The 122493-nt window shown below is 46.2% G+C and overlaps 1 protein-coding gene across 8 annotated transcripts; it reads right to left on the reverse strand.

Annotated features, from left to right (window-relative positions):
- Nucleotides 1–13434: 13434 nt before the first annotated feature.
- LOC121585965 (neurocalcin-delta A) lies at nt 13435–84492 on the reverse strand. 8 transcript variants are annotated; one of them, XM_041902335.2, is made up of 8 exons: nt 84391–84492; nt 82705–82806; nt 77541–77626; nt 77022–77383; nt 23147–23548; nt 19919–20024; nt 14155–14282; nt 13435–13945 (listed from the first exon to the last, which is right to left on the reverse strand). In XM_041902335.2, the coding sequence occupies exons 5-7, from the start codon at nt 23522–23524 to the stop codon at nt 14185–14187; spliced, it is 582 nt and encodes a 193-aa protein (XP_041758269.1). In that variant the 5' UTR covers nt 23525–23548; nt 77022–77383; nt 77541–77626; nt 82705–82806; nt 84391–84492; the 3' UTR covers nt 13435–13945; nt 14155–14184. The 8 variants fall into 8 exon arrangements, with proteins under 8 accessions (XP_041758269.1, XP_041758265.1, XP_041758268.1 ...); XM_041902331.2 differs by having other exon boundaries at nt 77022–77388; XM_041902334.2 differs by having other exon boundaries at nt 77022–77400.
- Nucleotides 84493–122493: the final 38001 nt, after the last annotated feature.

The following is a 122493-nucleotide window of genomic DNA, read 5'->3' on the forward strand; positions in this document are numbered from 1 at the left end:
CTGGGTCCTGGACAGCATGCTGAGTCCCTAATGGTGCCCTGTTCCCTCTGGGTCCTGGACAGCATGCTGAGTCCCTAATGGTGCCCTATTCCCTCTGGGTCCTGGACAGCATGCTGAGTCCCTAATGGTGCCCTGTTCCCTCTGGGTCCTGGACAGCATGCTGAGTCCCTAATGGTGCCCTGTTCCCTCTGGGTCCTGGACAGCATGCTGAGTCCCTAATGGTGCCCTATTCCCTCTGGGTCCTGGACAGCATGCTGAGTCCCTAATGGTGCCCTGTTCCCTCTGGGTCCTGGACAGCATGCTGAGTCCCTAATGGTGCCCTATTCCCTCTGGGTCCTGGACAGCATGCTGAGTCCCTAATGGTGCCCTATTCCCTCTGGGTCCTGGACAGCATGCTGAGTCCCTAATGGTGCCCTATTCCCTCTGGGTCCTGGACAGCATGCTGAGTCCCTAATGGTGCCCTATTCCCTCTGGGTCCTGGACAACATGCTGAGTCCCTAATGGTGCCCTGTTCCCTCTGGGTCCTGGACATCATGCTGAGTCCCTAATGGTGCCTTGTTCCCTCTGGGTCCTGGACAGCATGCTGAGTCCCTAATGGTGCCCTATCCCCCCTGGTCAAAGTAATGCCTATTAAGGGAATAGGGCACCATTTGGGAAGGACTCTACTAAGCTGAAGCTTCAAAGCCCTGTTGCATTTCAAGCAAGTTCAGTCAACAACTGCACTGGTAGTAGCACTCAAGAAGACTGTTTCATGTTGTTTTATAGATGATTTGATGTGCTATTTTATCAACAGTACAAAACATACAGATACAAACGACGACATCATATAAACATCAACTACATCACTCCTGTCCAGACCCACTATCCTCCACCCCTATCTCCATCAACTACATCACTCCTGTCCAGACCACTATCCTCCACCCCTATCTCCATCAACTACATCACTCCTGACCAGACCCACTATCCTCCACCCCTATCTCCATCAACTACATCACTCCTGTCCAGACCACTATCCTCCACCCCTATCTCCATCAACTACATCACTCCTGTCCAGACCCACTATCCTCCACCCCTATCTCCATCAACTACATCACTCCTGTCCAGACCCACTATCCTCCACCCCTATCTCCATCAACTACATCACTCCTGTCCAGACCCACTATCCTCCACCCCTATCTCCATCAACTACATCACTCCTGTCCAGACCACTATCCTCCACCCCTATCTCCATCAACTACATCACTCCTGTCCAGACCCACTATCCTCCACCCCTATCTCCATCAACTACATCACTCCTGTCCAGACCCACTATCCTCCACCCCCTATCTCCATCAACTACTTCACTCCTGTCCAGACCACTATCCTCCACCCCTATCTCCATCAACTACATCACTCCTGTCCAGACCCACTATCCTCCACCCCTATCTCCATCAACTACATCACTCCTGTCCAGACCACTATCCTCCACCCCTATCTCCATCAACTACATCACTCCTGTCCAGACCACTATCCTCCACCCCTATCTCCATCAACTACATCACTCCTGTCCAGACCACTATCCTCCAACCCGATCTCCATCAACTACATCACTCCTGACCAGACCCAGTATCCTCCACCCCTATCTCCATCAACTACATCACTCCTGTCCAGACCCACTATCCTCCACCCCTATCTCCATCAACTACATCACTCCTGTCCAGACCACTATCCTCCACCCCTATCTCCATCAACTACATCACTCCTGTCCAGACCCACTATCCCCCACCCCTATCTCCATCAACTACATCACTCCTGTCCAGACACACTATCCTCCACCCCTATCTCCATCAACTACATCACTCCTGTCCAGACCCACTATCCTCCACCCCTATCTCCATCAACTACATCACTCCTGTCCAGACCCACTATCCTCCACTCCTATCTCCATCAACTATCCAAGGATTGTTCCATAAGGTTGTGTTTTTAGGGAGTGATATTGGTTCTTGTAGAATACGTTTCATTTTCTTCCATATTGTTATAGTGTTCTTAACTAGGAAGTTATTAATGTTCTCAGCTTTACCTTTAGAAAATAAACACGTAAAAACATTCTGGGGATGAGCATGTGCATCTTCAGTATGTACCCATTGTTCCTCTTTAGTGCATTTAACTAAAAGAAGACTGTTTCATGATGGTGCAGTTTGAAACAGAAACAACAGGTCAGAGTGATGTATTTTACACTATGATGTTGAATTGAACAGAACCAGTTTCAAATAAAATAAAATCACATTTTATTTGTCACATACACGTGTTTAGCAGATGTTATTGCGTGTGTAGCGAAATGCTTGTGCTTCTAGCTTCGACAGTGCAGTAATATCTAACAAGTAATATCTAACAATTTCACAACATATACCCAATACACACAAAACTAGTAAGGAATGGAATTTAAGAATATATACATATATGGATGAGCAATGACAGAGCGGCATGGACTAAGATACAGTAGAATATTATAGAATAGAATGCAGTATGAGATGAGATGTGCAAGATATGTAAACATTATTAAAGTGACTAGTGTTCCATTTCTTAGTGGCCAGTGATTTCAATAGGCAGCAGCAGCCTCTAATGTGCTAGTGATGGCTATTTAACAGTCTGATGGCCTTGAGATAGAAGCTGTTTTTCATTCTCTCGGTCCCAGCTTTGATGCACCTGTACTGACCTCCACCTTCTGGATGATAGCGGGGTGAACAGGCAGTGGCTCGGGTGGTTGATGTCCTTGATGATCTTTTTGGCCTTCCTGTGACATCTGGTGCTGTATGTGTCTTGGAGGGCGGGTAGTTTGCCCCCGGTAATGCGTTCGGCAGACCGCACCACCCTCTGGAGAGCCCTGCGGTTGTGGGCAGTGCAGTTGCCGTACCAGGCGGTGATACAGCCCGACAGGATGCTCTCAATTGTGCATCTGTAAAAGTTTGTGAGGGTTTTAAGTGCTAAGCCGAATTTCATCAGCCTCCTGAGGTTGAAGAGGCGCTGTTGCGTGGGTGGACCATTTCAGTTTGTCGGTGATGTGTACGCCAAGGAACTTGAAGCTTTCCACCTTCTCCACTGCGGTCCCGTCAATGTGGATAGGGGGGTGCACCCTCTGCTGTTTCCTGAAGTCCAGCTTGCCAAACAACAGGTCTTTTCACTTTTCTGATTAGATAACTGTTCTCCTTTATTTACTGAGAATGACAACAGAGACAAAGCCACAAACCCCTCCCTCTTTCTGTTGTCCAGGCTTCTCAAAGTTTCTGTAGGATCAACAGGAAATTGTCCACCCAGTGAGGAGATAATCAACCACACAGATATTTCTAACTCCGATGGACTGTCCTGGTTTGGTTTGGGGCATATTTATTAGATTGTCTCATTGGGGATACCGGAGTTCATTCTCCAGAGGTTATTATTCAATCATATCTCTTCCTCTGTGTATAATCAATGTTCTTCATCGCATTGAGAAGGCTATTGATGCTGTCTGTGAGGATATCACCAGAGCAACAATCATCTAAACGTTTGGGAACTTCACAGAATAGATCTATTGGAACAAACCACGTTCAAAACCTAATTTGCTGAATTTATTTTGGGAGCAAGTGGGTGGGTGTGTCTTACCAATGTGAATGTCTTGGTATAAACATAATGTATTGTGTATATAGTCTGTTAATAAATGAGTTCATAAATATAGTTTCAGATGAACGTTACAACTTCTGTGCTATTGTGATGTATTTTGGGCAGTGACATTGAGGAGACAGAAATGCTTGTCAGTGACTCATCTCTTTTTGATATTAAACCATTCCGGAGAGGAAAGCGCCGCAGAATATATTCTACTACCCTGACTGGAAGAAGCACTCTGGGCTGAGGATTGTCTGTTCTTCCAGAGAACAGAACCTGATGTTATGAAGACAATGTGTTATACAGGTGGAGGAGGGAGACTGAGCAGCTCACAGAAGTTAACTTGAATAACGTATTCAGTGGTTCAATAACTTCAGATGGCAGTTATTTGTGACTAAAAGCTAAATATGCTGATATGGACTAGTCTTCTACGGTTAAGTAGTTAGATATATAAGCTGATATGGACTAGTCTTCTACGGTTAAGTAGTTAGATACAGTGGGGGGAAAAAGTATTTAGTCAGCCACCAATTGTGCAAGTTCTCCCACTTAAAAAGATGAGAGAGGCCTGTAATTTTCATCATATGTACACGTCAACTATGACAGACAAATTGAGATTTTTTTTTCCAGAAAATCACATTGTAGGATTTTTAATGAATTTATTTGCAAATTATGGTGGAAAATAAGTATTTGGTCACCTACAAACATGCAAGATTTCTGGCTCTCACAGACCTGTAACTTCTTCTTTAGAGGCTCCTCTGTCCTCCACTCGTTACCTTTATTAATGGCACCTGTTTGAACTTGTTATCAGTATAAAAGACACCTGTCCACAACCTCAAACAGTCACACTCCAAACTCCACTATGGCTAAGACCAAAGAGCTGTCAAAGGACACCAGAAACAAAATTGTAGACCTGCACCAGGCTGGGAAGACTGAATCTGCAATAGGTAAGCAGCTTGGTTTGAAGAAATCAACTGTGGGAGCAATTATTAGGAAATGGAAGACATACAAGACCACTGATAATCTCCCTCGATCTGGGGCTCCACGCAAGATCTCACCCCGTGGGGTCAAAATGATCACAAGAACGGTGAGCAAAAATCCCAAAACCATACGGGGGGACCTAGTGAATGACCTGCAGAGAGCTGGGACCAAAGTAACAAAGCCTACCATCAGTAACACACTACGCCGCTCGGGACTCAAATCCTGCAGTGCCAGACGTGTCCCTCTGCTTAAGCCAGTACATGTCCAGGCCCGTCTGAAGTTTGCTAGAGTGCATTTGGATGATCCAGAAGAGGATTGGGAGAATGTCATATGGTCAGATGAAACCAAAATAGAACTTTTTGGTAAAAACTCAACTCGTCGTGTTTGGAGGACAAAGAATGCTGAGTTGCATCCAAAGAACACCATACCTACTGTGAAGCATGGGGTGGAAACATCATGCTTTGGGGCTGTTTTTCTGCAAAGGGACCAGGACGACTGATCCGTGTAAAAGAAAGAATGAATGGGGCCATGTATCGTGAGATTTTGAGTGAAAACCTCCTTCCATCAGCAAGGGCATTGAAGATGAAACGTGGCTGGGTCTTTCAGCATGACAATGATCCCAAACACACCGTCCGGGCAACGAAGGAGTGGCTTCGAAGAAGCATTTCAAGGTCCTGGAGTGGCCTAGCCAGTCTCCAGATCTCAACCCCATAGAAAATCTTTGGAGGGAGTTGAAAGTCTGTGTTGCCCAGCGACAGCCCCAAAACATCACTGCTCTAGAGGAGATCTGCATGGAGGAATGGGCCAAAATACCAGCAACAGTGTGTGAAAACCTTGTGAAGACTTACAGAAAACGTTTGACCTGTGTCATTGCCAACAAAGGGTATATAACAAAGTATTGAGAAACTTTTGTTATTGACCAAATACTTATTTTCCACCATAATTTGCAAATAAACTCATAAAAAATCCTACAATGTGATTTTCTGGATTTTTTTTCTCATTTTGTCTGTCATAGTTGACGTGTACCTATGATGAAAATTACAGGCCTCTCATCTTTTTAAGTGGGAGAACATGCACAATTGGTGGCTGACTAAATACTTTTTTTCCCCACTGTATATTAGCTGATATGGACCAGTCTTCTACAGTAGTTAGATATATTAGCTGATATGGACTAGTCTTCTACAGTTAAGTAGCTCAGAGTCAGATATTTAGAGTTGGGCCAACTTTTAAAATGGTTAACATTGTTCTAACTCTATACATTCAGTTACATAGCATTGTTTAAATATCCCCCATGTAATGCTAATGGGGAGCTAACATGGCTGCCATAGAATGTTCTAGTCATGTAAATGCATCATAATGTAGAAACCTCAATGTCCCCACTCTAAATACATGTATCTGGCTCACCTGTTATTAGTAAGTAGTTGCATCCTATTGGAACCAACTAACATGAGACTTGGAAAAAGAAGGCAGGACATCCAACATCGCGCACAAAATTTGCAGATTTAATTCTTGCTTTTTAAAGTTGACCAAAAAACAGAATCCTGTGTTTAAAAAACTACAGGGTCACTAAATACAGGAAACCAATACAAAAACTACAAAATCCAACAAGTACAAACATTTTGTTCGACACAATTTTACAGTATAAATGTATACAATACTGTTTGTGTTTATTTGGCACATGACCACATGATGCTATCGTTGATTTATTTCTTACAGAAATGTTACATCTGACAGCTTAAAACAATATAGAAATACAATAAAAGCAATTACAATGTGAAAATCATTGCAGTAGTTGTGATCCTCAGTTATTTCAATGTACTTCTTTCTTTACAAAACAGCAGTTATTTTCAAAAGAACATTCAAAGATTTGTCGAATGAACAGTAAGCCAACTGAAACCACTGAGTTAGGCCCTGATCTGGGGGCCTCAGTTACATTCAATTAACAGGAGATAGAAGGGTTATTAGTTCAATGGGTTCCGGAATGAGCAACTGACGCAGTATAACTGACCCAGCAACTGACGCAGTATAACTGACCCGGCAACTGACGCAGTATAACTGACCCGGCAACTGACGCAGGACTGTATGCTAGGGGGTTGGAGAGGAGAACGCCTGTGAGCTCTGAGAGGATGTCCAATATTATACAGTGAGGGAAATAAGTATTTGATCCCCTGCTGATTTTGTACGTTTGCCCACTGACAAAGACATGATCAGTCTATAATTTTAATGGTAGGTTTATTTGAACAGTGAGAGACAGAATAACAACAAAGAAATCCAGAAAAACGCATGTCAAAAATGTTATAAATTGATTTGCATTTTAATGAGGGAAATAAGTATTTGACCCCTCTGCAAAACATGACTTAGTACTTGGTGGCAAAACCCTTGTTGGCAATCATAGAGGTCAGACGTTTCTTGTAGTTGGCCACCAGGTTTGCACACATCTCAGCAGGGATTTTGTCCCACTCCTCTTTGCAGATCTTCTCCAAGTCATTAAGGTTTCGAGGCTGATGTTTGGCAACTCGAACCTTCAGCTCCCTCCACAGATTTTCTATGGGATTAAGGTCTGGAGACTGGCTAGGCCACTCCTGGACCTTAATGTGCTTCTTCTTGAGCCACTCCTTTGTTGCCTTGGCCGTGTGTTTTGGGTCATTGTCATGCTGGAATACCCATCCACGACCCATTTTCAACGCCCTGGCTGAGGGAAGGAGGTTCTCACCCAAGATTTGACGGTACATGGCCCCGTCCATCGTCCCTTTGATGCAGTGAAGTTGTCCTGTCCCCTTAGCAGAAAAACACCCCCAAAACATAATGTTTCCACCTCCATGTTTGACAGTTGGGAAGGTGTTCTTGGGGTCATAGGCAGCATTCCTCCTCCTCCAAACACGGCAAGTTGAGTTGATGCCAAAGAGCTCCATTTTGGTCTCATCTGACCACAACACTTTTACCCAGTTCTCCTCTGAATCATTCAGATGTTCATTTGCAAACTTCCGACGGGCATGTATATGTGCTTTCTTGAGCAGGGGGACCTTGCGGGCGCTGCAGGATTTCAGTCCTTCACGGCGTAGTGTGTTACCAATTGTTTTCTTGGTGACTATGGTCCCAGCTGCCTTGAGATCATTGACAAGATCCTCCCATGTAGTTCTGGGCTGATTCCTCACCGTTCTCATGATCACTGCAACTCCATGAGGTGAGATCTTGCATGGAGCCCCAGGCCGAGGGAGATTGACAGTTATTTTGTGTTTCTTCCATTTGCGAATAATCACACCAACTGTTGTCACCTTCTCACCAAGCTGCTTGGCGATGGTCTTGTAGCCCATTCCAGCCTTGTGTAGGTCTACAATCTTGTCCCTGACATCCTTGGAGAGCTCTTTGGTCTTGGCCATGGTGGAGAGTTTGGGATCTGATTGATTGATTGATTGCTTCTGTGGACAGGTGTCTTTTATACAGGTAACAAACTGAGATTAGGAGCACTCCCATTAAGAGTGTGCTCCTAATCTCAGCTCGTTACCTGTATAAAAGACACCTGGGAGCCAGAAATCTTTCTGATTGAGAAGTGGTCAAATACTCATTTCCTTCATTAAAATACAAATCACTTTTGACATGCGTTTTTCAGGATTTTTTTGTTGTTATTGTCTCTCACTGTTCAAATAAACCTACCATTAAAATTATAGACTGATCATTTCTTTGTCAGTGAGCAAACGTACAAAATCAGCAGGGGATCAAATACTTTTTTTCCTCACTGTATGTACTGTATATACTGTATATGGAGATGACTCATGTCATATACACACTATACATTACATACTCTATATGGAGATGACTCATGTCATATACACACTATACATTACATACTCTATATACTGCATATGGAGATGACTCATGTCATATACACACTATACATTACATACTGTATATACTGTAAATGGAGATGACTCATGTCATACACACTATACATTACATACTGTATATACTGTAAATGGAGATGACTCATGTCATACACACTATACATTACATACTGTATATACTGTAAATGGAGATGACTCATGTCATACACACTATACATTACATACTCTATATACTGCATATGGAGATGACTCATGTCATATACACACTATACATTACATACTATATATACTGTAAATGGAGATGACTCATGTCATACACACTATACATTACATACTGTATATACTGTAAATGGAGATGACTCATGTCATACACACTATACATTACATACTGTATATACTGTAAATGGAGATGACTCATGTCATACACACTATACATTACATACTATATATACTGTATATGGAGATGACTCATGTCATACACACTATACATTACATACTATATATACTGTATATGGAGATGACTCATGTCATATACACTATACATTACATACTGTGTGTGTGCGTACATTGGCCACTACATGACTAAAAGTATGTGGACACCTGCTAGTCGAACATCTCATTCCAAAATCATGGGCATTAATATGGAGTTGGTCCCCCCTTTGCTGCTATAACAGCCTCCACTCTTCTGGGAAGGCTTTCCACTAGATGTTGGAAAATTGCTGTGGGGACTTGCTTCCATTCAGCCACAAGAGCATTAGTGAGGTCGGGCACTGATGTTGGGCGATTAGGCCTGGCTCGCAGTCGGCGTTCCAATTCATCCCAAAGGTGTTTGATTGGGTTGAGGTCAGGGCTCTGTGCAGGCCAGTCAAGTTCTTCCACACCGATCTCAACAAACCATTTCTGTATGGACCTCGCTTTCTGCACAGAGGGCATTGTCATGCTAAAACAGGAAAGGGCCTTCCCCAAACTGTTGCCACAAAGTTGGAAGCACAGAATAGTCTAGAATGTCATTTGTATGCTGTAGCATTAACATTTCCCTTCACTGGAACTAAGGGGCTTAGCCTGAACCATGGAAAACAGCCCCAGACCATTATTCCTCCTCCACCAAACTTTACAGTTGGTACTATGCATTGGGGCAGGTAGCGTTCTTCTGGCATCCACCAAACCCAGATTCGTCCGTCGGACTACCAGATGGTGAAGCGTGATTCATCACTCCAGAGAACGCGTTTCCACTGCTCCAGAGTCCAATGGCAGCAAGCTTTATGCCACTCCAGCCGACGCTTGGCATTGCGCATGGTCATCTTAGGCTTGTGTGCGGCTGCTCGGCCATGGAACCCCAGTTTGGAACTCAGCAGTGAGTGTTGCAACTGAGGTAGGAGGATTTTTACACGCTACAGCACTGGGCGGTCCCGTTCTTAATATAATAATACAGCTGAGCCGTTTTTGTTCCTAGACGTTTCCACTTCACAATAACAGCACTTACAGTTGACCGGGGCAGCTCTACCAGGGCAGAAATTTGACGAACTATTGTGTGTAGATTGAGGAGGGAAAGAAAACAATTTAATCCATTTTAGAATAAGGTTGTAACATAACAAAATGTTTAAAAAGTCACAGGGTCTGAATACTTTCTGAATGCACTGTATATACACAGACGTATAGATGTGTGTGTGTGTATATATACACTGCTCAAAAAAATTAAGGGAACACTTAAACAACACAATGTAACTCCAAGTCAATCACACTTCTGTGAAATCAAACTGTCCACTTAGGAAGCAACACTGATTGACAATACATGTCACATGCTGGTGTGCAAATGGAATAGACAACAGGTGGAAATTATAGGCAATTAGCAAGACACCCCCAATAAAGAAGTGGTTCTGCAGGTGGTGACCACAGACCACTTCTCAGTTCCTATGCTTCCTGGCTGATGTTTTGGTCACTTTTGAATGCTGGCGGTGCTTTCACTCTAGTGGTAGCATGAGACGGAGTCTACAACCCACACAAGTGGCTCAGGTAGTGCAGCTCATCCAGGATGGCACATCAATGCGAGCTGTGGCAAGAAGGTTTGCTGTGTCTGTCAGTGTAGTGTCCAGAGCATGGAGGCGCTACCAGGAGACAGGCCAGTACATCAGGAGACGTGGAGGAGGCCGTAGGAGGGCAACAACCCAGCAGCAGGACTGCTACCTCCGCCTTCGTGCAAGGCGGAGCAGGAGGAGCACTGCCAGAGCCCTGCAAAATGACCTCCAGCAGGCCACAAATGTACATGTCTGCTCAAACGGTCAGAAACAGACTCCATGAGGGTGGTATGAGGGCCCGACGTCCACAGGTGGGGGTTGTGCTTACAGCCCAACACCGTGCAGGACGTTTGGCATTTGCCAGAGAACACCAAGATTGGCAAATTCGCCACTGGCGCCCTGTGCTCTTCACAGATGAAAGCAGGTTCACACTGAGCACATGTGACAGACGTGACAGAGTCTGGAGACGCCGTGGAGAACGTTGTGCTTCCTGCAACATCTTCCAGCATGACCGGTTTGGCGGTGGGTCAGTCATGGTGTGGGGTGGCATTTCTTTGGGGGGCCGCACACCCCTCCATGTGCTCGCCAGAGGTAGCCTGACTGCCATTAGGTACCGAGATGAGATCCTCAGACCCCTTGTGAGACCATTTGCTGGTGCGGTTGGCCCTGGGTTCCTCCTAATGCAAGACAATGCTAGACCTCATGTGGCTGGAGTGTGTCAGCAGTTCCTGCTAGAGGAAGGCATTGATGCTATGGACTGGCCCGCCCGTTCCCCAGACCTGAATCCAATTGAGCACATCTGGGACATCATGTCTCGCTCCATCCACCAACGCCACGTTGCACCACAGACTGTCCAGGAGTTGGCAGATGCTTTAGTCCAGGTCTGGGAGGAGATCCCTCAGGAGACCATCCGCCACCTCATCAGGAGCATGCCCAGGCGTTGTAGGGAGGTCATACAGGCACGTGAGGCCACACACACTACTGAGCCTCATTTTGACTTGTTTTAAGGACATTACATCAAAGTTGGATCAGCCTGTAGTGTGGTTTTCCACTTTAATTTTGAGGGTGACTCCAAATCCAGACCTCCATGGGTTGATAAATTTGATTTCCATTGATAATTTTTGTGTGATTTTGTTGTCAGCACATTCAACTATGTAAAGAAAAAAGTATTTAATAAGATTATTTCATTCATTCAGATCTAGGATGTGTTATTTTAGTGTTACCTTTATATTTTTGATCAGTATATATATATATATATATATATATATATATATATATATATATATATATATATATATATATATATATACACACACACACACACACATACATATATATATATATATATATATATATATATATATATATATATATACATAACATATATATACACTGTATATATGACTCAGGGCCAGATCCATGGCTCAGATCCTTGTCAGGGGGTCGTGGTTGTGGTGTGCTTTCGTAGAACAGGGGGTTGTGGTTGTGTTGTGCTTCAGACTGACAGTGAAGGGGTTCAATAAGCACAGATGACCATGCTTCAACCATAACTAACTAAGACAGCACAACATATCTAGTAACCTACGGTACTGTACCCCATTCAACAGGGCACATCTAGGTGTGGTAGTCAGTGGTTTATGGTCGTTGGCCAGCTTTAGCCGTCATAGCTGCTCTGTCTACAAAGCTTTGTGGCCGTTGACAAACCACAGAAATGTTGGTTATCCATAATAACACAGTGACTTTCACAACATTACTGGGAGGGAGGACACAGGCTAGTCAATCACCACTGAAGACCATCAGCAAATGAACACACACATGCACCATACGTACAGGTACCTGCTCAAAAACAAACCCCTCCTTTAAAAATGATTGACACTTGTTTAACATGCGCCAGTTAAAACATCTAAAATGTCAGTAAATCAGAACTAAAACAGATCTGCATGCTTGATATCCTTTAAACAACTTATATGGAAACACATCTCATAACATTTGTTCTGTAACCCGTGGTTCTGGTTCTGAGGCCGGATGGTTTCTGAACATTAGAACTATTTAGAAAGCGGGGGGGTCTCGTTTAACTTATTAACAGCTCAGAAGGCTGTGATCAAATGTCTTGAAGGCTCTGCTTAAGGATCACTCATACGATTTACATTTTAAATGCATTTGACCATTTTAAAGTCATTTTTCTGCATAAAATAATGTGTTTAAGAGAAGCCTGTCAAAAGGAACCATGTAGTTAACATCAATGATCCCATTATCTGTGACAGGCAACAACTGACAGACGGGCCAGATATGGACTGAGTCCCAAACGGCACCCTATCCCCTATATAGTGCACTACTTTAGACCAGAAGGGCCCTGTTAGTGCACTATGTAGGGAAGAGGGTGCTGTTTGGGACTCATCCATGGGGACAGTCCTCTTCCTTTATTTCACTAGAGGTACTTCAAAGCATTACTAAGGGTCTTTAACAGTATCTGCATAGCACTATATGGAGACCCCATCTTCAAACAGTCTGAAAATACCACCGAAAAACATTACAACTAAACACAAGTGTATCAAGCTTGAAAAACACATCCACATTATAACAGTAAATCTCTCTCTCTCTCTCTCTCTCTCTCTCTCTCTCTCTCTCTCTCTCTCTCTCTCTCTCTCTCTCTCTCTCTCTCTCTCTCTCTCTCTCTCTCTCTCTCTCTCTCTCTCTCTCTCTCTCTCTCTCTCTCTCTCTCTCTCTCTCTCTCTCTCTCTCTCTCTCTCTCTCTCTCTCTCTCTCTCTCTCTCTCTCTCTCTCTCTCTCTCTCTCTCTCTCTCTCTCTCTCTCTCTCTCTCTCTCTCTCTCTCTCTCTCTCTCTCTCTCTCTCTCTCTCTCTCTCTCTCTCTCTCTCTCTCTCTCTCTCTCTCTCTCTCTCTCTCTCTCTCTCTCTCTCTCTCTCTCTCTCTCTCTCTCTCTCTCTCTCTCTCTCTCTCTCTCTCTCTCTCTCTCTCTCTCTCTCTCTCTCTCTCTCTCTCTCTCTCTCTCTCTCTCTCTCTCTCTCTCTCTCTCAAACTGTTTACAATACACACAAGAGCTAGGAGGACCTAGTTGAGGGCAGTGGGTGTGTCCAGTACACTGACAACCAAACTGAGACTCCAGTTTACAGCCTTAAAACAGGAGGTCTGTGTCTCAAATGGCACCCTATTCCCTACGTAGAGCACTGCTTATGACCAGGGCCTATAGGGATTTGGTTAAAACTTGTACCCTATACAGGGAATAGGGTCCTGGGCCTTATCAAATACATGGAGAGTGGACTGGACCACATCATGACTGGTATCCCTGTAGATGTAGTTAGGTCTCTGCTGGGGATGGTTAGAGAGGAGGAGGGAGGAGTCTGGAGAACATGGCTGGCTCTCATTGGCCCATTGTCTTCAGTGTCATCATTTGAAGGCATGGCCTGTCTTCTTCATCAGTTTGCCCCAAAGTGGAGGAGGGAGGGGCTACTTGGATTCACCCAAATAAGCACTGGAAATAGAATGACAAAGACGGGTTAGTGATCCACACAGCTTGAGGGGTAGGTTGGTGGATGTAACAGACGGGTTAGTGATCTTTTCTCTATTCACCTGGAACTACAGAAGGTGTTAAGAGCAACCCTCTTCAATCTCACACTAGGGGTGAGACACAGACAGGAAGAAAACTAACAGGGAACCTAAATGAATAGAGTGGATCCTTACATTGTGTGTTGCCCCCCAGGGTAGGGTGGTTTAGAACTGTCCAGCGCTGCTGGGGTCACACTGTAACAGACGCACGATGGAGGGGTCACTTTTAGCACCCTTAATGAACTCCTCCAGAGACAGTTTACCTGGAGAAACACAACAACAGGAGACAGTCAGGTTATATTAACCCTTAATGAACTGCTCCAGAGACAGTTTACCTGGAGAAACACAACAACAGGAGACAGTCAGGTTATATGAGTGTATATCATTATCAAATAGAGAGTTTGAAGTTTGGACAACAAGCTGTATTGCTAGAAGGAAGATCTGGGATTATTAACAGGTGGTAACGCTAGAAGGAAGATCTGGGATTATTAACAGGTGGTAATGTTAGAAGGAAGATCTGGGATTATTAACAGGTGGTAATGCTAGAAGGAAGATCTGGGATTATTAACAGGTGGTAATGCTAGAAGGAAGATCTGGGAGTATTAACAGGTGGTAATGCTAGAAGGAAGATCTGGGAGTATTAACAGGTGGTAATGCTAGAAGGAAGATCTGGGATTATTAACAGGTGGTAATGCTAGAAGGAAGATCTGGGATTATTAACAGGTGGTAACGCTAGAAGGAAGATCTGGGATTATTAACAGGTGGTAATGCTAGAAGGAAAATCTGGGATTATTAACAGGTGGTAATGCTAGAAGGAAGATCTGGGATTATTAACAGGTGGTAATGCTAGAAGGAAAATCTGGGATTATTAACAGGTGGTAATGCTAGAAGGAAGATCTGGGAGTATTAACAGGTGGTAATGCTAGAAGGAAGATCTGGAATTATTAACAGGTGGTAATGCTAGAAGGAAGATCTGGGAGTATTAACAGGTGGTAATGCTAGAAGGAAGATCTGGGATTATTAACAGGTGGTAACGCTAGAAGGAAGATCTGGGATTATTAACAGGTGGTAATGCTAGAAGGAAGATCTGGGATTATTAACAGGTGGTAACGCTAGAAGGAAGATCTGGGATTATTAACAGGTGGTAATGCTAGAAGGAAAATCTGGGATTATTAACAGGTGGTAACGCTAGAAGGAAGATCTGGGATTATTAACAGGTGGTAATGCTAGAAGGAAAATCTGGGATTATTAACAGGTGGTAATGCTAGAAGGAAGATCTGGGATTATTAACAGGTGGTAATGCTAGAAGGAAGATCTGGGATTATTAAAAGATGGTAATGCTAGAAGGAAGATCTGGGATTATTAAAAGGTGGTAATGCTAGAAGGAAGATCTGGGATTATTAACTTTCCATCAACAGGTGGCAGTACTGAGATTCATTTTTCAACACACACTCCCAGACTCCCCCCAACACACACTCCCAGACTCCCCCCAACACACACTCCCAGACACCCCCCAACACACACTCCCAGACTCCCCCAACACACACTCCCAGACTCCCCCAACACACACTCCCAGACTCCCCCCAACACACACTCCCAGACTCCCCCCAACACACACTCCCAGACACCCCCCAACACACACTCCCAGACTCCCCCAACACACACTCCCAGACTCCCCCCAACACACACTCCCAGACTCCCCCCAACACACACTCCCAGACTCCCCCAAACACACACTCCCAGACTCCCCCCAACACACACTCCCAGACTCTCCCCCAACACACACTCCCAGACTCCCCCAACACACACTCCCAGACTCCCCCCAACACACACTCCCAGACTCCCCCAACACACACTCCCAGACACCCCCCAACACACTCCCAGACTCCCCCAACACACACTCCCAGACTCCCCCAACACACACTCCCAGACTCCCCCAACACACACTCCCAGACACCCCCCAACACACACTCCCAGACTCCCCCAACACACACTCCCAGACACCCCCCCAACACACACTCCCAGACTCCCCCAACACACACTCCCAGACTCCCCCAACACACACTCCCAGACTCCCCCAACACACACTCCCAGACTCCCCCAACACACACTCCCAGACTCCCCCAACACACACTCCCAGACACCCCCCCAACACACACTCCCAGACTCCCCCAACACACACTCCCAGACTCCCCCAACACACACTCCCAGACACCCCCCAACACACACTCCCAGACACCCCCCAACACACACTCCCAGACTCCCCCAACACACACTCCCAGACTCCCCCCAACACACACTCCCAGACTCCCCCAACACACACTCCCAGACACCCCCAACACACACTCCCAGACTCCCCCAACACACACTCCCAGACACCCCCCAACACACACTCCCAGACACCCCCCAACACACACTCCCAGACTCCCCCCAACACACACTCCCAGACTCCCCCAACACACACTCCCAGACACCCCCCAACACACACTCCCAGACTCCCCCAACACACACTCCCAGACTCCCCCCCAACACACACTCCCAGACTCCCCCAACACACACTCCCAGACTCCCCCCAACACACACTCCCAGACTCCCCCCAACACACACTCCCAGACTAGTCCTTCAGTACTCGTGATTGGAATAATGAGAGCCAGAGAAAGACAGCATAGTTAGTCTTCTCCCTCTAGCTCCTCCCCCTCTCTCTCATCTCTCTCCAATAGAGTTACAGTGTCTTCTCTGTTCAGTGTGATTATAAATAATTTACATAGTCTTGGTAGATTAATAAATTCGAACAAACCTGGCCAATACAAGAGCTACATCCCTGCTGGCATTAGGCGGCGGCCTGGATTGAAAGGATAGTGGACAGAGCGTGCAGTCTAACCACTGCGCCACTCGGGAGTATATATATTTGAACCTTTATTTAAATAAGCAAGTCAGTTAAGAACTAATTCTTATTTACAATGACGGCCTACCAAAAGGCAAAAGGCCTCCTGCGGGGACGGGGGCTGGGATAGAAAATAACAATATAGGAGAAAACACATCACGACAAGAGAGACACCACAACACTACATAAAGAGAGACCTAAGACAACAACACAGCATGGCAGCAACACATCACGACAAGAGAGACACCACAACACTACATAAAGAGAGACCTAAGACAACAACACAGCATGGCAGCAACACATCACGACAAGAGAGACACCACAACACTACATAAAAGAGAGACCTAAGACAACAACACAGCATGGCAGCAACACATCACGACAAGAGAGACACCACAACACTATATAAAAGAGAGACCTAAGACAACAACACAGCATGGCAGCAACACATCACGACAAGAGAGACACCACAACACTACATAAAGAGAGACCTAAGACAACACAGCATGGTAGCAACACATCACGACAAGAGAGACACCACAACACTACATAAAGAGAGACCTAAGACAACAACACAGCATGGCAGCAACACATCACGACAAGAGAGACACCACAACACTACATAAAGAGAGAGACCTAAGACAACAACACAGCATGGCAGCAACACATCACGACAAGAGAGACACCACAACACTACATAAAGAGAGACCTAAGACAACGACACAGCATGGCAGCAACACATCACGACAAGAGAGACACCACAACACTACATAAAGAGAGACCTAAGACAACAACACAGCATGGCAGCAACACATCACGACAAGAGAGACACCACAACACTACATAAAGAGAGAGACCTAAGACAACAACACAGCATGGCAGCAACACATCACGACAAGAGAGACACCACAACACTACATAAAGAGAGACCTAAGACAACAACACAGCATGGCAGCAACACATCACGACAAGAGAGACACCACAACACTACATAAAGAGAGACCTAAGACAACAACACAGCATGGCAGCAACACATCACGACAAGAGAGACACCACAACACTACATAAAGAGAGAGACCTAAGACAACAACACAGCATGGCAGCAACACATCACGACAAGAGAGACACCACAACACTACATAAAGAGAGACCTAAGACAACAACACAGCATGGCAGCAACACATCACGACAAGAGAGACACCACAACACTATATAAAGAGAGACCTAAGACAACAACACAGCATGGCAGCAACACATCACGACAAGAGAGACACCACAACACTACATAAAGAGAGACCTAAGACAACACAGCATGGTAGCAACACATCACGACAAGAGAGACACCACAACACTATATAAAGAGAGACCTAAGACAACAACACAGCATGGCAGCAACACATCACGACAAGAGAGACACCACAACACTACATAAAGAGAGACCTAAGACAACAACACAGCATGGCAGCAACACATGACGACACAGCATGGTAGCAACACCACATGACAACAACATGGTAGCAACACAACATGGCAGCAGCACAAAACATGGTACAAACATTATTGGGCACAGACAACAGCACTAAGGGCAAGAAGGTAGAGACAACAATACATCACGTGAAGCAGCCACAACTGTCAGTAAGAGTGTCCATGATTGAGTCTTTGAATGAAGAGATGGAGATAAAACTGTCCAGTTTGAGTGTTTTTTTGCAGCTCGTTCCAGTCACTAGCTGCAGCGAACTGAAAAGAGGAGCGACCCAGGGATGTGTGTGCTTTTGGGGACCTTTAACAGAATGTGACTGGCAGAACGGGTGTTGTATGTGGAGGATGAGGGCTGCAGTAGGTATCTCAGATAGGGGGGAGTGAGGCCTAAGAGGGTTTTGTAAATAAGCATCAACCAGTGGGTCTTGCGATGGGTATACAGAGATTACCAGTTTACAGAGGAGTATAGAGTGCAATGATGTGTCCTATAAGGAGCATTGGTCGCAAATCTGATGGCCGAATGGTAAAGAACATCTTGCCGCTCGAGAGCACCCTTACCTGCCGATCTATAAATTACATCTCCGTAATCTAGCATGGGTAGGATGGTCATCTGAATCAGGGTTAGTTTGGCAGCTGGCTGGCTTGGACAGTATCCACATTTTCATATTGTCATACCATCCTCCTATCATCCCGGGATTGAGGGTATTACCGGCAGAGCACACAAGGGGGCGCTAAGAACGTAAGAAAAGCCCATTGGGCCTCTATTACCAGAATGCTAACAAATTTAGCACAAACTAATAACGAAATCACATGGACGCTGTTAGCTAAACGTACATAAACTAATTGCAAAGACAGACAAATCCAGCTCATAAAGTTTTACAAGCATAGCTAGTAGCTACCGAATGTCATTTTCGGTGAAGGTGGACATTTACAAGTGAAAGTGAACAAGAGAAATTGTGCAAATGAACAAAGTTGTGATGCTTTTCTGAAGGAAGAGTAGCATGTGTACACGGAGCAGAAGGGAGAAGAACAGAGGAGGAAAACAACGCTAGTAGGAAGCACTGGGACAAAATGGCCGCTGTACAGAGAAGTCAAAGAGCTCTGGATGACTTCTGGCAGAAAGCCATTCTAAGATATCTGATGGCAAACATTTAGTAGTGAATTGCATACAAGTGGTGACTTCATCACCTCATGTGCGCCGTACAACAGAGACTCACCGATCGATATAGAACGCTATGGACTCACCAGTCTCCCGTTGTGGGTCAACTGTTCTGGGGATCTACGGTAAGCTTCATAATGTAAAATAACGTAACAGGTGAAATGAAGAACGCCAATCAGTTTTTATCTCCTAACGTACTGTACAAGTTGACTGCAGGTATTCACTTAAAAAGTAGCGACAAATATTCACATTTATATATATATATATAAAAAAATATATATAGTTTTGAAGGTATTGAAAGTTTACTGCTCTAGCTACTTTAACACACTCCCACTATTGGGGCTGTAATGTGTTGAGGTGGATGAGATGAGACCTACCGTCTCTGTTGGTGTCCATCTGTCTGAAGATCTTCTCTGTTCTCTTCTCTGGAGTAGACTCATCCTCTGGCATCTTCATCACAGATGACACCATCTTATAGATCGCCTGGAGAATAAACACACAGACACCATCTTATAGATCTCCTGGAGAACAAACACACAGACACCATCTTATAGATCTCCTGGAGAATAAACACACAGACACCATCTTATAGATCTCCTGGAGAATAAACACACAGACACCATCTTATAGATCTCCTGGAGAACAAACACACAGACACCATCTTATAGATCTCCTGGAGAATAAACACACAGACACCATCTTATAGATCTCCTGGAGAATAAACACACAGACACCATCTTATAGATCTCCTGGAGAATAAACACACAGACACCATCTTATAGATCTCCTGGAGAATAAACACAGACACCATCTTATAGATCTCCTGGAGAACAAACACACAGACACCATCTTATACACTGAACAAATATATAAACGCAACATGTAAAGTGATTAATGAGCTGAAATAAAAGGTCCCAGAAATTGTCCATACGCACAAAAAGCTTATTTCTCTCAAATGTTGTGCACAAATTTGTTTACATCCCTGTTAGTGAGCATTTCTCCTTTGCCAAAATAATCCATCTACCTGACAGGTGTGGCATATCAAGAAGCTGACTAAACAGCATGATCATTACACAGGTGCACCTTGTGCTGGGGACAATAAAAGGCCACTCTAAAATGTGCAGTGTTGTGTGACAAAACAATGCCACAGATGTCTTAAATTGAGGGAGCGCGCAATTGGCATGCTGACTACAAGAATGTCCACCAGAGCTGTTGCCAGAGAATTTAACGTTAATTTCTCTACCATAAGCTGCCTCCAACGTCATTTTAGAGAATTTGGCAGTACGTCCAACCGGCCTCACAACCGCAGACCACGTGTAACAACGCCAGCCCAGGACCTCCACATCCAGCTTCTTCACCTGCGGATCGTCTGAGACCAGCCACCCGGACAGCAGATGAAACAGTGGGTTTGCACAACTGAAGAATTTCTGCACAAACTGTCAGAAACCGTCTCAGGGAAGCTCATCTGCGTGCTCGTCGTCCTCACCAGGGTCTTGACCTGACTGCAGTTTGGTGTCGTAACCGACTTCAGTGGACAAATGCTCACCTTCGATGGCCACTGGCACGCTGGAGAAGTGTGCTCTTCACAGATGAATCCCGGTTTCAACTGTACCGGGCAGTATGGCGTTGTGTGGGCGAGCGGTTTGCTGATGTCAACAGTGTGAACATTGTGCCCCATGGTGGTGGTGGTGGGGTTTTGGTATGGGCAGGCATAAACTACAGACAATATACACAATTGCATTTTATCGATGGCAATTTGAAAGCACAGAGATACCGTGACGAGATCCTGAGGCCCATTGTCGTGCCATTCATTCGCCGCCATCACCTCATGTTTCAGCATGATAATGCACAGCCCCATATTGCAAGGATCTGTACACAATTCCTGGAAGCTGAAAATGTCCAGGTTCTTTCATGGCCTGCATACTCACCAGACATGTCACCCATTGAGCATGTTTGGGATGCTCTGGATCGACGTGTACGACAGCGTGCTCCAGTTCCCGCCAATATCCAGCAACTTCGCACAGCCATTGAAGAGGAGTGGGACAACATTCCACAGGCTACAATCAACAGCCTGATCAACTCTATGCGAAGGAGATGTCGCGCTGCATGAGGCAAATTGTGATTACACCAGATACTGACTGGTTTTCTGATCCATGCCCCTACCTTTAAAAAAAAAAGGTATCTGTGACCAACAGATGCATCTCTGTATTCCCAGTCATGTGAAATCCATAGATTAGGACTGTAACTCAGTAAAATCTTTTAAATTGTTGCATGTTGCGTTTATATTTTTGTTCAGTATAGATATCTACAAATAACAAATGAAGCTCTCGCTAAATGTTCCATGACGATAAAATGAAATGTCACAAGATATCTTCACTTTGCAACACAACGTGGACTGGCCGGTTCTGTTGGAGGAATATGCAACGGCCTGCCAGGGACAATTACATTGTCAAGAAATACTTGAATCCCTAGTAAAGTATTTTTTCTCCAAGTGTTTCTCTACTAGATAGATGGCCATAGCAAAGTCTTTAGAGTAAATGTCCTGTTGATACAGAGGGACTGTCTGCCAGTGGGCTGGGAGCTAGGACTGCTATGTCTTATGGATAAAGACAGTGTTGCTGAGTAAATGTCCTGTTGATACAGAGGGACTGTCTGCCAGCGGGCTGGGAGCTAGGACTGCTATGTCTTATGGATAAAGACAGTGTTGCTGAGTAAATGTCCTGTTCATACAGAGGGACTGTCTGCCAGCGGGCTGGGAGCTAGGACTGCTATGTCTTATGGATAAAGACAGTGTTGCTGAGTAAATGTCCTGTTGATACAGAGGGACTGTCTGCCAGCGGGCTGGGAGCTAGGACTGCTATGTCTTATGGATAAAGACAGTGTTGCTGAGTAAATGTCCTGTTCATACAGAGGGACTGTCTGCCAGCGGGCTGGGAGCTAGGACTGCTATGTCTTATGGATAAAGACAGTGTTGCTGAGTAAATGTCCTGTTGATACAGAGGGACTGTCTGCCAGTGGGCTGGGAGCCAGGACTGCTATGTCTTATGGATAAAGACAGTGTTGCTGAGTAAATGTCCTGTTCATACAGAGGGACTGTCTGCCAGCGGGCTGGGAGCCAGGACTGCTATGTCTTATGGATAAAGACAGTGTTGCTGAGTAAATGTCCTGTTGATCCAGAGGGACTGTCTGCCAGCGGGCTGGGAGCCAGGACTGCTATGTCTTATGGATAAAGACAGTGTTGCATCACCGATCTGGCCACTTTCTGTCTGGGGGCGTGTCTGCAAATTTTTACGAGGAATTAACTTGAGTATATATTGCAATAGACATTGGAATGTGTAGACAGTCTAAGAATTCTACGTGTAGTTTGTACGGGAGTGAAATCCAACAGTAAGATTGTTGCTGATCAACAAATAAAATCAGTCAACATGAACCACGCTACAGAAGACAACCAGTTGACTATACACTACTGAAGGTCAATCCTCGCCTGTACGATCTCCAGCATGTCAGACTTGCTGATGTATCCGTTCCCGTCCAGGTCGTACATACTGGGCCTACAAATAACTCACACCAGAACTACAAATCCCACCTCTCTGTTCCTGTCTCACCTGTACGATCTCCAGCATCTCAGACTTGCTGATGTATCCGTTCCCGTCCAGGTCGTACATGCTGAAGGCCCACTTCAGTTTCTGCTCCAGCTTGCCCCGTGACGTGACGCTCAGAGCGATGATGAACTCCCGGAAGTCTATCGTCCCGTCCCCGTTGGCGTCGAAGGTGCGGAAGACGTGCTCGGCGAACTTGGAGGCGTCTCCGTAGGGGAAGAAGTTACCGTAGATCTTCTTGAACTCCTCCATGGAGAGGTTCCCGCTGGGGCAGTCCCTCAGGAAGCCCTTGTACCACTCCTGGATCTCATGCTCTGTGAAGTCCGTGCTCTCCAGCAGGTCCTGCATCACCTCTGGGCGGAGTTTGCTGTTCTGCTTCCCCATGGCTGGTGGTTACTATGGTAACAACTGGAAGAGAGCGAAGAAACAGAAACTGAGAATAATTGGAGAAAGGAGAGGAGAGGAAGATGGAAGAGAGAGGAGAGAGGAAAGAGGAGAGGAGAAGAAAGAGGAGAGGAGGAGAGAGGAGAGGAGAGGAAGAGAGGGGAAAGAGGAGAGGAGGAGAGGGAAGAGAGAGGAGAGGAGAGGAAGAGAGAGGAGAGAGGAAAGAGGAGAGGAGGAGAGAGGAGAGGAGAGGAGAGGAAGAGAGAGGAGAGGAAGAGAGGAGAGAGGAAAGAGGAGAGGAGGAGAGAGGAAAGGAAGAGAGAGGAGAGGAGAGGAAGAGAGAGGAGAGGAGAGGTAGAGAGAGGAGAGGAGAGGTAGAGAGAGGAGAGGAGAGGAAGAGAGAGGAGAGGAGAGGAAGAGAGAGGAGAGGAGAGGAAGAGAGAGGAGGGGAGGATAGGAAGAGAGAGGAGGAGAGGAGGAGAGAGGAGAGAGGAAAGGAGGAGAGAGGAAAGGAGGAGAGGAAGAGAGGAGGAGAGGAAGAGAGGAAGAGAGGAGGAGAGGAGGAGAGGAGGAGATGAGAGGAGGAGAGGAGGAGATGAGAGGAGGAGAGGAAGAGAGGAGGAGAGGAAGAGAGGAGGAGAGGAAGAGAGGAGGAGAGGAAGAGAGGAAGAGAGGAGGAGAGAGGAGAGGAGGAGAGGAAGAGAGGAGGAGAGAGGAAAGGAAGAGAGAGGAGAGGAGAGAGGAGAGGAAGAGAGGAGGAGAGGAGATGAGGAGGAGAGAGGAGAGGAAGATGTCTACTAGTATTGAATACATGATGATAACAGGTAACGTGAGAAGAAATGTTAGCTGTATGTTGATGGCTATACAGTGAAATTAGAGGTGCACATCACAGAAAGCTTCATTAAAGACTACTTAGTTGTCAGAGCAGCAAAGTAAGCAGACATAAGTTTTTCTCTACTGCTATGCAACCAACCGGATGTATCCTCCTAAGGTACCCTCATTGTGGAATGAGGGAGAAGTGTACTTCACTGTGCCCAGGAATGTTCACATGCTCAATGTAACCAAACATATTCTTATGTCTGAAGTGACAGAACATTCCATGCAGCAGACAGACAGACAGACAGACACCCATATGTCCATCTACTGAACATACTGCTGTAGAAAACACTTGGAGACAGACACTACTGAATGTACTGCTGTAGAAAACACTTGGAGACAGACACTACTGAATGTACTGCTGTAGAAAACACTTGGAGACAGACACTGCTGAACGCTAGCTTGTCTTGAGTACACACTGAGCGGACTGAAAAAGGCACTGCAATCATACTACAGAACTATAACAGTTGACTGCGCTATGATTCACAGCCACCACTAAAAGCTACCTGGCTCCTCCTCGTGATGAGACAGAGACGTAAATTCACAAATCCACAAGTCACCACTTCAGAGCAAGACACACTTCATAACTCTTTACAAACCCAACTTCACAAAGCTCATAAGTGATTTACCGATCAAGAGAAACAAGACGCACTTTAGTTTAGCTCCAAACCCAACTTCATCAAGTTCCTAAGTGATTTCCGTCTGGAGAAAGACACAGTGCAGCTCCTGAGAAGGGCTTGTAGAATGTCTACTACGTACCAGACAGAGTCGGCGGAGTAGAGGAGTACGTCCTCAGGAGATGTTCATCCTCCTCTCCGCGGCTGGAATGTCTGTCTCATATCAATGTCTCTGACATTTACTGCAACAGGAAGTGAGTTTCCCCTCTCTCTCCGTCTCCCTTTCTCTTTCTGCTAGGTCAGTTCTCTCTCTTTCTGCTAGGTCAGGTCTCTCTCTCTCTCTGCTAGGTCAGGTCTCTCTCTTTCTGCTAGGTCAGGTCTCTCTCTTTCTGCTAGGTCAGGTCTCTCTCTTTCTGCTAGGTCAGGTCTCTCTCTTTCTGCGAGGTCAGGTCTCTCTCTTTCTGCGAGGTCAGGTCTCTCTCTTTCTGCGAGGTCAGGTCTCTCTCTTTCTGCGAGGTCAGGTCTCTCTCTCTCTGCGAGGTCACCTCTCTCTCTGCTAGGTCAGGTCTCTCTGCTAGGTCAGGTCTCCCTCTGCTAGGTCAGGTCTCTCTCTGCTAGGTCAGGTCTCTCTCTGCTAGGTCAGGTCTCTCTCTGCTAGGTCAGGTCTCTCTCTGCTAGGTCAGGTCTCTCTCTGCTAGGTCAGGTCTCTCTCTGCTAGGTCAGGTCTCTCTGCTAGGTCAGGTCTCTCTCTGCTAAGTCAGATCTGTCTCTGCGAGGTCATCTGTCTCTCTGCGAGGTCATCTGTCTCTCTGCTAGGTCAGATCTCTCTCTGCTAGGTCAGATCTCTCTCTGCTAGGTCAGATCTCTCTCTGCTAAGTCAGATCTCTCTCTGCTAAGTCAGATCTCTCTCTGCGAGGTCAGATCTCTCTCTGCGAGGTCAGATCTCTCTCTGCGAGGTCAGATCTCTCTCTGCGAGGTCATCTCTCTCTCTGCTAGGTCATCTTTCTCTCTGCTAGGTCAGGTCTCTCTCTGCTAGGTCAGATCTCTCTCTGCTAGGTCAGATCTCTCTCTGCGAGGTCAGATCTCTCTCTGCGAGGTCAGATCTCCCTCTGCGAGGTCAGATCTCTCTCTCTGCGAGGTCATCTCTCTCTCTGCTAGGTCAGATCTCTCTCTCTGCTAGGTCAGATCTCTCTCTCTACTAGGAGAAAGGAGTCAACAACTAAAGGATCTGACTGTTTAAAAGGAGAAAGGAGTCAACAACTAAAGGATCTGACTGTTTAAAAGGAGAAAGGAGTCAACACCTAAAGGATCTGACTGTTTAAAAGGATAAAGGAGTCAATAACTAAAGGATCTGACTCAGCGTTTAAAAGGAGCCACATCTGAGAGCAAACACACTTCACTCACTCCAACATGACTTCAGCCTACTGTCTAACAACATGTCTGGTTTGACACCTCTCCTAGAAGAGCTCTGTTTGATTAGCCTGCGACAGGTTTTATTTTCAGCCGTGTCTTTAAAATGGCCTGCGCCTTCATTATGTTGCCACGGCAACAGACCCAGCACACAACCAGCCGTTATTGATACCGAAGAAGCAGAACAATACATCAATGATTAGAAATCAAGCAGACATCTTCCTCAATTCATCCTCAAAGTAAACTAAACTCACAACATTGTTATGGGATTACAGCCAGATTAGACCACAAGGTATTTGTTGACCAAAGTAGCTATTTCTAGAGAGTAAAGCGTAGGTTCTGTACCAGACCTGGGTCAAATACACCTGTTACCACTTTTCAAATACATGAGGTGCACTTGATTTAGGCCCACTCACATGCAGGGTGGGCAGAATCTGCACCTTATGGGACTGTTCCATTGGTTCTATTGTACCAGGCATATTCAATCAATCAATGTACTGGTCACAGCAGTGGCTGCGTCATATCCGAGGAGTCAGTGTGCTTTACATTGTGTTCTGGGCTGGGGGCGTGACTAATGTGTCGGTCTCCTTGTGGGGTTCCTCTTCCCTAAGTCCATGAGCAGGTAATTGGCAGGAAGGGGGGGATGTCTAGCCCTCAGGGCCCAGCAGAGAGAGGAGAGGAGAGGAGGATTACAGCAGGATAGCATGTCTGTCTGTCATTACCTGCTTCAGTCTGCTCACTGTGGATCATCAACTTGACAACAAGCCATGTTGTCTTGAGGTCAAACCAGGTCTGGCTCAGACAATCACAGAAAACAAGTCCTTCAGCAGGGTGGCTGTTAACCAATCATTATGGAACAGCTGTTCAGCCAAGATGAATGTTATCTGGCGTGCTCAACTCCTAAAGACAATACAGATCAACACATCTGAGTGCTGTAGTTCAGGACTGACAGACAGGCAGCCCTCTCTAACTCATCAGTTGAGGGTGTTGCAGGTAACCCAGGACAGACAGATACACACTACCAGTCAAAAGTTTGGACACACCTACTCATTCAAGGGTTTTCTTTATTTTGAGTATTTTTTACATTGTAGAATAATAGTGAAGACATCAAAACTATGAAATAACACATATGGAATCATGTCGTAACCAAAAAAGTGTTAAACAAATCAAATATATATTTCATATGTGAGATTCTTCAAATAGCCACCTTTTAACTTGATGACAGCTCTTGGCATTCTCTCAACCAGCTTCATGTGGTAGTCACCTGGAATTAATATCAATTAACAGGTGTGCCTTCTTAAAACTTAATTTGTGGAATTTCTTTCCTTCTTAATGCGTTTGAGCCAATCAGTTGTGTTGTGACAAGGTAGGGGGGTATACAGAAGATAGCCCTCTTTGGTAAGATACCAAGTTCATATTATGGCAAGAGCAGCTCAAATAAGCAAAGAGAAACGACAGTCCATCATTACTTTAAGACATGAAGGTCAGTCAATACGGAACATTTCAAGAACTTTGAAAGTTTCTTTAAGTGCATTCTCAAAAACCATCAAGCGCTATGATGAAACTGGCTCTCATGAGGACCGACACAGGAATGGAAGACCCAGAGTTACCTCTGCTGCAGAGGATAAGTTCATTAGAGTTACCAGCCTCAGAAATTGCAGCCCAAATAAATGCTTCACAGAGTTCAAGTAACAGACACATCTCAACATCAACTGTTCAGAGGAGACTGTGTGAATCAGGCCTTCATGGTCGAATTTCTGCAAAGAAACCACTACTAAAGGACACCAATAATAAGAAGAGACCTGCTTGGGCCAAGAAACACGAGCAATGGACATTAGACCGGTGGAAATGTGTCCTTTGGTCTGGAGTCCAAATTGGAGATTTTTGGTTCCATCCGCCGTCTCTGTGATTTATTTAGAATTCAAGGCACACTTAACCAGCATGGCTACCACAGCATTCTGCAGCGATACACCATCCCATCTGGTTTGGGCTTAGTGGGACTCTCATTTGTTTTTCAACAGGACAATGACCCAACACACCTCCAGGCTGTGTAAGGGCTATTTTACCAAGCAGGAGAGTGATGGAGTGCTGCATCAGATGACCTGGCCTCCACAATCCCCCGACCTCAACCCAATTGATATAGTTTGGGATGAGACGGACGGCAGAGTGAAGGAAAAGCAGCCAACAAGTGCTCAGCATATGTGGGAACTCCTTCAAGACTGTTGGAAAAGCATTTCAGGTGAAGCTAGTTGAGAGAATACCAAGAGTGTGCAAAGCTGTCATCAAGGCAAAGGGTGGCTATTTGAAGAATCTCAAATATAAAATATATTTAGATTTGTTTAACACTTTTTGGGTTACTACATGATTCCATATGTGTTATTTCATAGTTTTGATGTCTTCAATATTATTCTACAATGTAGAAAATAGTACAAATAAAGAAAAACCCTTGAATGAGTAGGTGTTCTAAAACTTTTGACCGGTAGTGTAGCCCTCTCTAACTCATCAGTAGAGTGCAGCAGCAGCATACCCATGCTGGTATAATGAGGGGCTCCAGGGACATGCCCTGCATCTCTGGGGTCCAATCTAACCCAGCTCCACTTCCTGTGGTCAGACAGAAATATAGCAACAGGATATGACATAATGGAAAATAACAAACAAAGAGGAAGTATCATCAGGACAAGGTACAGGAAGTCGGGGCTCAGGGGTCGAGCTGACTCCAGTCAACTGCTGTTACCATACCATCTCAATACAGCTACAGACCACTCCTTTCTGAAGCTGACGAAAACATTAAAAGATGGATAGGACTCGCAAAAATAGTGAAATCTTTCCATTACATAGCAGCAGTCAGATGAAAAACGAGAATGTGTTTTCACCAGGCCTTCATCCTCCTCTAAAACAGAGCCTTTATAATGAGTTCCTGGATCTCTGTGATAACCTGATGAGTAGATGAAGGCTTCTCTTAACACTCCTAACGTGGACAATCAGCTCTAGACACAGACAGGGACTGTCATGGTTCTTTGTCAACAGAACGCCTCACATAAAAAGAGAGATGTTTAACTCTGACTACCGTGATAATTACAGCACCACACTCTCAGGGCCCCAGCAGGTTAAGACAGAACGGACGACCTGGCACGTTGACCCACTCCGAGTGGTGACATTCATCAACACTGACTGGGATCCAATCAGCACGCCTGATGCTGCCCTCAGGGGAGCTCACTTCCTGGTCGCTGTTTGTTTCCACCAATAAGACTGAGTAAGAGTGTTTACTAATGAATGCCTGTCACGTCAGAGGCAGAGTGTTAGGGCCCGGGTAACACCGCACCATGTGTTTGATAAGCTGTGATGTGCCCTTCCTTCATTGATGAGAACATGAATAGACCATTCACAGAGGCTAAATGAGGATCCTACGGTTCTATGCATACATTATACCAATCATGTTACAATCTATGAGGCCGGGGGAAGCAAAACATCCCCAGAGAAATTCGCTGGCCGGTATGGAGATCAATGAGTGCCGAATTTGGTTAACAAAATAATGAATGGCTTATTTGCGTGTGGCTTATTTGATGGAATATAAGTTCCATAATGATTAGGTTGCTATGCGTGTACTGATATAAGTAGGACACGTGACATCCCGGCAACTTGGAGAAAAAAAAACACTATTTCAGAGTTGTGCCTGCTATCACACACACGTATCTGCCTCATTGGCTACAATGGTCCAACTGATCTTGCCTCCTCCCGACTGCCTTCCATTTTTGAAGACATTTATTTATATTGTTAGAGCGACCAATGGAGTATCTGGTCAATATAATGGATCATCGGTGTCTAGGCTAAGGATAGACTGAGGCCAGGGCCTGATGGAACCCCCCAGCGTTCCATGGTTACCAGGGTGACATGACCTGACAGTGACACCTCGATGTTGTCTCGTCCAGCTTTCATTACCTCCTCTCTCTCGCCCTCCATCTCTCTCTAGTCCATTCTATTCTCTCCATTCTATTCCCTCCATTCTCTCTCCAGTCCATTGTCCTCCTCTGTATTGTAGTCTCTTTATTGTCCCCCTCAGAACGAGATGGGCTGTTACTCCTGAGAGCTCTCAGAGCCTGAGAGAGCCTGTAGTTACCCCAGCCAGCCCAGGACTGATAGAGGAGAAGAGAGGGACCTGGCTGTAGTTACCCCAGCCAGCCCAGGACGAAGAGGAGAAGAGAGGGACCTGGGTAGTTACCAGAGCCCAGGACTGATAGAGGAGAAGAGAGGGACCTGGCTGTAGTTACCCCAGCCAGCCCAGGACTGATAGAGGAGAAGAGAGGGACCTGGCTTAGTTACCCCAGCCAGCCCAGGACTGATAGAGGAGAAGAGAGGGACCTGGCTGTAGTTACCCCAGCCAGCCCAGGACTGATAGAGGAGAAGAGAGGGACCTGGCTGTAGTTACCCCAGCCAGCCCAGGACTGATAGAGGAGAAGAGAGGGACCTGGCTGTAGTTACCCCAGCCAGCCCAGGACTGATAGAGGAGAAGAGAGGGACCTGGCTGTAGTTACCCCAGCCAGCCCAGGACTGATAGAGGAGAAGAGAGGGACCTGGCTGTCAGTAGGACAAAGCTGAGGGCAGACTTGCTGACTGACTGGCTGATACATCTAACTTCCATCTAACATCCATCACACTGACAGGTCAGCAGCAGCACACGGCTTGGACAGGAAACTGGTGATAATGTGAGAAGCCCTGTGGATTAGTTTTGTGGGTGTGAGGGGTTAGGGTTACAGGAGAGGATTCAGAACTGTCATACAGTATCTAGTACCAGAGTCTTGACAGCCGCTGAACATGGAAACAGTGATAATGGAAATAAACATGTATTCTATGTACGGAACACCCTCTCCACCACACGGTTGATAAGAGGACATGCTTTCCATTTCTCTAAGGAGAACAACATCCTCCTTAGTTTGACAGCTCACTTTACACCGCAGCAGAAATACTTTATTTATTTTACTAGGAAACCAATTCAAATAGCACCACTCGGATACTCACAAATAGTTTTTTCCTTTTAGGAAATAATCTTCAAAGGTAAGTGATGTTAAACAAGCCAGTGACGGAGCTTCCTGCTTTCTCACACCCAAACCTGCATGCTCCCTGACTGCAAAGCAACTGGCTGTGACTAGAATGGCGTTATAAAAGTAGCTGTCCAACCTCCAACACAGTCTACCAGTGTTATTCAGTAGGAGCCTTGAGGGGAGGAGGGAGGAGGAGGAAGAGGACAAGCAGTGGCCCACAGCCAGACTAAACAAAGCTGAACACCTCCAGGTGATTTGACCTACTCAGGGTGAGTTTAACACCTGTAGGTTCATTCTGGCTCTGCCGCTGTCCCGGGAAGCTCTTATTCTGGCTCTGCCGCTGTCCCGGGAGGCTCTTATTCTGGCTCTGCCGCTGTCCCGGGAGGCTCTTTATTCTGGCTCTGCCGCTGTCCCGGAGGCTCTTTATTCTGGCTCTGCCGCTGTCCCGGGAGGCTCTTTATTCTGGCTCTGCCGCTGTCCCGGGAGGCTCTTTATTCTGGCTCTGCCGCTGTCCCGGGAGGCTCTTTATTCTGGCTCTGCCGCTGTCCCGGGAGGCTCTTTATTCTGGCTCTGCCGCTGTCCCGGGAGGCTCTTTATTCTGGCTCTGCCGCTGTCCCGGGAGGCTCTTTACTCTGGCTCTGCCGCTGTCCCGGGAGGCTCTTTATTCTGGCTCTGCCGCTGTCCCGGGAGGCTCTTTATTCTGGCTCTGCCGCTGTCCCGGGAGGCTCTTTATTCTGGCTCTGCCGCTGTCCCGGGAGGCTCTTATTCTGGCTCTGCCGCTGTCCCGGGAGGCTCTTTATTCTGGCTCTGCCGCTGTCCCGGGAGGCTCTTTATTCTGGCTCTGCCGCTGTCCCGGGAGGCTCTTTATTCTGGCTCTGCCGCTGTCCCGGGAGGCTCTTTATTCTGGCTCTGCCGCTGTCCCGGGAGGCTCTTTATTCTGGCTCTGCCGCTGTCCCGGGAGGCTCTTTATTCTGGCTCTGCCGCTGTCCCGGGAGGCTCTTTATTCTGGCTCTGCCGCTGTCCCGGGAGGCTCTTTACTCTGGCTCTGCCGCTGTCCCGGGAGGCTCTTTATTCTGGCTCTGCCGCTGTCCCGGAGGCTCTTTATTCTGGCTCTGCCGCTGTCCCGGAGGCTCTTTATTCTGGCTCTGCCGCTGTCCCGGGAGGCTCTTTATTCTGGCTCTGCCGCTGTCCCGGGAGGCTCTTTATTCTGGCTCTGCCGCTGTCCCGGGAGGCTCTTTATTCTGGCTCTGCCGCTGTCCCGGGAGGCTCTTTATTCTGGCTCTGCCGCTGTCCCGGGAGGCTCTTTATTCTGGCTCTGCCGCTGTCCCGGGAGGCTCTTTATTCTGGCTCTGCCGCTGTCCCGGGAGGCTCTTTATTCTGGCTCTGCCGCTGTCCCGGGGAGGCTCTTTATTCTGGCTCTGCCGCTGTCCCGGGAGGCTCTTTATTCTGGCTCTGCCGCTGTCCCGGGAGGCTCTTTATTCTGGCTCTGCCGCTGTCCCGGGAGGCTCTTTACTCTGGCTCTGCCGCTGTCCCGGGAGGCTCTTTATTCTGGCTCTGCCGCTGTCCCGGGAGGCTCTTTATTCTGGCTCTGCCGCTGTCCCGGGAGGCTCTTTATTCTGGCTCTGCCGCTGTCCCGGGAGGCTCTTTATTCTGGCTCTGCCGCTGTCCCGGGAGGCTCTTTACGGACTACGCTGATAACAGCCTGCTACACACAGCTGTACGGACTACGCTGATAACAATCAATCAATCAATCAATCAATTTTATTTTATATAGCCCTTCTTACATCAGCTAATATCTCGAAGTGCTGTACAGAAACCCAGCCTAAAACCCCAAACAGCTAGTAATGCAGGTGTAGAAGCACGGTGGCTAGGAAAAACTCCCTAGAAAGGCAAAACCTAGGAAGAAACCTAGAGAGGAACCAGGCTATGAGGGGTGGCCAGTCCTCTTCTGGCTGTGCCGGGTGGAGATTATAACAGAACCATGCCAAGATGTTCAAAAATGTTCATAAGTGACAAGCATGGTCAAATAATAATCAGGAATAAATCTCAGTTGGCTTTTCATAGCCGATCATTAGAGTTTAAAACAGCAGGTCTGGGACAGGTAGGGGTTCCATAACCGCAGGCAGAACAGTTTAAACTGGAATAGCAGCAAGGCCAGGCGGACTGGGGACAGCAAGGAGTCACCACGGCCGGTAGTCCCGACGTATGGTCCTAGGGCTCAGGTCTCTCAGTTGGCTTTTCATAGCCGATCATTTAGAGTTGAAAACAGCAGGTCTGGGACAGGTAGGGGGTTTCGTAGCCGCAGGCGGAACAGTTGAAACTGGAATAGCAGCAAGGCCAGGCGGACTGGGGACAGCAAGGTGTCATCATGCCCGGTAGTCCTGACGTATGGTCCTAGGGCTCAGGTTCTCAGAGAGAAAGAGAGAACGAGAGAATTAGAGAGAGCATACTTAAATTCACACAGGACACTGGATAAGACAGGAGAAGTACTCCAGGTATAACCAACTAACCCCAGCCCCCCGACACATAAACTACTGCAGCATAAATACTGGAGGCTGAGACAGGAGCGGTCCGGAGACACTGTGGCCCCATCCGAAGAAACCCCGGACAGGGCCAAACAGGAAGGATATAACCCCACCCACTCCGCCAAAGCACAGCCCCGCACCACTAGAGGGATATCCCCAACCACCAACTTACAATCCTGAGACAAGGCCGAGTATAGCCCACAGAGGTCTCCACCACAGCACAAACCAAGGGGGGCGCCACCGAGACAGGAAGATCACGTCAGTAACTCAACCCACTCAAGTGACGCACCCCTCCCAGGGACGGCATGAAAGAGCACCAGCAAGCCAGTGACTCAGCCCCTGCAACAGGGTTAGAGGCAGAGAACCCCAGTGGAGAGGGGGAACCGGCCTGGCAGAGACAGCAAGGGCTGTTCGTTGCTCCAGCCTTTCCGTTCACCTTCACACTCCTGGGCCAGACTACACTCAATCATATGACCTACTGAAGAGATAAGTCTTCAGTAAAGACTTAAAGGTTGAGACCGAGTCTGCGTCTCTCACATGGGTAGGCAGACTGTTCCATAAAAATGGAGATCTATAGGAGAAAGCCCTGCCTCCCGCTGTTTGCTTAGAAATTCTAGGGACAATTAGGAGGCCTGCGTCTTGTGACCGTAGCGTACGTATTGGTATGTACGGCAGGACCAACTCGGAAAGATAGGTAGGAGCAAGCCCATGTAACGCTTTATAGGTTAACAGTAAAACCTTGAAATCAGCCCTTGCCTTAACAGGAAGCCAGTGTAGGGGAAGCTAGCACTGGAGTAATATGATCAAATTTCTTGGTTCTAGTCAGGATTCTAGCGGCGTATTTAGCACTAACTGAAGTTTATTTAGTGCTTTATCCGGTAGCCGGAAAATAGAGCATTGCAGTAGTCCAATCTAGAAGTAACAAATGCATGGATCAATTTTTTCTGCATCATTTTTGGACAGAAAATTTCTGATTTTTGCAATGTTACGTAGATGGAAAAAAGCTGTCCTTGAAACAGTCTTGATATGTTCGTCAAAAGAGAGATCAGGGTCAAGAGTAACGCCTGCTACACACAGCGCTGTACGGACTACGCTGATAACAGCCTGCTACACACAGCTGTACGGACTACGCTGATAACAGCCTGCTACACACAGCTGTACGGACTACGCTGATAACAGCCTGCTACACACAGCTGTACGGACTACGCTGATAAGAGGCTACTGAAGTATTAATGCAAGCTGTACACACTATGGTGCAACACATCCAATGATGCTTATTCAATATTCACTGAAACAACACTTGAGACTAGGTGACAAAGATGTGTAAGCTCAGAAAGGAGAGCCAGAGAACCGGGCCTCCCGATTGGCACAGCGGTCTAAGGCACTGCATCGCAGTGCTTGCGGCGTCACTACAGACCTGGGTTCAATCCCAGGCTGTGTCACAGCCGGCCGTGACACAGCCGGCCGTGACCGGGAGACGCATGAGGCGGCGCACAATTGGCCCTGCGTCGTTCGGGTTAGGGGAGGGTTTGGCCGGCCGGGATGTCATTGTCCCATTGCGCTCTAGCGACTCCTTGTGGCGGGCCGGGCGCCTGCAAGCTGACTTTGGTCGCCAGCTGGATGGTGTTTCCTCCGACACATTGGTGCGGCTGGCTTCCGGGTTAAGCGAGCAGTGTGTCAAGAAGCAGTGCGGCTTGGCAGGGTCATGTTTCGGAGGACGCATGGCTCTCGACCTTCGCCTCTCCCGAAACCGTACTAAATAATAAAACTTTAAAGACAACCACAACAAACAGAATGATAATTTACATGTCAAACCGTCTGAAAGAGACGACATTGGAGGGAGGAGGAAAACAACTTCAAGGCTAAAGATATTTAAATTCAAACCCCACAGAGAAGCAGGCATGGGGGACAAGCAGAAGAGAGATGCAGAGCTGGAGCTGATGTCAGTCAATTGTGAATAAACCACTGATGGGACCCCATCATGTATTGACATTCAGTTATGAAATCCTCATTTTTTACATTTTTACATTTTTAGTCATTTAGCAGACGCTCTTATCCAGAGCGACTTACAGTTAGTTCGTTTTTTAATTTTTTAATTTATTTCATACCCCCCGTGGGAATCGAACCCACAACCCTGGCGTTGCAAACGCCATGCTCTACCAACTGAGCTACATCCCTGCCGGTCATTCCCTCCCCTACCTTGGACGACGCTGGGCCAATTGTGCGCCGCCACATGGGTCTCCCGGTCGCGACCGGCTACGACAGAGCCTGGATTCGAACCAGGATCTCTAGTGGCACAGCTAGCACTGCTATGCAGTGCCTTAGACCACTGCGCCACTCGGGAGGACAGTTCTCCAGTTCTGTGAACGAATAGGCTACATCCCTCCATGGCCTGACAGTGTATTTCAGCATGTGTAAATAACAGTCAGTTCCCAACATCCAGAAACAGACTATAGGACCAGTGCCTTTATAAACCAGCCAGCCACCACATGCATGGGGCTAGACCTCTGACCTCTGGGTCCTATATGACTAGGCCTCTGACCTCTAGGTCCTATAATGACTAGGCCTCTGACCTCTGGGTCCTATATGACTAGACCTCTGACCTCTAGGTCCTATATGACTAGGCCTCTGACCTCTAGGTCCTATATGACTAGGCCTCTGACCTCTAGGTCCTATATGACTAGACCTCTGACCTCTGGGTCCTATAATGACTAGGCCTCTGACCTCTGGGTCCTATATGACTAGGCCTCTGACCTCTGGGTCCTATATGACTAGGCCTCTGACCTCTAGGTCCTATATGACTAGGCCTCTGACCTCTAGGGTCCTATATGACTAGGCCTCTGACCTCTAGGTCCTATATGACTAGGCCTCTGACCTCTAGGTCCTATGTGACTAGGCCTCTGACCTCTAGGTCCTATATGACTAGGCCTCTGACCTCTAGGTCCTATATGACTAGGCCTCTGACCTCTAGGTCCCTATATGACTAGGCCTCTGACCTCTAGGTCCCATATGACTAGGCCTCTGACCTCTGGGTCCTATATGACTAGGCCTCTGACCTCTAGGTCCTATATGACTAGGCCTCTGACCTCTAGGTCCTATATGACTAGGCCTCTGACCTCTAGGTCCTATATGACTAGGCCTCTGACCTCTAGGTCCTATATGACTAGGCCTCTGACCTCTAGGTCCTATATGACTAGGCCTCTGACCTCTAGGTCCTATATGACTAGGCCTCTGACCTCTAGGTCCTATATGACTAGGCCTCTGACCTCTAGGTCCTATAATGACTAGGCCTCTGACCTCTAGGTCCTATAATGACTAGGCCTCTGACCTCTGGGTCCTATATGACTAGACCTCTGACCTCTAGGTCCTATATGACTAGGCCTCTGACCTCTAGGTCCTATATGACTAGGCCTCTGACCTCTAGGTCCTATATGACTAGACCTCTGACCTCTGGGTCCTATAATGACTAGGCCTCTGACCTCTGGGTCCTATATGACTAGGCCTCTGACCTCTGGGTCCTATATGACTAGGCCTCTGACCTCTGGGTCCTATATGACTAGGCCTCTGACCTCTAGGTCCTATATGACTAGGCCTCTGACCTCTAGGTCCTATATGACTAGGCCTCTGACCTCTAGGTCCTATATGACTAGGCCTCTGACCTCTAGGTCCTATATGACTAGGCCTCTGACCTCTAGGTCCCTATATGACTAGGCCTCTGACCTCTAGGTCCCTATATGACTAGGCCTCTGACCTCTGGGTCCTATATGACTAGGCCTCTGACCTCTAGGTCCTATATGACTAGGCCTCTGACCTCTAGGTCCTATATGACTAGGCCTCTGACCTCTAGGTCCTATATGACTAGGCCTCTGACCTCTAGGTCCTATATGACTAGGCCTCTGACCTCTAGGTCCTATATGACTAGGCCTCTGACCTCTAGGTCCTATATGACTAGGCCTCTGACCTCTAGGTCCTATATGACTAGGCCTCTGACCTCTAGGTCCTATATGACTAGGCCTCTGACCTCTAGGTCCTATAATGACTAGGCCTCTGACCTCTGGGTCCTATATGACTAGGCCTCTGACCTCTAGGTCCTATATGACTAGGCCTCTGACCTCTAGGTCCTATATGACTAGGCCTCTGACCTCTAGGTCCTATATGACTAGACCTCTGACCTCTGGGTCCTATAATGACTAGGCCTCTGACCTCTGGGTCCTATATGACTAGGCCTCTGACCTCTGGGTCCTATATGACTAGGCCTCTGACCTCTGGGTCCTATATGACTAGGCCTCTGACCTCTGGGTCCTATATGACTAGGCCTCTGACCTCTGGGTCCTATATGACTAGGCCTCTGACCTCTAGGTCCTATATGACTAGGCCTCTGACCTCTAGGTCCTATATGACTAGGCCTCTGATCTCTAGGTCCTATATGACTAGGCCTCTGACCTCTAGGTCCTATATGACTAGGCCTCTGACCTCTAGGTCCTATATGACTAGGCCTCTGACCTCTAGGTCCTATATGACTAGGCCTCTGACCTCTAGGTCCTATATGACTAGGCCTCTGACAGGTCTTTATTCAGGGTTCAGGGGTTTCAGGTAGATGACACTCCAACAGCTGTCTCCGCTAACCACCACTGGCAGAACCCATCCCTGTCCACAGACACTCCCAGCATTACAGTAACCCCTCCCCATCCCTGTCCACAGACACTCCCAGCATTACAGTAACCCCTCCCCATCCCTGTCCACAGATACTCCCAGCATTACAGTAACCCCTCCCCATCCCTGTCCACAGACACTCCCAGCATTACAGTAACCCCTCCCCATCCCTGTCCACAGACATTTCCAGCATTACAGTAACCCCTCCCCATCCCTGTCCACAGACACTCCCAGCATTTCAGTAACCCCTCCCCATCCCTGTCCACAGACACTCCAGTAACTCTGTCACTCGTATTCCAGTGTCAGCCTGACAGCTGAAAATCTTAGCCAGTGTGTGTGTTTAGGCTACCTGCCCGTCCCCCAAAGAAGCAGAGCATGTACAGATGTTACCAGCATTATTCAGAAGATAGGGAGAGAGAATGTTAATTAGCTAGAGAAGAATGGATTCCCTTTTCAAGACTAGTTATGGATACTATAGGCCTAGTTATCACGTTTCACATTGGATATATTAACTACAAAAAGGTAAGACGTGTTTTTAATTCTGGTGCCGCTCTGCACACAGAAGCTTGTTAGCTAGATAGATGAAAGGACATTCAAAGTTCCACCATAAAAGCCGCTCCTCCGAGATATAATTCTGTGGACCTAATTCGTATAATGCATGTCATAAGATGCCCAGTGCTTCAAGCCTCCTCCTCAACCCTCTCTCAGGTCATGGCTAGAAGGGATCCAGCTTTTGTCAAATTAACATTAAAAAAAAGTTGCATTTCTTGGCATTTTAGCTAACCTGATCCCTTTTGCTAACCTTAACTTAATTATCCTAACCTGCTGTGTAAGTTCTCCTAACCTGCTACGAAAAGTCAAATCAGACATTAATTTGACAAAAGCTGGATCCCGTCTAGCCAAGACCCCTCTCTGGCTCTCTGCCCACCTGCAAAATGTCAGTCGCATCTTGCGCCATGGGCTACACTTGTCTGTCCATCACGCATGTAAACAACAAGCTTGGCTGTTCTATCCGCACTGATTGGTGAAGTCATTTAATGAGCTAAACGTAAAAAAACTGAACAGAAAAGAATGATACAAACCGGTCCTTTATTTTGGTTTCGAACCGGTTCAGAATTTTATTTTTCTGGTGGGAACAGTGGAATTGGTTCTGTTCAGAAGGAACAGGTTCAGAACTTTATTTTTCTGGTGGGAACAGTGGAATTGGTTCTGTTCAGAAGGAACCGGTTCAGAACTTTATTTTTCCTGTGGGAACAGTGGAAGTGGTTCTGTTCAGAAGGAACTGTCTAAAACAGACAGTCATTGTGACAGCGAGAGCTGCTTTTCAGAGAACAGAAAGCAGAGCAGGCATTAAAGCAGCTAATAGCGTGACATTTAGACATTTAGCACAGGCAGAGTCCTCTCTGGTGAAATAATAACCCTTACATATCATCCAAACTACAGCTGCTTCCACTGATAGTGTTGCAGGGTTCAACTCTGTGACCGCATCCTTATAGCTTATTTAGTGCATGCATTTTGACCAGGGCCCTTAGGGTGGCATTTGGGACCAAACCTGCGTCTCAAAAAAGCTGCCATTATTTCAGGTGAAATCATGGGAGTGTGTTTCAGAGTGTGTGTGTGTGTGTGTGTGTGTGTGTGATTCAGAGTGCCTCTGGTAACCTGAAACTCCTAATCAGTATTCCATAAACTGCCTTTGTTTTAGTTCAAGCTGGGCTGAAGAGCGGTTGGGTTCCAGTGTTGTGGGTGTCTTCCTGTGCTGCTACATCACAGGATGCTACCATTAGGAGAGATGGTAAGCCGACACCATGTCTTAGAAAGGGCCACATCCAGCCTTAGTACAACGCTGTGCACAGAGGCATATCAGAGTGGATATGTACTAATTGGGACTGTGACTGCCATGATAATAAACTGGCCTAAGAAGAAAGCATGTAAAAACGTCAATAGACATTGGATTGGATTCACAGAGACGTTAGCTATCTACTTCCACCCACCTGGAACGACACACACGGCGGTCGGTCTATATGAGATGTGTGTGTTCTGGCTGTAACAACAGAGGACTGATAAAACACAATAGCAGCCTAGTGTCAACATGGTAATCTCCTCCCTCTGATCAGGGAGACCGGTCCTAAACCATCTCTGACTGGTCTCTCTGTGTCTCTGATCAGGGAGACCGGTCCTAAACCATCTCTGACTGGTCTCTCTGTGTCTCTGATCAGGGAGACCGGTCCTAAACCATCTCTGACTGGTCTCTCTGTGTCTCTGATCAGGAGACCGGTCCTAAACCATCTCTGACTGGTCTCTCTGTGTCTCTGATCAGGGAGACCGGTCCTAAACCATCTCTGACTGGTCTCTCTGATCAGGGAGACCGGTCCTAAACCATCTCTGACTGGTCTCTCTGTGTCTCTGATCAGGGAGACCGGTCCTAAACCATCTCTGACTGGTCTCTCTGTGTCTCTGATCAGGGAGACCGGTCCTAAACCATCTCTGACTGGTCTCTCTGATCAGGGAGACCGGTCCTAAACCATCTCTGACTTGTCTCTCTGTGTCTCTGATCAGGGAGACCGGTCCTAAACCATCTCTGACTGGTCTCTCTGTGTCTCTGATCAGGGAGACCGGTCCTAAACCATCTCTGACTGGTCTCTCTGTGTCTCTGATCAGGGAGACCGGTCCTAAACCATCTCTGACTGGTCTCTCTGTGTCTCTAATCAGGGAGACCGGTCCTAAACCATCTCTGACTGGTCTCTCTGATCAGGGAGACCGGTCCTAAACCGTCTCTGACTGGTCTCTCTGTGTCTCTGATCAGGGAGACCGGTCCTAAACCATCTCTGACTGGTCTCTCTGATCAGGGAGACCGGTCCTAAACCATCTCTGACTGGTCTCTCTGATCAGGGAGAACGGTCCTAAACCATCTCTGACTGGTCGTCTCTGATCAGGAGAACGGTCCTAAACCATCTCTGACTGGTCTCTCTGATCAGGGAGACCGGTCCTAAACCATCTCTGACTGGTCTCTCTGATCAGGGAGAACGGTCCTAAACCATCTCTGACTGGTCTCTCTGTGTCTCTCAGCTTTAGGACGAGACAGCCTGTTTCTCTCTCTGTGGCTTTCAGTCTCTGATCAGCTTCAGGACCAGCCGACTGGGCCTGTGTCCCTCCCTGCTGTTTCTCTGTAGCTCTGACAACACTGGTGTCATCCTTCCTCTGAGACGACAACTCCCCGCTGGCCAGCGCATGATAGACTAACCCAGCTGAGCACAAACGTGACGTTCGACACACACACAGAGCCCCAACCCACCGACACACACCCCATCTCCCCAGACAGGGGAGAATCAATGAGAGTGAGTCATTGTGGGGAGGGGGAGGGTAACGAGAGAGATTGTGCCGTCACAGAAACACAGCTCTGTCAATAGAGGCAGAGACTCTGGAGGATTGATCATTTGGTACAAATCCAAACTACAAAATCTAATTGATCCCCTCAAAATTGGAAAATATCACATTTGGTTAAAACTGAAAAGATTACTTGAACTGACAGAAAATGGTGTTCCTTTGCGCAATATATATCTCCCCCTCAGAATCCCCATATTACTCAGAGGAGATATTCCCCACCCTTGAGGAAAATACATGCCATTTCCAGGCCCAGGGAAATGTGGTCATCTGTGGGGACACAAATGGAACACTACCTGATCGAACGACCACGAGGGGACAGCTTTATTACAGGCCATACTGTATTTAACTGTCTTAATCTCCCCCATAGAAACAACAGTGACAGCACCATCAACAGAAACAGAAGGGATCTGTTGCAGCTCTGTTGAAGCCTGGGTTTGTACTTTGTCAAATGGTAGGTTATGGGGGACTCTTTGGGGAGATTCACCTACTGCTCACCTCTTGGCCACATCACAGTAGACTATATGATCACAGACATTGACCCTTTCTCTCTCAGCTCATTCACCGTCAAGCCACTAACACCTCTGTCAGCCAAATTACGTTGATCCTCAAAAGAACAGACATGGAAACAACCACACATTCACAGCCCAGTGAGCTGTACAACATCAGAAATTCATAAAGATGGGCCCAAAACAGCACAGAAGAATACCCAGAAAGCAACCAGTAACCAAAATATCCAAACACTCTTAGATAACTTTCTGGATACCACATTCACTCACAGTAAAGAAGGCATCAATCTAGCAGTAAAAAACATTAACAATATATTCAGACAAACGGCAAAAGAAGCAGAACTGAAATTGATACAAAACAAAACAAAAAATAACCCAGATGACATCAACTGGTTTGATGGAGGTTGTAAAATTATAAGGAAAAAACTTAGAACACTATCAAACCAAAAGCACAGAGACCCAAATAATGGTGAATTACGCCTTGATTACTGTGAGACTTTAAAACTATATAAACGTACACTCAGAACCAAAAAAGCACAGTACAACAGCAAGCAGCTCACACTAATTGAGGAGTCCATAAACAAACAACTTCTTGGAAAAAAACAAAAACAAGAGGCATTAGTGATACAAAATGGTGACATATGGACAACCCATTTTAAAACTCCGCAACACTGTTCAAATTGACACAAACGCAGAACAATACCAAATTCATGAGAAGTTGAATGGATTAGAAAAAGCTATAAAAGGACAATCAAAATCCATCGGACTCCCCAATTACTGTGTAGGTTATTTCTCTGACATCTGGAATCAAGGACTCATAACCCCAATCTATAAGAACGGAGAACAATTTGACCCTAACAATTACAGAGCCATTTGTGTGAACAGTAACCTGGGGAAGGTTTTCTGTAGTATTATGAATGTTAGAGTTCTAAACTACCTTAATAAGCACAATGTCTTTAGTAAAAGCCAAATTGGATTTATACCAAAACATCGCACGACCGATCATATTTACACCCTACACACCCTGATAGATGTCCACCAAAATAATACCAAAATGTATGCTTGCTTTATCGACTTCCAAAAAGCATTTGATTCTATTTGGCATACCGGACTGTTCTACAAAGTTATTGAAAGTGGTGTAGGGGGTAAAACATATGACAATACGTGCAGCATCAAAATTGGCAAGAAAATAACCGAATTCTTTAACCAGGGGCGGGGCCTTCGCCAGGGTTGCAATCTGAGCCCTGCACTCATATATTTACATCAACGAATTGGCCACTATTCTAAGCTTCTAGCCATCAAGCTAACGAAGTTGGTACCAGATGAGTTTTCCAATGGAGCCCTCTTTGGAGAACTAAATGAATGGTTCCACCGCTGTAGGAGCTGTATCTACAACGCTTTGTTTCAGGACAAACCGGATCACATGGAGTTCCAATGCGGCAATTGTTTGCTTGCCGAGGATTATAGGCTTGAGGTGGCTTCCTTGATCATGCAGGTAGCCAGCCTACGTAAGAAACTGGGGAAAACGCAGAGTGGTATGTTTACATTTTCTACACGGCATTCGCGCTTGTTGGATGCATCTCTTCCTTGTCGGTGTTGCCCGGAGCTCCCCCATCTGATAGCGCCGTCAAAGGAGCACAGCATGAGGAGAAAGGCAGTAAACGATGGTCGCATGTCACGAGCCGTGGAAGCCGAAGACAGCAGCCTGCCGCAAACATCTGGAGCGGATACAAACAACGAATAGTTTAACCGTCCTGGAGCCTGATCTTCCTGCACCTTCGTCGCTGGGGGTGCCTGTGTCTGTGGCCGCAGTGCCTACTACTACGATTTCGAAGTCGACGTCGGCAGCCTTCCGTCCCTGCTCTGGATCGAGCATCCTGTGAAGCGTGGGAGTGGGTGGATTTCCTCGTCCTTCTCGCCGGCAGTAATTTTGGGCAGCTCCATGGTAAGAAATGTGACCGTTCCTGGTGCAAAAACAATGTCCTATCCCGGAGCTCGGGTAAATGACATTACTAAGCTGCTCCCGAATGTACTACGTCAGGACATGGAAATTGATTCTATTGTAGCCCATGTGGGTTTTAATGACATTATGAAGGGCAGCTCTGAACAGTTGTCAACTACTTCAATTATTTTTTCATTGGCAAGATTAGCAAATTTAGGCATGACATGCCAGCAACAATTGCTGACACTACACATCCAAGTATATCTGACCAAATTATGAAAGACAAGCGTTGTAATTTTGAATTCCGTAAAGTAAGTGTGGAAGAGGTGAAAAAAATCATTGTTGTCTATCAACAATGACAATCACCAGGGTCTGACAACTTGGACGGAAAATTACTGAGGATAATAGCGGCCGATATTGCCACTCCTATTTGCCATTTTTTCCATTTAAGCCTACTAGAATGTGCGTGGGAAGCAAAAGTCATTCCGCTACCTAAGAATATTAAAGCCCCCTTTACTGGCTCAAATAGCCGGCCAATTAGCCTGTTACAAAGCCTTAGTAAACTATTGGAAAAAATTGTGTTTGACCAGATACAATGCTATTTTACAGTAAACAAATTCACAAACTTTCAGCATGCTTATAGAGAAGGACATTGAACAAGCACAGCGCTTACACAAATGACTGATGATTGGCTGAGAGAAATTGATGATAAAAAGATTGTGGGGGCTGTTTTGTTAGACTTCAGTGCAGTTTTTGACATCATCGATCAGTCTGCGCTGCTGGAAAAACGTATGTGTTATGGCTTTCCACCCCCTGCTATATTGTGGATACGGAGTTACCTGTCTAACAGAACACAGAGGGCGTTTTCTTAATGGAAGCCTCGCCAACATAATCCAGGTAGAATCAGGAATTCCCCAGGGCAGCTGTCTAGGCCCATTACTTGTTTCAATCTTTACTAATGACATGCCACTGTAAAGCCAGTGTGTCTATGTATGCGGATGACTCAACACTATACATGTCAGCTACTTCAGCAACTGTATTCACTGCAACACTTAACAAAGAGTTGCAGTTAGTTTCAGAGTGGGTTGCAAGGAATAAGTTAGTCCAAAATATTTCTAAAACTAAAAGCATTTAATTTGGGACAAATCATTCACTAAACACTAAACCTCAACTAAATCTTGTAATAAATAATGTGGAAATTGAGCAAGTTGAGGTGACTAAACTGCTTGGAGTAACCCTGGATTGTAAACTGTCATGGTCAAAACATATTGATACAACAGTAGCTAAGATGGGGAGAAGTCTGTCCATAATAAAGCGCTGCTCTACCTTCTTAACAGCACTATCAACAAGGCAGGTCCTACAGGCCCTAGTTTTGTCACACCTGGACTACTGTTCAGTCATGTGGTCAGGTGCCACAAAAAAGGACTTAGGAAAATTGCAATTGGCTCAGAACAGGGCAGCACGGATGGCCCTTAAATGTACACGGAGAGCTAGTATAAATAATATGCATGTCAATCTCTCCTGGCTCAAGGTGGAGGAGAGATTGACTTCATCACTGCTTGTGTTTATGAGAGGTGTTGACATGCTGAATGCACCGAGCTGTCTGTTTGAACTACTGACACCCATTCATACCCCACAAGACATGCCACCAGAGGTCTCTTCACAGTCCCCAAGTCCAGAACAGACTATGGGTGGCGCACAGTACTACATAGAGCTCTATTCCACATCAAGTAAATGATGCAAGTAGTAAAATTAGATTTAATAAACAGATAAAAAAACACCTTATAGAACAGCGGGGACTGTGAAGCAACACAAACATAGGCGCAGACACATGCATACACACACATGATAACACACGCACTATACACACACGTAAACATCTGTGAATGTATTGTCATGTTTTTAAAATTGTATGAACTGCCTTAATTTTGCTGGACCCAAGGCAGCAGCTAATGGGGATCCATAATAAATAAATAAAAATAAAACATTCTAGAAAAATCCTCAGCCCCTGGTGTTAGTCTCCACAACTCAGAGGTTAAATGCCTGCTCTTCGCAGATGACCTGTGCCTGCTGTCACCCACAGCACATGGCCTACAGCAGAGCCTGGACCTGCTAGAGCAGTACTACCAGACCTGGGCCCTGGCAGTAAACCCCAAAAATACTCAAATAATGATTTTCCAGAGAAGATCCGGATCTCAGGGAATTAGACCAAAGTTCTCAATTGGTACAAAATATATAGAGTACTGCACACACTACAATTACTTAGGTTTAAAAATAAGCTCAACAGGACACCTTAATGATGCAGAGAGAGAGAGAAACCACGCATGGCATTCTACGCCATTAAAAAACAAATTCAAATACCTATTAAAATTTGGCTAAAACTAATTTAATGCGTCATTGAACCAATTGCACTTCATGGTAGCGAGGTGTGGGGTCCACTTGCAAAACAAGATTTCACCAAATGGGACAAACACTCCATTGAAACCCTGCATGCAGAGTTCTGTAAGATTCTCCTACATGTCCAGAGGAAAACTACAAACAATGCATGCAGGGCAGAATTAGACCAATATCCACTAATAATAAAAACTCAAAAAAGAGCAATTGAGTTTTGGAAAATTCTAAAATACAGTTACCTCCTCTCATACCATTACCATGCCCTGCAATGCCAAGAGCTGAGCAAAGAAAATAGTCTCCTCATCCAGCTGGTCCTGGGGCTGAGTTCACAAACCTGTTCTAATCAAATCAGAATAAACCAAATTACAACAGTCAAAACAAAACTACATTGCTTATTGGGAAAGACCAGCACAAAGTAAAATGCAGTGCTGTCTGGCCCTAAATCGACAGTACACCGTGGCTAACTATTTGACCATGGTTACTGATCAAAACCTTAGAAAAACCTTGACAAAGTACAGGCTTAGTGAGCACAGCCTTGCCATTGAGAAGGGTAGACACAGGAAAACCTGGCTCCCTGTAGAGGAAAGGCTGTGCAACCACTGCACCACAGCAGAACCTGAGACATAGCTGCATTCCCTGACAAAATGTCAAAAATATAAAACAATTAGAGAGTGTCATTTCCCCAAATTTGAAACAGTTTTTCAAGGTTTCAAAGACCTCTCTGATGAGAATAGGCTTCCCGTCCTGTTGGGGGAGGACTCAGAGAGCTGTGGGTTGGCAGCGCACTACATTGCTGCCTGCCATAAGATGAGGGACAGTGTCTGACAGACCAACCAACCTGCACATGTCCTCTATATTGTTATTGTTCAATGGTTATTTTGACCCTTGGTTATTGTAAATATCCAAAGTAAGATTTGGCAATATGTACATTGCTACATCATGCCAATAAAGCAAATTGAATTGAAAGAGAGAGATACACAGAGAGAGAGAGATACAGAGAGAGAGAGAGACAGAGAGAGAGACAGACAGAGAGAGAGAGAGACAGAGACAGATACACAAAGAGAGAGAGAGACAGAGAGATACACAGAGAGAGAGAGAGAGAGAGAGAGACAGAGAGAGAGAGAGAGAGAGACAGAGAGAGAGAGACAGAGCAATATCCTAGTTAACCCCTCTGCTTCTCCTCCCAACCGGCCTCTTCTTGCCTGTGCAGAGACCGAGAGCATGTATTTCTACAGCCGATTTCACAACAGGAAGAGGCTACGTTGTGACTGCAGTGAGTAATCCATCTCAAACCAACACATTTGGAGCTGGTTCAACTGGAACGAAAGAGCTGAACCGACCAAGTGTCTCTTGTTTCTCCCATCGTCGGTTAACCGTTGTTTACTGTTCGTCCTCTAGTCTAGCGGGAAACGAGAGACGTTTCTGAGCTCACACGTTCCTGTGTCCTCCACACAGCAACACACAGACAGCTAAACAGAGCAGAACCCCACCATGACACTTCATATTTATGTCATCATCATGGCCGTGCATTACACATAAAGACACAACAGCACCACATTCCACTGTGAGATGAGGGCTTTTAGCTCGGAGGATTAGACCCCAGCTCATCACTCTACAACATAAACTACCTCAATATCATCTTAGCCTACTACACCTTACTCAGATAGATAGACCTGTTGTATAGAGACTCCTACCACTGCTATAATAAGTTGGCAGGAGCAGAGAGAGTGAGAACTCCTACCACTGCTATAATAAGTTGGCAGGAGCAGAGAGAGTGAGAACTCCTACCACTGCTATAATAAGTTGGCAGGAGCAGAGAGAGTGGGAACTCCTACCACTGCTATAATAAGTTGGCAGGAGCAGAGAGAGTGAGAACTCCTACCACTGCTATAATAAGTTGGCAGGAGCAGAGAGAGTGAGAACTCCTACCACTGCTATAATAAGTTGGCAGGAGCAGAGAGAGTGAGAACTCCTACCACTGCTATAATAAGTTGGCAGGAGCAGAGAGAGTGGGAACTCCTACCACTGCTATAATAAGTTGGCAGGAGCAGAGAGTGGGAACTCCTACCACTGCTATAATAAGTTGGCAGGAGCAGAGAGAGTGAGAACTCCTACCACTGCTATAATAAGTTGGCAGGAGCAGAGAGAGTGAGAACTCCTACCACTGCTATAATAAGTTGGCAGGAGCAGAGAGAGTGGGAACTCCTACCACTGCTATAATAAGTTGGCAGGAGCAGAGAGAGTGGGAACTCCTACCACTGCTATAATAAGTTGGCAGGAGCAGAGAGTGAGAACTCCTACCACTGCTATAATAAGTTGGCAGGAGCAGAGAGAGTGGGAACTCCTACCACTGCTATAATAAGTTGGCAGGAGCAGAGAGCGAGAGAGAACTCCTACCACTGCTATAATAAGTTGGCAGGAGCAGAGAGAGTGGGAACTCCTACCACTGCTATAATAAGTTGGCAGGAGCAGAGAGAGAGAGAGAACTCCTACCACTGCTATAATAAGTTGGCAGGAGCAGAGAGAGTGGGAACTCCGACCACTGCTATAATAAGTTGGCAGGAGCAGAGAGAGTGAGAACTCCTACCACTGCTATAATAAGTTGGCAGGAGCAGAGAGAGTGAGAACTCCTACCACTGCTATAATAAGTTGGCAGGAGCAGAGAGTGTGTGAACTCCTACCACTGCTATAATAAGTTGGCAGGAGCAGAGAGAGTGAGAACTCCTACCACTGCTATAATAAGTTGGCAGGAGCAGAGAGAGTGAGAACTCCTACCACTGCTATAATAAGTTGGCAGGAGCAGAGAGAGTGAGAACTCCTACCACTGCTATAATAAGTTGGCAGGAGCAGAGAGAGTGAGAACTCCTACCACTGCTATAATAAGTTGGCAGGAGCAGAGAGAGAGAGAACTCCTACCACTGCTATAATAAGTTGGCAGGAGCAGAGAGAGTGAGAACTCCTACCACTGCTATAATAAGTTGGCAGGAGCAGAGAGAGTGAGAACTCCTACCACTGCTATAATAAGTTGGCAGGAGCAGAGAGAGTGAGAACTCCTACCACTGCTATAATAAGTTGGCAGGAGCAGAGAGAGTGAGAACTCCTACCACTGCTATAATAAGTTGGCAGGAGCAGAGAGAGTGAGAACTCCTACCACTGCTATAATAAAGTTGGCAGGAGCAGAGAGAGTGAGAACTCCTACCACTGCTATAATAAGTTGGCAGGAGCAGAGAGAGTGGGAACTCCTACCACTGCTATAATAAGTTGGCAGGAGCAGAGAGAGTGTGGGAGGAAAAGATAAAGCGAGGGAATGGGAGGAGCCAGTGAGCGAGGGAGAAGAAAACATGGAGTGTGTCTGTAGATATGTAACCCCCTCTTTATCTCTGGTCCCCACAGGCTGTTGGATCATCTCTCTCTCATGTGAGGAGGAGCTTCCCACACCCCCATAAAACCCCAATCCCCATCCCCCATCCACTCCTCTGAGGCAGCTGCTTTCCCCCACTACTCCCCCTTCTAACCCCAGCCTCCAGCCACTGCCACATTACACACTAACATTAGAAAGCTTTAGGAGCCGCGTGGAGCTTGCAATTACTCCAGAAGCATTTATCCTACAGCCCTACAGAAGCATTTCACCTACAGCCCTCCAGAAGCATTTATCCTACAGCCCTCCAGAAGCATTACTCCTATAGCCCTCCAGAAGCATTACTCCTATAGCCTTCCAGAAGCATTACTCCTACAGCCCTCCAGAAGCATTACTCCTACAGCCCTCCAGAAGCATTACTCGTACAGCCCTCCAGAAGCATTACTCCTATAGCCCTCCAGAAGCATTACTCCTACAACCCTCCAGAAGCATTACTCCTACAGCCCTCCAGAAGCATTACTCCTACAGCCCTCCAGAAGCATTACTCCCACAGCCCTCCAGAAGCATTACTCCTACAACCCTCCAGAAGCATTACTCCTACAGCCCTCCAGAAGCATTAATCCTACAGCCCTCCAGAAGCATTACTCCTATAGCCCTCCAGAAGCATTACTCCTACAGCCCTCCAGAAGCATTACTCCTACAGCCCTCCAGAAGCATTACTCCTACAGCCCTTCAGAAGCATTACTCCCACAGCCCTCCAGAAGCATTACTCCTACAGCCCTCCAGAAGCATTACTCCTACAACCCTCCAGAAGCATTACTCCTACAGCCCTCCAGAAGCATTAATCCTACAGCCCTCCAGAAGCATTACTCCTATAGCCCTCCAGAAGCATTACTCCTACAGCCCTCCAGAAGCATTACTCCTACAGCCCTCCAGAAGCATTACTCCTACAGCCCTCCAGAAGCATTACTCCTACAGCCCTCCAGAAGCATTACTCCTATAGCCCTCCAGAAGCATTACTCCCACAGCCCTCCAGAAGCATTACTCCCACAGCCCTCCAGAAGCATTACTCCTACAGCCCTCCAGAAGCATTACTCCTACAGCCCTTCAGAAGCATTACTCCAACAGCCCTCCAGAAGCATTACTCCTATAGCCCTCCAGAAGCATTACTCCTATAGCCCTCCAGAAGCATTACTCCTACAGCCCTCCAGAAGCATTACTCCTACAGCCCTCCAGAAGCATTACTCCTACAGCCCTCCAGAAGCATTACTCCTACAGCCCTCCAGAAGCATTACTCCTATAGCATAGAGAGAGGGTCATGAGGATCAGAAAGGGAAAGAGACTAAACTCTCTATCTGCCCCTAATAGACCCAGGAGTTAACCATATAAACCTTCCTTCCTGGAGAGAGAAGCAAGAAACCCTCTAACTCTAACCCCCTCTCTATCCACAGTATTCTAACCCTAACCCCCTCTCTATCCACAGTATTCTAACCCTGACCCCCTCTCTATCCACAGTATTCTAACCCTGACCCCCTCTCTATCCACAGTATTCTAACCCTGACCCCCTCTCTATCCACAGTATTCTAACCCTGACCCCCTCTCTATCCACAGTATTCTAACCCTAACCCCCTCTCTATCCACAGTATTCTAACCCTGACCCCCTCTCTATCCACAGTATTCTAACCCTGACCCCCTCTCTATCCACAGTATTCTAACCCTAACCCCCTCTCTATCCACAGTATTCTAACCCTAACCCCCTCTCTATCCACAGTATTCTAACCCTGACCCCCTCTCTATCCACAGTATTCTAACCCTGACCCCCTCTCTATCCACAGTATTCTAACCCTGACCCCCCTCTCTATCCACAGTATTCTAACCCTAACCCCTCTCTATCCACAGTATTCTAACCCTAACCCCCTCTCTATCCACAGTATTCTAACCCTGACCCCCTCTCTATCCACAGTATTCTAACCCTGACCCCCTCTCTATCCACAGTATTCTAACCCTAACCCCCCTCTCTATCCACAGTATTCTAACCCTAACCCCCTCTCTATCCAACAGTATTCTAACCCTAACCCCCTCTCTATCCACAGTATTCTAACCCTAACCCCCTCTCTATCCACAGTATTCTAACCCTAACCCCCTCTCTATCCACAGTATTCTAACCCCCTCTCTATCCACAGTATTCTAACCCCCTCTCTATCCACAGTATTCTAACCCCCTCTCTATCCACAGTATTCTAACCCCCTCTCTATCCACAGTATTCTAACCCCCTCTCTATCCACAGTATTCTAACCCCCTCTCTATCCACAGTATTCTAACCCTAAACCCCCTCTCTATCCACAGTGTCTTAACCCCGTCTCTATCCAACAGTATTCTAACCCTAACCCCCTTTCTATCTAACAGTGTTCTAACCCTAACCCCCTCTCTATCCAACAGTATTCTAACCCTAACCCCCTCTCTATCCAACAGTATTCTAACCCTAACCCCCTCTCTATCCACAGTATTCTAACCCTAACCCCCCTCTATCCACGGTGTTCTAACCCTAACCCCCTCTCTATCCACAGTATTCCAACCCTAACCCCCTCTCTATCCACAGTATTCTAACCCTAACCCCCCTCTATCCACGGTGTTCTAACCCTAACCCCCTCTCTATCCACAGTATTCTAACCCTAACCCCTCTCTATCCACAGTGTTCTAACCCTAACCCCCTGTCTATCCAACAGTATTCTAACCCTAACCCCTGTCTATCCACAGTATTCTAACCCTAACCCCCTCTCTATCCAACAGTATTCTAACCCTAACCCCCTCTCTATCCACAGTATTCTAACCCTAACCCCATCTATATCCACAGTATTCTAACCCTAACCCCCTCTCTATCCAACAGTATTCTAACCCTAACCCCCTCTCTATCCACAGTATTCTAACCCTAACCCCCTCTCTATCCACAGTATTCTAACCCTAACCCCCTCTCTATCCACAGTATTCTAACCCCCTCTCTATCCACAGTATTCTAACCCCCTCTCTATCCACAGTATTCTAACCCCCTCTCTATCCACAGTATTCTAACCCTAACCCCCTCTCTATCCACAGTGTCTTAACCCCGTCTCTATCCAACAGTATTCTAACCCTAACCCCCTTTCTATCTAACAGTGTTCTAACCCTAACCCCCTCTCTATCCAACAGTATTCTAACCCTAACCCCCTCTCTATCCAACAGTATTCTAACCCTAACCCCCCTCTCTATCCACAGTATTCTAACCCTAACCCCCCTCTATCCACGGTGTTCTAACCCTAACCCCCTCTCTATCCACAGTATTCTAACCCTAACCCCCTCTCTATCCACAGTATTCTAACCCTAACCCCCTCTCTATCCAACAGTATTCTAACCCTAACCCCCTCTCTATCCACAGTATTCTAACCCCTAACCCCCTCTATCCACGGTGTTCTAACCCTAACCCCCTCTCTATCCACAGTATTCTAACCCTAACCCCCTCTCTATCCACAGTGTTCTAACCCTAACCCCCTGTCTATCCAACAGTATTCTAACCCTAACCCCCTGTCTATCCACAGTATTCTAACCCTAACCCCCTCTCTATCCAACAGTATTCTAACCCTAACCCCCTCTCTATCCACAGTATTCTAACCCTAACCCCATCTATATCCACAGTATTCTAACCCTAACCCCCTCTCTATCCAACAGTATTCTAACCCTAACTCCTCCGTCTCGGAGTCATGGAAAGTAGTATTTCATAACCCTTCACAGTTCCTTATTTAAACTAGTACAATGCAAATGTTCTGATGATGACTGTTGCCTGTGTAAATCCTGCAGCTCTCAAAACATTGCAAAAGGCATATGAGAACCGTGTTGCTCAGCTTAAAAGAAATAGCAAATCATTTAACAAAACCACAGGTTTCTCACAAAATACAAGACCGAGATCTTACCTTACTTGGTGTGCAGTAATGTAGGTCTGTTAACAGTCCATTACCCAGTGGTCCAATGAAAGCAGAGTCAGCTACAGCAACAGGAGAGTATCTAGCTAACAGAACAGCAGCAAGCAGTGACAGAGAAAGGGAGAGGCTTGACTGGACTAGACCAGGCAGCAGTGACAACTAGCAACTCCGACAACCAAGAAGAAGAAGAGTCTCACAAGACCACAGCTGCTAACTGACTGTCTGAGCGGCTTCCACAAAACTCTGCCTCCTCTCTGACGTCAAACACCGGGGGTCACATGACATGGTTCTATGAAAGGCAGCAGCCAGCCCCCGCGTTGCCCTGGTAACAGTAGAACACAGGGGGGCGGGAGCGCGGCAACAGTAGTTCAGCTACTTCTGAAACCGTTTCAATAGGTCATTTGACACACAGCAGCCAGATTGTGGGAAAGACACTACAACTCTGTCAGCAGCACAGCAGCACAGAGAGACACATGTTAACAGTAACCCAGTAGAGTTGTCAAAGGTCTCATTTTAAACTAGAATTGAGTAAACAGAATTGAGTCACCTGAAAAAGAGGGAAGGGGGTTTGGCCACTTGATTTCTATACTCTAACTAAAACAAGGGGAAAGGGTTTGGGAAATTAAAACCCTTCAAAAATCATGTTGTTTTGTGACAAAACAAGGACTTCGGTTTGACAGATTTAGAGTGTGATCTCTATAAAAGCAGCAGGTCTACATAACAGAGATGAACATCTGATCTTCTCAGCTAACTACTGAACTATATGCAGTCTGATCTTAGCTAACAAGTAGGCCTAACTACTGAACTAATATATACAGTGGGGGAAAAAAGTATTTAGTCAGCCACCAATTGTGCAAGTTCTCCCACTTAAAAAGATGAGAGAGGCCTGTAATTTTCATCATACGTACACGTCAATTATGACAGACAAATTGAGATTTTTTTCTCTCCAGAAAATCACATTGTAGGATTTTTTATGAATTTATTTGCAAATTATGGTGGAAAATAAGTATTTGATCACCTACAAACAAGCAAGATTTCTGGCTCTCACAGACCTGTAACTTCTTCTTTAAGAGGCTCCTCTGTCCTCCACTCGTTACCTGTATTAATGGCACCTGTTTGAACTTGTTATCAGTATAAAAGACACCTGTCCACAACCTCAAACAGTCACACTCCAAACTCCACTATGGCCAAGACCAAAGAGCTGTCAAAGGACACCAGAAACAAAATTGTAGACCTGCACCAGGCTGGGAAGACTGAATCTGCAATAGGTAAGCAGCTTGGTTTGAAGAAATCAACTGTGGGAGCAATTATTAGGAAATGGAAGACATACAAGACCACTGATAATCTCCCTCGATCTGGGGCTCCATGCAAGATCTCCCCCCGTGGGGTCAAAATGATCACAAGAACGGTGAGCAAAAATCCCAGAACCACACGGGGGGACCTAGTGAATGACCTGCAGAGAGCTGGGACCAAAGTAACAAAGCCTACCATCAGTAACACACTACGCCGCCAGGGATTCAAATCCTGCAGTGCAAGACGTGTCCCCCTGCTTAAGCCAGTACATGTCCAGGCCCGTCTGAAGTTTGCTAGAGTGCATTTGGATGATCCAGAAGAGGGTTGGGAGAATGTCATATGGTCAGATGAAACCAAAATATAACTTTTTGGTAAAAACTCAACTCGTCGTGTTTGGAGGACAAAGAATGCTGAGTTGCATCCAAAGAACACCATACCTACTGTGAAGCATGGGGGTGGAAACATCATGCTTTAGAGCTATTTTTCTGCAAAGGGACCAGGACGACTGATCCGTGTAAAGGAAAGAATGAATGGGGCCATGTATCGTGAGATTTTGAGTGAAAACCTCCTTCCATCAGCAAGGGCATTGAAGATGAAACGTGGCTGGGTCTTTCAGCATGACAATGATCCCAAACACACCGCCCGGGCAACGAAGGAGTGGCTTCGTAAGAAGCATTTCAAGGTCCTGGAGTGGCCTAGCCAGTCTCCAGATCTCAACCCCATAGAAAATATTTGGAGGGAGTTGAAAGTCTGTGTTGCCCAGCGACAGCCCCAAAACATCACTGCTCTAGAGGAGATCTGCATGGAGGAATGGGCCAAAATACCAGCAACAGTGTGTGAAAACCTTGTGAAGACTTACAGAAAACGTTTGACCTGTGTCATTGCCAACAAAGGGTATATAACAAAGTATTGAGAAACTTTTGTTATTGACCAAATACTTATTTTCCACCATAATTTGCAAATAAATTCATTAAAAATCCTACAATGTGATTTTCTGGATATTTTTTTCTCATTTTGTCTGTCATAGTTGACGTGTACCTATGATGAAAATTACAGGCCTCTCTCATCTTTTTAAGTGGGAGAACTTGCACAATTGGTGGTTGACTAAATACTTTTTTCCCCCACTGTGTGTGTGTGTGTGTGTGTGTGTATATATATATATATATATATATATATATATATATACACACATACATACACATACATATATACACACACATATATACATACACACACACGTACAGTGAGGGAAAAAAGTACTTGATGCCCTGCTGATTTTGTACGTTTGCCCACTGACAAAGACATGATCAGTCTAAAATTTTTATGGTAGGTTTATCTGAACAGTGAGAGACAGAATAACAACAACAAAATCCAGAAAAATGCATGTCAAAAATGTTATAAATTGATTTGCATTTTAATGAGGGAAATAAGTATTTGACCCCTCTACAAAACATGACTTAGTACTTGGTGGCAAAACCCTTGTTGGCAATCACAGAGGTCAGACGTTTCTTGTAGTTGGCCACCAGGTTTGCACACATCTCAGGAGGGACTTTGTTCCACTCCTCTTTGCAGATCTTCTCCAAGTCATTAAGGTTTCGAGGCTGACGTTTGGCAACTCGAACCTTCAGCTCCCTCCACAGATTTTCTATGGGATTAAGGTCTGGAGACTGGCTAGGCCACTCCAGGACCTTAATGTGCTTCTTCTTGAGCCACTCCTTTGTTGCCTTCGCCGTGTGTTTTGGGTCATTGTCATGCTGGAATACCCATCCACGACCCATTTTCAATGCCCTGGCTGAGGGAAGGTTCTCACCCAAGATTTGACGGTACATGGCCCCGTCCATCGTCCCTTTGATGCAGTGAAGTTGTCCTGTCCCCTTAGCAGAAAAACACCCCCAAAGCATAATGTTTCCACCTCCATGTTTGACGGTGGGGATGGTGTTCTTGGGGTCATAGGCAGCATTTCCTCCTCCTCCAAACACGGCGAGTTGAGTTGATGCCAAAGAGCTCCATTATGGTCTCATCCACAACACTTTCAACCAGTTCTCCTCTGAATCATTCAGATGTTCATTGGCAAATTTCAGACGGCCCTGTATATGTGCTTTCTTGAGCAGGGGGACCTTGCGGGCGCTGAAGGATTTCAGTCCTTCAAGGCGTAGTGTGTTACCAATTGTTTTCTTGGTGACTATGGTCCCAGCTGCCTTGAGATCATTGACAAGATCCTCCCGTGTAGTTCTGGGCTGATTCCTCACCGTTCTCATGACCATTGCAACTCCACGAGGTGAGATCTTGAATGGAGCCCCAGGCCGAGGGAGATTGACAGTTATTTTGTGTTTCTTCCATTTGCAAATAATCACACAAACTGTTGTCACCTTCTCACCAAGCTGCTTGGCTATGGTCTTGTAGCCCATTCCAGCCTGTGTAGGTCTACAATCTTGTCCCTGACATCCTTGGAGAGCTCTTTGGTCTTGGCCATGGTGGAGAGTTTGGAATCTGATTGATTGATTGCTTCTGTGGACAGGTGTCTTTTATACAGGTAACAAACTGAGATTAGGAGCACTCCCTTTAAGAGTGTGCTCCTAATCTCAGCTCGTTACCTGTATAAAAGACTCCTGGGAGCCAGAAATCTTTCTTATTGAGAGGGGGTCAAATACTTATTTCCCTCATTAAAATGCAGATCAATTTATAAAATCTTTGACATGCGTTTTTCTGGATTTTTTTGTTGTTATTCTGTCTCTCACTGTTCAAATAAATCTACAATTAAAATTACAGACTGATAATTTCTTTGTCAGTGGGCAAACGTACAAAATCAGCAGGGGATCAAATACTTTTTTCCCCTCACTGTAAGGCTGCGTTGAGACAATGACTTATCAATGACCAAAGTCCAGCTAATTTAATCCCTACCATTGTGTCACTGAGTTATCATAATGCTTCAGCAATTGTACATTATCCTAGGGGCGTTGGAAGACAATGTAAATAAATGTATGTCCCTCTTACTGCACAGAATGCCTCTGCTGATCCTACAGCTATTGTATGCAGTAATCATATGCCTATGAACCAGAGTAATACTGTTAGCACTGAGGTGGTGTGGCCTAGTAGGAAGTCCACTGTGTACAGCTCACCCTGCACTAACATAAATAACATGAGAATATATACTTCTGCTAAGCTTCCCAGTAAGCAATGAAAACAAGCAAGCATCCCAGAAAAGTGTTAAAAATAGCCCACGTTAACATATGTAGCTTAAAAAACAAGGTTCATTAAATTAATAATTTGCTAGTAACAGACGACATTTATATTCTGACAATCTCTGAAACTTAGACAATACCTTTGATAATACAGTGGTAGCAATACAAGGTTTACAGAAAAACATTTACAGAAAAGACAAATGCCAACGGGGGAGGTGATGCGGTCTATATTCAGAACCACATTCCTGTAAAGCTTAGATAGGATCTCATGTTAAATACTGTTGAAGTAATATGGCTACAGGTTAACCTGCCTCACCTAAAGCCCATTCTGGTGGGAAGCTGCTATTGACCACCAAGTGCTAACAGTCAGTATCTGGATAACATGGGTGAAATGCTTGATAATATATGTGATATCAATAGAGAGGTATACTTTCTGGGTGATTTAAATATTGACTGGCTTTCATCAGGCTGCCCACTCAAGAGAAAGCTTCAAACTGTAACCAGTGCCTGTAACCTGGTTCAGGTTATCAATCAACCTACCTGGGTAGTTACAAACAGCACAGGAATGAAATCATCAACATGTATTGATCATATCCAATTTGTTTGAAAGCAGTATCCAAATCTATTGGATATAGCGATCACAATATAGTAGCCATATCTAGGAAAACCAAAGTTCCAAAGGCTGGGCCTAATATTGTGTATAAGAGGTCATACAATAAGTTTTGTAGTGATTCCTATGTTGTTGATGTGAATAATATTTGTTGGTCCGTGGTGTGTAATGACGAGCAACCAGACGCTGCACTTGACACATTTATGAAATTGGTTATCCCAGTTACTAATAAGCATTCAACCAATAAGAAAATGACTGTAAAAACTGTTAAAACCACGTGGATTGAGGAGGAACTGAAAAATGGTTTGGTTGAGAGGGATGAGGCAAAAGGAATGGCAAATAGTCTGGCTGTACAACCGATTAGCAAACGTACTGCAAATTAAGAAATCATGTGACTAAACTGAATAAAAAGAAGAAGAAACTACACTATGAAACAAAGATAAATTACAAAGAATGATATTAAAAAGCTTTGGAGCACCTTCAATGAAATGTTGGACAAAGAGGCAAATTCCGCTTCATCATTCACTGAATCAGATGGCTCATTCATCACAAAACCCACTGATATGGCAAATAGGAGTGGCAATATCGTCTGCTATTATCCTCAGCAATTTTCTGTCCAAGTTGTCAGACCCTGGTTGCTTGGACGGAATCAGTTGTGTTGTGACAAGGTAGCGGTGGTATACAGAAGATAGCCCTATTTGGTAAAAGACCAAGTACATATTATGGCAAGAACAGCTCAAATAAGCAAAGAGAAACGACAGTCCATCATTACTTTAAGACATGAAGGTCAGTCAATACGGAACATTTCAAGAACTTTTAAAGTTTGTTCAAGTGCAGTCGCAAAAACCATCAAGCGCTATGATGAAACTGGCTCTCATGAGGACCGCCACAGGAAAGGAAGACCCAGAGTTACCTCTGCTGCAGAGGATAAGTTCATTAGAGTTACCATCCTCAGAAATTGCAGCCCAAATAAATGCTTCAGAGTTCAAGTAACAGACACATCTCAATAAGGCTGAACGATTTTGGAAAATAATCTAATTGCGATTTTTTGCCCCCAATATTGCGATTGCGATTTAATATGCGATTTAATTTATTTATCCTTTTTCCCCTACAAAACATAATGAATGATTTAAATATGACCAACACAATAGTATATAAATTTAGTGTGAAATGTTCTTTCCCATAGGCTGGGTCTATTTGTTAGAATTAAATTCAAACATGTATGACTTGAAATAAATGACATTTTTATTGAACTGCTCATTACAGAAACATCTGTGGCTTTGCCACTGTGCATTTAAATAATTTAAACAAAGGCATGAACTTTGTAAACACTGTGTGCAAAAGGTACAGTCTTAAGAAAAAAATAATTTTAAATTGTATGTATCTTACTGCTCCCAAGTCAGTAACATTTCACACAACTGAAACAAGGAATTTGCTTTGAAAATATTTTGTAAAATCAAAGTAAATAAAGTTATAAATAAAAAATGAGAAATGCACTTTTAATTTAGACAAACTATTTTTTATAAACGATTTGAATATTATAATATAAAATAGATGAGCCTCACTTATCTCAAGTACACAACAATAACACACCACACAGACTAAAGTTCACTACGAGTATGGCACTGCCAGCCATACTTATCCAACAGTTCTGATCAATAAAATGGACTGTAAGACTCTGGTACGGCTCAGCTGTGCGGCTTGACCACATATCAGTAGTGCTAGCAAAAAACTCCACCGTTTTAAGTTCCGCGGCGACTTTCTCTTTGCACTTTTTGTACAGCTCCGGTATGGCAGTCTGACTGAAGTATGTGCGGGAGGGTATACTGTAACGTTTATCAAGCGTATGTATTAATGCCATGAACCCAGGCTTGGTCACCGTGCTGAGAGGCATCATATCTTTGGCTATGAACTCGGTTATTGTCCGAGTGATTTCTCCGTGCCGTTTTGAATTACGTTCATACGGAGTGACACTTTCGAACATTTCTGTCAGTGATCCCTGTCTTGAGGTATTTGGCTTGTCTCGCGCACTGATGCTCGGCATTTTGGTCATACAACTGTCATGCATTGATTTGTGGTATTTTTTTAAGTGCTGAAACAGGTTTGTAGTGTTACCCCGTGAAGTAGCAATCGGAGCACGGCATGCTCTGCACAACACCTGACGCTGCTCAGCATCTTCTTTTTTAAAACCAAAATAGTTCCACACCACCGACGTGCTGTTCCTCTTCGATATTAAAGTATCAGCTGTGTCAGTTTCTGACTGTTCCGTCGAGCAAGAGGCCATTCGCGCTGGACAGCATGAAAAGTCGCGTCACGTGACCACCTCAAATCGCGCACGTTGCGATTAGAAAATCGCGTTCAGTCAAATCGCGATATTATCGCGAATGCAATTAATCGTTCAGCCCTACATCTCAACATCAACTGTTCAGAGGAGACTGCGTGAATCAGGCCTTAATGGTCGAATTGCTGCAAAGAAACCACTACTAAAGGACACCAATAAGAAGAAGATACTTGCTTGGGCCAAGAAACACGAGGAATGGACATTAGACCGGTGGAAATCTGTCCTTTGGTCTGATGAGTCAAAATTTGAGTTTTTGGTTCCAACCGCTGTGTCTTTGTGAGACACAGAGTAGGTGAACGGATGATCTCTGCATGTGTGGTTCCCACTGCGAAGCACGGAGGAGGTGGTGTGATGGTGCTTTGCTAGTGACACTGTCTGTGATTTATTTCGAATTCAAGGCACACTTAACCAACATGGCTACCACAGCATTCTGCAGCGATATGCCATCCCATCTGGTTTGGGCTTAGTGGGACTCTCATTTGTTTTTCAACAGGACAATGACCCAACACACCACCAGGCTGTGTAAGGGCTGAGTGGCGCAGTGGTCTAAGGCACTGCATCGCAGTGTTAACTGTGCCACTAGAGATCCTGGTTCGAATCCAGGCTCTGTCGGAGCCGGCCGCGACCGGGAGACTAATGGGCGGCGCACAATTGGCCCAGCGTCGTCCAGGATAGGGGAGGGAATGGCCGGCAGGGATGTAGCTCAGTTGATAGAGCATGGCGTTTGCAACGGCAGGGTTGTGGGTTCGATTCCCATGGGGGGCCAGTATAAAAAAATAAATAATATGTATTCACTAACTGTAAGTCGCTCTGGATAAGAGCGTCTGCTAAATGACTAAAATGTAAATGTATTTTACCAAGAAGGAGAGTGATGGAGTGCTGCATCAGATGACCTGTCCTCCACAATCCCCCGACCTCAACCCAATTGAGATGGTTTGGGATGAGTTGGACCGCAGAGTGAAGAAAAAGTACAAGTGCTCAGCATATGTGGGAACTCCTTCAAGACTGTCAGAAAAGCATTCCAGGTGAAGCTGGTTGAGAGAATGCCAAAAGTGTGCAAAGCTGTCATCAAGGCAAAGGGTGGCTATTTGAAGAATCTCAAATATAAAATATATTTTGATTTGTTTAAAACTTTTTTGGTTACTACATGATTCCATGTGTTATTTCATAGTTTGGATGTCTTCACTATTATTCTACAATGTAGAAAATAGTAAAAAATAAAGAAAAACTCTAGAATGAGTAGGTGTGTCCAAACTTTTGACTGGTACTGTATATGCAGTTGGATCTTCTAGCTAACTACTGAACTATATGCAGTCTGATTTCTCAGCTAACTACTGAACTATATGCAGTCGGACCTTCTCAGCTAACTACTGAACTATATGCAGTCGGACCTTCTTAGCTAACTACTGAACTACATGCAGTCTGATCTTCTCAGCTAACGTCTGAGCAGGGTGTTCCCAGCTTTACATTGGGATTATTTAGAAAACATTTATTGCCCTTTAACTGAGAAGGCCAATCACACTACAGCTCCTATAGCCAAGTCGTTGTGTATAAGTAGTCTAAAGACTAGCTTCATGTAAAAGGTACTGCTGCTAGCTGCTGGTCTGGTCCTGGTGAGGGGTTGGCACATGTCATAATTATAGCCCAACACTGTCTGTCTGTTACTTTGGATAATAGCTTGTTCAGCCAAGAGATTAAAGGACTTCAAAGCCAAGTAGAATTATACACCTTCAGAAAGCCGGTTTGTCTCAATGACCCCATAGCCTTAGATTACCTATTGTTAGGTTACCTAAACCAATCCCATAGGCTGTAGGGAGAATCAGAGGATATTCTGTCACTTCTCAGCTTATTATATTACTAAAACGATCTTGGGTTGTGGGGGGATTCAGTACAAACGGATTCCTTAGATGTTCAGGCTCGGGCTTCAACATACTAAATGTTATCTGGCTGGTTCAATTGGAACTGTATAAAAAACGTAGCCCTGCGTTTTGTAAAATATACAGCGTTAAAAAATACACCAGAACCAAGCTTTGAATGTGATTGTTGTGACAGTTAAGTCATTATTTGACATGGAATAAAGAGCTATGGGCAGAAACAAACAGTTGGGGAAGTAGTAGGACTTTCCCAGGGAAAACACTTTTATTTTGGATCTCATACTCCGCATAGCTTTCTAAAACAAATACTTTGCATTTGAGTTTGAGGTAGAGTGGTTTTTAGTTTAGCCTGTTGAATGTTGCCTGTTGAATACCACAGGCAGCTATATGTTGGTATTGTTGGCTCAAGGTTTTCTAGGGCACACTGCTTTCAAATAGTACACAAAACAAAGAGTGAGGGCACTTCAGGGGGGGATATTTTGGGGTCAACCCCCTTCTCTGTCCCCATCCCCCTACCCAGAGACTGTGTATAGGGACAACTATGGAACCACTACTACTGGCCTGCTGAATAGAAGGAGTAGGGCCAGGGTATAGGGGTGAAGAAGGAAAGAAAGAGAAAGCGCTGACACACACACAGAGAGAGAGAGAGAGAGAGCGAGAGAGAGAGAGGAGATGCTTGTTAAAGGCCATACTAGGACAAATCAAATCAATTTTTATTGGCCACATGCGCCGAATACAACAGGTGCAGACATTTATTTTTAACAAAAAAGTAAAAATAAAACAACAAAAAAAGTGTTGAGAAAAAAAGAGCAGAAGTAAAAATAAAATTACAGTAGGGAGGCTATATATACAGGGGGGTACCGGTGCAGAGTCAATGTGCGGGGGCACCGGCTAGTTGAGGTAGTTGAAGTAATATGTACATGTGGGCAGAGTTAAAGTGACTATGCATAAATAATTAACAGAGTAGCAGCAGCGTAAAATGATGGGGTGGGGGGGCAGTGCAAATAGTCCGGGTAGCCATGATTAGCTGTTCAGGAGTCTTATGGCTTGGGGGTAGAAGCTGTTGAGAAGTCTTTTGGACCTAGACATGGCACTCCGGTACCGCTTGCCGTGCGGTAGCAGAGAGAACAGTCTATGACTAGGGTGGCTGGAGTCTTTGACAATTTTGAGGGCCTTCCTCTGACACCGCCTGGTATAGAGGTCCTGGATGGCAGGAAGCTTGGCCCCAGTTATGTACTGGGCCGTACGCACTACCCTCTGTAGTGCCTTGCGATTGGAGGCCAAGCAGTTGCCATACCAGGCGGTGATGCAACCAGTCAGGATGCTCTCGATGGTGCAGCTGTAGAATTTTTTGAGGATCTGAGGACCCATGCCAAATCTTTTCAGTCTCCTGAGGGGGAATAGGCTTTGTCGTGCCCTCTTCACGACTGTCTTGGTGTGTTTGGACCATGATAGTTTGTTGGTGATGTGGACACCAAGGAACTTGAAGCTCTCAACCTGTTCCACTACAGCCCCGTCGATGAGAATGGGGGCATGCTCAGTCCTCTTTTTTTCCCCTGTAGTCCACAATCATCTCCTTTGTCTTGGTCACGTTGAGGGAGAGGTTGTAGTCCTGGCACCACACGGCCAGGTCTCTGACCTCCTCCCTATAGGCTGTCTCATCGTTGTCGGTGATCAGGCCTACCACTGTTGTGTCGTCGGCAAACTTAATGATGGTGTTGGAGTCGTGCCTGGCCATGCAGTCATGGGTGAACAGGGAGTACAGAAGGGGACTGAGCACGCACCCCTGAGGGGCCCCCGTGTTGAGGATCAGTGTGGCAGATGTGTTGTTACCTACCCTTACCACTTGGGGGCGGCCCGTCAGGAAGTCCAGGATCCAGTTGCAGAGGGAGGTGTTTAGTCCCAGGATCCTTAGCTTAGTGATGAGCTTTGAGGGCACTATGGTGTTGAATGCTGAGCTGTAGTCAATGAATAGCATTCTCATGTAGGTGTTCCTCTTGTCCAAGTGGGAAAGGGCAGTGTGGAGTGCAATAGAGATTGCATCATCTGTGGATCTGTTGGGGCGGTATGCAAATTGGAGTGGGTCTAGGGTTTCTGGGATAATGGTGTTGATGTGAGCCATGACCAGCCTTTCAAAGCACTTCATGGCTACAGACGTCAGTGCTACGGGTCGGTAGTCATTTAGGCAGGTTGTCTTAGAGTCCTTGGGCACGGGGACTATTGTTGTCTACTTGAAACATGTTGGTATTACAGAGTCAGTCAGGGACATGTTGAAAATGTCAGTGAAGACACTTGCCAGTTGGTCAGCACATGCTCGGAGTACACGTCCTGGTAATCCGTCTGGCCCTGCGGCCTTGTGAATGTTGACCTGCTTAAAAGTCTGAGATGAGCCTCCTGCTACTCTTCTAGAGGAGCTGGACAGAAATAGGACCAGACAGAGCAGGGCAGGGTTCAGTACCAGACAGAGCAGGGTTCAGGACCAGACAGTGCAGGGTTCAGGACCAGACAGAGCAGGGCAGGGCAGGGCTCAGGACCAGACAGAGCAGGGCAGGGCTCAGGACCAGGCAGAGCAGAGCAGGGTTCAGGACCAGACAGAGCAGGGCTCAGGACCAGGCAGAGCAGAGCAGGGTTCAGGACCAGACAGAGCAGGGCTCAGGACCAGGCAGAGCAGGGCTCAGGACCAGGCAGAGCAGGGCTCAGGACCAGGCAGAGCAGGGCTCAGGACCAGACAGAGCAGGGCTCAGGAACAGACAGAGCAGGGCTCAGGACCAGACAGAGCAGGGTTCAGGACCAGACAGAGCAGGGCTCAGGACCAGGCAGAGCAGAGCAGGGTTCAGGACCAGACAGAGCAGGGCTCAGGACCAGGCAGAGCAGAGCAGGGTTCAGGACCAGACAGAGCAGGGCTCAGGACCAGACAGAGCAGGGCTCAGGACCAGACAGAGCAGGGTTCAGGACCAGACAGAGCAGGGCTCAGGACCAGACAGAGCAGGGCTCAGGACCAGGCAGAGCAGAGCAGGGTTCAGGACCAGACAGAGCAGGGCTTAGGACCAGACAGAGCAGGGCTCAGGACCAGACAGAGCAGGGCTCAGGACCAGACAGAGCAGGGCTCAGGACGTCACCTAAATAAAAGGAATATGGCCCATTGTCAGACACTGAGCGTGAATTATTTAGACTGGGGCTGCTGCTGGAATTAATTGGATCTGGAAGATATAGTGGATATGCAACAGAGAGCAGGGATCTGTCCCAAATGGCACCCTATTCCCTATGGGTCCTGGACAGCATGCTGAGTCCCAAATGGCACCCTATTCCCTATGGGTCCTGGTCTAAAGCAGTGCACTATACAGGGAATAGGGTGCCATCTGGAACACGTAGCAGGTGAAGAACTAAGAGACTGACGCGAGAACAAGTAGTATCGGTTTCCATGAAACAGGAAGAGAAACCACAGAATTCGTAGACGTTGTTTCACGTGTATGTGCTGCACGTGTGAAAGATATACAAATAATAATAATAATAACAACAACACATCACTGAATAATTTATACCGAACAAAAATATAAATGCTACATGCAACGGTTTTACTGTTACAGTTCATCTTAGGAAATCAGTCAATGTAAATCAATTCATTATGACTTAATCTATGGATTTTACATGACTGGGCAGAGTGCAGCCACATGTCGGCCTGGGGAGATTGGCCCACCCACTGGGGAGATTGGCCCACCCACTGGGGAGATTGGCCCACCCACTGGGGAGCCAGGCCCAGCCAATCAGAATGAGGGTTTTTTTTCCCACAAAAGGGCTTTATTACAGACAGAAATACTCCTCAGTTTCATCAGCTGTCCGGGTGGCTGGTCTCAGACGATGCCGCAGGTGAAGAAGCCGGATGTGGAGGTCCTGGGCTGGAGTGGTTACACGTGGTCTGCGGTTGCGAGGCCGGTTGGACGTACTGCCAAATTCTCTATAAACGAATGTTCATTTTTGGTAGAGAAATTAACATTCAGTTCTCTGGTAACATTCAGTTCTCTGGCAACAGCTCTGGTGGACATTCCTGCAGTCAGCATGCCAATTGTTCGCTCCCTCAAAACTTGAGACATCTGTGGCATTGTGTTGTGTGAAAAAACTACAGTACTACAGTAGGTAGGTAGTACCACTACATTAGATACTACAGTAGGTAGGTAGTACCACTACATTAGATACTACAGTAGGTAGGTAGTACCACTACATTAGATACTACAGTAGGTAGAGAGATCGGTTTCCTATTTCGCAACAAAGCCTCCTTCACTCATGCTGCCAAACATGCCCTCGTAAAACTGACTATCCTACCGATCCTTGACTTCGGCGATGTCATTTACAAAATAGCCTCCAACACTCTACTCAGCAAATTGGATGTAGTCTATCACAGTGCCATCCGTTTTGTCTCCAAAGCCCCATATAATACCCACCACTGTGACCTGTACGCTCTTGTTGGCTGGTCCTCACTACATATTCGTCGCCAAACCCACTGGCTCCAGGCCATCTATAAATCACTGCTAGGCAAATCCCCGCCTTATCTTAGCTCATTGGTCACCATAGCAACACCCACCCGTAGTCTGCGCTCCAGCAGGTATATCTCACTGGTCATCCCCAAAGCCAACACCTCCTTTGGCCGCAATTCCTTCCAGTTCTCTGCTGCCAATGACTGGAACAAATTGCAAAAATCTCTGAAGCTGGAGACTCTTATCTCCCTCACTAACTTTAAGCATCAGTTGTCAAAGCACCTTACCGATCACTGCACTCGTACACAGCCCATCTGAAATTAGCCCGCCCAACTACCTCATCCCTATATTGTTATTTATTTTGCTCATTTGTACCCCAGTATCTCTATTTGCACATAATCTCTTGCACATCTATCATTCCAGTGTTAATACTAATTGTAATTATTTTGCACTATAGCCTATTTATTGCCTTACCTCCATAACTTGCTACATTTGCACACACTGTATATATATGTATTTCTGTTGTATTTTTGACTTTGTTTTGTTTTACCCCATATGTAACTCTGTGCTGTTGTTTTTATCGCACTGCTTTGCTTTATCTTGGCCAGGTCGCAGTTGTAAATGAGAACTTGTTCTCAACTGGTTTACCTGGTTAAATAAAGGTGAAATAAAAAATACATAAAAATAAAAGAGAGTGGGAACTGCAGAGAGACAGAGATAAAGTATAGAGTCAGTGGGAACTGCAGACAGAGAAATAAAGGATAGAGTCAGTGGGAACTGCAGAGAGACAGAGAGATAAAGGATAGAGTCAGTGGGAACTGCAGAGAGACAGAGAGATAAAGGATAGAGTCAGTGGGAACTGCAGAGAGACAGAGAGATAAAGTATAGAGTCAGTGGGAACTGCAGAGACAGAGATAAAGTATAGAGTCAGTGGGAACTGCAGAGACAGAGATAAAGGATAGAGTCAGTGGGAACTGCAGAGAGACAGAGATAAAGGATAGAGTCAGTGGGAACTGCAGAGAGACAGAGATAAAGGATAGAGTCAGTGGGAACTGCAGAGAGACAGAGAGATAAAGTATAGAGTCAGTGGGAACTGCAGAGAGACAGAGATAAAGAGATAAAGTAGAGCTATTAGAGAGAGATGGAGACATCTCCTGTTTCTCCAAGCTAGGTCACCCACACGGTTTGCCTTCATAATCCAGTATGCAGTATGTAATATAGGTCTGTAGTCTGAATGGGAGAGACGGGGAAAGGCTATGGTGGTGAATCTATACTCTGAGGGAGGGCCGAGAGAGAGAGGTCTGGCACAGCGACACAACAGGATGTACAACCTGTGAAGTGCTAATGGTCTCATATGCCACCGGCTGCTGCTGGGGGCAAGGACTGGCAGGGAGGTGTGCCCTCTAATGCCCGTCTCCCCCACCCTGCTGCCAAGACACGTCTGTCTGCCTGCCTGCTTCAGCTGGCAGGTAGTTCTGTCTCAGTCAGTCCTAGCAGGAAGCCGTGTCTCTGTCCAAGTCGCAGCAAGACACTGAACAATAGAATAGAACATCACCAATAATCTGCCATTGTCCTCTTCAGGGAAGACATGTTACTGTAGAGATTACAGCTGATTCAGAATTAAGGTTACTGTAGAGATTACAGCTGATTCAGAATAAAGGTTACTGCCGAGATTACAGCTGATTCAGAATAAAGGTTACTGTAGAGATTACAGTTGATTCAGAATAAAGGTTACTGTAGAGATTACATCTGATTCAGAATAAAGGTTACTGTAGAGATTACATCTGATCCCTGCTCCCTGAGGTGATCCATAGCATATCTCCCTGCTCCCTGAGGTGTGACGACTGAGGAGCCTGGGGGAGGAGCCTGGGAGAGGCTGATTCTACCATAGAAATAGACATGGCCTCATGGGCTCTGGACAAAACTAGTGCATTATATAGGGAATAGGGTGCCATTTCAGATGCTGTTTTCTACCCCGTTAGCTGTGGGGGCTGGTCTGCAGCGTGATATCTCCTGGTATGTAGCTGTGGGGGCTGGTCTGCAGCGTGATCTCTCCTGGTAATAACTAACTGCTAAAAAACTAAATCATTTCACTTCAAATGTACTCCTTGATTAAGACAATCATGTTGTGGCCAGTGATAGAAAGTTCCATCGTAAAATAATGTTATGCCTACGGAAAACAATTCATTAAATGTTCTTCCTGGCGGTCTGTAGTCTAACAGAAGACAGACCAGACTACCTCTGAACCAACAGATACCATGGTAACGCACGGTGTGCATGTGACAGGTAGGAGCAGGAGAAGACAGCCAATCAGAGCTTCAAATGACCCGGAGATAGAGAGAGATGAACTGACAACATTATCGCTGCAATAACAAGAATCAGAAGGGTTCCAGCCCTTTACAACACAGCACCAAACCATTGATCACTTCTAAAAGTCATCATGACTAGAGATTGCAGAATTGGATATCAGGACTCCTCCAGTCCTTCCCTGGGGTAGATGTTTAATGTGTCAGTATGAGACGATACAGTTGAAGTCAGAAGTTTACATACACCTTAGCCAAATACATTTAAACTCAGTTTTTCACAATTCCAGACATATAATCTTAGTAAAAAGTCCCTGTTTTAGGTCAGTTAGGATCAGCACTTTATTTTAAGAATGTGAAATGTCAGAATAATAGTAGAGAGAATGATTTATTTCAGCTTTTATTTCTTTCATCACATTCCCAGTGGGTCAGAAGTTTACATACACTCAATTAGTATTTTGGTAGCATTGCCTTTAAATTGTTTAACTTGGGTCAAACGTTTCAGGTAGCCTTCCACAAGCTTCCCACAATAAGTTGGGTGAATTTTGGCCCATTCCTCCTGACAGAGCTGGTCTGTTGGAAAAATTACTTGTGTCATGCACAAAGAAGATGTCCTAACCGACTTTCCAAAACTATAGTTTGTTAACAAGAAATTAGTGGAGTGGTTAAAAAAAAAGAGTTTTATTGACTCCAACCTAAGTGTATGTAAACTTCTGAACTTCAACTGTATCAGGACACCTCCAGTCCCTCCCTGGGGTAGATATTTGGTGTCTCACTGTGTGACGTCTTCAGCTGACTATCTACTGTATGGCTCCTTACTGTAGCTTGTTTGGCTACTCAGGGTCCCACCTATCACATATTACTAGATCACCACTCTGTCAGGAAGGTTTCTATTGAAGAGGATAGGAGACACCAGTCGTGCAGTGTGGGCGTCGTGTAGACACAGAAACAGACTGGATGGGCCTCAGCTTGGCAATGTGTGCCGGATTCTGCATGCACTCCTACGTCTGCCCTCTTTCAATCTCATTCCTTCGCTCTCCTTCTGTCTTCCCCTCGCTCTTCCTCCATCTCTCTCCCATCCAGTCTCTATCCATCTTTAGCTCGCCCTCCATCTCCTTTCTCTCGTGCTCTCCATATTACTTGCGGCAGACCGGCTGTCACGATTCTCCTCCCACTCACCAGCACCCCCTCCTGGATCCCGCGCTCCAGGCTGCTGTCAGCTCTCCTACTCTCCATGTGGTACACTGGATATAATGTACAGTACGGAGCTGTGTGAGTTAAGAACCACTCCAGCCATGATTGAAATTGGCAACGAAAGCATCTAAATGCGAGTGCCTGCATGATTCATGACAGAGAAAGACGTTCTCTTTTCTTCAGTTATTACCTTCAGTTCTCCAGTCAGCGGAGAAAACATTCTAACAAAAAAATGGCACAATTACAAGAACATTTCTAAACCAACGGCTCATGTTCTGAGAACAGAACATCCATCTCCAGTAGAGGAAAGGAGACACTGATACGTGTTCCTCAGCTCATCAGATACAGTAAGAGAACACTTCTGGAAACTCACTTGGCTCAGAGTCACAGGCTGCACTCCAAACAGCATACTGTGAAGATCCTTGTGTTCATTCCAGGCCACGGACCCTCATGGTCCTAGCCAAGCTTCAGGCCACGGACCCTCATGGTCCTAGCCAAGCTTCAGGCCACGGACCCTCATGGTCCTAGCCAAGCTTCAGGCCACGGACCCTCATGGTCCTAGCCAAGCTTCAGGCCTGGACCCTTATGGTCCTAGCCAAGCTTCAGGCCTGGACCCATATGGTCCTAGCCAAGCTTCAGGCCTGGACCCTTATGGTCCTAGCCAAGCTTCAGGCCTGGACCCTTATGGTCGTAGCCAAGCTTCAGGCCTGGACCCTTATGGTCCTAGCCAAGCTTCAGGCCTGGACCCTTATGGTCCTAGCCAAGCTTCAGGCCTGGACCCTTATGGTCGTAGCCAAGCTTCAGGCCTAGACCCTTATGGTCCTAGCCAAGCACATGTGAAGCCACAGCCTGTTGTGCAGCCACTACATCTTCTGTCTATACATCAATCAAAGTCCTGTCTTTTTGGTATTATGGTCTAGTCTAAGGGATGGGACAACTTCTGGGCTCGAGGGCCCCATTTGGATTTCGAATTAAAAACTTTATTTTGACAACATCCCTGGCATCCAGCCTGCCAGCCGATTGAAATGCGGCCTGCAGGCGTAGTTTGCCCACCCCTGGTCTGTTCCAGAACAGTCAACTCAAAGCACTCACCACCAGACAGCAGCTATCATACTGTATATGGAGAGATGGGGAGATAGAATCTGATGGCTTTAAGCCTTCGACCTCGGCTCTCTGCAGCATTTCTCTGCAGCTCTCTGCGGTGTGTGCGCGCGTGGGAGGACTGACCAGGCTTCACAGGCCTCCTAGTGATGCTAAGCAGCTGTTGTATGGGATGTCACCAAGAGGCCGGCAGAAACACAGCCTGCGTCCCAAATAGCACCCTATTCCCTATACAGTGCACTAGATTGGACTGGAGCCAGTAGTGCACTGTGTAGGGAATAGGGTGGCAGTTGGGATACAGCTACAGTCTAGCCCTGCCAGGAACAACACCCTCCCAGCCACTATCGTTTAATCTATTTACTCCTTCCCACTGTGGCTTTACTGGTGGAACATTAGGGTTGTGTTCACTGTGGCTTTACTGGTGGAACATTAGGGTTGTGTTCACTGTGGCTTTACTGGTGGAACATTAGGGTTGTGTTCACTGTGGCTTTACTGGTGGAACATTAGGGTTGTGTTCACTGTGGCTTTCCTGGTGGAACATTAGGGTTGTGTTCACTGTGGCTTTACTGGTGGAACATTAGGGTTGTGTTCACTGTGGCTTTACTAGTGGAACATTAGGGTTGTGTTCACTGTGGCTTTACTGGTGGAACATTAGGGTTGTGTTCACTGTGGCTTTACTAGTGGAACATTAGGGTTGTGTTCACTGTGGCTTTACTGGTGGAACATTAGGGTTGTGGTCACTGTGGCTTTACTGGTGGAACATTAGGGTTGTGGTCACTGTGGCTTTACTGGTGGAACATTAGGGTTGTGGTCACTGTGGCTTTACTGGTGGAACATTAGGGTTGTGTTCACTGTGGCTTTACTGGTGGAACATTAGGGTTGTGGTCACTGTGGCTTTACTGGTGGAACATTAGGGTTGTGGTCACTGTGGCTTTACTGGTGGAACATTAGGGTTGTGGTCACTGTGGCTTTACTGGTGGAACATTAGGGTTGTGGTCACTGTGGCTTTACTGGTGGAACATTAGGGTTGTGGTCACTGTGGCTTTACTAGTGGAACATTAGGGTTGTGTTCACTGTGGCTTTACTGGTGGAACATTAGGGTTGTGGTCACTGTGGCTTTACTGGTGGAACATTAGGGTTGTGGTCACTGTGGCTTTACTGGTGGAACATTAGGGTTGTGGTCACTGTGGCTTTACTGGTGGAACATTAGGGTTGTGGTCACTGTGGCTTTACTGGTGGAACATTAGGGTTGTGGTCACTGTGTCTTTACTAGTGGAACATTAGGGTTGTGTTCCGTCCGTCCGGTAGCATCACATCAGGGTTTCAGTGTGTAACCACCAGTAACAGTCTGTTCTACACAACCTGCCATCTGTCTGCTCTCCCAACGTGTTACTGATCATTACTGTACACACTGCACACATCATGACAGGCATGGACGTTTTCATTATCCTTGTACCTCCGTCACTCAGTCGCGTCTTGCCATTGTTATGAACGTTCTCAAGCTGCCCTCTGCCGGCGGCGCCATAGTGGTGCCCTAACGTGGCGATAAGACCAGTCATTCTGGACGGAGGTAACTACTGTTTAGTCTAAATTACACTATAGTGCCTGGAAATACCATGACATTGCTAAAGTAGTCAAATATTTGCTGTAATAGGAAACAACTTTCCCAGCATTATCATGTCGTCAAATTCACTTTAGACAGATGGCAATGTAATTAGCTAGCAAAGTTAGTCAAAAATAGCTAGAAATACTAACGTTAGCTAGCTAAAAATCGGGTGGTCTCCCTTCAATCTTAGCTAGCTAGCTAACGTTATACTGCATCTAAAGTCAATCTGGTGGCCTCCCCTCAATCTTACCTAGCTAGCTAACGTTACAGTGCATTCGGAAAGTATTCAGACACCTTTACTTTTTCCACTTTGTTACATTACAGCCGTATTCTAAAATTGATTAAATAGTTTTTTTCCCCATCAATCTACACACAATACCCCATAATGACAAAGCAAAAACAGGTTTTTTAGATTTTTTTTCAAATGTATTACAATTAAAAAACGGAAATATCACATTTACATAAGTATTCAGACCCATTACTCAGTACTTTGTTGAAGTGCCTTTGGCAGCGATTACTGCATCGAGTCTTCTTGGGTATGACGTTACAAGCTTGGCACACCTGCATTTGGGGAGTTTCTCCCATTCCTCTCTGCAGATCCTCTCAAGCTCTGTCAGGTTGGATGGGGAGTGTTGCTGCACAGCAATTTTCAGGTCTCTCCAGAGATCATAGATCGGGTTCAAGTCCAGGCTCTGGCTGGGCCACTCAGGGACATTCAGAGACTTGTCCCGAAGCCACTCCAGTGTTGTCTTGGCTGTGTGCTTAGGGTCGTTGTCCTGTTGGACGGTGAACCTTCGCCCCCCGTCGGAGGTCCTGAGCGCTCTGGAACAGGTTTTCATCAAGGATCTCTCTGTACTTTGCTCTGTTCATCTTTCCCCCGATCCTGACTAGTCTCCCAGTCCTTGCCACTGAAAAAAATCCCCACAGCATGATGCTGCCACCACCATGCTTCACCGTAGGGATGGCGCCAGGTTTCCTCCAGACGTGACACTTGGCATTCAGGCCAAAGAGTTTAATCTTGGTTTCCTCAGACCAGAGAATCTTGTTTCTCATGGTCTGAGAGTCTTCAGGTGCCTTTTTTGGCTAACTCCAGGCGGGCTGTCATGTGTCTTTTACCGTCTGGCCACTCTCCAATAAAAGGCCTGATTGGTGAAATCAAAATGACGACAAAAGGTTTTCCTATTCATCATTTGCCTCCTTTTGAATGTCATTGTATTTCCAAGCCACTGTAATACACTTTTGATGAAATCTTCATCAGCACTCATTGACGATGCATTGAGTAGAATGCTCAGTCGGGCATCAGTCCAAAACAATTTGTGACGAAACATGCATCCCATGAATAGTTGAACTACTGGATGATTACGCAGTAATATTTGTGGCATACTTTTCCTGATACATCATACATAAGTACCATTTCTATTCTGCTTGTCCTTCTGACCTATCAACTCTTCTTCTCACCGGTACTCTATGTCATAACTCAGCCCTTTAACTAAAGACTAGTCTACAGAGTCTGAGAAGGAACCTCTGAAAGCCCAGTGTGATTATTGCCACATCAGGACTAGCCTATATGCTTATTATACAAACAATAACACAAGGAGAAGTTCATAACCGCATGCCTGGATGGAACTCCGGTGGATGGAACTCTGTCTGGTGGCTGTTGCTAAGCAGCGAGAGCTCTGTGGCTAATAGAGAATGTCAGAGAGAAGTGAAAGCTTCAGAAAGTTCTGGATGTATGTGCTGCTACCGCTAGATCCTATAGAGCAGTGGTCACCAACTGGTCCATCGCCATCGACTGGTAAAGCCTTGCGATCCTATTTTTATTTTATTCCTCTGGGGCTGTCGGCGGTAGGTGCACCTGATTCAGCTGCCCTGCGCGCCGGGTAGGCCAACTGTTCCCATTTTGAACCATTTTATGTGTCTGAAGGTACAAACTACGCCTTCCTGGCGGCCCCGGGGGGAGCAAATCAAGTGCTCTATAGGCCTACCACTGGCCAATCGGATGGCTCAGATTACCGTGTCTGCAGTAACGTAGCAGGCGTAAAAAAAAAATTGCTACAGCAAAGTTGATACCGTGAGATTTCAAAACGTTTAAAACCATGACTAGAGAGAGACTGTCAACGATTACAGCACCGAGCTTCTGTTTTTATGAGTGAGTTCATGTTTAAGTTCTTACTCAGCACTGTCAACACTGTCTTCAACACTTTTATAAGCCATAAAATGTGCTTTCTTCCTTCTTCCACTCAGCGCTACAACCAGCACTGCAGCAGTAATGAGTAGGAAAGTGTATCGATAGGCTTGCATTGTTATTAGCAGCCTGGGTCTTTTTTAATATCAAGGAATTTCACTTTCTCTGAATTTGTGCATGAGGCAGAAATAATGCAGTGTGACTCGAGTTTCACCATCAGCTGGAAGATGGTGTCCCTATTTGGTCAGTGTCACTGGAGGAAAGGGAGAGCGGAGGGCTGTTGAGAGGCGGACCCTCAGTCTGCTGCTCTCTCCCTCTGCTGAGACTGACCATCAGATGCAGGCACCATCAGCCCAGTAAAATATAAAATAAAAACAAAACATAAATGCTACAAAATGATCTGCCCCAGCTCCTTGATACACTATCCGGTGCTTTGATGTCAGCCAGTGTCCCGGTCTCTCACACTGTTCTACTAAGAGGTCCAGTCTAGAGCTGGTTATAGCTCAGGACAACAGGCTGATGGGTTTGAAGAGCACAGTGGAATACAATGTCCAGCATATGCACAATAATAACAAACAGTATCAGAATATATTTCTAAAAGCAAAGTACTAGAGGCTCAGAGGAGAGATAGCCAAACCCACAGGTTGGTGGTTAACAGATCTGTGTGTCTGTTCCTTACCTGGTGGAACCCTGGGATACCTTCAGGACAGGAGGATCTGCTGCTCTGGGACTGCAGGTGAGCTGTGACTTCTCTGGGACTGCAGGTGAGCTGTGACTTCTCTGGGACTGCAGGTGAGCTGTGACTTCTCTGGGACTGCAGGTGAGCTGTGACTTCTCTGGGACTGCAGGTGAGCTGTGACTTCTCTGGGACTGCAGGTGAGCTGTGACTTCTCTGGGACTGCAGGTGAGCTGTGTCTTCTCTGCTCTGGGTCTTCTGTCCAGGTGAGTTGTGTCTGCTCTGGGTCTTGTGTCCAGGTGAGTTGTGTCTGCTCTGGGTCTTCTGTCCAGGTGAGTTGTGTCTGCTCTGGGGCGGGGCTCTGTCTGTCCTGCGGGTGAGTCTGGTGGGTCAGGTAAGTGGTATCCCAGTATGTAAAATGTATGCACTCACTAACTGTAAGTCGCTCTGGATAAGAGAGTCTGCTAAATGACTAAAATGTAAATGTAAAATGTATCCTCCCTCATCCACAAGTTAGCTCACCTGGATGTTACTGACAACAGCACCTGGTGGAGGAAGAGTCACACCTTATTCCTCAGCTGTCCTGGTTCATAAATGACCATGGTTGGCTGAAAATGAATACAATCCATATTGGTAATACAATACTGAATACAATACATATAGGCTAGACTTCGATTGACATCTATCTGCCTCAGTGTGTCAGGCGATGTTCTGATGTTTGATGAGGTATCTCATCTCTTGGTGAAACAGTATGATGTGAGTTCTAGCTGTGTTCTCTGAAACAGTATGATGTGGGTTCTAGCTGTGTTCTCTGAAACAGTATGATGTGAGTTCTAGCTGTGTTCTCTGAAACAGTATGATGTGGGTTCTAGCTGTGTTCTCTGAAACAGTATGATGTGAGTTCTAGCTGTGTTCTCTGAAACAGTATGATGTGAGTTATAGCTGTGTTCTCTGAAACAGTATGTGAGTTCTAGCTGTGTTCTCTGAAACAGTATGATGGGAGTTCTAGCTGTGTTCTCTGAAACAGTATGATGTGAGTTCTAGCTGTGTTCTCTGAAACAGTATGATGTGAGTTCTAGCTGTGTTCTCTGAAACAGTATGATGTGAGTTCTAGCTGTGTTCTCTGAAACAGTATGATGTGAGTTCTAGCTGTGTTCTCTGAAACAGTATGATGGGAGTTATAGCTGTGTTCTCTGAAACAGTATGTGAGTTCTAGCTGTGTTCTCTGAAACAGTATGATGGGAGTTCTAGCTGTGTTCTCTGAAACAGTATGATGGGAGTTCTAGCTGTGTTCTCTGAAACAGTATGATGGGAGTTCTAGCTGTGTTCTCTGAAACAGTATGATGGGAGTTCTAGCTGTGTTCTCTGAAACAGTATGATGTGAGTTATAGCTGTGTTCTCTGAAACAGTATGATGTGAGTTATAGCTGTGTTCTCTGAAACAGTATGATGGGAGTTCTAGCTGTGTTCTCTGAAACAGTATGATGTGAGTTCTAGCTGTGTTCTCTGAAACAGTATGATGTGGGTTCTAGCTGTGTTCTCTGAAACAGTATGATGGGAGTTCTAGCTGTGTTCTCTGAAACAGTATGATGTGAGTTCTAGCTGTGTTCTCTGAAACAGTATGATGTGAGTTCTAGCTGTGTTCTCTGAAACAGTATGATGGGAGTTCTAGCTGTGTTCTCTGAAACAGTATGATGTGAGTTCTAGCTGTGTTCTCTGAAACAGTATGATGGGAGTTCTAGCTGTGTTCTCTGAAACAGTATGTGGGAGTTCTAGCTGTGTTCTCTGAAACAGTATGATGGGAGTTCTAGCTGTGTTCTCTGAAACAGTATGATGTGAGTTCTAGCTGTGTTCTCTGAAACAGTATGATGGGAGTTCTAGCTGTGTTCTCTGAAACAGTATGATGGGAGTTCTAGCTGTGTTCTCTGAAACAGTATGATGGGAGTTCTAGCTGTGTTCTCTGAAACAGTATGATGTGAGTTCTAGCTGTGTTCTCTGAAACAGTATGATGTGGAGTTCTAGCTGTGTTCTCTGAAACAGTATGATGGGAGTTCTAGCTGTGTTCTCTGAAACAGTATGATGGGAGTTCTAGCTGTGTTCTCTGAAACAGTATGATGGGAGTTCTAGCTGTGTTCTCTGAAACAGTATGATGCGAGTTCTAGCTGTGTTCTCTGAAACAGTATGATGTGGGTTCTAGCTGTGTTCTCTGAAACAGTATGATGTGAGTTCTAGCTGTGTTCTCTGAAACAGTATGTGAGTTCTAGCTGTGTTCTCTGAAACAGTATGATGGGAGTTCTAGCTGTGTTCTCTGAAACAGTATGATGTGAGTTCTAGCTGTGTTCTCTGAAACAGTATGATGTGAGTTCTAGCTGTGTTCTCTGAAACAGTATGATGGGAGTTCTAGCTGTGTTCTCTGAAACAGTATGATGGGAGTTCTAGCTGTGTTCTCTGAAACAGTATGATGTGGGTTCTAGCTGTGTTCTCTGAAACAGTATGATGTGGGTTCTAGCTGTGTTCTCTGAAACAGTATGATGGGAGTTCTAGCTGTGTTCTCTGAAACAGTATGATGGGAGTTCTAGCTGTGTTCTCTGAAACAGTATGATGTGAGTTCTAGCTGTGTTCTCTGAAACAGTATGTGAGTTCTAGCTGTGTTCTCTGAAACAGTATGATGGGAGTTCTAGCTGTGTTCTCTGAAACAGTATGATGGGAGTTCTAGCTGTGTTCTTTGAAACAGTATGATGGGAGTTCTAGCTGTGTTCTCTGAAACAGTATGATGGGAGTTATAGCTGTGTTCTCTGAAACAGTTTGATGGGAGTTATAGCTGTGTTCTCTGAAACAGTATGTGAGTTCTAGCTGTGTTCTCTGAAACAGTATGATGTGGGTTCTAGCTGTGTTCTCTGAAACAGTATGATGGGAGTTCTAGCTGTGTTCTCTGAAACAGTATGATGGGAGTTCTAGCTGTGTTCTCTGAAACAGTATGTGAGTTCTAGCTGTGTTCTCTGAAACAGTATGATGTGGGTTCTAGCTGTGTTCTCTGAAACAGTATGATGGGAGTTCTAGCTGTGTTCTCTGAAACAGTATGATGGGAGTTCTAGCTGTGTTCTCTAAACAGTATGATGTGAGTTCTAGCTGTGTTCTCTGAAACAGTATGATGGGAGTTATAGCTGTGTTCTCTGAAACAGTATGTGAGTTCTAGCTGTGTTCTCTGAAACAGTATGATGTGAGTTCTAGCTGTGTTCTCTGAAACAGTATGATGTGAGTTCTAGCTGTGTTCTCTGAAACAGTATGATGGGAGTTCTAGCTGTGTTCTCTGAAACAGTATGATGGGAGTTCTAGCTGTGTTCTCTGAAACAGTATGATGTGAGTTCTAGCTGTGTTCTCTGAAACAGTATGTGGGAGTTCTAGCTGTGTTCTCTGAAACAGTATGATGGGAGTTCTAGCTGTGTTCTCTGAAACAGTATGATGTGGGTTCTAGCTGTGTTCTCTGAAACAGTATGATGGGAGTTCTAGCTGTGTTCTCTGAAACAGTATGATGGGAGTTCTAGCTGTGTTCTCTGAAACAGTATGATGTGAGTTCTAGCTGTGTTCTCTGAAACAGTATGATGTGGGTTCTAGCTGTGTTCTCTGAAACAGTATGATGGGAGTTCTAGCTGTGTTCTCTGAAACAGTATGATGGGAGTTCTAGCTGTGTTCTCTGAAACAGTATGATGGGAGTTCTAGCTGTGTTCTCTGAAACAGTATGATGGGAGTTCTAGCTGTGTTCTCTGAAACAGTATGATGGGAGTTATAGCTGTGTTCTCTGAAACAGTATGATGTGGGTTCTAGCTGTGTTCTCTGAAACAGTATGATGGGAGTTCTAGCTGTGTTCTCTGAAACAGTATGATGGGAGTTCTAGCTGTGTTCTCTGAAACAGTATGATGGGAGTTCTAGCTGTGTTCTCTGAAACAGTATGATGGGAGTTCTAGCTGTGTTCTCTGAAACAGTATGATGGGAGTTCTAGCTGTGTTCTCTGAAACAGTATGATGTGGGTTCTAGCTGTGTTCTCTGAAACAGTATGATGGGAGTTATAGCTGTGTTCTCTGAAACAGTATGTGAGTTCTAGCTGTGTTCTCTAAACAGTATGATGTGGGTTCTAGCTGTGTTCTCTGATACAGTATGATGTGAGTTCTACACTATATATATACACAAACGTATGTGGACACCCCTTCAAATTAGTGGATTCAGCTATTTCAGCCACACCCGTTGCTGACAGGTGTATAAAATCGAGCAAACAGCCATGCAATCTCTATACACAAACATTGGGAGTAGAATGGCCCGTACTGAAGAGCTCAGTTACTCAATGTGGCACTGTCATAGGATGCCACCTTTCCAACAAGTCAGTTTGTCAAAATTATGCCCTGCTAGAGATGCCCCGGTCAACTGTAAGTGCTGTTATTGTGAAGTGGAAACGTCTACGAGCAACAACGGCTTAGCCGCGAAGTGGTAGGCCACACAACTTAACAGAATGGGATCGGCGAGTGCTGAAGCGCGTAAAAATAATCTGTCCTCGGTTGCAACACTCACTACCGAGTTCCAAACTGCCTCTGGAAGCAACGTCAGCACAAGAACTGTTCGTTGGGAGCTTCATGAAATGGGTTTCCATGGCAGAGCTGCCGCACACATGCCTAAGATCAACATGCGCAAAGCCGAGCGTCGGCTGGAGTGGTGTAAAGCCCGCTGCCATTGGACTCTGGAGCAGTGGAAACGCGTTCTCTGGAGTGATGAATCACGCTTTACCATCTGGCAGTCCGACGGACTAATCTGGGTTTGGCGGATGCCAGGACAACGCTACCTGCCCCAATGCATAGCGTGAACTGTAAAGTTTGGTGGAGGTGAGTTCTAGCTGTTCTTTGAAACATCAATAATTACATTATTGTCTGGTTTTGTGAGAGCGACTGAGTGAGTGACTGCGTCTGAAATGGCACCCTAGTCTCTATTTAGTGCACTAGGGCCCATAGGACCCTGGTTTAAAATAGTGCACTATATAGGGCAGTGGTATTCAAACTTTTTCAGCGGGGACCCAATTTTTTTTCCATCCACCAATAACCTTCAATCTATTACATTTTCATTACATCAGAATGAAAAGAAACCAATAAATACATTTACTCAATTTCTCAAAAACGTTTGTATATTGTCCCATACAATAATCTGCACTATATTTTTTTGCAGTTCCCCCGCAACACCGACTTTGAATACCACTGATTTAGGGGATAGGGTGCCATTGGGTCCTGGTCTAAAGTAGTGCACTATATATAGTGAACAGGGTGCCATTTGGTCCTGGTCTAAAGTAGTGCACTATATATAGTGAACAGGGTGCCATTTGGTCCTGGTCTAAAGTAGTGCACTATATATAGTGAATAGGGTGCCATATGGGACTTGGCCAGTGAGTGATACAGCGAGGTCCAGGTCAGCTGGGCCTGTAGGTCTGACTGTGACCTATTGACCTGGATCCCTGCCCTATTACATGACTAGTGTGTTACGTCAGGCAGACTGATAAGTCTGTTACCAATAACCCCCGTCAGGCAGGGTCAGGCTACGACAGGAGGACAGAGGACAGAGCAGAGAGCACCAACCAACCCCAGGAACGTCAAGAAAAGACAGGTGAGCCTATCGTGTCTTGATGCCATTACAAGCCCAACATAACACACCTCTACTAGTTTAGCCGCGTGGTGACACTGCTTAGAGGTGACAGGAGGGGTATCACTGTAGCTGACTGGTGTTGTGGAGCAGATGGCTGGTCATCTGTGTGTCTGTAATGAAATGAAACGGAGAAACAGAGATGAGGGGGGGAAAGATCTGGCAGCATTCAGCAGTACCACAACACACCGAGGTGAGACCTTGGCTGCGTCCCAGGTGGCACCCTATTATATATATATAGTTCACTACTCTTGACCAGAGCCTGGTCAAAAGTAGTGCACTAAATAGGGAATAGCGTGCTATTTGGGATGCAGCCCTTTAAACGCTCCTGTTAAATAATCAACATGAACCATCCCAGTCCCTACTGTCTCCATCTGCTTGGAATTAGACAGACAACCAGGTGGGACAATACTATGGAACAGCATGGCATATTATGCATGAAGCTAGCTAGAACCAAAGAGTATCTATTATATTGACTTTAACCTTGTCCCCAGGCTAATTGCGCATGGGCGGAAGTGTCTGGGAAAGAGATTAGCCCAAATTAAAGGCCCAGTGGTTGTCATCTTTGCAGACAACCCCAGTTTTACTTGAACAGGTTATCATCAAATCATGTGCATCAACGCTCTAACAGCAATCAACAACCTGCAGTGGTGGAAAAAGTCCCTAATTGTCATACTTGAGTAAAAGTAAAAGACACCTTAATAGAAAATTACTCAATTAAAAGTGAAAGTCACCCAGTAAAATACTACTTGAGTAAAAGTCTTAAAGTATTTGGTTTTAAATATACTTAAGTATCAAAAGTAAAAGTATAAATAATTTCACATTCACGATTTTCTTTTTATTTAATGATAGCCAGGAGCACACTCCATTGTTCACAAATGAAACATTTGTGTTTAGTGAATCCGCCAGATCAGAGGCATTAGGGCTGACCAGGGACGTTTTCGTGATAATTGCAGGAGTTGGACCATTTTCTTGTCCTGCTAAGCATTCAAAATGTAAGGAGTAGTTTTGTGTGTCAGGGAAAACGTATGGAGTCAAAAGTACATTGTTTTCTTTAGGAATGTAGTGGAGTAAAAGTTGAATTAAAGTACAGATACACCCATAAACGACTTAGCCAAGTAGTACTTCAACGTATTTTGAAGTAAGTACTTTACAGCACTGCCAACTTTGTAAGAAATATGTCAATAACTTTCCAGTCACCTGTTAGTGAATGGATGAGGTCGGATGGCCTGAATACACTCAGTCAATGGCCTAAGCGTTATTTACATACTTTAATGTGGCTAGCTAGCTACAGTGCTCACACTAAACAGCCAGTCATACAACCTGTTAGTTAACCATTTCTGGTGTAACTTATCCAATTCATATTACATAATAAATAAAGAGAGAGGCTTAGAACAATGTGTTCATTAAATGGATATAACAAGCATAACTAGCTAACGTTAACGTTCTTTAGTTAGCCAGCCAGCTAGCTAGTAACGTTATCTAACAGCCAGCTAGTTTTTTTTAAATCAATCCTCAAACCTGTGAGTTATCATGGAAGAGAAACATAGTTACCTGTGTTTGACTGTTGCCAAATAAAATACTGTTGACAACGCTATTTTCTAGCTTGTTGACAAAGTTAAAATGAACTGCGTGCTAATGTTAGCTAGCTCGGAGAAAACTGATCAGACTAACCAGTTGAAATTCTGAAAACTTACGAAAGTCCCTGTAGATTGACCGCGACACGTCTTCGTCAAAGAGCCAACTGCCTAGAAAACACTTCAACAGACTACAAAGCATGTGGCTTTACAAAAGTTACACAGTCGACTGTTGCTTCTTCTTTGATGAGGTTTAACGGCGGTTGGCATCTAATAAATGTTGCATTACCGCCAACTACTGGACTGGAGCACAACTCCCTTATACTTTGCTTAAAAAATAAATAAATATATATACCCTACCATCTAACAAAAAAACAAAACAAAACAAAAAAAGAATTACAATAATAATAAAATAACACCACCCTACTCCACTATTTAAATCTATTTAGTCCTCGTCATCGCCTAATTTGCATAATTGGCCATGTGCATGTAATTGTGATGGACGCTGTAGGAGAGAGGCATAATGTCGTGGGAGAGACAAAAAGTGAGTCAAAAACACCCTACATTTACATCCCGCCCTGAATGTAAGCCAGGGCGGGATCAGCCAGCGGCGGCTTCCCGCATGCGCGATTCATTTGCAGTCTGGACGCGTAGGGTTGAACATCTCCTGCTCTGACTGCAGCTGGGAGCGACTGCTGCGCGAGTACTGGGCCGCCTGTGAGTGCTTTGGGACGGGGCCCACGGCAGCACCCGCTGCTCGTTGAGAAGAGTAAGAACGATACGTGCTTTCACGTCAGAGTCTCCAAAAGTCTCCAATAACACCAGAAAAAGTCGCTAGATTTGTCGCTAGTTGCTTTTTTGAAAATGTGTCGCTAGAGGGGTCTGAAAACTCACTAAATATAGCGACAAAGTCGCTAAGTTGGCAACACTGATCACATCGGGGGTGTACTTATGCCGCTTTCAAAACTAAATCCATTGCGGCTGTAGAGGGAAGAAATGGTTTGTGACACTACGATTACACAACAAGCAGCAACAATGTCAACTGGATTCCGGTGCTACGTGCAACGTAATGAGCTACAAAGACAAAATCAATCTGGTGCCTGACACACATCTCTTGCCCAGCGATACTAGACTAAAGCTGTACTCAGGAGAGCTAATGAGCTCTACGGGCATCTTTGAGACCGAATGTGTTATTCGGGGACACAAACACAAACTGGAGTTTGAGATCGTGAAAACCAGTCAACATCCTCTCCTCTCAGGCTCTACATGCGAACGCCTGGGACTGACGCAGTTCACCGTACCAAATGACCTTGCACATCGTGGAGCATGTCCAGCATGGACTCCTGTCCAAAGAACAGCTACTCAGCAGATATGACGATGTATTCAACAGGCCTGTTGAATCAGTGCCTGGGGAGGTACACTATGAATTGGATGAGAGCATCACTCCAGTCCAGTGTGCTCCTCACAATGTGGCCCATTGCAATGAAAGTGGCTGTGAAGGCCCAGCTGGACAGGTATGAGGCCGATGGCCACATGACATCAGTGACTGAACCAACTGACTGGATCAGCGACAGAGAAGCTGAGGGTCTGCATCGACCCAAAGCATCTGAACCAAGCACTGAAACACTGAAAACACCCCATTCTCTCGGCCGAAGGCCTGAAGCCAGACCCAGACAAAGTCAGAGCGATCCTCGACATGCCAAAACACGTCTGATGCAAAAGGAGTACGGCATCTCATCGGTTTTGCAAACTATCTTGCAAAGTTCATGCCACACCTATCAGCAGTCTGTGAGCCTCTGCGCCGGTTGCTGGACAAAGACACACCATGGCACTGGCTACCCAAACACGAGGCCGCAGTGCAGGAGATGAAATCTCTGGCTTCATCCATGCCAGTGTTGCGCTACTATGACGTCACGAAGCCTGTCACAATCCAGAGCGATTCCAGCCAAAGTGGACTTGGATGCTGCCTTATGCAGGAAGGCCAGCCCGTTGCGTTTTCCTCGAGAGCACTCACCCCCTCCAAACAAAACGATGCACAAATTGAGAAAGAGTGCCTCAGCATCGTCTTCTCCTGCCAGCGCTTTCATCGCTACTTATATGGTCGAGAGCTGGTCACCGCTGGAACTGACCACAAACCACTCATTGCCATATTCAGTAAACCTCTCCTCAACTTCAAAGCATGCTCTTGACTCTGCAAAACTACAGCCTGAAGGTGTCTATCAGCGGCATGCCATCTGTTCTCTACAGCAGGAACACTGTCTATCAGCGGCATGCCATCTGTTCTCTACAGCAGGAACACTGTCTATCAGCGGCATGCCATCTGTTCTCTACAGCAGGAACACTGTCTATCAGCGGCATGCCATCTGTTCTCTACAGCAGGAACACTGTCTATCAGCGGCATGCCATCTGTTCTCTATAGCAGGAACACTGTCTATCAGCGGCATGCCATCTGTTCTCTACAGCAGGAACACTGTCTATCAGCGGCATGCCATCAGTTCTCTACAGCAGGAACACTGTCTATCAGCGGCATGCCATCTGTTCTCTACAGCAGGAACACTGTCTATCAGTGGCATGCCATCTGTTCACTACAGCAGGAACACTGTCTATCAGAGGCATGCCATCTGTTCTCTACAGCAGGAACACTGTCTATCAGCGGCATGCTATCTGTTCTCTACAGCAGGAACACTGTCTATCAGCGGCATGCCATCTGTTCTCTACAGCAGGAACACTGTCTATCAGCGGCATGCCATCTGTTCTCTACAGCAGGAACACTGTCTATCAGCGGCATGCCATCTGTTCTCTACAGCAGGAACACTGTCTATCAGCGGCATGCCATCTGTTCTCTACAGCAGGAACACTGTCTATCAGCGGCATGCCATCTGTTCTCTACAGCAGGAACACTGTCTATCAGCGGCATGCCATCTGTTCACAACAGCAGGAACAACAAGATGTTTTGACTTTATGTTTTGTTTACCCCATATGTAACTCTGTGTTGTTGTTTTTATCGCACTGCTTTGCTTTATCTTGGCCAGGTCGCAGTTGTAAATGAGAACTTGTTCTCAACTGGCTTACCTGGTTAAATAAAGGTTTAAAAAAAGAAGAAAAGTTCAACAGATCAATCAGGCAGACTAATTAAACGTCACAGATCACAACCTAGCCCAGATCAGGCAACACTATGGACAAGGACGAACACCTACAGTCACTGAAGTCCATGGTTCTCACAGGTTGGCCGTACCTGACAGAGGAGACACCTTTCACAGTGAGAGTACTGGACCTTACGAGATGAGATCAGCGTGCAAAATGGCATCTTGTTCAGAGGACAGAAGGTCATGATCCCCAAATCACTACGTCCAGAGATGCTTACCAGCATACACTCCAGTCACATTGGAGGTGACGCATGCTACCGCCAGGCACGTGAAACATTATACTGGCCAAACATGCAATCAGAAATGAAAGACTTTGTCAGCAGCTGTACCATATGCAACGAGTACGCTCATGAACAGCAAAAGGAAACCATAATGTCGCACAAACTGCCCACAAGGGCCTGGCAAATCGTCAGCATGGACTTATTCAGCAACAGACAAAATGACTATCTTCTCGTTGTTGATCACTACTCTGACTTTTGGGGAATTGAACTGCTCCCTGACTTGTCTGCAGAGACGGTCATAAAGCGCTGCAAGGTGCAGTTTGCAAGGCAAGGCCAGCCTGACAAGGTCATCACAAACAATGTCCCACAATTCACTGCACAGTTCAAGCGTTTCGCCTCAGAATGGGAGTGTGACCTCCTCTCCTAGACACCCAAATGGCAAGGCAGAGTCAGCTGTCAAGATTGCAGAAAACCTGTTAAGCAGGGCCTTGCGTGACAGCAACGACCCCTGGAAAGCCATCTTACAGTGGAGGAACACACCCACCGAAAACATGGACAGCTGCCCAGCACAATGCCTTCTGTCCAGACGTCTGAAGACGACCATCCCCGTAGCTAACAAGCTACTTGAGCTAAGTGCTTCTGGGACCGGACTGCTCCAGACCTACCAGAGCTGGAGGTGGGTGAAACGATAAGGATGAAACCGCTGCTGGGAGACACCATAGGACTTTGGAGGCTGGGCACGTGTCTACAGAGAGCTGCACCACGTTCGTACCTGGTGGATGTCGGTGGCTCCCTCTATCGTCGCAATCAGGTGGATCTGCAGAGCAGACAACGAACCAGAACACGCCATACACTCACCTAGATGAGCTGGATCACAGTCCAGGCTTAAGGGCAAGGGCTGCAGAATTGAGACATGAGCCAGCTGAAGATGAGGCTTCTACCCCACCAAGCTCTCCAGCCCGTGGCCCTAATCCCTGTCAGAGCACATACTCACGGGTGGGTCGGCTGTGCAAGCCACCGGACAGGCTTACTCTGTAAGCAAGGGACTGAAGTAAAATAGAAATTGTAATGTTATGACTTGACTGATAAGAACTTAATGTTGTCCCGTTATGTTTGCACTTTCTATTGAAAAGGGTGATGTTACGGAGTCTAGTTGATAGGTAATCGACTAGCTGGGCTGTTCCCCCGGACTCTGTGTGTAGGGACTTGCACAATGCTTGAACAAGGCTATTGAACTTGACATGCATGTCTGTCTTTATTAGTTTATCCAACATATCATACTGAAACAACTAGCTCCGACAGGGGAAAATCGTTTCAAACGGTCATCCAACTCTAAATTCTAAGTCGGGAACTCTGGCATATTTCTAGAGCTCTGACCTGAAGATCACTGACGTCATAATTTGATGTTTGAGTTCCCAGTTTCCCAGAAAGCACCATGAGCTATGAACATACAGAGAAGGAACTGCCAGATGCGTCGCAATAATCCGGAAGTAAAGCTGCACTGGGAGCCAAAGTTTAAATTGAATACAAGGATCAGGGTGGATAAAATCGCATTTAAACACGATTTAAATGTATTTTCGGAAGGGCTGTGCTCACCATTCATTTAATACATAAAATATATACATCAGACTGTATTGGGGAGCTATTTCATATTTTTTTCCCATTTAAACATATGATTGACGTTACTATTATAGGAGGAGCTTATCATCCGATATGCCTTTAAATATGATATGAAACCTGGAATTCAAATTTAAGAGGACCAGTGAAACACATTACATTTTAAATTTTAGCCATTTAGCAGACGCTCTTATCCAGAGCGACTTACAGTTAGTGAGTGCATACATTTTTCATACTGCACATCTCACATCTGTGCAGTTTGCAAGCGATGTTGTTAGGCTACATTGTATCGTTGCTTCTTCTTCTTCAGAGCACACTGGTGAGCAACGACATAATTTGACTTCACCGTTAAAAAGAAATCCACCCTGCTCCACGTATTCAATGCATTCTGTTTCAAATGTGGCTCCCAGTGCGGCTCTACTTCCGGGCTGTTAGCATCTGGCAGTTCCTTCTCAGCAAAGGCTAACTTTTTCAAACATAAATTTGTATCCTGTAGCACTAACTCCAAAAAGTAAAGTCCATGGAGAATAAGAGCACTTCCTCCCAGCTGCCCACTGCACTGAGGCTAGGAAACACTATCACCACCGATAAATCTACAATAATCAAGAATTTCAACAAGCATTTTGCTACGGCTGGCCATGCTTTCCACCTGGCTACCACTACCCCGGCCACCAGCTCTGCACCCTCCGCTGCAACTTGCCCATGCCCCCCCCGCTTCTCCTTCACACAAATTCAGACAGCTGATGTTCTGAAAGAGCTGCAAAATCTGGACCCCTACAAATCATCTGGGCTAGACAATCTGGACCCTTTCTTTCTAAAACTAACCGCGAAATTGTCGCAATCCCTATTACTAGCCTGTTCAACCTCTCTTTCGTAACGTCTGAGATCCCCAGAGATTGAAAGCTGCCGCGGTCATCCCCCTCTTCAAAGGGGGTGACACTCTAGATCCAAACTGTTACAGACCTATATCCATCCTGCCCTGCCTTTCGAAAGTATTTGAAAGCCAAGTTAACAAACAGATCACCGACCATTTCGAATCCCACCGTACCTTCTCCGCTATGCAATCCGGTTTCCGAGCTGGTCATGGGTGCACTTCAGCCACACTCAAGGTCCTAAACGATATTATAACCGCGATCGATAATAGACAGTACTGTGCAGCCGTCTTCATCGACCTGGCCAAGGCTTTTGACTCTGTCAACCACCGCATTCTTATTGGCAGACTAAATAGCCTTGGTTTCTCAAATGACTGCCTCGCCTGGTTCACCAACTATTTCTCAGATAGAGTTCAATGTGTCAAATCGGAGGGCCTGTTGTCTGGACCTATGGCAGTCTCTATGGGGGTGCCACAGGGTTCAATTCTTGGGACGACTCTTTTCTCTGTGTATATCAATGATGTCGCTCTTGCTGCTGGTGACTCTCAGATCCACCTCTACGCAGACGACACCATTTTGTATACATCTGGCCATTCATTGGACACTGTGTTAACAAACCTCCAAACGAGCTTCAATGCCATACAACACTCCTTCAGTAGCCTCCAACTGCTCTTAAACACTAGTAAAACTAAATGCATGCTCTTCAATCGAACGCTGCTGGCACCCGCCCACCCGACTAGAATCACTACTCTCGACGGGTCTGACCTAGAGTATGTGGACAACTACAAATACCTAGGTGTCTGGTTAGACTGTAAACTCTCCTTCCAGACTCACATTAAGAATCTCCAATCCAAAGTTAAATCTAGAATTGGCTTCCTATTTCGCAACAAAGCCTCCTTCACTCATGCTGCCAAACATGCCCTCGTAAAACTGACTATCCTACCGATCCTTGACTTCGGCGATGTCATTTACAAAATAGCCTCCAACACTCTACTCAGCAAATTGGATGTAGTCTATCACAGTGCCATCCGTTTTGTCTCCAAAGCCCCATACACTACACACCACTGTGACCTGTACGCTCTTGTTGGCTGGTCCTCACTACATATTCGTCGCCAAACCCACTGACTCCAGGCCATCTATAAATCACTGCTAGGCAAATCCCTGCCTTATCTTAGCTCATTGGTCACCATAGCAACACCCACCCGTAGTATGCGCTCCAGCAGGTATATCTCACTGGTCATCCCCAAAGCCATCACCTCCTTTGGCCGCCATTCCTTCCAGTTCTCTGCTGCCAATGACTGGAATGAATTGCAAAAATCTCTGAAGCTGGAGACTCTTATCTCCCTCACTAACTTTAAGCATCAGTTGTCAGAGCACCTTACCGATCACTGCACCTGTACACAGCCCATCTGAAATTAGCCCACCCAACTACCTCATCCCTATATTGTTATTTATTTTTGCTCATTTGCACCCCAGTATCTCTATTTGCACATCATCTCTTGCACATCTATCATTCCAGTGTTAATACTAATTGTAATTATTTTGCACTATAGCCTATTTATTGCCTTACCTCCATAGCTTACTACATTTGCACACACTGTATATAGATTTTCTATTGTGTTATTGACTGTACGTTTTGTTTATTCCATATGTAACTCTGTGTTGTTGTTTTTATCGCACTGCTTTGCTTTATCTTGGCCAGGTCGCAGTTGTAAATGAGAACTTGTTCTCAACTGGTTTACCTGGTTAAATCAAGGTTATAAAAAGTATGTTGCTATGTACTGAGGGGTCTCTCTGTGATTGAATGGTGTCTGCTTCCCTCTAGTGGTTGATATGATACACTACAGATTGGCCTTTTCTTTGACCAGCAGACGGTGATAAAGTGCTATACTACTTTCTCTAACTACGGTACCAAAGATTATAACATGATATGCACCAGAGGAGGCTGGTGGGAGGAGCTATAAGAGGAAGTGCTCATTGGAATGGCTGGAATGGTATTAAACACGTCAAACATTTGGAAACCACATGTTTGACTCCGTTACATTTATTCCATTCATTTACATTTTACATTATAGTCATTTAGCAGACGCTCTTATCCAGAGCTACTTACAGTTAATGAGTGCATGCAATTAATTTTATTGTATTATTATTTTAATTTTTTTATACTGGCACCCCGTGGGAATCGAACCCACAACCCTGGCGTTGCAAACGCCATGCTCTACCAACTGAGCTACATCCCTGCCGGCCATTCCCTCCCCTACCCTGGACGACGCTGGGCCAATTGTACGCCGCCCCACGAGCCTGTCCTCCTATAGCTCCTCCCACCAGCCTCCACTGATATGCACCTGATATGCACCTACGGCCATACTCATATAGGATGAACCGGACTCCAAAACATCCACGCAATACTGTACATCTTATCTCACAATGTGGGTCTCTGGGAATGGCCTGAAATGAGTTTTATTAGGTGTAGGAAATGCATTGCAGCAGCATTATGAATACAGATTTGTGTTTATTTGAAGCAAATCCTGGACATGCAATTAATAGAAGCAGCACAGGATGCTCATAATGTGTTCTGGATTACAAATAAATAAATGCAGATCGATAATTTATTAGTGTGTGTGAGGGGGGATGGTATTCCATTCATTTCCATTAACCCAAATGATCCCCTATACTGTAGGCTATCCCGTAAACAACTGATGCTGTGGATCATACCAATAAAACCATTGCCAGTGTTCAGGTTTTGCTCATTAAAATGTTATTTTTGGCAGATCTGATGCAAAGATTACATTGTGATTGGCACATTATCAAAATAACCAGTTGGTGATTATTATAGCCTAGGCCTACACATGCTAGAACCTTGTTACTGCCAGACATTATCCCTGTTATCAGGAGAGCAGAGATACCATGCTGTGTGTGTGTGTGTGTTCGTGTCTGTGTGTATGCGTGTGTGCATGTGTGTGTGTCTGTGTTTGTCTGTGTCTGAGTGTGTGTCTGTGTGTGTGTCTGTGTGTGTGTCGGTGTCTGAGTGTGTGTCTGTGTGTGTGTCTGCGTGTGTGTCGTGAGTGTGTGTCTGAGTGTGTGTGTGAGTGTGTGTCTGTGTGTGTGTCTGTGTGTGTGTCTGTGTCTGAGTGTGTGTCTGAGTGTGTGTCTGTGTGTGTGTCTGTGTCTGAGTGTGTGTCTGTGTGTGTGTGTGTCTGAGTGTGTGTCTGAGTGTGTGTCTGAGTGTGTGTGTGTCTGTGTCTGAATGTGTGTCTGAGTGTGTGTGTGTGTCTGTGTCTGAGTGTGTGTCTGAGTGTGTGTGTGTGAGTGTGTGTCTGAGTGTGTGTGTGTGTGTCTGTGTCTGAGTGTGTGTCTGTGTGTGTGTCTGAGTGTGTGTGTGTGTCTGAGTGTGTGTCTGAGTGTGTGTGTGTGTCTGAGTGTGTGTGTGTGTGTGTGTCTGTGTCTGAGTGTGTGTCTGAGTGTGTGTCTGATGTGTGTGTGTGTCTGAGTGTGTGTCTGAGTGTGTGTGTGTCTGAGTGTGTGTGTGTGTGTGTGTGTCTGTGTCTGAGTGTGTGTCTGAGTGTGTGTCTGAGTGTGTGTGTGTGTCTGAGTGTGTGTGTGTGTCTGAGTGTGTGTCTGAGTGTGTGTGTGTGTCTTAGTGTGTGTGTGTGTCTGTGTCTGAGTGTGTGTCTGAGTGTGTGTATGTGTCTGTGTCTGTGTCACGCCCTGGCTCTGGGACGCTTGTATGTTGAGCCAGGGTGTGAGTTTTCTTTGTTTGTTCTAGTTTTGTATTTCTATGTTGGCCAGGGTGGCTCCCAATCGGAGACGGCTGTGCTCGTTGTCTCTGATTGGGAGCCATACTTAGGTAGCCGTTTGGCATTGTTTTATGTGGGATCTTGTTCCAGTGTAGGTTTGTGTTTGAACCGAGGACATCACGTATCGATTTGTTGTTTTGTTCGGGTGATTATTCTAATAAATAAAAGTATGTTCGCCTTCCACGCTGCGCCTTGGTCCTCTGTATCCGACGATCGTGACAGAAGATCCCACCCTAACTGGACCAAGCAGCGTGTCCAGGAGCCAACGCCAGAGGTGACTCTGAAGGATATCAACCTCGACTGGGTCAAGCCGCGGGAGGAGGAGAGAGGCTGGACTTTGGAGCAGTGGAGCAAGAGTCTGGCAGAGCCATGGAGGCCTGGCCCACGGGAGAGAGAGACGCCCAGACATTTTTTAGGGGGGCTCACGCCGTGGGACGGGGCAGCAGGAGGCCGCCAGATTACGGGAGTCACTGGTCACCAGGGGGAAGGAGGATGTAGAGGCACGGCGAGAGGTACTGGGGGTGTGTTGCCAGTCGGTCCGGCCCGTTCCTGATCCCGCGTAGGGCCAGTGGTGTGTGTTCCCAGTGCGGTCCGGCTTGTTCCTGCCCCTCGCACCAAACCAGTGGTGCGCCGTCAGCCCGGTCCGGCCCGTTCCTGCTCCCCGCACCAAGTCAGTGGTGCGCTTCGTCCAGCCCGGTCCGGCCCATTCCTGCTCCCGCACAAAGCCAGTGGTGCGCTTCATCAGTCCGGCACAGCCCGTGCCTGTTCCACCGGTGCCTGGTCGGCACCGGTCAGCTGCTCCACGCCGGAGCTAGAGCAATACGGCTCCACCAGTGTTCAGTCCAGCTCCGGACAGCAGGGCCAGACCCGGACCAGGGGGTACTTTGGGGGGGTTAGGAGAGGAGAGTGGGGATCATGCCCGGGCCGGATCCGCCGCCAAGGCGGAGTGCCACCCGGTCCCTCCCCTGTGGTGTTTGGTTGGCGCGGTCGGAGTCCGCGCCTTTGTGGGGGGTACTGTCACGCCCTGGCTCTGGGGACGCTTGTATGTTGAGCCAGGGTGTGAGTTTTCTTTGTTTGTTCTAGTTTTGTATTTCTATGTTGGCCAGGGTGGCTCCCAATCGGAGACGGCTGTAGCTCGTTGTCTCTGATTGGGAGCCATACTTAGGTAGCCGTTTGGCATTGTTTTATGTGGGATCTTGTTCCAGTGTAGGTTTGTGTTTGAACCGAGGACGTCACGTATCGATTTGTTGTTTTTGTTCGGGTGATTATTCTAATAAATAAAAGTATGTTCGCCTTCCACGCTGCGCCTTGGTCCTCTGTATCCGACGATCGTGACAGTCTGAGTGTGTGTCTGAGTGTGTGAGTGTGTGTCTGTGTCTGTGTGTGTCTGAGTGTGTGTGTGGATCAGGAAGAGAATAACATCTGTCTTAGAAAGAAAAGACAGTGAATAAAAAAAGACAGAATAATATATGAAAAGAAACAAAACAGTATTTTCATTATTTTAGTTGCGTTTTGGATACATGTAATTGCTAATTATGTCAATATTGATTCTGTAAAATGTTTATCTTTGGAGAAGATTTGCTGGTGCTTTTTAAGCATGCAGCATTTTCAAAGGGATTCATTTTGCGATCACAGTAATGGGTGTTTATATTGCTTTTCATGAGCCCAAAGCAATGCAGCGAGCTGCACTCATCACCATCACAGTCAGCAGGCACAGAACAGAACAGAACACTACACAACAGAACACTACAGAACACAACACAACACTACAGAACACTACACAACAGAACACTACACAACAGAACACAACACAACACTACAGAACACTACACAACAGAACACAACACAACGGTACAGAACACTACACAACAGAACACTACACAACAGAACACAACACAACGGAACAGAACACTACACAACAGAACACTACACAACATAACACAACACAACACTACAGAACATTACACAACAGAACACAACACAACACTACAGAACACTACACAACAGAACACTACACAACAGAACAGAACACTACACAACAGAACACTACACAACAGAACACAACAGAACACAACATAACACTACAGAACACAACAGAACACAACACAACACTACAGAACACTACACAACAGAACACTACACAACAGAACAGAACACTACACAACAGAACACTACACAACAGAACACAACAGAACACAACATAACAATACAGAACACAACAGAACACAACACAACGGAACAGAACACTACACAACAGAACACTACACAACAGAACACAACACAACAGAACAGAACATTACAGAACACTACACAACAGAACACAACACAACAGAACATAACAGAACACAACAGAACAGAACACAACACAACAGAACACAACACAACACAACACAACACAACAGTATACACAACACAACACAACAGAACATAACAGAACACAACACAACAGAACAGAACACAACACAACAGAACACAACGGAACAGAACACTACACAACAGAACACTACACAACAGAACACAACACAACACAACAGAACACAACACAACACAACACAACAGAACAGAACACTACAGAACTGTCACACCCTGATCTGTTTCACCTGTCTTTGTGATTGTCTCCACCCCCCCTCCAGGTGTCACCCATCTTCCCCATTATCCCCAGTGTATTTAACCTGTGTTCTCTGTTTGTCTGTTGCCAGTTCGTTTTGTTTCGTCAAGCCTACCAGCGGTTTTCCCCTTGCTCCTGTCCTTCTCAAGTTCCTTTTTTCTAGTTTTGACCATTCTGCCTGCCCTGACCCTGAGACTGCCTGCCATTCTGTACCTTGTCACACCACCCTGGATTATTGACCTCTGCCTGCCCTGACCCTGAGACATATTACACATTACCCACATATTTGCTAATTATTCCTGAATACTTCTACATCCAAGTGACGCAGGAAGAGGAAAATACTTGAGAATTGTATTATTTTTCAAATAAATAATAAAAACAAAAACATACAAAAACCCTAGATAATATTTATTTCAGATTTTTTCTGTCTTTTATTTGAGACAAAATAGCTGGTTCCATAGATTATCTCTCGCTCCATCCTCCTCCCATCCTCCTGTTCTCTCTCTCTCCATCCTCCTCCCATCCTCCTGTTCTCTCTCTCCATCCTCCTCCCATCCTCCTGTTCTCTCTCTCTCCATCCTCCTCCCATCCTCCTGTTCTCTCTCTCCATCCTCCTCCCATCCTTCTGTTCTCTCTCTCCCCATCCTCCTCAAATCCTCCTGTTCTCTCTCTCCATCCCTCCTCCCATCCTCCTGTTCTCTCTCTCCATCCTCCTTCCATCCTCCTGTTCTCTCTCTCTCATCCTCCTCCCATCCTCCTGTTCTCTCTCTCCATCCTCCTCCCATCCTCCTGTTCTCTCTCTCTCCATCCTCCTCCCATCCTCCTGTTCTCTCTCTCTCCATCCTCCTCCCATCCTCCTGTTCTCTCTCTCCCCATCCTCCTCAAATCCTCCTGTTCTCTCTCTCCATCCTCCTCCCATCCTCCTGTTCTCTCTCTCATCCTCCTCCCATCCTCCTGTTCTCTCTCTCCATCCTCCTCCCATCCTCCTGTTCTCTCTCTCCATCCTCCTCCCATCCTCCTGTTCTCTCTCTCTCTCCATCCTCCTCCCATCCTCCTGTTCTCTCTCTCCATCCTCCTCCCATCCTCCCGTTCTCTCTCTCCATCCTCCTCCCATCCTCCTGTTCTCTCTCTCCATCCTCCTCCCATCCTCCTGTTCTCTCTCTCCATCCCCTCCCATCGTTCTCTCTCTCCATCCTCCTCCCATCCTCCTGTTCTCTCTCTCCATCCTCCTCCCATCCTCCTGCTCTCTCTCCATCCTCCTCCCATCTTCTCTCTCTCTCCATCCTCCTCCCATCCTCCTGTTCTCTCTCTCCCCATCCTCCTCAAATCCTCCTGTTCTCTCTCTCCATCCTCCTCCCATCCTCCTGTTCTCTCTCTCATCCTCCTCCCATCCTCCTGTTCTCTCTCTCTCCATCCTCCTCCCATCCTCCTGTTCTCTCTCTCCATCCTCCTCACATCCTCCTGTTCTCTCTCTCTATCCTCCTCCCATCCTCCTGTCTCTCTCTCTACATCCTCCTCCCATCCTCCTGTTCTCTCTCTCCATCCTCCTCCCATCCTCCTGTTCTCTCTCTCCCCATCCTCCTCCCATCCTCCTCCCATCCTCCGTCTCTCTCTCCACCTCCTCCCATCCTCCTGTTCTCTCATCCTTTCTCCTGTTGTCTCTCTCTCCATCCTCCTCCCATCCTCCTGTTCTCTCTCTCTCCATCCTCCTCCCATCATCCTGTTCTCTCTCTCTCCATCCTCCTCCCATCCTCCTGTTCTCTCTCTCCATCCTCCTCCCATCCTCCTGTTCTCTCTCTCCCCATCCACCTCCCATCCTCCTGTTCTCTCTCTCCATCCTCCTCCCATCCTCCTGTTCTCTCTCCATCCTCCTCCCATTCTCCTTTTCTCTCTCTCCATCCTCCTCCCATCCTCCTGTTCTCTCTCGCCATCCTCCTCCCATCCTCCTGTTTCTCTATCTCTCCATCCACCTCCCATCCTCCTGTTCTCTCTCTCCATCCTCCTCCCATCCTCCTGTTCTCTCTCTCCATCCTCCTCCCATTCTCCTTTTCTCTCTCTCTCCATCCTCCTCCCATCCTCCTGTTCTCTCTCTCCATCCTCCTCCCATCCTCCTGTTCTCTCTCTCCCTCCATCCTCCTCCCATCCTCCTGTTCTCTCTCTCTCCATCCTCCTCCCATCCTCCTGTTCTCTCAGCCTGACTATTATCTCTCAGTGTGGAGGTGAAAGGATCCATCCTGGTTGTCAAGGTGTCCACAGGGGGGATCCGTGCTGTCAAACAGAACACTAGAGCTGAGGTTGGACCTGTGGCGCTGCCTGAAATCACACTCTATTCCCTACTACCTTTGACCCATAATGTGGTGCCCTGTCAAGGTAATAAGGTGTAATCTCAGAGGCAGCCAAAGTGTTTCCAGGGGTCACCAAGAGTTGATGAAGGCTTCCTAGTGCATACACAGGGACACTGAGGGGATCTGCTGTCTCCCTGGCAACTATCCAGTCCATGCTGAGTTTAAAGACCTGGACCAGGAAAATGTTCAGGAGGGTGCAATGTCTTTATTGAGTTTAACGAGATGCTTCGTGATTTTGGCAATGAAGCCCTTTATCTACTTCCCCAGAGTCAGATGAACTCATGGATACCACTTTTATGTCTCTGCATCCAGTATGAAGGAAGTTGGAGATAGTTTCGCGAGCCAATGCTAACTAGTGTCAGAGCAATGACTGGAAGTCTATGTCTCAGTCTCAGGTCAGTTTGTCTCAGGTCTCAGGTCAGTTTGTCTCAGGTCTCAGGTCAGTTTTAACAGAGCTCCAGGGGACTCTCTCAGGTCTCAGGTCAGTTGGTCTCAGTCTCAGGTCAGTTTGTCTCAGGTCAATTTGTCTCAGTCTCAGGTCAGTTTGTCTCAATCTCAGGTCAGTTTGTCTCAGTCTCAGGTCAGTTTGTCTCAGTCTCAGGTCAGTTTGTCTCAGGTCTCAGGTCAGTTTGCTTCTCAGGTCAGTTTGTCTCAGTCTCAGGTCAGTTCTCAGTCTCCAGTTTGTCTCGTCTCAGCTCAGGTCAGTTTGTCTCAGTCTCAGGTCAGTTTGTCTCAGTCTCAGGTCAGTTTGTCTCAGTCTCAGGTCAGTTTGTCTCAGTCTCAGGTCAGTTTGTCTCAGGTCTCAGGTCAGTTTGTCTCAGTCTCAGGTCAGTTTGTCTCAGTCTCAGGTCAGTTTGTCTCAGTCTCAGGTCAGTTTGTCTCAGTCTCAGGTCAGTTTGTCTCAGGTCTCAGGTCAGTTTGTCTCAGTCTCAGGTCAGTTTGTCTCAGTCTCAGTCTCAGGTCAGTTTGTCTCAGTCTCAGGTCAGTTTGTCTCAGTCTCAGGTCAGTTTGTCTCAGGTCTCAGGTCAGTTTGTCTCAGGTCTCAGGTCAATTTTAACAGAGCTCCAGGGGACTGTCTCAGGTCTCAGGTCAGTTTGTCTCAGGTCTCAGGTCAATTTTAACAGAGCTCCAGGGGACTGTCTCAGGTCTCAGGTCAGTTTTTCTCAGGTCTCAGCTCCAGGGGACTGTCTCAGGTCTCAGGTCAGTTTGTCTCAGGTCTCAGGTCAGTTTTAACAGAGCTCCAGGGGACTGTCTCAGGTCTCAGCACTAATATGGGCTGTCTGGAGTGATGCAGTTGTTGTACCTTTCAAAGTCAGCGTCTGACATGGCACCCTATTCCCTATATAGTGCACTACTTTTGACCAGGGCATTAGTAGTGCGCTATATATACAGAATAGGGTGCCATTTGGGACGATGACCTCGACCTGATTACCTGTTGACAACTAACAGTGGTTCTCTGGGCGTTCATTTCCATGTGATTAGCTTCAGGGTAGAACAGCGCAGAGACACACTGGATTCTACTTGGTTATAAACAACTGATTATTAACCAGGCCATGTTGTAATTATGTTGTTAACCTGTTTATAATAGCAATAAGGCACCTCAGGGGGTTGTGGTGTGTTGGCCATATACGACACCCCCTCTGGCCTCATTGCTTAAATAAATTCCTGTGGAAAATACATTTGTATTTTCCCTTAAAGCACAGAATTAATTCTATGTGGATTAGATTTTACATTTCATGAAATAATGATCACAATAACACCGGCATTGTGTGAAATCACTCTGTGGGTAAAGTGCTGTCCTTCACACACTTCTATACACATTATGCAGCGTCTCATCCATCCCCTCCCCTCCTCTTCTCTCCTCAGCACCATAAAATCACAATGCAGCAGAGAGGAAATGTTGACATCAACCCAAACTTAAACGGGCCTGTGAGGATGACCAATTAATTCCGCCAGCCAATTAGTGATTCTGTGTTTACTCCAGAGTTGTTGAACACGCAGATCAGGGGGAGGCAGGGGGGAGAGAGGGGGGGGAAACCAGGGTGGAGACAGGGGAATGGGGGGGGCTAGGGGAGACAGGGGTGACAGGAGGAGGCTGGGGGGGTGACTGGGGGGATAGGGGGAGGTTGGGAGAGAAAGGGGGAGACTAGGTTCATTAATAATTCCTCCTAAAGACGCTGGGCACCTCGGCTCATCTCTCCTCTACTGTAGCACGGGAAGAGGAAGTTAGAGGAAGTGTTTGATGTGGGGAACGGAGGTATTTCACCCCATATTAAACAGCAGCAGTACTGACTCAGGTGTTGCAGTCTAATAGGTCCTCTGGGACAGGTGGTGCTAGCAGAGCAGGAAATGATGCTGCTTCCTCACAATACAATAACAACACTACTGACGCCTTCGTCTCCTCTCAGCACTGAGCTGAAACACTGTGGTGCTGTGCAGGGGTGATGAGAAGTGGAACATTATACTAGAAACAATTACAATTCTACCTGAGACCAGTTATTTTGTTTACTTACCAAAGTTACATAGTGTGTGTGGTTTATTGAAAATGTTTCAGCATTGCAAGAAATCAAGCATATTTTTTTTAGAACACAGTCTAGATTTAATAATAATCTGTTATTGCAAACTAGAAACATCTTTATTTTTTATTTCCATACAAAAATAAATGATACCTTTTTATACTTCACTGAAATGAAACATTACTTTGAAGTTGAACCGTTTAACTTCCAACCTTTAAGTCTATTATACAAAGAAAGATTGGTATAAACAGTGTAACTAAAGTAGTGATATGAGTCAACGAGTCAAAGTTATTAAAATATAAAGAGCATACTCCCACCAGCAAGCTAATCATAGCCTGACAAATGACATGTGTCACGTTGTTTATGAACTTTTAAACAGTTGATTTAAAGTATTCTATGTAAGTATTTTTGCTCTCACTGAATAAAAGCACAACAACACAACTGGTGACATTGTAGATTGGTTTCCATAGAAATGCTTTTCATTCTGCTGTAATTAACAGATTTATATGCATATATGACAGAAAAGTGTAATGTTTTGAGGGAAACTGATGTGAAAATTGCGACTGAAATACAATTAGTAAATTAGTAGATGACAACGTTCTGAGCACCTGTTCTAAGGCCACATAAAAACAATGAACCTGGTAGTGAGAATGCTCTATATCAACTAATAACTGATTTAATATCTCACACTGTTCCCTGGCAGTTTACTGCTATTAGCTATAATACCCAATAACTGGGTTATCAATGATTTGAACAGTGTGATTGTGAAAATACATTATGCCTTGCAGCAAAATGAAGACAGAGCTGTGGGTAAATAATGGACCTTCTTATCTGCTCTGTCTTACATCTGTTCAGTCTCTTCTAAATTAAATCAACTAATTAAAATGTATTTTTTCAAAAAATAACATATAGTTTGGATTCAGATTGTAGTGTTCTTGTTTGCTGTATTTTAGAAACATAAAACAACAATACAAATAATAGAGTATAAAGAGTTTTCCAAATAAAAAAGAAATGAAAAGAGCTAGAGGTGAATGGTCCTCTGTAGCTCAGCTGGTAGAGCACGGCGCTTGTAACGCCAAGGTAGTGGGTTCGATCCCCGGGACCACCCATACACAAAAAAAATTTATGCACGCATGACTGTAAGTCGCTTTGGATAAAAGCGTCTGCTAAATGGCATATTATTATTATTATTATTATAAAAAGAGGTAAACTGAAATTCATACTGTAGACACTGAAGATATGAGGATAAAGCAGCACAGGTACAATGAACAGGATGACTTTTCCTCAGGATGATACATGCTTATAAATTACAATGATTTATAACATGAATGTATTCTTTTTTTTCAAAGAGATCGAAAAAACGTTGTGGTAATTTAATCAATACTTTCTTTCTGATGAGACATTAACTCTGAAGGCTAACAGCTCAGTGTAAAAATGCTTATTAGGACCGCAATAACTCCATCATATATTTAAAGCCATTTTACATGTCACCCACCTCCCTCCCTCCTACAGTCTCTCTCTTCTCCTCTCTTTCTCTCTCTCTCTTTCTCTCTCTCTCTCTGTCTTTCCATTTCTAAATGTAAAATCCTTTAAGGGAAGAGAGCGGCAGAGCGCAGGGTACTGGAGAATGTGTTGCATGGCCTGCAGGGTACTGGAGAATGTGTTGCATGGCCTGCAGAATGCAGGGTACTGGAGAATGTGTTGCATGGCCTGCAGGGTACTGGAGAATGTGTTGCATGGCCTGCAGGGTACTGGAGAATGTGTTGCATGGCCTGCAGAGCGCAGGGTACTGGAGAATGTGTTGCATGGCCTGCAGAGTGCAGGGTACTGGAGAATGTGTTGCATTGCCTGCAGAACGCAGGGTACTGGAGAATGTGTTGCATGGCCTGCAGAGTGCAGGGTACTGTAGAATGTGTTGCATGGTCTGCAGAATGCAGGGTACTGGAGAATGTGTTGCATGGCCTGCAGGGTACTGGAGAATGTGTTGCATGGCCTGCAGAGTGCAGGGTACTGGAGAATGTGTTGCATGGCCTGCAGGGTACTGGAGAATGTGTTGCATGGCCTGCAGGGTACTGGAGAATGTGTTGCATGGCCTGCAGAGTGCAGGGTACTGGAGAATGTGTTGCATGGCCTGCAGGGTACTGGAGAATGTGTTGCATGGCCTGCAGAGTGCAGGGTACTGGAGAATGTGTTGCATGGCCTGCAGGGCACTGGAGAATGTGTTGCATGGCCTGCAGAGTGCAGGGTACTGGAGAATGTGTTGCATGGCCTGCAGAGTGCAGGGTACTGGAGAATGTGTTGCATGGCCTGCAGAGTGCAGGGTACTGGAGAATGTGTTGCATGGCCTGCAGCCTAATATAACGGTGATGAAGTCATTAATTCAGCTGATTAAGTTGGCCTTTGGGTTAAAGAAAAATCCTATCCGTCTCCCTTTGAGATGTAACTGGGGGAGCAGAGGAGAGGGAACAGCCAGCTAATTAGCACAGAAAAGGAGGAGAGGAAGGAGGGGGGACAGAACGGTGGTTTGACTGAACTATTAATGAGGCATGTTTGCCATCACGCTGCCTGCCAGGCGAGACGTTCCTTCTCTCAGAGACGAGGCGAGGCGAAGCTACCTTTGAGCCGCAGCATTGCTACTTAATGACGTGAGACGAGACAGAGAGAGAGAAGAGAAGTTAGGGTGAGATGTCAGTTTCCTCTCTGTCTAATGAGCTTGTTGTTGGATGCAAAGAAGAAAGGAATAAAGAAGAGTGAGAAGAAAACAGGTTTGGTTCCTGCCCTGTCTTCCTTTGAGCAAGATGCTGCTGTGGTACATCAATAACTTGGTAAACATCAGAGGGCAGGAATGGTTTTGTAGCATTCTAAGAGAATAATATCTCCTGGCATTATATCGTCTGATTTCGTCTCAGTGCACCACGGTTGTATGTCACACAGTATGTAGGTAGGTCAGAGAATATTAAGACATTTCCCCTGGCACAGTACTGTATCTAGGGGTGTTCTGAATACCTCTCCCTGGCACAGTACTGTATCTAGGGGTGTTCTGAATACGTCTCCCTGGCACAGTACTGTATCTAGGGGTGTTCTGAATACCTCTCCCTGGCACCGTATTGTATCTAGGGGTGTTCTGAATACCTCTCCCTGGCACAGTACTGTATCTAGGAGTGTTCTGAATACCTCTCCCTGGCACAGTACTGTATCTAGGGGTGTTCTGAATACCTTTCCCTGGCACAGTACTGTATCTAGAGGTTTTCTGAATACCTCTCCCTGGCACCGTACTGTATCTAGGGGTGTTCTGAATACGTCTCCCTGGCACAGTACTGTATCTAGGGGTGTTCTGAAAACCTCTCCCTGGCACAGTACTGTATCTAGGGGTGTTCTGAATACCTCTCCCTGGCACCGTACTGTATCTAGGGGTGTTCTGAATACGTCTCCCTGGCACAGTACTGTATCTAGGGGTGTTCTTCGATACTAGTCCTCTATACTGAATGTCTCTCCCTATAGGTAAAGCTGCTGCATGTATCTGACTGTTTACAGTTGAATACATGTAGCTACATCAGTTTACAGTTGAACACATGTAGCTACATCAGTTTACAGTTGAACACATGTAGCTACATCAGTTTACAGTTGAACACATGTAGCTACATCAGTTTACAGTTGAACACATGTAGCTACATCAGTTTACAGTTGAACACATGTAGCTACATCAGTTTACAGTTGAACACATGTAGCTACATCAGTTTACAGTTGAACACATGTAGCTACATGGCAAAGACATTTAGTTTATGATTATCATCATTCTAACCACAGATGTTGAGCCCAGAACCACTGTGATATGGACTAAGCAGAACTGCTGACTAAATCCAGACAGTTGTTGATCCCTCTTTCAAACCCTCAGACATCTCACAGGTTGAAGAAATCACATAATATCATAATCAAACAGTATTGATTTGAACTCATTCATGTGCTGAGGACCGCAGCCAGTAATGTGCTGAGGACTACAGACAGTAATGTGCTTACCGTGTAATGTGTATGTTATGTAGTGAGCAGTCTCCTTCTCCTCCCTGTTCATGAGATGGTTTTAATGTGGTTGACGGTATATACATTTGACATTTTAGTAATTTAGCAGACGCTCTTATCCAGAGAGACTTACAGTTAGTGAGTGCATACATTTTCTTTCATACTGGGGCCCCGTGGGAATCGAACCCACAACTCTGGCATTGCAAGCGCCATGCTCTACCAACTGAGCTACAGGGGACTATTGGTAGCAGTAGATTGTGGAAGCCTGGGAGAGATGGATTGTTTACCGGGATAGTATTTAACTTCTGTTACATTACCCCTCTAATCAAATCAATGAAGGAGAAGTTTGTACATGAACAAGACTGTTAATTTAGAGCGAGAGAGAGAGAGACATATTTATGTTCATTTATTTTCCCATTTGTACTTTAACTATTTGCACATCATTACAACACTGTATATAGAAATAATATGACATTTGAAATGTCTTTATTATTTTGGAACTTCTGAGTGTAATGTTTACTGTTAATATTTATTGTTTATTTCACTTTTGTTTATTATCTACTTCACTTGCTTTGGCAATGTTAACATACGTTTCCCACGGCAATCAAATTGAATTTAATTTAATTGAGAGAGAGAGAAAGAGAGATAGATAGATATATTACTATTTTCTACATTGTAGAATAGTAGTGAAGACATCAAAACTATGAAATAACACATATGGAATCATGTAGTAACAAATATATTTTATATTTGAGATTCTTCAAAGTAACCACCCTTTGCCTTGATGACAGCTTTGCACACTCTTTGCAAAAATATATTTAGATTTGTTTTAAAAGAAATTGGTTACTACATGATTTAAAAATAAAGATAAACCCTAGAATGAGTAGGTGTGTCCAAACCTTTGACTGGTACTGTATATATATATATATATATATATATATATATATATATATATATATATCATATATACAGTGGGGAGAACAAGTATTTGATACATACCAGATTTTGCAGGTTTTCCTCACTTACAAAGCTAATGTAGAGGTCTGTAATTAACTCATAGTACACTTCAACTGTAGAGAGACGGAATCTAAAACAAAAATCCAGAAAATCACATTGTATCAGTTTTTAAGTAATTAATTAGCATTTTATTGCATGACATAAGTATTTGATCACCTACCAACCAGTAAGAATCCTGGCTCTCACGGACCTGTTAAATTTAATTTACAGAAGTTCCCGTTCTCCACTCATTACCTATATTAACTGCACCTGTTTGAACTCGTTACCTGTATAAAGCACACCTGTCCACACACTCAATCAAACAGACTCCGACCCCTCCCACAATGGCCAAGACCAGAGAGCTGTGTAAGGACATCAGGGATAAAATTGTAGACCTGCACAATGTTGGGATGGGCTACAGGACAAGGCAAGAAGCGGTGAGAAGGCAACAACTGTTGGCACAATTATTAGAAAATGGAAGAAGTTCAAGATGACGGTCAATACACCCTCAGTCTGGGGCTCCATGCAAGATCTCACCTCGTGGGGCATCAATGATCATGAGGAAAGTGAGGGATCAGCCCAGAACTACACGGCAGGGACCTGGTCAATGACCTGAAGAGAGCTGGGACCACAGTCTCAAAGAAAACCATTAGTAACACACTACGCCGTCATGGATTAAAATCCTGCAGCGCCACGCAAGGTTCCCCCTGCTCCAAGCCAGCGCATGTCGAGGCCCGTCTGAAGTTTGCCAATGACCATCTGGATGATCCAGAGAGGAATGGGAGAAGGTCATGTGGTCTGATGAGACAAAAATATAGCTTTTTGGTCTAAACTCCATCGCCGTGTTTGGAGGAAGAAGAAGGATGAGTACAACCCCAAGAACACCATCCCAAACGTGAAGCATGGAGGTGGAAACATCATTCTTTGGGGATGCTTTTTCTGCAAAGGGGACAGGACGACTGCACGTATTGAGGGAGGATGGATGGGAGGTTATGTATTGCGTAGATCTTGACCAACAACCTCCTTCCCTCAGTAAGAGCATTGAAGATGGGTCGTGGCTGGGTCTTCCAGCATGACAACGACCCAAAACACAGCCAGGGCAAACAAGGAGTGGCTCCGTAAAGAAGCATCTCAAGGTCCTGGAGTGGCCTAGCCAGTCTCAGACCTGAAACCAATAGAACATCTCGAGGGAAAGAAAGTCAGATATTGCCCAGTGACAGGAAACCTGGAAGGATCTGGAGAAGGTTGTAGGGAGGAGGCCAGTGAAGCTGCAGTGTGTGCAAACCGGTCAAGACCTACAGGAAAGATAGATAAACAAAGGTTTGTATCAGAATAATTTGCTTTTCTGATGTATCAAATACTTAGTTATGCAATAAAATGCTAATTAATATTAAAATATAATGTGATTTTGGATTTTTGTTTTAGATTCGTTCTCACAGTTGAAGTGTACTAATGGGATACAAATTACAGACCCTACATGCTTTGTAAGTAGGAGAAAACCTGCAAAATCGGCAGTGTATCAAATAATTTTGTTCTCCCTACTGTGTATATATATAGATATATATATATATATATATAGAGAGAGAGAGAGAGAGGATATTGAAAAAGAGATGATCTCTGTAATGAAAGAAGCCCTTTCTGGCTCATCAGAGTCTCTTAATAACAAACCCCCAGGTGGTGGCTGCTACTTTTCAATGAGAGGTACCAAAGAAAAGAGAGAGGAAGAGGAGGATGGAGACTAAGGGAAGAGGGCTGCTCACAGGTGCCAGCTCTGCTGATGGGCTAGCTCTGCTGAGATCCCAGCGACACACATGAGGCTAAAGGCTTCTGTCAGCCAGTCAGTCAGTCAGTCAGTCAGTCAGAGGAGAAAGCCTCCCTATGTGAACGTTTCCTCACGTCTCCTCATGTCTCCTCATGTCTCCTCATGTCTACCACGCCCTCATGTCTCCTCTCAGCCCATGTCTCCTCAGCATGTCTCCCGATTTCTCCTTAGGTGTCTCCATACATGTCCCCTCATGTCTCCTACAGTTTCGTGTCTTCAGAGTGGCCCACAGCGGCCTGGGTTCAACCAGTTGGGGTGGCTAGGAGGGAGGAGAGAGCGGAGAACTAAGAATAAGAGGAGAGACACTAAGAGAAGAAGGAGGAGAGGAAGAACTAGAAGACTGAGAGAGGAGAGACACTAGAGAGAGGGAGAGACACTAGAGAGAGGAGGGACACTAGAGAGAGGAGAACGGAGAGAGGAGAGACACTAGAGAGAGGAGAGACATAGAGAGAGGAGAGAACTAGAGAAGAGAAGAGAGAAAGAGAGAGGAGAAATAGGGGGAGAACTAGAGAGAGGAGGGAACAGAGAGAGGAGAGACACTAGAGAGAGGGAGAACTAGAGAGAGGAGAGACACTAGAGAGAGGAGAGACACCTGTAGAGAGAGGAGAGAGACTAGAGAGGAGGAGGGACACTAGAGAGAGGAGATACACTAGAGAGAGGAGAGACACTAGAGAGAGGAGAGACACTAGAGAGAGGAGAGACACTAGAGAGAGGAGAGACACTAGAGAGAGGAGAGACACTAGAGAGAGGAGGGACACTAGAGAGAGGAGAGACACTAGAGAGAGGAGAGACACTAGAGAGAGGAGAGAGACTAGAGAGAGGAGGGAGACACTCAGAGAGAGGAGAGACAAGAGAGAGGAGAGACACTAGAGAGAGGAGAGACATAGAGAGAGGAGAGAACTAGAGAGAGGAGAGAAAGAGAGAGGAGAGAACAGAGAGAGGAGAGACACTAGAGAGAGGGAGAGACACGAGAGAGGAGAGAACTAGAGACAAGAGAGAGAGAGAACAAGAGAAGAGAGAGGAAGACACTAGAGAGAGGAGAGACACTAGAGAGAGGAGAGACACTAGAGAGAGGAGAGGAGAACTAGAGAGAGGAGGAGACACTAGAGAGAGGAGAGACACTAGAGAGAGAGGACACAAAAAAAAAAAGAAACTAGAACGAGAGAAAAGAGGAAAGAGAGAGGAGAGAACTAGGAGAGAGGAGAGAAAAGAGAGAGGAGAGACACTAGAGAGAGGAGAGACACTAGAGAGAGGAGAGACACTAGAGAGAGGAGAGAACTCAGAGAGAGGAGAGACACTAGAGAGAGGAGAGACACTAGGAGAGAGGAGAGAACTAGAGAGAGGAAAAGAGAGAGAGGGAGACACTAGAGAGAGGAGGGACACTAGAGAGAGAGAGACACTAGAAGAGGAGAGACACTAGAGAGAGGAGAGACACTAGAGAGAGGAGAGACACTAGAGAGAGGAGAGACACTAGAGAGAGGAGAGACACTAGAGAGAGAGAGAGAGACTAGAGAGAGTGAGAGACACTAGAGAGAGGAGGGACACTAGAGAGAGGAGAGACACTAGAGAGAGGAGGGACACTAGAGAGAAGAGAGACATCTAGAGAGAGGAGAAGACACATAGAGAGAGGAGAGACAATAGAGAGAGGGAGAGACACGCTAGAGAGAGAGAGACACTAGAGAGAGGAGGAGACACTAGAGACGAGGAGGGGAGACACTAGAGAGAAGAGAGACACTGAGAGAGAGGAGAGACACTAGAGAGGAGAGACACTAGAAGAGAGAGACACTAGGAGAGAGGAGAGACATAGAGAGAGGAGAGACACTAGAGAGAGGGAACACTAGAGAGAGGAGAGAACCAGAGAGAGGAGAGACACTAGAGAGAGGAGAGACACTAGAGAGAGGAGAGACACTAGAGAGAGGAGAGAAATAGAGAGAGGAGAGAACAGAGAGAGGAGAGAACTAGAGAGAGGAGAGACACTAGAGAGAGGAGAGACACTAGAGAGAGGAGAGACACTAGAGAGAGGAGAGACACTAGAGAGAGGGAGGGAGACACTAGAGAGAGGAGAGAACTAGAGAGAGGAGAGACACTAGAGAGAGGAGAGAAACAGAGAGAGGAGAGAACTAGAGAGAGGAGAGACACTAGAGAGAGGAGGGAGAGAACTGAGGAGAGGAGGAGAGATAACTAGAGAGAGAGAGACAATAGAGAGAGGAGAGAACTAGAGAGAGGAGAGACACTAGAGAGAGGAGAGAACTAGAGAGAGGAGACGGAGAGGAGAGACACTAGAGAGAGGAGAGAGACAGAGAGAGAGAGAACAGGAGAGGAGAGACACTAGAGAGAGGAGAGACACTAGAGAGAGGAGAGAACTAGAGAGAGGAGAGAACAGAGAGGAGAGACACTAGAGAGAGGAGAGACACAGAGAAGAGGAACAGGGAGAGAGAACAGAGAGAACTAGAGAGAGGAGAGAATAGGGAGGAGAGACACTAGAGAGAGGAGAGACACTAGAGAGAGGAGGGAGACATAGAGAGAGGAGGGACACTAGAGAGAGGAGGGACACTAGAGAGAGGAGAGACACTAGAGAGAGGAGAGACACTAGAGAGAGGAGAGACACTAGAGAGAGGAGAGACACAGAGAGAGGAAGACACTAGAGAGAGGGAGAGAGACTAGAGAGAGGAGAGACACTAGGAGAGAGGAGAGACACAGAGAGAGGAGAGACACTAGAGAGAAAAGAACAGAGAGAGGGAAAGAGAGGAGAGACACTAGAGAGAGGAGAGAACAGAGAGGAGAGAACTAGAGAGAGGAGAGACACTAGAGAGAGGAGAGACACTAGAGAGAGGAGAGACACTAGAGAGAGGAGAGACACTAGAGAGAGGAGAGACACTAGAGAGAGGAGAGAACTAGAGAGAGGAGAGACACTAGAGAGAGGAGGGAACTAGAGAGAGGAGAGACACTAGAGAGAGAGGGACACAGAGGAGAGAACAGAGAGAGGAGAGAACTAGAGAGAGGAGAGACACTAGAGAGAGGAGAGAACTAGAGAGAGGAGAGACACCAGAGAGAGGAGAGAACTAGAGAGAGGAGAGACACTAGAGAGAGGAGAGACACTAGAGAGAGGAGAGACACTAGAGAGAGGAAGAAAGAGAGAGGAAGAATAGAGAGAGGAGAGACACTAGAGAGAGGAGAGACACAGAAAGGAGAGACACTAGAGAGAGGAGAGAAAAAGAGGAGAGAACTAGAGAGAGGAGAGAAAGAGAAGGAGAGAAAAGAAGAAACTAAGAGGAGAGACATAGAAGAGAGACAAAAGAAAGAATAGAGAGAGAGAGAATAGAGAGAGAGAGAACTAGAGAGAGGAGAGACACTAAGAGAGAGAGAAAGAGAAGAACAAGAGAGAGGAGAGACACAGAGAGAGGAGAGAACTAGAGAGAGGAGAGACACTAGAGAGAGGAGAGACACTAGAGAGAGGAGAGACACAGAGAGAGGAGGGACACTAGAGAGAGGAGAGAAAGAGAGAGGAGAGACACAGAGAGAGGAGAGAACTAGAGAGAGGAGAGAAAGAGAGAGGAGAGACACTAGAGAGAGGAGAGACACTAGAGAGAGGAGAGACACAGGAGAGGAGAGACACTAGAGAGAGGAGAGACACTAGAGAGAGGAGAGAACTAGAGAGAGGAGAGACACTAGAGAGAGGAGAGAACAGAGAGAGGAGAGAATAAAGAGAGAGAACTAGAGAGAAGAGACACTAAGAAGGAGAGACACAGAGAGAGGAGAGAACAGAGAGAGGAAGAAAAGAAAAGAGAGAGAGAACTAAGAGAGAAGACACTAGAGAGAGGAGAGACACTAGAGAGAGGGAGAACTAGAGAGAGGAGAGAATAGAGAGAGGAGAGACACTAGAGAGAGGAGAGACACTAGAGAGAGGAGAGACACTAGAGAGAGGAGGAGACACTAGAGAGAGGAGAGAACTAGAGAGAGGAGGAGACACTAGAGAGAGGAGAGACACTAGAGAGAGGAGAGACACTAGAGAGAAGAGACACTAGAGAGAGGAGAGACACTAGAGAGAGGAGAGACATAGAGAGAGAGAGAAAAGAGAGAGAGACACTAGAGAGAGGAGAGAACTAGAGAGAGGAGAGACACTAGAGAGAGGAGAGACACTAGAGAGAGGAGGGAGACACTAGAGAGAGGAGAGAACTAGAGAGAGGAGAGACACTAGAGAGAGGAGAGACACTAGAGAGAGGAGAGAACTAGAGAGAGGAGAGAATAGAGAGAGAGAGAAAGAGAGGAGAGACACTAGAGAGAGGAGAGACACAAGAGAGGAGAACGAGAGAGGAGAGACACTAGGAGAGAGGAGAGACACTAGAGAGAGGAGAGACACTAGAGAGAGGAGAGACACTAGAGAGAGGAGAGAATAGAGAGAGGAGAGACATAGAGAGAGGAGAGACACTAGAGAGAGGAGAGACACTAGAGAGAGGAGGGACACTCAGAGAGAGGAGAGACACAAGAGAGAGGAGAGAATAGAGAGGGAGAGACAAGAGAGAAGAAATAGGAGAGGAGAGAATAGAGAGAGGAGAGACACTAGAGAGAGGAGAGACACTAGAGAGAGGAGAGACACTAGAGAGAGGAGAGACATAGAGAGAGAGAGACAAGAGAGAGAGACACAGAGAGAGGAGAGACACTAGAGAGAGGAGAGACAAGAGAGAGGAGAGACACTAGAGAGAGGAGACAAGAGAGAGGAGAGAATAGAGAGAGGAGAGAACTAGAGAGAGGAGAGACATAGAGAGAGGAGAGACACAGAGAGAGGAGAGACATAGAGAGAGGAGAGACATAGAGAGAGGAGAGACACTAGAGAGAGGAGAGACACTAGAGAGAGGAGAGACACTAGAGAGAGGAGAGACACTAGAGAGAGGAGAGAACAGAGAGAGGAGAGACATAGAGAGAGAGAGAACTAGAGAGAGGAGAGACACTAGAGAGAGGAGAGACATAGAGAGAGAGAACTAGAGAGAGGAGAGAACTAGAGAGAGGAGAGACACTAGAGAGAGGAGAGACACTAGAGAGAGGAGAGACACAGAGAGAGGAGAGAACTAGAGAGAGGAGAGATAATAGAGAGAGGAGAGAAAGAGAGAGGAGAGAGAGAAGAGAGAACGAGAGAGGAGGGACATAGAGAGAGGAGAGACACTAGAGAGAGAAAAGAGAGAGGGAGAGAACTAGAGAGAGAGAGAGACACTAGAGAGAGAGAGACATAGAGAGAGGAGAGACACTAGAGAGAGGAGAGACACTAGAGAGAGGAGAGACACTAGAGAGAGGAGAGACACAGAGAGAGGAGAGACACTAGAGAGAGGAGAGACACTAGAGAGAGGAGAGACACTAGAGAGAGGAGAGACACTAGAGAGAGGGAGAGACACTAGAGAGAGGAGAGAACAGAGAGAGGAAGACACAGAGAGAGGAGAGAAAGAGAGAGGAGAGAAAGAGAGAGGAGAGAACTAGAGAGAGGAGAGAAAGAGAGAGGAGGGGAGAACTAGAGAGAGGAGAGAAGAGAGAGGAGAGACACTAGAGAGAGGAGAGACACTAGAGAGAGGAGAGACACTAGAGAGAGGAGAGACACTAGAGAGAGGAGAGACACTAGAGAGAGGAGGGACACTAGAGAGAGGAGAGACACTAGAGAGAGGAGAGACACTAGAGAGAGGAGAGACACTAGAGAGAGGAGAGACATTTAGAGAGAGGAGAGACACTAGAGAGAGGAGAGACACTAGAGAGGGGCGAGACACTAGAGAGAGGATAGACACTAGAGAGAGGAGAGACACTAGAGAGAGGGGAGACACTAGAGAGAGGAGAGACACTAGAGAGAGGAGAGACACTAGAGAGAGGAGAGACACTAGAGAGAGGAGAGACACTAGAGAGAGGAGAGACACTAGAGAGAGGAGAGACACTAGAGAGAGGAGAGACACTAGAGAGAGGAGAGACACTAGAGAGAGGAGAGACACTAGAGAGAGGAGAGACACTAGAGAGAGGAGAGACACTAGAGAGAGGGGAGACACTAGAGAGAGGAGAGACACTAGAGAGAGGAGAGACACTAGAGAGAGGAGAGACACTAGAGAGAGGAGAGACACTAGAGAGAGGAGAGACACTAGAGAGAGGAGAGACACTAGAGAGAGGAGAGACACTGAGAGAGGAGAGACACTAGAGAGAGGAGAGACACTAGAGAGAGGAGAGACACTAGAGAGAGGAGAGACACTAGAGAGAGGGAGACACTAGAGAGAGGAGAGACACTAGAGAGAGGAGAGACACTAGAGAGAGGAGGGACACTAGAGAGAGGAGAGACACTAGAGAGAGGAGGGACACTAGAGAGAGGAGAGACACTAGAGAGAGGAGAGACACTAGAGAGAGGAGAGACACTAGAGAGAGGAGAGACACTAGAGAGAGAGGGACACTAGAGAGAGGAGAGACACTAAGAGAGGAGAGACACTAGAGAGAGGAGAGACATTAGGAGAGAGGAGAGACACTAGAGAGAGGAGAGACACTAGAGAGAGGAGAGACACTAGAGAGAGGAGAGACACTAGAGAGAGGAGAGACACTAGAGAGAGGAGGGGAGACACTAGAGAGAGGAGAGACACTAGAGAGAGGAGAGACACTAGAGAGAGGAGAGACACTAGAGAGAGGAGAGACACTAGAGAGAGGGAGAGACACTAGAGAGAGGAGAGACACTAGAGAGAGGAGAGACACTAGAGAGAGGAGAGACACTAGAGAGAGGAGGGAGACACTAGAGAGAGGAGAGACACTAGAGAGAGGAGAGACACTAGAGAGAGGAGAGACACTAGAGAGAGGAGAGACACTAGAGAGAGGAGAGACACAGAGAGGAGAGACACTAGAGAGAGGAGAGACACTAGAGAGAGGAGAGACACTAGAGAGAGGAGGGACATAGAGAGAGGAGAGACACTAGAGAGAGGAGAGACACTAGAGAGAGAGAGACACTAGAGAGAGGAGAGACACTAGAGAGAGGAGAGACACTAGAGAGAGGAGAGACACTAGAGAGAGGAGAGACACTAGAGAGAGGAGAGACACTAGAGAGAGGAGAGACACTAGAGAGAGAGAGACACTAGAGAGAGGAGAGACACAGAGAGAGGAGAGACACTAGAGAGAGGAGGACACTAGAGAGAGGAGAGACACTAGAGAAGGAGAGACACTAGAGAGAGGAGAGACACTAGAGAGAGGAGAGACACTAGAGAGAGGAGAGACACTAGAGAGAGGAGAGACACTAGAGAGAGGAGAGACACTAGAGAGAGGAGAGACACTAGAGAGAGGAGAGACACTAGAGAGAGGAGAGACACTAGAAGAGAGACACTAGAGAGAGGAGAGACACTAGAGAGAGGAGAGACACTAGAGAGAGAGATGAGAGACACTAGAGAGAGGAGAGACACTAGAGAGAGGAGAGACACTAGAGAGAGGAGAGACACTAGAGAGAGGGAGAGACACTAGAGAGGAGAGACACTAGAGAGAGGAGAGACACTAGGAGAGAGGAGAGACACTAGAGAGAGGAGAGACACTAGAGAGAGGGAGAGACACTAGAGAGAGAGAGAACTAGAGAGAGGAGAGACACTAGAGAGAGGAGAGACACTAGAGAGAGGAGAGACACTAGAGAGAGAGAGACACTAGAGAGAGGAGGAACTAGAAGAGGAGAGACACTAGAGAGAGGAGAGACACTAGAGAGAGGAGAGACACTAGAGAGAGGAGAGACACTAGAGAGAGGAGAGACACTAGAGAGAGGAGAGACACTAGAGAGAGGAGAGACACTAGAGAGAGGAGGGGAGACACTAGAGAGAGGAGAGACACTAGAGAGAGGAGAGACACTAGAGAGAGGAGAGACACTAGAGAGAGGAGAGACACTAGAGAGAGGAGAGACATTTAGAGAGAGGAGAGACACTAGAGAGAGGAGAGACACTAGAGAGAGGCGAGACACTAGAGAGAGGAGAGACACTAGAGAGAGGAGAGACACTAGAGAGAGGAGAGACACTAGAGAGAGGAGAGAGACACTAGAGAGAGGAGGGACACTAGAGAGAGGAGAGACACTAGAGAGAGGAGAGACACTAGAGAGAGGAGAGACACTAGAGAGAGGAGAGACACTAGAGAGAGGAGAGACACTAGAGAGAGGAGAGACACTAGAGAGAGGAGAGACACTAGAGAGAGGAGAGACACTAGAGAGAGGAGAGACACTAGAGAGAGGAGAGACACTAGAGAGAGGAGAGACACTAGAGAGAGGAGAGAAACTAGAGAGAGGAGAGACACTAGAGAGAGGAGAGACACTAGAGAGAGGAGAGAGACACTAGAGAGAGGAGAGACACTAGAGAGAGGAGACACTAGAGAGAGGAGAGACACTAGAGAGAGGAGAGACACTAGAGAGAGGAGAGACACTAGAGAGAGGAGAGACACTAGAGAGAGGAGAGACACTAGAGAGAGGAGAGACACTAGAGAGAGGAGAGACACTAGAGAGAGGAGAGACACTAGAGAGAGGAGAGACACTAGAGAGAGGAGAGACACTAGAGAGAGGAGAGACACTAGAGAGAGGAGAGACACTAGAGAGAGGAGAGACACTAGAGAGAGGAGAGACACTAGAGAGAGGAGAGACACTAGAGAGAGGAGAGACACTAGAGAGAGGAGAGACACTAGAGAGAGGAGAGACACTAGAGAGAGAGAGACACTAGAGAGAGAGGAGAGACACTAGAGAGAGGAGAGACATAGAGAGAGGAGAGACACTAGAGAGAGGAGAGACACTAGAGAGAGGAGAGACACTAGAGAGAGGAGAGACACTAGAGAGAGGGAGAGACACTAGAGAGAGGAGAGACACTAGAGAGAGGAGAGACACTAGAGAGAGGAGAGACACTAGAGAGAGGAGAGACACTAGAGAGAGGAGAGACACTAGAGAGAGGAGAGACACTAGAGAGAGGAGGGGAGACACTAGAGAGAGGAGAGACACTAGAGAGAGGAGAGACACTAGAGAGAGGAGAGACACTAGAGAGAGGAGAGACACTAGAGAGAGGAGAGACACTAGAGAGAGGAGACACTAGAGAGAGGAGAGACACTAGAGAGAGGAGAGACACTAGAGAGAGGAGAGACACTAGAGAGAGGAGAGACACTAGAGAGAGGAGAGACACTAGAGAGAGGAGAGACACTAGAGAGAGGAGACACTAGAGAGAGGAGAGACACTAGAGAGAGGAGAGACACTAGAGAGAGGAGAGACACTAGAGAGAGGAGAGACACTAGAGAGAGGAGAGACACTAGAGAGAGGAGAGACACTAGAGAGAGGAGAGACACTAGAGAGAGGAGAGACACTAGAGAGAGGGGAGACACTAGAGAGAGGAGAGACACTAGAGAGAGGAGAGACACTAGAGAGAGGAGAGACACTAGAGAGAGGAGAGACACTAGAGAGAGGAGAGACACTAGAGAGAGGAGAGACACTAGAGAGAGGAGAGACACTAGAGAGAGGAGAGACACTAGAGAGAGGGAGAGACACTAGAGAGAGGAGAGACACTAGAGAGAGGAGAGACACTAGAGAGAGGAGAGACACTAGGAGAGAGGAGAGACACTAGAGAGAGGAGAGACACTAGAGAGAGGAGAGACACTAGAGAGAGGAGAGACACTAGAGAGAGGAGGGACACTAGAGAGAGGAGAGACACTAAGAGAGGAGAGACACTAGAGAGAGGAGAGACACTAGAGAGAGGAGAGACACTAGAGAGAGGAGAGACACTAGAGAGAGGAGAGACACTAGAGAGAGGAGAGACACTAGAGAGAGGAGGGACACTAGAGAGAGGAGAGACACTAGAGAGAGGAGAGACACTAGAGAGAGGAGAGACACTAGAGAGAGGAGAGACACTAGAGAGAGGAGAGACACTAGAGAGAGGAGAGACACTAGAGAGAGAGGAGAGACACTAGAGAGAGGAGAGACACTAGAGAGAGGAGAGACACTAGAGAGAGGAGAGACACTAGAGAGAGGAGAGACACTAGAGAGAGGAGGAGACACTAGAGAGAGGAGAGACACTAGAGAGAGGAGAGACACTAGAGAGAGGAGGGACACTAGAGAGAGGAGGAGAGACACTAGAGAGAGGAGAGACACTAGAGAGAGGAGAGACACTAGAGAGAGGAGGGACACTAGAGAGAGGAGAGACACTAGAGAGAGGAGAGACACTAGAGAGAGGAGAGACACTAGAGAGAGGAGGGACACTAGAGAGAGGAGGGGAGACACTAGAGAGAGGAGGGACACTAGAGAGAGGAGGGACACTAGAGAGAGGAGAGACACTAGAGAGAGGAGAGACACTAGAGAGAGGAGAGACACTAGAGAGAGGAGAGACACTAGAGAGAGGAGAGACACTAGAGAGAGGAGAGACACTAGAGAGAGGGAGAGACACTAGAGAGAGGAGGGAGACACTAGAGAGAGGAGAGACACTAGAGAGAGGAGAGACACTAGAGAGAGGAGAGACACTAGAGAGAGGAGAGACACTAGAGAGAGGAGAGACACTAGAGAGAGGAGAGACACTAGAGAGAGGAGAGGACACTAGAGAGAGGAGAGACACTAGAGAGAGGAGAGACACTAGAGAGAGGAGAGACACTAGAGAGAGGAGAGACACTAGAGAGAGGAGAGACACTAGAGAGAGGAGGGGAGACACTAGAGAGAGGAGAGACACTAGAGAGAGGAGGGACACTAGAGAGAGGAGAGACACTAGAGAGAGGAGAGACACTAGAGAGAGGAGAGACACTAGAGAGGAGGGACACTAGAGAGAGGAGAGACACTAGAGAGAGGAGAGACACTAGAGAGAGGAGAGACACTAGAGAGAGGAGAGACACTAGAGAGGAGAGACACTAGAGAGAGGAGAGACACTAGAGAGAGGAGAGACACTAGAGAGAGGAGAGACACTAGAGAGAGGAGAGACACTAGAGAGAGGAGAGACACTAGAGAGAGGAGAGACACTAGAGAGAGGAGAGACACTAGAGAGAGGAGAGACACTAGAGAGAGGAGAGACACTAGAGAGAGGAGAGACACTAGAGAGAGAGAGAGACACTAGAGAGAGGAGAGACACTAGAGAGAGGAGGAGACACTAGAGAGAGGAGGGGACACTAGAGAGAGGAGAGACACTAGAGAGAGGAGAGACACTAGAGAGAGGAGGGACACTAGAGAGAGGAGGGGAGACACTAGAGAGAGGAGAGACACTAGAGAGGAGAGGACACTAGAGAGAGGAGAGACACTAGAGAGAGGAGAGACACTAGAGAGAGGAGAGACACTAGAGAGAGGAGAGACACTAGAGAGAGGAGAGACACTAGAGAGAGGAGAGACACTAGAGAGAGGAGAGACACTAGAGAGAGGAGAGACACTAGAGAGAGGAGGGACACTAGAGAGAGGAGAGACACTAGAGAGAGGAGGGACACTAGAGAGAGGAGAGACACTAGAGAGAGGAGAGACACTAGAGAGAGGAGAGACACTAGAGAGAGGAGAGACACTAGAGAGAGGAGAGAGACACTAGAGAGAGGAGAGACACTAGAGAGAGGAGAGACACTAGAGAGAGGAGGGACACTAGAGAGAGGAGAGACACTAGAGAGAGGAGGGGAGACACTAGAGAGAGGAGAGACACTAGAGAGAGGAGAGACACTAGAAGAGAGACACTAGAGAGAGGAGAGACACTAGAGAGAGGAGGGAGACACTAAGAGAGAGGAGAGACACTAGAGAGAGGAGAGACACTAGAGAGAGGAGGGAGACACTAGAGAGAGGAGGGACACTAGAGAGAGGAGAGACACTAGAGAGAGGAGGGACACTAGAGAGAGGAGAGACACTAGAGAGAGGAGGGGAGACACTAGAGAGAGGAGAGACACTAGAGAGAGGAGAGACACTAGAGAGAGGAGAGACACTAGAGAGAGGAGAGACACTAGAGAGAGGAGAGACACTAGAGAGAGGAGAGACACTAGAGAGAGGAGAGACACTAGAGAGAGGAGAGACACTAGAGAGAGGAGAGACACTAGAGAGAGGAGAGACACTAGAGAGAGGAGAGACACTAGAGAGAGGAGAGACACTAGAGAGAGGAGAGACACTAGAGAGAGGAGAGACACTAGAGAGAGGAGGGACACTAGAGAGAGGAGAGACACTAGAGAGAGGAGAGACACTAGAGAGAGGAGGAGACACTAGAGAGAGGAGGGACACTAGAGAGAGGAGAGACACTAGAGAGAGGAGAGAGAGACACTAGAGAGAGGAGAGACACTAGAGAGAGGGAGAGACACTAGAGAGAGGAGAGACACTAGAGAGAGGAGAGACACTAGAGAGAGGAGAGACACTAGAGAGAGGAGAGACACTAGAGAGAGGAGAGACACTAGAGAGAGGAGGGACACTAGAGAGAGGAGGGACACTAGAGAGAGGAGGGGAGACACTAGAGAGAGGAGAGACACTAGAGAGAGGAGGGACACTAGAGAGAGGAGAGACACTAGAGAGAGGAGAGACACTAGAGAGAGGAGAGACACTAGAGAGAGGAGAGACACTAGAGAGAGGAGGGACACTAGAGAGAGGAGAGACACTAGAGAGAGGAGAGACACTAGAGAGAGGAGGGACACTAGAGAGAGGAGAGACACTAGAGAGAGGAGAGACACTAGAGAGAGGGGACCGAGGAGACACTAGAGAGAGAGAGGGAGACACTAGAGAGAGGAGAGACACTAGAGAGAGGAGAGACTAGAGAGAGGAGAGACACTAGAGAGAGGAGAGACACTAGAGAGGAGGGACACTAGAGAGAGGAGAGACACTAGAGAGAGGAGAGACACTAGAGAGAGGAGAGACACTAGAGAGAGGAGGGACACTAGAGAGAGGAGGGAGACACTAGAGAGAGGAGAGACACTAGAGAGAGGAGGGACACTAGAGAGAGGAGGGGAGACACTAGAGAGAGGAGAGACACTAGAGAGAGGAGAGACACTAGAGAGAGGAGAGACACTAGAGAGAGGAGAGACACTAGAGAGAGGAGTGAAACTAGAGAGAGGAGAGACACTAGAGAGAGGAGGGAAACTAGAGAGAGGAGAGACACTAGAGAGAGGAGGGACACTAGAGAGAGGAGAGACACTAGAGAGAGGAGGGACACTAGAGAGAGGAGGGGAGACACTAGAGAGAGGAGAGACACTAGAGAGAGGAGGGACACTAGAGAGAGGAGGGACACTAGAGAGAGGAGAGACACTAGCAGAGGAGAGACACTAGAGAGAGGAGAGACACTAGAGAGAGGAGAGACACTAGAGAGAGGAGTGAAACTAGAGAGAGGAGGGACACTAGAGAGAGGAGGGACACTGGGCACTGCCTTCAATAAACAGTCAGCTAGACAGACTGTTGGGATGGAAGAGTGTCGTCCATTTCTGTTCCAGAACCCTTGTTCCAGTCCGTCTGGAGGGACCATGAGGAGAGCTGATACAGACTGTCCCAGATCCACTTCTGGCCCTGTACCAGAGGAAGGAAACAACATCTATGGATGAAAAGATTTCAAATGAGTTTTGAGTTTCCCTGTAAGATTCTCTATCCTTCCTCATTAAGATTCACCATGCCAATTAGGATGTATACTTCTGTGGTAGATTTAAAACCATATCAAAGGAGAAATGTATTAACATTCAGCTTTTACTAGTTTTTTACACCAATTCTCCACACCTTCAGTGACAGTAATGGATTCAAGGTTACTGGATGAATAATCCAACTTCTTCTAACAGAATCACTATGTAAGCAGCTTCATCCTTCTGTCTGTGCTCATGCTGGTTATTTTTGTGCCGTTTAGACCGAACAAGAAAGTAAAAAAGCTCTCACTACAAAGAGTTTTATAGTGCTTTAATAGACGCATTAAATGAATAAGACCTTGTAGGCATTAGGTTAATTACGCATGTATTAACAGACCCCCCTATCCTCTGTACTATAATGATCACATCCTCACCCACAGTAGCTCACGTTGCTGTCTGTGATGCTGCCTCTGTATTATAATGATCACATCCTCACCCACAGTAGCTCACGTTGCTGTCTGTGATGCTGCCTCTATATTATAATGATTACATCCTCACCCACAGTAGCTCACGTTGCTGTCTGTGATGCTGCCTCTGTATTATAATGATCACATCCTCACCCACAGTAGCACACGTTGCTGTCTGTGATGCTGCCTCTGTATTATAATGATCACATCCTCACCCACAGTAGCTCACGTTGCTGTCTGTGATGCTGCCTCTGTATTATAATTATCACATCCTCACCCACAGTAGCACACGTTGATGTCTGTGATGCTGCCTCGGTATTATA

This window comes from Coregonus clupeaformis, chromosome 17 (genome assembly GCF_020615455.1).
Source record: "Coregonus clupeaformis isolate EN_2021a chromosome 17, ASM2061545v1, whole genome shotgun sequence".
In the NCBI taxonomy this organism is placed as follows: Eukaryota; Metazoa; Chordata; class Actinopteri; order Salmoniformes; family Salmonidae; genus Coregonus; species Coregonus clupeaformis.

Excerpts from the sequence above, each read along its gene's own strand:
- LOC121585965 (XM_041902335.2), bottom strand. The coding sequence starts at position 23,524 with ATGGGGAAGCAGAACAGCAAACTCCGCCCAGAGGTGATGCAGGACCTG. Across the intron at positions 20,025-23,146 it reads AGATGCTGGAGATCGTACAG|GCGATCTATAAGATGGTGTC; the intron begins GTGAGACAGGAA and ends TTTATTCTCCAG. Across the intron at positions 14,283-19,918 it reads GATGGACACCAACAGAGACG|GTAAACTGTCTCTGGAGGAG; the intron begins GTAGGTCTCATC and ends GTGTTTCTCCAG.